A 144,179-nucleotide genomic window follows, 5' to 3' on the forward strand; every position below is an offset into this window, starting at 1 on the left:
CCTACAAACTCGGTGACAGGGTGTAGTTGAACACCAAACATTTAAAATTCAAGGGTAACACATGGCTGCAGCCTAAATTCGTGGGTCCTTATCCCATTGTTGCTATAATCAACCCGATGGCCATGAAATTAAAACTCCCTTCCTCTTGGCACATACACCCTGTGTTCCATGTATCTCTGTTGAAACCATGTCTACCTGGAACTAGAGCATTAAGAAGACCTCATCCAGTGGAAGTGGAGGGGGAGGTGGAGTATGAGGTCCAGTCAATCCTAGATTCCAAAAGAGTACGGGGTTGTGTGCATTATCTGATAGACTGGAAAGGGTATGGACCTGAGGAACGCTCCTGGGATCCGAGCACCAACTTACATTGCCCAGGGCTTCTGAGGCGGTTCCACACACTGTTCCCTCTTAAACCTGGTGGATCGCCGAGACGTCGGTCGTTAAGAGGGGGTTCTGTCACGTTCTCAGCCAGGTAGGGGGGGAAAAAATATCCTTTTTATTTTCCTGCATGTCCCAGAATGCCTGGATAGTGGTCTGTCTTCTATGTTCTTCACCCTCTTCCACTTCCTTCATTTCCCGTATATGCTCCTCCCTGTAGTTAGTTCGGTGCTTGTCACCAGTGTTCTTAACTGAAGCCGAGTTACAGGGAGAAGATTGTATGCAGCGTTTCATTCCGCCCGCTGTGGGTTCCGAGGACTGCCTGAGAGACCCGCTGGCCTATGAAGAGAAACGAGGGTATTGTGGAACACGCTATTTGAAAACATTCACGAGCGCGCTCGAGCGCTGCCGTGAACTCTGACCTTGAACGCGGCATAGGAAGCCCGGCACGGTTCGCGCTGGAGCGCTGCGTACTGCGGCAAGAGCAAGTCCGTGAAACCTTTATTTTTTCTTTTGGTTCATATGTCAGGATTACCTACAGGCTCCTGCAACGACCCTCAGTAGTAACGCTAGTGAAGCAACTAGTGTATTTGTGGAAAAGCACTTATCTTTCACCTGCCATTGTTTCTGTGGTTAAAGAAAGAATCACAAATTATTTTGAATTACTTCACGGAGCCGCTGAGAGGCTCGGATTCATTTCATATTCTCTGGGCATTAGTGTGGATTACTCTGTTGTTGAAATCACTGAACCTGTCTATGCACAAAGTAAAGAAAGAGTTACAGGAAGACGCCTGCAGATAAGTAGATATCTACTTAACATTATTTTTTCATCATGTCTCTGGCTGAGGCAATAGAGATTCTGAACTATTGAAACCAGAACTCCATTTCTTTTCTTAACTTTATTTTTTCCTTTTTTGTGCCTTTATTTCTCAGGATGTTAGCGGCAGCCGACATAAGTGAGTTGGTCATCATAACATTCAAATAGTATATCCTTGCATGTAGGGCAAAGGGGGGAGGACTCATATCTGTTTATTGTGTCTCTTAAGCAGGGAACAGGATCAGACATAGAGTGTGGTCTACACCCCTATTGACTCTTGCAGTAGATGGTTTCCGGCTGCCGCAGTGTTATGTTTTGTTTCTCCCTTTTTACATCTTCCCCTTTTGAGGTCATATCTGTGGAGTGAGTACTTACCGCTCACAGGTAGTGCCGGATATAGGGAAGGGGTGAACTAGCATCACATCGCTCCTGCTGTACCCGGCTTTTCAAGGTTAGTCAACTAGACTCTGAATGTGACACTTGTTTCCGGTCCAGGGAAGGCATGGCTTGGCAGTTCGGGCTGGAGTGTTCCCATGAGGAACAGGGTCAGACTGATTTGCATCGGGACATGTCTGAACTGGGGTGGCAGAGTGGGCTAACGTACGGTGATGGATTAAACCCAGATCTTTTGCCTGGGTGTGAGTGTTTGATTGATTTGGATGCTCTGTCCATCACCACCCCCTTTTGTACCACTTTGTTCACCATAAGTTAGCAGGGTATGCTCAGACGTGAGTCCCTTGCTCACTTTGCCACTGGATTCTAGCAAGCCTGGCTGAAGACGGCTGAAATGCCAGAAACCGGTCCTAGGAAGCTTGTTTCCGGTCCAGGGAAGGCATGGCTTGGCAGTTCGGGCTGGACTGTTCCCATGAGGCACAGGGTCAGACTGATTTGCATTGGGCCATGTCTGAACTGGGGTGGCAGAGTGGGCTAAAGTAAGGTGATGGATTAAACCCAGATCTTTTGACTGGGTGTGAGTGTTTGATTGATTCGGATGCTCTATCCATCACCACCCCCTTTTGTACCGCTTTGTTCGCCATAAGTTGGCAGGGTTTGCTCAGACCCGAGTCCCTTGCTCACTTTGCCACTGGATTCGAGCAAGCCTGGCTGAAGACGGCTGAAATGCCAGAAACCGGTCCTAGGAAGCCTGTTTACGGTCCAGAGAAGGCATGGCTTGGCAGTTCGGGCTGGACTGTTCCCATGAGGCACAGGGTCAAACTGATTTGCATCGGACCATGTCTGAAGTGGGGTGGCAGAGTGGGCTAAAGTACGGTGATGGATTAAACCCAGATCTTTTGACTGGGTGTGAGTGATTGATTGGTTCGGATGCTCTGTCCATCACCACCCACTTTTGTACCGCTTTGTTCGCCATAGGTGGGAAGGTTATGCTCAGACGTGAGTCCCTTGCTCACTTTGCCACTGGATTCAAGCAAGCCTGGCTGAAGACGGCTGAAATGCCAGAAACCGGTCCTAGGAAGCTTGTTTCCGGTCCAGGGAAGGCATGGCTTGGCAGTTCGGGCAGGACTGTTCCCATGAGGCACAGGGTCAGACTGATTTGCATCGGGCCAGTCTGAACTGGGATGGCAGAGTGGGCTAAAGTACGGTGATGGATTAAACCCAGATCTTTGGACTGGGTGTTTGATTGGTTCGGATGCTCTGTCCATCACCACCCCCTTTTGTACCACCATTTTAAACATGGCGGCCCTGCCCATAATGGTTAAGGGAAGCCTCCGCCATCTCCTAACACCCTCTTGGAAATTTGAGAAGACCCGCCGAATATTGCGAGCAAGACTAGTGTGCACATCCAAAGTAATGTAAAGATCAAGGTAGGTAAAGCCCTCCATGGACCAGTGGAAGCAGCTAGGTAAAGCCTGAGTCTCCACCCCCCCCCCCCCCACTGGATATAAGGTGGACTTGGTCCAGTTAATCTTATATCCTGTGTGGTACCCATAATCATCAACTATTCGCAGGATTTGAGGGAGCGTCTCCGTTGGATTCGTCACATACAGCAAAATATCATCTGCATATAACGATATGCGTTCCTCCGCTATCTGTCGTGCATCATGCACGAATCCACCCAGTCTCGGGAAGGCCCTAACGACACAGGCTAGATTTCCAAAATGAGTGCAAACAATAGGGGGGAAAGCGGGCAGCCCTGACTAGTCCCCAGCCGAATCGGCCAGATCTCTGAAAGAGCACCATTGACGCTAACCCTGGCCTCAGGAGCAGTGTATAGTAATGCCACCCATTCCTGGAATCCCGGGCCGAAGCCAAATTTCTCTAAAGTGTGTCGCATGAAGGGACAATGGATGGTGTCAAACGCCTTTTCCGCGTCTAGGGAGAGCAACAAATGAGCCTCCTCTCGGTCCTTGACCGCATCCATCCAATTGGCGACTCTTCGTACGTTGTAACGTGTGGCACGTTTTGGCATGAAGCCCGTTTGGTCTCCATGTATCAGGGAAGTGATAACGGACACAAGGCGTGTCGCCAGAACAGTAGCCAGGATCTTGGTTCCAATATTCAAAAGCAAAATGGGTCGATAGGACCCACAATCATCTGGGGGTGTCCCCTCTTTAGGAATCACCACCACTGTCGCCAGTCTAAGATCTGCCGGGAGAACCCCCTCCTCTTTTGCGGCCAGAAACATCTTAAGTAGGTGTGGCGCCAGTAGGGAACTATAAGCTTTAAAAAACTCCCCCGCATTAAGGCCCGGGCTTGTCCCCGCTTTTAGTCGACCAATGGCCTCTGTGACCTCTGCCAGAGTAATTTCCTCATAGAGCCTATCCCTCTTATCGGTGGCCAAGCAGGGGAGCTCAACCTTCCCAAGGTAATGCGCTATTTGTGTCTCGGTGGCTTGGGTCTGGGTCGCATAAGGTTCAGAATAATATCGGGCAAATGCCTCCACAATGTCCGGAGGCGCGGTATAAATACTGTCCCTTTCTTTGATAGACGAGAACCATCTCGACTCTTGTTCCTTCATGCCCAACCACGCTAACAATTTGCCCGCCCTCCAGTCTCATACAGTCTATGTTGGACTGCAAGTTGATGCATCCGAATCGCTTTAGTAACGTGGGCCTGATATTCACGCTTAGTAATATCTATTTGACGGAGGGCATGTTCACTCAAGGGAGAGGTACTCCCTGTTTCAAATTCCAACAGCCTACTTTCCAGCACCAGTGTCTCCTGAATGTCCCATCTTTTTCTATGGGCTATAATATTCTGGGCCCTGTCTCGTATCACAGTCTTGAAGGTCTCCCAGAGAGTGACCGCTGACTGCACGGAGCCCTCATTTTCCTTAAAAGAGAGGTCAGTGTCCACCCCAATCTCTGCAGCAACCGTTCTGTCCCTTAGTGCCCAAGGGTTCAGCCTCCATGTTGTGCCCTGACTACTCCTTCTTCCCCCCATAAGCAGGTACAGCGGTGAATGATCTGAGATTCCCCAGGCTAAATAATCTGTTTCCTCAATCTGGTCAATCTCACCAGCTGGGGCAAAAAGATAGGCCAGCCTAGAAAACACCCTGTGAGCCCCAGAAAAGTAGGAGTATGTACATGTGGATGGGTGTTGGTGCCTCCAGAGGTCAGTGAGTCCGAGGTCTGCCTGGAACTCCAAGGCGGTAGCCTCCTGCTGCCGCGGTCGCGCCAGTGTACGATCTAAGGCAGGATCGCTTACGTAATTAAAGTCGCCCCTATAAGATGTGTCGCAGGACCAGCCTGCAGCAGGTCAGACAGTTTGTCCAGCATACGTTGCTGGAGACGTGGGGGTGCATAAACACTGACAATTAACCAACATCTATGATTCCAAATCCCCCTGGACCGCCACGTATGTGCCCTCTGGATCCTCCCACCGTCGAGTGACCCGGAAGGCGGGTGACCGCTTGATTAGAATCGCTACTCCCCTTGATCCTCTGGTGAATCCCGCGTGTCAGGGTAGTATATTGTCCCCTGCACAGGAAAGCGCAGTGTAGCCCGATGAGGTGAGTTTCCTGTAACAATTTGTTGTCCGGTTTAAGCCTCTTAATATATTTCGAAACTAACCCCCTTTTGATCTTATTCCCTAGTCCATTGACGTTCCCCGTCAGTACTGAGTACCCATCGATAGCCATTGTGCAAGATGGGTTAGAGATTCCCGCTCCCATCTAAGCCCTGCAACACTGCCCGCGTAATGCCAGTTCACTTCAATGTTAGTATTCATGCAAATGTCCAAAACAAAACTAAACCCCCCTCCACCGCAAACACGCAGTCCAGAACATTTAACAGTGTCCATCGTGGCTCCCTCCCCTCACTCTGCAGGTACCTCCACCACCCTCAACCTCGTCAACATGACAACACTGGTGCAGGTAAACCACTCAGAGGTCTGTAACCCCTCCTCCCTCCCCCCACACTCAACTATATAGCACTGAAAAAGAGAACAACCCACTGTATACTTTAAATCCTCGCAGCAAAGGGTCCAAATGTCCTCTACCCCACGGGGATAATATAGCTTTTCCAGGAGGGCGTCCGGCCCCACGGCATCATTCCTCCTCGCCTTTATTTAGAGACTGCAACGAGCAGGAGTTCCCACCCGGGGGCCCCGGGCCCGAAGAAGCCTCCAACTGCTAAATATTCTCCAGAAGAGGGTGTGTATCGTCTGAAATCTGGGAGTCGTGCTTGTCAGACCGATCAGAGTCTCCATGGCCACTAGACCTCTGAGAAGACCTCGACGTGCATTCCAGCGCTGTGTCATCGTCGAATCTGATATAGTAGCTTTCTGATCTCTGAGCCGCAGGGATCTCCCTGGCGTAGCCCTGCCAGAAGTTTGGCGATGGAGCCTTCGTCTCTGTCGCTTTACTTGAGGCCTTTCCCATCCGGGGCCTGGCTGCTTCATAGCGGCCAGGAGAGTAGGAGAAGACGACCCACGTCGCAGCTGAGGAAGCTCCTCAATCTAGGCCCATACCTCCTCTGGTGTCTGGAAGAACAGCGTGGTATCCTGAAAAATAACTTTAAGTTTGGCTGGGAACAGCAGCATATACTGAATCCCAAGGGCACGGAGTTTCACCTTTATGGGATCAAAGGTGCGCAGCTGTTATTGGACATCTCGCGAATAGTCAGGGAACACCAGCACTCTCGTGTTCTCATATTTGCTCTCCCCCTTCTTCCGTAACTCCCTGAGGATTAGAACCCTGTCCTGCAAGTTCAAGAAGCGAGCTACCAGCGGCCGGGAAAGGGGGGGGGGGCTGCGGTCTATCCCCTAGGCATTCTATGCGCCCGTTCTATGACAAAGCATGGGGAAAATTGCGCCTCAGGAAGGGCATCTCTGAGAAAGGTCAAGAGAAAATGTCCTTTTATCACTTGTCTCACTTGGATTAAGCTCCCAGGAGAGGGGTGTGGGGGAGGGGGGAGAGACCCAGTCCAGCACCCGTCCGAGGTCAGGACCATGAAGCCACAGCAAGGCCCAGCCAAGTCCACCTCACGGCCAGCACAGGAAGCGACCCAGTGTATGAGGGGGACGACAGCACTTCCCAGAGTGTAGATCCCCTGCCAAGTAGAGCCGAAGTCTCTGCTGCTTCGCTGTCCCACACAGTAGATCCACAAGATCAGGGCTCAGCAACCCATTTGTGGCACATTTCAAAGAGCTCCGACATCACCATGTATGAGGTTGAAAAAGCGGTGTTGGATGTATCCCCAAGAATCACTCCATCATATGGCTGGCTCTCCACCACACCTCACTCCCCAGGCCAGAAGGCAGCGTAGCCTCACCTCGCCCCACGTCCGCCAAGATCCCTGGGGGGGGGGGGGACACATCGAGCATCAAATGTCCAAGTTCGCAGGGTACAGGGCCCCCGGGTGTGTCTCCAATGTGCTAGGCAGAGAATCAAGCCCTTAGTTTTTGGCAGACACAGCTCCCAGAAAAAGGGGGGGGGGTGGCCACAAGGCAGCCCCCAGTCCCTGAGTGCACCGCTGCGTGTCAGAAGCCGGGCGGAACACGGTGCCACTGCTGCTCTGCTAGGCCGCGCGGCATGGGCTCTATCCCAATGCGTCACTCACCGCTGACTTGCGATGTAGCCTGAACGGACGCCTCAGGGCCCGGACCTCTCACCACACGTGCTCCCGGCAGCACCCGCAAGCCTTAATAATAGTCCCCTAGCCTCAATAGCCTCAGAGCTCTGTCCCAAGTCCAACAGTGGGAGCTCCTCTATCTTCCGGCCCACCGCACTGCAGCGGGACCCCTCGGGGTCAGGCAGAGACCGCAAGTCGCATCACCACAGCAGGGGGCTAAGGGGGAGGGCAGATCTTGACGTTCGCCCCACCATCCACAAGCCGCAGTCCTTCCAGTCCGTCACAGGCACACCGGACAAAGGGCTCCACAGCACGGCCCAGAGCCTCCGTCACTCCGCCCCGGCCGCCATTGTAGGAGCTGCGCGCCGATAGTCACGCCGAAAAAGCCCTGATTTTGACCAGGAAATGAGCACGAAACTCCCTCTTGGGCACACCAGTGCCTGCCTTGTTCACCGACCACAGGCACGATCCAGAAAAGGCGAGGAGAAACAGGATTATAGCAAGATTAGGTTTGGGGCCAGCGGAGCTCGCAGAATGCGCAGCTACCCGGCCATGCTGTTGGCCACGCCCCCCCGATGAATGATATTTAAACGTGTTGCAACTGAGGAATGGAAATTTGGTCGTTATCAAGAAACACATCTCCAATACAGACAATGGCCTTGTCTCTCCATGATCCCAAAAAGAGGTTCATTATGAAGTTTAGTAAGATTGGTTTCCCTGTGGACACTTGGAGCAAATTGGTGCGGTTTAGCGTTGTGTAGATAAAGGAGACAGTAATATTTGACAAAGATGATTGAAAACTGGTGAAAAAAGATGTGCAGGAGTAGAATAGTGAGAAAGTTATTCTTGAAAAGAGAAAGGGGAAATAAGGTTGTTTTCTACTGTCAACCAGAGAGGTGAAGAGGAGGGGTGAATTCTTGACAACTAAAAGGCGGCCTGCCGTACACAAAATGCTATATTATACTGCTTAAAATCAAAGAAATTAATTCTCTCATTCCTTCTGAGACGTTTAAGATGGAGCAAAGAGATGTGAGGTTTCTTCTTATTACATAGAAATTATAAGGAAAGGGAATCGATTTTCTTGAAGTGTAGGTGAGGGATACATACAGGTAGTTTTTTTTAGATATGATATAAAGAGTTATAGAACATATAATTTTGATTGAATCCCCACAACCCCACCAAGAAACGAATAGGGGGGTCCAGGAAAAAAGTAGGGCTTTATTTCGAAGTAGAAAGTTTTTCAAAGTAAGGGAGACAGAACAGTAAATGGAATTCGAGAACCATATGCCAAGATACTTGATTTTAGTGGGGATCCAAATAAAACCGGAAGATGGAAATATTTGTTTAGTATAATACTAGTTTAAAGGGAGGATTTCAGTTTTATCAATATTGATTTTATAGCTAGAAACTTGTGAAGAAGTATGAGTATCCTGGAAAAGAGCTGGTAATGAGATCTCAGGGTTGGAAATAAAAGGAAGAATGCCATCTGCATAAGCTGCAAGCTTTAAATGATGCATGTCATACTGAAAGCCAGGCATCAATGAGTTTTGCCGAATCATAGAAAGAAATGGTTCCAATTCTAGAATAAATAATAATGAAGATAAGGGTTATTCCTGTTGCACACCTCTGTGAAAAGTAAACTAATACGAATATATACCATTAACTACAACAGATGCCTTCAGGGAATCATAAAGAACAGATATCTAAGAGAATATTTGGGTAAAACCATGCCAATGTAAGGTTTTAAGCATAAAGGGCCATTCAAGCTAATCAAATGCTTTTTTGGCACCAATAGTAATATCTGTAAAACGATAATCCAGGGTGTCACCAATGACCACTTCTTGCTCTTGTTTTGGTCCCTCAATGCCAATCAGAGGCTGTTATGGGTGAAGTGTTCGAAAAGGGGAAAATGGTGCATGATATAGTTTCCGCTACACCTGGCATTTGGTTGAATTTAGGCTCATGCCATTGTTAACCTTTCAGATTCGGCTCCTAGAATTGAGTTGCCATGTCTATAAATGACAATCTTGAGATTTATGCTGTGCCAAGTCAAAGGTACTGATTGCCCGCTTCCAAATCAATTTATTTATTCATTCTAACTGGATCCTAGAGGCTTTTCCTGATAGTCTTGTTAGTTTCTATGCAAAGGTCAGATACCCTCCCACCATTGTTGCCATATTTTAGTCAATGATAATTTACTGAAATGTAATTTCTTTTGCTAAATTTCTAATATCTTAATGTTTCAGTTAAAGAAAGAATTTCCTTTTCCTCAGTGACTTATGACATGGAAACCCCAGCATAAAAGATCGGTTACTTTGCACATGGTTAAGGTGGCAGGATCATTGCCACTCCTTTCACTAGTTCTATTTATTCAGATGTTGGATAGTGAGGCGGATAACACACCTGGTCATAACGAACTGCCTTCTTTGTTGAGGAATATGAAAGTATTAGAGGTCTGGCTGCTGCTGTTTGGAGATTCTTCCTGGCAAGAACAGAGAGTCTTTAAGTGGAATATTGTGGTCTCTCTTCAATTTTCACTTTTGGCTCCTTAAGTATTTAGTCCAACATAAGATGCTTGGCCTGTGGCATGCAACTGTGGCATTCTTGCAGGCTTCTATCTTTTAATATGGTCTTGTTTAGTCCAGCCGAGAATCTGGGAGGCTTTTCTTATCTTAATTTTTCTAAACATCCCCCATAATGTCTTAGTAAACTGTGGCTATCCTGATGGTATAACCAGCAGGGCTGCTCCATATCCAGGGCCTGGATTGAACAGTATACAAGAACTAATTAGAAAGTAATTTTCGGAGAGCTTTGCATTGACCTTTCAAATAACTTGTCACCCTGTTAGAAGTTGGTGTTGCTGTATCCTCCTATATAGCGTCTTTCGGCCTTCATAGTTACTTCTGTTTTATCTGCTGCTGAAAGGATAAGAGGTTGCATTGTCTGTTATTTGTATTCTCAATTAAAAGCCTCAGCAAGCAGGCCTACCAAAATATTTCATTTTGTGTGGAGAAGTTGGCCCTATGCTAAGAAACACTTAAGAAGCCCTACTGTTCCCTCCAATCTCTGCCACCTTCCAAAAATAAACGAAAGCTCACTGAAGCTGTCGCTGTTATCATACATCTTAATGAACACTGGCTGTTCAGAGCCTCCAAATCCCGCGGTCAGAAACATACTTTTTCCCTCTACTCAACTTGAGGAATGACTTACAAGTGGTTGTGCTATTTAAAGCAGGTACTTAGACATCATACCTGCCAACTGTTTTTGTGCACGAGATGTCTGTGTACGCCATAGCAGCTTCAGAAAGCAAAGACGTGAAAATGTCCACCCACAAACGAGAAAATATGACCAGTGTACAAATTGCTAGTATGTAGTTTTGTATTTCAAACATAATAATTGTAGACTGTCAGCCAAATTGCCATGGTATGACCAGTCACCCATCAAACTTTTTTTGTAGAACGTGCTCCTGCCAAGTGGGTGGAAGGGCTTTTGGGGAAAAAATGCCAAGCAGGAGGTAAAACTAAATAGGGTGGGAAATTGGATATCCACCAACAGAGGTGGTGCTTTTACTGACTGAGGCTCCTGACAACCAGTGACACTGTCCCCACTCCTGAAAAATCTCCTTGAACTGCAAATACCTTGTGTGCATGTGGTGGTCTCCACAAATACAATACTGAACACTGGCGTCCCACACAAAAGCCCTCATTTTCTTAGTACAATTGTTTTAGTACAAAGTAGAACACATTTATAGATTACAGAAGTGGTTTTCTCTCTTAAATTACATTTTCTGATGATACCGATATAAGATTTATTTAGACAGAGATGTCATAAAAGCTATGATTACAATAAAAGCACATTGATATTCTTTGAAAGAGCAGAATACAGATTTACAGCGTCATTGTTTTGCGAAGATGTTACTAGAACAAAATGATCAATTAAGCTCGTAATACAATGATGCGAATGTCATGTTCAAAGAGTTAAGAGATTAAAACTTTAAAACAGGGAAACAGTTCATATATATACACGGTTTAGTTCGAATTATTTAGTATTATTAGCCAAAGAAAAGGGTTCTTAGTGCGAGGGAGTGGTTGCGCTCTGCAAGTTAACTGGCAAGTGAATTGACCCAAATTCAAATGTTATGGTGCTGACAGGTAAGGAAGGGGTGACCGTCACAACCCCTTAATTGATGTTTGACAAAACAAACATCTACATTAGAAACCGAGAACCTGTGCACACATAAAAATCAAGCATATGATATGACAGTTTACAGAACTGGAAGAAAAAGCAGTTGACACGTCTTATTCTTGTTGTTTTAATGTTGAAATGGAAAACGCCAGCCGACACGTGTTTCATCAGAGTACATTCAACTCTGACTCTTCGGGGCTGGAATTAAAACAAACTACAAGCTACTGACCAGTATAGCCAGAATGTCAGTGAAATGCAACATCCCTGGGGATGCACAACTTAAATGCAACAGATCTTCTCTTTGAAGTTTTTGAAAGCTTACGAGATAACGGGTGAACATGCGAAAGAAAGGTTGTGTTCCCAAAAAGATGCAACGAGATTTGGCAAAGATCCATCCATGACACAATGTTCTCAATGATACGGTGTGTAACTCCATATTATAATTCCAATTGTACTTCTTACAGAGTTGTCATTTGCATGATTCAAATTGTCTGCACAAGTGGACATATGTTATATTAAAATGAGGGATTCATTGTACTCCCCATAATCATTGAGACAAAAAGAACTGACTTCTCATTAATGTGCAAGAGTTATGTGCAACCGATGTGTACGTGAAAAAGATAAAGAGAACATATTCGCACCTCTCACACAGCAGTGCTGCCCTAGGTGAGTGCAGAATAGATTAATTGCTCTAAGTTTTGTGTGACACTCGGCATGCAAATACATACCCAAATTCTAATAGATGAGAAACGATCAATCTATAAAGTATAAGGAAGAGAAAGAAGGAGAGAACTGTACTTTACTACAAGGAAAAGAAATGTGAGGCTGAAATATTGTCCTCAAGATCTGATAGATTGGGCAGAATAAGAAGCCACTTACCCCAGAACCGGTGATAATTCCAACCCGGTTGGGGTTTGGGTAGACTGCTGGGTAGGTAGAGATTCAGTAAAAATCAATTGCTCCGCTATTGAGAGGTGACAGTTCAAAAAAAGGGGGGGAAGGGGAGGAAAAAACTATTAGCACAAAAATATTAGTAAAATGATAATCCAACCAATATCTGTAGTACAACCAAAGTCTATGCGTCTGTACCATGCAAATCAAAAGACACCACGGCCTACTACAAAACTCTCATCGAGGGGATGCATGTCCTGCATATGGCATCAGAGAAAAAATATCACGAAATGAATTAGGGGTAAAGATGATGGTCCAAACAAGGCTGCCACAGTCTATCTATTCACATACATTGGACCGAAATCCTAGTGACCTGGCTTAAGGTATTGAGGCAAACCACAGAGAAATGTATCGGGAGGGTGAGAGAATGGAAATTGACACGAAACAGTACAATATACCTAATACGGGGATCACATGGAGCCCCACCGAACCGCGCTTAGAAGTGAGACCCACCTGTACGGTAAACTAGTTAGGAGTTGAGTGTAGCCGATCACAGAGTCTGCATGAAGACGGGTGCGTCTTGAGGTGCTGGCTGTGAGATAAGTTTAAGAGTACAATAGTGTTTTAACACTGAGTACGTGGTGTAAACACATCAGCAAATATTAATAGCATCCAAAGTTTGTCATTTACATAAGAGGTTCAAGTGTTAACCTTCCAAATCTTGGTGGCCCCCAGGGGATAACCTAAGTGGGAAATAAAGCCTCAGTCAGGATAAGGTCACCCAGCCGACCTCTTAACGTGGCGGTTATCAACAATTCTAGAAAACATACCTGGTGGCCTGTCCGACCCCGTGTAACGGCGTCCTTCTTGATATCCGTGGATGGTGTGCATCAGCAATTTGGAGAAAGCGCATGCGCTATATTGAGGAAATCCTCACATGCGGAATACAACACTAGACCGGTAACAGTGTTTCCGGGGTTCGCGTATGGACGCACCGGAAGTGTGAAGCGCTGAGGGATCACTATCGGCAGCGATAATAGACGCATGCGTGGTATGCTGGAGGAAATAGCAGGAATGAAATAACTGCTAGACTGGGGCCCGTGCTTTCTGGTCAACGCGTGTGCGCTCACAGTAAGTGTGTCACGGTGACTAACCGATCACTGAAATCCCATAAATGCTGCATTGATTAGAGAGAAGGTGCCCCTGTCTCCCAAAATTGATGCCAATCCTAAATAAGGAGCCCCACATTGTGCGATGAAAAGGTGTGAATAAAATCATCACTAACTTCCAAGTCGCTGTATTCAATGTAGGAACACGAGAAGAATTTGAGTAGAAACTGGAAAACTATTACGTGGGCCAATGTACCGACGACCCAGAGGGAGAGAAGACGGAAATCACGTATAAGATACCTATAGAGATTTAAAATTAGCAGAAACGCTAACGATAGCAAGACAGAAGACTGTTACGGTTGTACCCACTGTTGGGACCAAGTAAAAGACCACCACCATCGATGAACTATAAGACATGATGTCAGTAAAACTACACACCTTAGCCCCCACCGTCCTATGTGGCCAGTCTCATGTGACAGTGATAAGTAAGGATATTATCGATGGCTGACCCAAAACATAAAGTATCATAAATTGTATTGTAAAACACATTGATAACAAATCATATTCAGATACCCTGGTACACGGTACTGGACACACAATCCATTAATAAGACACTTCATAAAATGATAACAAGAGTATCCAAGTACTGTGATAAGTGGTAGAGCATGCCTAAGTCACCCACCGGTGACCTACTATACAGTATGGTGGTATCCTTGTCATCACATCAGCACCACAACTTTCTAATTGGATTAGTTTGATGTTGCTTCATAAAGCGTATCATCAATCCGTTCATAAGAACAGACTATGTGTGAGAAGAAAATAGTTTAGGACATGATACCATCACTTCTATGCATTTGAACATACATTTGCATCAATGGTGACAATATTATGTAAAATGCTGCTCCATTTAGCCTAGAAAGTATTGCATTTCTGAATCACAATTCAATCCACATTTGACCGATTGCAAGCGCATGATCCATGTTGCTTCCGTTCTGCGCAGGCGGAGTTCCCTATTGCCCCCCCTGGGGTGTTGCTCTATCACCTCAATACCAAAAAAGGAAAATTCCTTATGTTCTCCTTGTGCAGGACACAATGCTGCGTGCGTGGCGACCGGATATCTGGCATCCCCTTGTTTCAGTGCTCTCATGTGTTCTGCAATTCTTTCTTTCAAAGGTCTTATCATGATGCCTATATACAATTTTTCACATTTGCACACAATCACATAAACAACAAATCTCGAGGTGCAGTTAATGTTGTGCCTGATTGTATATACCTGATTTACAGGGCCAGTAAAACTCTTAACTTTATGTTGTGCCCATTTGCATACGCCACAGAAACCATATTCGTGAAATACCATTGTGTGCGGTGTGAGCCATGAGTTGGTCTGTGCTGTTCTGGGCAGCGAAGGACTTAATATAGTGCGTAGAATCCTACCTCGCCTAAATGTAATCATAGGTCGTGCCGGCATGTTGCGTGCTAAGATATTATCTGCCTTTAGTATGCCCCAGTGTTTGGTCATACTTTTTCTTAACACATGAATGAGCCCATTAAATTCTGTGATCATGCGTATGGCTGTCTCGCCCTCAGATTTGGGGGGTTTCGTTTGTAGGGTGTCTTCTCTTGTTACCTTGCTGATTTTTTTTGGCAGCCTGATTTAACACGTCCCTGCCATAGCCTCTTCTGTGGAACCTTTGTTCCATGTTTTTAACACATTTTGCAAATTCTTGATCATCACTACAATTACGTCTCGCCCTCAGATATTCTCCAAAGGGTATTGACTTAATTTGGTGCATGGGGTGGGTACTGTCAGCGTGAAGAATCGAATTGCAGGAGGTGTCTTTTCTGTACCAACGACTATGCAATTTATCATTTTCAATGTACAATTCAATGTCCAGAAAACTGATCTTAGTGGAACTATACTCCATAGTGAAGAGCATACCATAATCATTACTGTTTAGATAGTCTTTGAAGTTTTGGAGTTCACTAGTGGTACCCGACCAGATCAAAAGACAGTTGTCTATATAAGGACCCCAATAGATTATTTGGTTGATCCAAGATGCACCCTCCTTTTCCCAGATATAGTCCATCTCTAGGCAACCCGTAAACAGGTTGGCAAAGGAGGGTGAAAACTTGGATCCCATCGCCACACCTTTTGTTTGCTTGTACCATTTGTTGTTGAAAATGAAAAAATTGTTTTCTAAGATGATTTTCATCATACCTATCAACATTTGATTGTGAAGCCATTGTGTGGCAGGTCTGTTGCTAAGTAGGCGTGTGATGGCTTTTAGTCCCTTGTCTGGCTAGATACTGGTGTACAAGGCCACCACATCCAAGGTTACCAGTAGCAAATCAGGTTGCCATTGTAGGTCTGTAAGAATCCCCAAAATATGCTTAGAGTCTTGAATGTAGCTGGCCATGGCCAATGAAAAGATCTACATATTCGGATAATCTTTCCGTTAGTCCATCTATGCCCGACACAATCGGCCTGCCCGGTGGGAAAGGCTGATGTTTATGTATCTTAGGTAGTGTATACAGTATGGGATAAGAAGGGCGGGAAATCTTCAAATAAACTAGCTCGTCCTCGTCCAACAGGCCATGTGTGTGCCAGCTGAGTAACTGTTTGTTAATCTGAATACACAAAGGACCTACTTCCTCATAGTATGTGATGTCATTTAATTGAGACAAGATTTCCTGATTGTAATCCGCCAGGTCCATCACCACCACATTACCCCCTTTGTCTGCCTCTCTTATTATTATGGTGTGATCATTGCAAAGTTCATTCAATGCCCGTTTTTCTCCCGAGTCTAGATTGTGTTGCAAAAATCTATTGTTTTTAGTCCTACTGTGATTGTTGTCATCAAGATCTTCCAAGACTCTTTTGTAGAAATTATCTATGGCATTGCCACCCGGTAATGTTGGTGTCCACTTTGATTTATTCCTTAGGTCGCTAGATAGAGACAGATCAGTGTCGATGTCTAGTTCCTCTAATAATTGTGACATGGTATAGGGGGATTCTTCACTTTCAGTGATGGATAAAAGTAACCTAGTAGCTTGCACATCCTGTATAGAAGGAACACGTGACCCAAAGTGTTGTTGTAACTTCTTTTATTAGGTGTGGGGTTACACAAGAAATGTTTTTTAAGTTTCAAAGTCTGTATAAACTTATAAAGATCTACTTTCAGTTTACACAAATCGCGTGTCTCTGAAGGGTTGAAACTAAGACCTCTACTCAAAAGGCAAATCATATCTGCAGTTAAAGTTTTTGAGGAAAGATTGACCACTTGTACCTCATCTATTTGATTCCCTATTTCGTTACCCCCTTGCCAGACCTGAGTTTCTGTTTGTGGTTTTCGCCTTCCGCCCCTTTTGCCTCTAGGGGTTTTGCCAGATCCCCTACTCTGGTACCCATGCGCCGGTTGCCTCTCCGTACTGTCCGAACCTCTTGTAAAAAACTCAAGATGGTGGGTCTGCCCCCTATATTACCATCTGTTTCACTATCACTTGAGGGTGGTGCACTTATTGAGGTTGAACTGGAGGAAATGGACACGGTATCTGTTCTGGACGTGTCTTTAGATTTAGGATTGGTCATGATTACTGAGTCATACTTTCTGGCATACATGAAAATTCTGCCCATCTTGTAGTCAATTTCGTCTCTTTTTAGCTGTCTTAGTTTTCTCTCCTTTATCTCTTTTTGATGTAGAGTTAATATCTCATTAAGGATCACACAATTTTTCTCGGTAGCTTCAGTTAGATTGAGATCTTTTATTTCTCCTTCTAATGAACTGATCTCTGATTGTAACTAAGTTACCTTTCTCACCGCACTTTCCATAAAAATATCCATGTGTGTGAAAGAATTCACCATCAGGGAATCTTCCCATTTGGTGAGCAAATCGTCATCAAGCTCATCATACGAGGGCAGAATGTGTGCCCGTAATCCTCTCGGGATCCTTTTCAGTCTAAGGTACTGTTTGAGAGTGGTGCCGTCCCACCACCATGCATTTTCGGTTTTCTTTAACCTCTCTAATTTGAGAAATGTATCTCTTAGGCCTTCCTTGTGTGCCTGGAATCCACTGGTTGAGGCATTGCCACTGCCGGCACCACTTGTGAGGTTGCCGAACAGTTCATCCGCCTCCTTGTCTCCATCCATTATTCTACTGTACTACACAATTCAATTTAAATTATTGTTCAACATACAAAGTACCAATTGAAAAATTATTAAATAGCCAGCGCGGCTGCAGTCCCTCCATCCAAATACTATTAGCCAAAGAAAAGGGTTCTTAGTGTGAGGGAGTGGTTGCGCTCTGCAAGTTAACTGGCAAGTGAGTTGACCCAAATTCAAATGTTATGGTGCCGACAGGTAAGGGGTGACCCTCACATCCCCTTAATTGATGTTTGACAAAACAAACATCTACATTAGAAACCGAGAACCTGTGCACACATAAAAATCAAGCATATGATATGACAGTTTACAAAACTGGAAGAAAAAGCAGTTGACGCGTCTTATTCTTGTTGTTTTAATGTTCAAATGGAAAACGCCAGCCGACACGTGTTTCATCAGAGTACATTCAACTCTGACTCTTCGGGGCTGGAATTAAAACAAAATACAAGCTACTGACCAGTATAGCCAGAATGTCAGTGAAATACAACATCCCTGGGGATGCACAACTTAAATTCAACAGATCTTCTCTTTGAAGTTTTTGAAAGCTTAAGAGATAAAGAGTGAACATGCGAAAGAAAGGTTGTGTTCCCAAAAAGATGCAACGAGATTTGGCAAAGATCCATCCATGACACAATGTTCTCAATGATCCGTTGTGTAACTCCACATAATAATTCCAATTGTACTTCTTACAGAGTTGTCATTTGCATGATTCAAATTGTTGGGGAGCTTACCGGGAGCACACCACGAGCTTGGGGCATTTCCAACTGTTGCCAGCCATTTCACCATTCCTGGGGACCTCACGCTGTGGTTCTCCACTGGCGCTGTAGTCCACAACATCGATCGGACGCTGCTGGGGGGACTACAGCTCCCAGGCTGCTTGGCGCTCACTTCCGCCTGACATCGAGCCCGGAGGCGCTTGAAAAGGAAGCGTCTCCCTCCGCGTCGCGGGACGCACGCGGGCACAGCAGGGCTAAGCCCGGGCAAAGGGCGGGCCGTCTGTGGCCGTCCGGGGCTGGACAAGGCTGGGCTGGGCCACCCCCCTAAATCCCATTAGAAGGTGAGTGCTACAACTACACTATGGGGAAACGCCCGGTCATACCTGGTCCCAAACTGTCAACCGTGCCCACCATTGAAAGTATGCTCGAGGAAGCAGTGAATATGGTTAACAACGAGATCGAGCTAACTGAAAGAAGGCTTTCCACAAGCTTACCTGGAGCCATCTGCCATCGAGCAGGCGAAGCTGATCAGGCCAATAGTCCCCCACCTTTCCCTTTGTCTCCTAAAGTTTTGATCACCATTCCCAGTCAACGAGACATGTCATCCACGGGTTCGGTACCCGTAACTGAAAACATCATTAATGATGCTGATTTAATTGTTATAGCATCACAATCAGGATCCAACATGGATACCAATGTCAGCAGCGGGGACCTGTCTCATGTCACATCGTCAGAAGGGGGTAAGAGGAAGAGGGGAGCGACTAAACCTACTGCCTGCAAAAGAAAACAGCCGACCCGCTCGAAAACCCAACCTACCCTGCAAAGTATGTGGAAACAGGGCCCAATTGTTAAAACACCAGGGGCTACAGAGCTAAGTACTAATAACACGGTGGACTTGACTGCTGTAAATGGTAGCTATTCAGTACACACACAAACTGACCATATGATAACGTGTATGCATGGCAGATCAGGGGACTTTCCTATTGATTCTATAATAGATTCTGTCTACGACCGACTGAAAGGGTTGATTGATAAACAATTTAATGCTTTATTCAAGCGGTTGGACAGACTGGAAAGTATTGTGAAAACCCCCACAAAAAATAGTAGCAGCGCGATCACTGTTAATAAAACAGCGGGGGGGATAAGTCAGTTGGGAGCATCTGACTATGTAGCTTCACAGTCAGGGGGCACATGTCAAACTCCCATTGTTAATGTTGTTTGTGAAAAAGGTTGAATTTCAAGAGAAGGTTGCCCCCCCGAAATCTACTTTAGCCTCGGTGCCAACCGTAAATTTAGCAACAAATGGTGGACGGCCAAGTTGTAGTTCCAGCAGTAATATTCAGCCACAGAAGCGGCCATCTGTACCCCCTGTTCTGCCTGCCACTGTGCCTACAGGAGGAAAAACAGGACCTAAAGAGGATTTTATCGCAGCCAAAGATGTGCTCAACTTACCACCAGAAGCCTGTCCTTACGCTATAATCTTAGCTGGTGTCCCCCCATTGAGGAGAGGTCATTCAGAATCTTGGGACCAACTCAAAAACAAGAGCCTAGACTGGTTAATAAAATATAAAGGCCTAAGGGTGGAATACACCAACGACATTTTAATGGTTAGACGGGTAGGCTGGGTTGGGTATTCTGAAAAAAACATCCCAGGTGATTGTGTAATCATTCATTTTAGACGCCCCCTTATGGCGAAATGGTTGTTGCAGACGCAAGTTAGCTAGAACACCGCCCCCACACATATACAACCCTTACCTTTGAGTTTCTTTTACAATCCACCATCAGGCCCACGTTCACAGGCGATGCCAATATGGACCACGCAGAACAGGTTTACACGCTCTTCTAGCTTAGAGGGTCCTAGTAACATCAATCCTGAATCTACACAATAGGTTTTCCGCGCTGTCTAGTTTGGAGAGTCAAGATTGACTCACAAACCATCAATTCCTTACTATACCTAAGCCAGCAGACCCTGTAAGAACAAGTATTGTTCCTAGTAATTTTATAACTTCAGAATCTAATTTGAAAGTATTGAGTTGGAACACAGCAGGTCTAGGATCCAAGTTGAATTGTACAGAGTGGGTTGACCTGGTTAGCGCCTACGATATCCTGATGTTTCAGGAGACATGGTGTACAAAAGAAATGTTGCTGGAGGGGTTTGTGTGTTTAAATAAGATTGTTGACAGACCACAAATAGGCCGACCGTGTGGGGGGCTCTCCACGTGGTTGAATATATCGGCCAAGGTAAGCAAAAAAAGTGTAACAACAAACAACGCTAATTTTCAAGCTACCATCCACACATGGGGGGGCTTCGGTTTGTTTTATACATTTTTACAATAATGATTTTATGTCACGCCCAAACAGTAATTTTATTAATTTGTTCGAATTTATAGATGGGCTGAGCGACGTGCAGAGGTATGGCAAAATAGATGGCATACTCTTAGCAGGGGACTTTAATGCACGAATGTACAGGGATATGGAAAATATCTCCATTACCCCAGTTGGAGTGACCCCATGCAGAAGAGGAGAGGAACTTTGTAATTTTGTACTACAGAGAAACATGATTAACACTATGGAAAAAGCTGGTGTCCACCCGAGTGCGGGCCATTGCCTACCTACAGAGGACGCGGTTGCTCGTCTATTATAGATTATGTTTTTATTTCATCCTCACTTGAAAATGTTTTGGAAAAGGCTTAGGTTTTATCTACCAGTCAAGGTGACCATAATCCTATTTTAACCACTATTAGACTTTGCCCTAAACCTCCTACCCAATGAGAAATTGGGGCTAAAAACCTAACAGTGTCTATGGATAAACTTAGGCTGGTATGAAGGGGAATAGATAATAAAGCCCTCCTTGAACGCACAATAAGGACATATCCCAAATTAGTAAACATATGCTTGTCAAGCAGCTCTGTAGGTAAGGAGATCATCGAGGCATTTAGTGGCCTCTGTATTGGTATTAAGCAGATAATCTCAAAACCAATTACCAACACAAGTAAGCCCCCCAGGTGGTTTGATAGTCCGTGCACATAGAGACCTGCGTGAAGCATTAGTGGCTACACCCAGGGACGTATCTTTGTAAGATCTCTTAGAGCACGTTACAAGACTGCCACCAAAAAACGATCAGACAAGCTACTTATAACACGTTGGGATACTCTAGTTAAAGCTGCCACTCTAAAAGATACCAATGGATTTTGGAGGGAAGTCAAAAATATGAGGTCTATGGATACAAAAATCACTCCCATCAGCTGTAATATATCTAGCGAGCTATGGGAGAAACATTTTGCCGGAATCTGTACTGCCCCCTTAATATCAACTAGTAATATCTTTGGCAGTCATGCTATTAATGTCACCATAACTATAGCCGAGGTACAGGAGGCGTTATTTCAAAGTTTGGGCAAAAAAGCGCCAGGTCCGGATGGATTATCCATCGACCTTATTAAACAGGAGCCGGATTTCTGGGCCCCGCCTTTTATGCAATGTCTTTAACAACTTAACTAAGGCAACCATCCCGAGCACATGGTCAACTAGTATAATTGTCCCCATTTTTAAAAAAGGGGACCGAGCTAATCCCAGCTGCTACCGTCCCATCTCTCTGATTGATAATACCTTGAAGATCCTGGGTAGGGTAGTTTTTAACAGAATCAGACTATGGGCGGAAGATAATTCGATTTTAAATTGTTGGCAGCTGGGCTTCAGAAGTAACATCGGAACTGTTGAACAGTGCTTAAATTTGAATTTAATTTTAGGGAAATATGTGGTCGCAAAAAAAGCTCCTTTTTATTTAGGTTTTTGGATTTATCCTCAGCATTTGACTTTGTTAACAGATCACGGTTATGGGAAATTCTTTTAAATTATGGTTTGGATGAGGCACTGGTTTGTTTTTTGGCATATCTCCATAGGGATCTGAAGGCACGGGTGAGGATAAATAACGACGGGGAAGTTTCTGGGGACATCACCATTGGCCGTGGGGTCAGACAAGGTTGTGTTCTGGCCCCCCTGCTTTTTATCCTTTATATTAATGAATTACATAACTCCCTGTCCAAAACGTCTAAGGATGTCCCAAAGATCAATTGTAAATTACTGCCCGTGCTTTTATATGCAGATGATGCAGTCCTTATGGGACTAACACCAAATGCACTGCGCACTTTAGTCAAGGGATTCGAGTCATTTATGGCGGATCTTGGGTTATGTACAAATTTAAAAAAATCTTTTATCATGAGCTGTGGCCCTAAAAAACACTGCATTAAATCCATCTCAGTGGGTACTGAATCGTTGATACGCACTAGCACTTTTCCCTATCTGGGTTTAGCTTTATCAGACTCCGGATCTTGGAAAGCCCATACTGCCCACAGTAGATGTAAATTAACTAAGGCAATAAATTCTATAATTAGTCTTCAACAACCGAGATATTCTGAGGTGGTGGTCCCGTTGTCCCAGATATATAAATCTCAATGTGTACCGACCGCAACCTACGGGGCCGAGGTTTGGGGGCACGCCAACTGTAGCGGGATTCAAAGTGAAGAGAATAGGTTCTGCAGAAAAATTCTTGTTGCATTTATATCTGCCTCCAGCTATATTATCCTCAATGAATTGAATATACGACATGTGGAGGACTTTATCAAGTCTCGTCCAGCAATTTTTTGGGTGAAAATATGGCAAAACCCAGCGGCATCCCTGACCAGAGACATAATTAATGATTGCCTTAGGTGTTAAAGAGGTGGCGCTATACCCTGGCTAGCCGCAGTAAAAGAGAGTTTAGCCAGTGTAGATATGGTGAATATTTTTACCAACCCATTCGAAGCAGAAGGAATAAATATAAAATCAGTCAGGGGGGCACTTTATGATTTGTACCATAAAGAAAGACAAGTTACCGAGCATGAAAAACCAACTGTTGCCAGATATTTGCCCCTCTTGGATTCACCTAGTTTTCAACATACCATGCCACAATCTTACCTTAGAAAGCATATGGGCAGATGGCAAAGGAGCCTACTCTACCGCCTTAGGGATGGAAGCATTAAATATTCTCTTTGCTTCCCACTAGATTTTAATAAAAACCTAGAGCAACTGACCTGCCCATGTGGAGTTGGATGTAAACAAACCTTGTTACACTTTCTATTTTTTTGTAACTTCTATGTAACCTACACTAAATGGTATTTGGCTCCATATTTTAAAGATCGGGGTATAACGGATTTTAGATTTGCATACTTTGAATTATTAAAGCTAGGGAATGATGATTTGATTTTTAGAGTATTTATAACAAGGGCTGGACAGAGTCTCTGAATTAAGCAGAATACTCTCACCCAGTCAAGAGATCAGGGCTAGATCCAACACAGTTTTTTAGCTCATTGCACCATCCCAGTTTCAGAACCTGGCTGTATGCAAATTAGTCTGTCCCTGGCCCAGTGCATCATGGGAACAGGGCAGACCAGACTACAAAAGCCAATTCTTACACTGGGAAGGAAACAAGCTTCCGGGGACCGGTTTCTGGCATTTCAGCCGTCTTCGGCCCGGCTTGCTTGAATCCTGATGGTGCAATGAGCAAGGGACTCACATCTGAGTATACCCTTCCACGCTTAGGGTGGACAAAAATATTTATAACAAGGGGTGGTGATGGACAGAGTCTCTGAATTAAGCAGAATACTCTCACCCAGTCAAGAGATCAGGGCTAGATCCAACACCGTTTTTTAGCTCATTGCACCATCCCAGTTTCAGAACCTGGCTGTATGCAAATTAGTCTGTCCCTGGCCCAGTGCATCATGGGAACAGGGCAGACCAGACTACAAAAGCCAATTCTTGCACTGGGAAGGAAACAAGCTTCCGGGGACCGGTTTCTGGCATTTCAGCCGTCTTCGGCCCGGCTTGCTTGAATCCTGATGGTGCAATGAGCAAGGGACTCACATCTGAGTATACCCTTCCACGCTTAGGGTGGACAAAAATATTTATAACAAGGGGTCTGTTTAACTCAGATGCTCTGTCCATCACCACCCCCTTTTGTGAATCGTTTTGGCCACTATAGGAGTGGCAGGGCATGCTCAGACATGAGTCCCTTGCTCACTGCACCATCAGGATTCAAGCAAGCCGGGCCGAAGACGGCTGCAATGCCAGAAACCGGTCCCCGGAAGCTTGTTTCCTTTCCAGTAAAGAATTGGCTTGGTAGTTTGGTCTGCCCTGTTCCCATGATGCACTGGGCCAGGGTCAGACTAATTTGCATATAGCCAGGTTCTGAGCTGGGATGGTGCAGTGAGCTAAAAAACGGTGATGGATCAAGCCCTGATCTTTTGACTGGGTATGAGTGTTCTGTTTAACTCAGATGCTCTGTCCATCACCACCCCCTTTTGTGAATCGTTTTGGCCACTATAGGAGTGGCAGGGTATGCTCAGACATGAGTCCCTTGCTCACTGCACCATCAGGATTCAAGCAAGCCGGGCCGAAGACGGCTGCAATGCCAGAAACCGGTCCCCGGAAGCTTGTTTCCTTTCCAGTAAAGAATTGGCTTGGTAGTTTGGTCTGCCCTGTTCCCATGATGCACTGGGCCAGGGTCAGACTAATTTGCATATAGCCAGGTTCTGAGCTGGGATGGTGCAGTGAGCTAAAAAACGGTGATGGATCAAGCCCTGATCTTTTGACTGGGTATGAGTGTTCTGTTTAACTCAGATGCTCTGTCCATCACCACCCCCTTTTGTGAATCGTTTTGGCCACTATAGGAGTGGCAGGGTATGCTCAGACATGAGTCCCTTGCTCACTGCACCATCAGGATTCAAGCAAGCCGGGCCGAAGACGGCTGCAATGCCAGAAACCGGTCCCCGGAAGCTTGTTTCCTTTCCAGTAAAGAATTGGCTTGGTAGTTTGGTCTGCCCTGTTCCCATGATGCACTGGGCCAGGGTCAGACTAATTTGCATATAGCCAGGTTCTGAGCTGGGATGGTGCAGTGAGCTAAAAAACGGTGATGGATCAAGCCCTGATCTTTTGACTGGGCATGAGTGTTCTGTTTAACTCAGATGCTCTGTCCATCACCACCCCCTTTTGTGAATCATTGATTTTTAGAGTAGGCTAATTTCTTCAAACTGCTGTACGCTCTCGAGCTTCATTGAACGAATCTTAATATGGCCTCCTCTATTACATGCTTCCACATATCCCTACCCTGCGAATGGTGGTTATTTTGTATACTGACGCCCGACCTACAGAGAACACATTGTGGTTTCTGTAGATTTTCGCTTTTTATAAGTAGTTATTGTAGATATGGCGTGGATTTACTTTAATCTATCATGAAGTTTGTATGCAATCTAATGCGTTTTATCCTTTATGTGTGATTACATAATTGTTTTTATGGGCCATCTAAGTGTTCTTATCGTATTTTAATGTAAATTATTGCTGTTGTTGCACAAATTCATTTGTACTATGAAGCCTTATCATCAACTATTGCACTTTATTGTTATCCGCTGTTTTGCACAAACTGTCCAGGTTTCACATCTGTGAATTGCGTAAATGTTATTAATGCTGCTAAATGTTATCGCTGCTGTTGCACAAATCCATTTGTACTATGAAGCCTCATCGTCAACTTTGCACTTTATTGTTATCCGCTGATTTGCACATCTGCAATTTGCAGAAATGTCATTAATGCTGCTAAATGTTATTGTTGTAATGTATATTTGATTTAATTTTCTTACCTGTTTGGGGTGACGAATTGAACTTTTATGGATATTCTTTTTCTGAATAAAGATTATTCAATTCAATTCAATAATTCCAATTGTACTTCTTACAGAGTTGTCATTTGCATGATTCAAATTGTCTGCACAAGTGGACATATGTTATATTAAAATAAGGGATTCATTGTACTCCCTATAATCATTAAGACAAAAAGAACTGACTACTCATTAATGTGTAAGAGTTATGTGCAACCGATGTGTACGTGAAAAAGATAAAATATAACATATAACATATTCGCACCTCTCACACAGCAGTGCTGTCCTAGGTGAGTGCAGAATAGATTCATTGCTCTAAGTTGTGTGACACTCAGCATGCAAATACATACCCAAATTCTAATAGATGAGAAACGATCAATCTATAAAATATAGGGAAGAGAAAGAAGGAGAGAACTCTACTTTACTACAAGGAAAAGAAATGTGAGGTTGAAATATGTCCCAGTGCTTGGTCACTGCGGAAACTGCACGGGTGGGCGATAACGGATGGGAGTCTCGGAAGCGAGAGGGACTATGGGAATAGCTGTTTAGTGAATGAATAGCAGTTTTGCGGGACAACGTGGTTTCGCTGGTTGAAGAGAGAGGTGCAGTGAGAGTCAGTGAGTCACGTGTTGACACAGCTGAAACGAACAGGGTTATAAAGGTGAATGTTTACTAGCGCTCAGTAAAGCTTTGTTGGGAAGTGAGAAGCGGGAGCAGCATGCAGTTATTTCGTGGGAAAATTGCATGGCATTTTTGAATATGAAAGGTCGATTTGCCTAGTGTCACGGTAAGCGCGCTTCAGAATATTTCCTGTAAGAGTATGGTAAATGTTTCTTTTAAGAATAGGCAGCAGTTCTTAATCCAGTGAGATTGTAGTAATGTGGATGTGAGATACATTCAGGAGCCATTACAGGTTAACGTGGGGAGCGTATTGTGGCTAGGGAAGTTAAGCAACAATGATAGTAAAAGCATGAGCACAAAACAATGACACGTGGTATAAGTCAGTTGCTTTTTCTTAAAATTATGTTTTATAAAACCAGTTTGCCATTTAATTGATTAGGCTTCATTTTGTTTGTACTCTAGAAACCCCTGAAGAAGGGATAATTCCCTAAATGCATTGGGTGACTGACAATAAAAACGTGGCAAAAGGAAACAAGGATTCTCCTGTGTTTTTTTGAAGAATGAAGACAATGAATATAATGGATTGAAGCAAAACAGTTTGAAGAAAGGGCAAAAGATTTATGGATAAAATTGAAGAATAATTAAAAAGTGGATTACGAATTTAATTAATTAGATTCATAGGTTGTGCAGCTATACGGAGACCTAAATGTGTCTCCTTCGCGTTTTTTTCTTCTCATTATATCAAGTTCACCACAAATACTTTTAAGGGGGGCTTTGATAAACACCACTACTTAATTACGGACACGCAACTCCTACCGTAGTCACAATTGGGTGGTGAGAGCAATATAAAAATTGCGGTGAATGTTATGGCAGTAATATGAGAATATATTCGACTGCCTTAAGAGACGTACTATTTGGTTACGAATCAGTTCGCCATTTGCCTTGAAAAGGTCTAAGGGAAGACGAAACACGTGTTGGCTGTTGTTGTTTTTGGATGTATCATCAAAGAAAAATAAAAGAATAACGTCTTTGAAGAACTTCAGTGATGTGGACTCTGTCTTCGGAGTAGAATATGGGAATCTGGACAGTCTACTTTTGTTAATATACGAACATTGGCTTGATAGAGATAAGGCTACTATATTGACAGAAGCATAGTCTTTAATTGTCTTAACAAATATAAGGGTGTGCTGAACATTTCTTTCTAATTTTCAAAACCTTATGAGCCATGCTTGTCCTAGAAATTTTGCTACACAGCATGCGTAAAACAGCCTGGGATCGGACCTAAGAATGCGTAATGCTGTATAGTACAAATAAAAAAACAACAATTGATGGACGGAATTTGCACAATGGCAGACCACCCCAGTTCAGACATGGCCATAGGCAAATCAGTCTGACCCTGTGCCTCATGGGAACAGTCCAGCCCGAATTGCCAAGCCATGTCTTCCCTGGACCGGAACCAAGCATCCTAGGACCGGTTTCTGGCTATCAGCCGTCATCAGCCAGGATAGCTTGATTCCAGTGGCCTGGAGAGAATGGGACTCACGTCTCAGCATACCCATCCCACTCGGGGTGACAAATGCAAAAACAACAATTGATGGACGGAATGTTGCACAATGGCAGAACATTCACCCCCAGTCACAGATCTGGGTTTAATCCATCGTTATTTTGCTCACCAGACCACCCCAGTTCAGACATGGCCATATGCAAATCAGTCTGACCCTGTGCCTTATGGGAACAGTCCAGCCCGAACTGCCAAGCCATGTCTTCCCTGGACCGGAACCAAGCATCCTAGGACCGGTTTCTGGCTATCAGCTGTCATCAGCCAGGATAAGTTGATTCCAGTGGCCTGGAGAGCATGGGACTCACGTCTGAGCATACCCATCCCACTCGGGGTGGGTATGGTAGTCTTGTGTGCCCAGTTGTCGACAGAGCGGTTTCAGGCATTTTGCCCGCAATGATTTATACACCGGGCAAGCAAACATTAAATGGGCAGTACTTTCAATCGGAGCCCTGCAACATGGGCAGTTTTTCTCCTTGCTTGGGCCCCACTTTATTGTCGCCTCGTGGACGGGGGAGTTCCGAACCTAAAATGGATGTAGAGTGTTCTATGTCTTGGTACTTTAATTGTGTCGAGGAATGGCTCAAAATATCTAATTTGCTTGTGGGAATAAAATTCTAGTGTTAGTTTGCCCACATTGGGATTACGGTTCTCTTGTACGTCCACCCATTCCCAGTATAGGCGTTTGAGTTCCTCTCTCCACCTCCTTGCATTTTCATAAAATGCTTTAGCTTTGAAAGGAATGGGTTGCCTTACAATAACACGTGATAACTTTGTTTAGCAAAGAAGCTGAGAAAAACAGGTTTGGAATGAAAATGAATTGATGTGAATATTGTTTTTTCATGTTAAAGTCAGCTTAGGAAAGAACGCCAATGTATATGGGTAAGAAATTGAAGAAAAACAACATTATAACAAATCTCTTTTATTGCGTTGTGTTGTTGGACATCTAGAAATCGGATAACATTTGACAAGACAATATTGCAGCAGAAACATAATGAAATTTACACTAATAACAGTTTCCAGTGAATCTCTAGAACATACACACTCTGACACGTGGCTTGCATTTTAAGACGGAAAGAAATTCTTTTGTACCTGAGATTAGAAACTTAATTTAAAAGGAGAAATGCTAGTCTGTTTGTACACGTTGGATGGATATGTGATAAAGAAATCAAGTTTACTGTACAATACAGAGAACATAGCACACATTTTCAAAAAGTCAAGAACTAGGGCAATCATCATTAACCACACCTGTAATGTATGTATATCAGTCAAAACTGTTGTATCACCAAGACAGTTTTGCAAAAGATGTAATGATTATGGAGCAATGAAAAACAATTTTTATATAAAAAAATAAATAACAAGAAAAGTAACACCAAAACAGCTATTAAAATGTGTGACCTAAATGTTTTCCTGTTCATTAAAATTCATGTGTTAAAGAAACAGGACAGAATGCTGTGCATAAAAAGTAGGCAAGCTTTGGCGATAGCTCATCATTGTTTAGTTCGATCTGCTAAGTATCGGATAAGTTTAGAGCCACCCTCAGTTCTGGCAGACAGAATCTGACGCACAAGGAAATAAACTGATTTGTCCACGGTGTAAATAGTGTGACTGTCCTGATTCACCTCTGGTCTCCTGGCTTCACAGGTGTCAGCTTACCTACCAGAGCACATCTTCTCACAGGTCAGTAGTTTTATAAAAGCTATTGGCTGGTCTAACATGAAGTGTTCTGCTTAAAGACTGGTACACAAGCTCTTTGTTCATGCTGTAATCAATCTTAGTTTTGAAGAACTCAGGAGTCATTGTTTTTGAGGTAGTAGCTCTGTTCGCACACAATAGGCAGCCCATCCATTGGGCAGCTTCTGTTAGATCACCAGAAAGACTGATATACTGCCTTAGCAACCACCCTCAGGTTCGGGCACATAGTTGGTGTTAGTTGTGTGGCCACATGGTTTCGGAATGGGTGGTTGGATACCAGATGCAGCTAATGACCTTGCACCATTCCTAAATGCTACTGTGGAGGGACATAACCTATTTAGTACTTCATATGCAACACAACCAGCAGATGAAAAAAATTCCCACCACGATCTAGAGACCAATAAACCATGTGGTTGGTGTTCAATTTATTTATCACAATTGAAGGACAGCAGTTCTGGCTATGATATCTTTACCTGGTGAGGTGGCACCTTATAAAGGGTATTCGTAAGGAAAGGATTTCTGCTATTCACAAACGAGGGGGAATGGCAGTCCATCTGCATGACAGAACTCTCTGTGGGCAACTGAGAGTGAATAGCAAGTACCAATATTTCAACAGGGAGTGAGAATTCCATTTTAGCTCCATCTTGTGGATTTGAGTATATCAATTTGCGCCCTTCTCCCTCTGTCACAGCAAAACAAACATTTTCAGCATTCATTCCGAAAATATCACCCACAAGACCGTTTACCTTTTAAGGAGGTCATCAATTGAATGGTCTCATAAAGATCATCATCTTACAGAACGCTCTGAAATCCCCTTTGTTGGTGACTGTTGCAGATGCAACAATGGTGAACGGGGACTTTGTTTCCTCGACGCTGGAAGGCCGCTTTAAATGCCTGATTCCTTACGTCCCCTGACCAAAGGATGCCCCGTAAAAATGTTTTTCTGGCAATGATACTGATTTGCATAGTGGTCCCCAGAAGAATACCTAGTTTGACTATACAAACAAAAAATGCTCTATGGAAAAGCAGATATTCTCTCTGATATGTAAATCATTTCTGTGTTTGAGAGTCTGAGAAAAGGAGTGAAGAGAACAATTAAATAAAAAGTCAAGTGAATGCAGTGATTGTATACCAAGTTGCAAATAATAACAGAAGCAGACACAAAGATACAAAAGTATCAAACTTGGTCTTCACATTTTCCAGTTTGGGGTGAAAAATGTGGATTACCGCTACTGGATAATATCGGTATGATTTAAAAAATGTATCAATTTCTGGAACAAATGTCAACCCAGCAAACACAATGTAAAGTGGCAATCAAATGTGCCATTTTAAATTACTATAAATAGGAAACACTATTTTCCTATAATAATACTCACACCATTTGAAAATAAAATTATTTACAAGTTCAACCTTGTCTTTCACGTGCATCTGTGTATTTGCATATGTACACATTAATACATATATATTAATATATGTATTTACATTTAGCTATACAAACATTCGTATTGTACAACTTGAAACAATGCTGCATGTAGAATAGATGCACTATGGACACAGAGAAGCCCCCAACTCACAGAACCGTGGAATACGATGGAAATTATTGTTTGCTGGTGCTTATGTTCCTTGTATGAATGTATAACTATGTGCAACGTATATTAACAACAGAAATAGACAGCTAAGAAGAAAAATGATTCCCCCCTTACTGCAGTTCAAAAATATACTAAAAGAAGGAATTTGTCCTATTTGGAGATAATAATACAAAGTGTGCCAGTTAGACAAGCTCCTGCAGGGTAATTGCAGTGGTAACACAGAAACAACCTGTTTCAATAGGAGGTGTTGGTGGAACACATACAGATTCATTGCAGTAGTACACTCACAGTGGGGGAGTCATGGAGTATTCAAAAAACCCAATCGTCTGCAAAGGATCTCAAAAATCTCAGCAACACACAATATCACTGTAATCACAGTAAAAGTGTACATAGCAATGAGGAAAATGGTCTTCTCAAAGTGTTCCGGCACCATGCACCTGGTGACATTGTACTTCTTGTCCAGGGCGCTGGCGTCACACCGGTAGATCGGATTCACTTGGAAACCAAAGAGGTGGCTCTGAAGCCAAAAAGCAACAATCTCCAGGATGATCCGCAATAGCACAGAGATGATATAAAACACAGTGTAGACAGGTCGCTGAAGGATGTCTTCCTGATCAATGCTTTTACAAGCGGCATAGAGGTGGAAAGCTGCTCCGGGAACCAACACAGTTACTAGCTGCAAAGCCCAGAACACCTGTAGAAAATAAAAAGGGTGATTTCAATTGGATGCCTCCTATGTACAGAACCAAACCTCTGGGTTTCTAAAGAGTGGAAATCAGATGCCTAAGTCACGCTCCTTTCATTAAGGGATGGGCTCATCAAGCCACAGAACCGCAGAATCCAATCAGGTTTTCAGGATGACTAACACAAATACATTAAAATATATGTTAAAATTAAATATACATTAACAGTAAATTTAAGTAAAACTTCACCGGAGTTTACGTGGCGCCCTAATTTCTGTTAACTTTATTTTACATTATCATGCTCATGAAGATCTGGTTTATACTGCTGTGATCGCTAAATTGTGCATGCATGTGCAATTTCAGAATCGGCACGTTTATGATATGCCCGTTTCCAATTTTTTAGATTTACAGGGGATGAGAGAACAAACTGGTATCTAAACATTTTGGACTTAAAAGGGAGCAAGAACCATGGTGCATCTATTTTCTTTGAGGCATAGTCTCCCCCCCTCCAATTCGCTGGACTACCAGGGGGTTAGAGGACATAGGCATCTAATGAGTGCCAGATTAAGATAAACAATGTAGTTGCTGATTCCAATCCAGGACTCTACGCATACAGCCCATTAAGCAATGCTTTCGGCTATAGCCAGCAGTCTGTGGCTATGCGACTGATCTTCAGTAATACCAGGGTGGAAGAGAAGTGTTTTAAGTATAGAAGCAGCTTTGCATGGCCGCAGCCACAGAAGGATGGGGGAGGGACGTCCTCAGGGGCCTGCCTACTTTTACATTTTCAGAAAGGAGAATCTCAGGCATTGAAGCTGGTTTGAACCCTACCTCACGCTGCCCACAGGTATATGCTACAAGCAATTTCAATGTTGCAGCTGGGCTCTGTATTTATAACAACCAGCCACTGCACCATTTTAAATGTATGTTATTTTAGTAGTTATGTAGCTGATTTAACTGCTTGCATGCAGCATGCATACTATAAGCAGCTAAGTGATCGACCGACCACCTGCCTGCCGATTGAGAAAGTGGGCCTCGACGAAATGAGGAGGGAAGTTGGAGAACTATGGCACCTGAACTTAAAGACGAATTTCAAGGTGATGCTGTGTGCTGCTGTTTGCTTTGTGCTTGAAGTGTACGCCTTACGTACAGAGATTTCTGTTGGGCAGCACAGAGATGTTGAGTTAATTTGCTTTTTGGTCAACCTGAGAGGTACAGCAGGCCTGCAGGGGTGAGAGGTCCACAAACATGGTCTGATATTTATATTTTGTGCACTCATGGGAACTTTCAGTTGTACAGTGGAATTAATCAATCCTACATCTAATTTAAGCATAAAAAATCAGCAGCTCCATATGGTGATCAAAGCCATGCGCTGGGAATCAACACTCAGCTTATTTTGCACATTGTGACTATCTTTATGGGCAAGCATAATGTCAGACATAAATAATCTTTATGTTGCTGTTGTTTGTATACATTGATGGAATTAAATATAGTGTGCTGCAAGGACAGAAGAATAAAAATATTCTTCCTAGGAAAAGCTGAATAGGAACACCTTTTTCACAGCAGTACATAGTAAAAAGTGGTTTTGTCTAGCTCTATTTTACCAGTATATTCAACATTTGTGTAAATCCCTGCACCGTTTGGCAAGCATCCCACAGTGCCAGCCACATGATGCAGGGATTTACAGAGGGGCACCATAGGTGCGACCCCTGGCCCACAAAAAGAGGACGCAGAGGAAAGGGGGGCCCCAAAAGTCGCTTTTCGACAGACTTCCCATGTTGGAAAAACTGACATGGTAAGCCTGTAGGAAAACATCATAATCCCTACGTTTATAAGGGATTGTGTGGCGTTTTCCGACAGGCTGACGAGCTCCTTGAGCCTGTCGGAAGCCGTCAGATTGTCCAGCCAGTTTAAACTCCGACCGTTTTCTTTGTAATAAGGCAGCCTGACTTTAAACCCTGGATGTCGGTCGGAACGCTTTCAATTTGCGGTTGGAGGCTTTCCGACCAACATCCTAATCAGCCCTTTAGTTTTTTATTATTGGATGCTTTCAAAACATTGCCTTTCTCATGCTTCTCAACAGAAAGGATGTTGAAGTTTGTTTTAAAAAAACATGATTTGTTTTCCATTGGCATGCTTTAATCTGAAGAAACTTCACATACCACACATGCTGTTGTTGAGTAGCAATGGCAATACACCGGGAGAAAAATGCAAGAGTAGGAATGATTTACTTACCTGTAACTGCAGTTATCCAGTATTGGTATCTTTCATAGCTTCACATGCCTGAATCATTCCCCGTCGCCGGAATGGGAGTCCCCGGTACATAAATAAAGTAATGTCTCATAGACATATATACATAGTAATGGGCCGGAGGCCTCTCATTAGTAACATATCTATGTCCTTTTGTGAAAAGGACGAAAATTTGGCGAAGAGCCAATCAGCTATCCCCACCCTCTGGAACCTTCCTGGAAGGAGCTCTAGTCCCTCAAATTTTCGTAAGCACAGTGCTAAGTAGATGTATTACTGAGAGAACTAAAGTGAGCCCTTCCAGGGGAGGTGGGTGGGTTGCATGTGAATCCATGAAAGATACCAATACTGGATAACTGCAGTTACAGGTAAGTAACGCATTCCTTATCCAGTATTAGGGTATCTTTCATAGATTCACATGCCTGAATAAGAATAGAAAGCAATGATAAGCACATTTCGAATGGTACAATATGGAAGATCACCAGATAATAACATATCAATGTGAAATGCAAAAGGTACCAAAATGCAATATCAGAGGAGAAATGTGCAAGAGGAAGGTGGGATGAAGAGAGTAGGCTCACCTCTAGTGAAATAGATGACGGAGCACAGCTTGTCCCACTGCTGCAGCTTTCATGAGTTCTGTATCCAAGCAGTAATGCCTGGTGAACGTATGTAGCGTTTTCCATGTTGCCAAATGTCTGTAATGGGCACTCCAGCAAAGAGCGCCATGGAAGTCGTGATAGCTCTAGTGGAATGAGCCCGAACCTTGGAATGCAGGGGTTGCCCTGTTTGCTGGTGACAGAAGGTAATAGCTGCAGGGATCCACCGAGAAATACTCTGCTTAGTTAATGGAAGACCTTTCTTAGATCGACTGAAAGCGACGAAGTGTTGGTTAGATTTGCGAAATGTCTTCGTTTTGTCAATGCAGAATTTAAGGCAGCGTTTGAGATCGAGGGAGTGGAGAGTCCTCTTTGCTGCCGTTTGAGTATTTGGAAAGAAAGAGCCCAAGACTATGGGCTCATTAAGGTGGAAGTCCGATGGGACCTTGGGTATAAATTTAGGATTGGTCCTCAGGATCACTCTGTCGTGTTTGAACTGAAGGAAAGGGTCCTGAATTGAGAATGCCTGAAGCTCACTTACTCGCCTCGTCGAAGTAAGAGCCAGTAAAAGTGCCGTTTTCCAGGAAAGATATTTAAGATCAGCTCTGTGTATCGGCTCAAAGGGATGTTTCATAAGTTGAGCAAGAACTGTGTTAAGTTGCCAGGTAGGAGGTAAAGTCTTCACTGGAGGGAACGTTCTGAATAAGCCTTTAAGAAACGGTCTAATTAGTCTACTAGATCAAAGAGAAGGGCCTGCAGAGGATCTTCTGAAACGAGATATTGCTGCCAAGTGAACTTTAATGGAAGCATGTGCAAGACCTGAGTTTGCCAGATGAAGAAGCTAAGGCAATATTTATTCCGGAGAAGAGAGAGGGTGTATCTTTTTAGATTTGCACCAGATGCAGAACCTCTTCCATTTCAGGGAATATGTTTTGTTGGTACTGTCAGCCCGAGCCCGGGCTAGGACAGCCCTACAATCCGGTGGGATGTCTAGGTCATGGAATTCTCTGAACTCAGGAGCCAAGCCGAAAATTTGAGTGATGCTGGATCCGGATGTTGGACTTGCTGCTGGTTCATTCTGAGGAGCGAGGGAAACGGCCTCAACGGGATCGGTGGTTCAGTGACAGGAGATGAAGCTCGGCGAAACAGTGTTGGCGCGGCCATGCTGGAGCTATCAAGATAAGAGTGCAATGTTCCGGCTTCATTTTCCTGAGGACCCTGGGAATCAGGGAACATGGAGGAAATGTGTACGCAAAGACGTTGAACCATGCGATCGAAAAGGCATTCTCTAGAGACCCCTTCTGGGGATGCCAGCTTGCGTAGTGTTGGCATTTGGCATTCTGTTTGGTTTCAAAAAGGTCCAGGTGGGGAGTGCCCCATTGGGAGAAAATGTGATTGAGAATCTGCTGATCCAACTCCCACTGGTGGCAAACTGTTCGCTGTCTGCTCAGCGAGTTTGCGAGGACATTGTCCATTCCTGGGACGTACTCTGCACGAAGGGAAATGTTGTGAAGAAGCAACCAGTGCATCGTCGTGTCCGCAAGAGCACTAGAGAATTTTTGATCCGTGGGAGGAAAGCCAGAAGGGCTAGGTAGACAGCTCGTCGCTCTAGGAGATTTATGTGTAGCTTCCGCTTGGAAGGGGACCACCGTCCGCTTATCCGGAGCCTCTGGAGGAACGCTCCCCAACCTTCCAGAGACGCATCTGTTGTAATTATATGCGGACAAGCTGGAAGCAAGAAAGGCAAGACTAGCAAAAGGTTTTGAGGGTGAATCCACCACTGTAGAGCTTTGACCATGTGATAGGTAATGCGGACGACATCGTCGAAAGATCCTGTACACTGGAGCCATTGAGCCAACAGCGCTTCATGGAGAGGGCGCATGTGAAGGCGACAGTGCGGAACTAACAGGATGCAGGAAGACATCATCCCAAGCAGAGATTTGAAAAGGCGTACTGTGAGGGACTTTTTGGATTGAATGCGAGTTGCTAAATAAATTAGTTTGTTTTGCCGCTCCTTTGATGGAAAAGCTTTTCTCTGGGTTGTGTCGAGAATGGCGCCTAGGAAAGTTATACGCGGGGAAGGTTGAAGGACAGACTTGTCCCGATTGAGAGTGAGATCTAAGCGGTTGAAAAGCTGAAGACAGGCGTTGGAGGACCTGGTCACGCCTGCTAGAGAAGGTGCCTTGACAAGCCAGTTGTCCAAGTACGGGAAGACTTGGTGATGACGTTGCCGGAGATATGCGGCCACTGGAGACAGGCATTTTGTAATGATGTCCGGCGCTGATTTTAGGCCGAAAGGCAGGACCCGACATTGGTAGTGTCTGCCCACCACAGCGAACCTGAGGAACTTTTTGTGATTCCAGTGGATTGGGACGTGAAAACAGGCGTCCTGAAGGTCTAAAGACACCATGTAGTCGTTTGCGTTGAGAAGTTGTAACACCTCTTGAATAGAAACCATGTGAAACTACTGTTTCTTTAGATATTTGTTGAGACTCCTCAAGTCCAGTATAGGTCTCCATTTCTTCTCATTTTTTCGGACCAGGAAAAAACGGGAGTAGTACCCCTTGCCCCGTTGACCAGGAGGAACTCTTTCTATAGCTCCCTTCCGGAGCATTAGTGAGAGCTCCAAGAGCAGAAGATGTAAATTCTTGTGGAGCATTGGACGAGGAGCGGTCTTGGGGGGAAATTCTATGAGCTCCAGTGAGTGTCCAAACTGAACTAGTTGCAGGACCGATCGATCTGTAGTTATCTTTTTCCAATTGTGTAGGAAATGAGAAATTCTTCCTCCAATCCCAGATGGTGGAAAGGAAGTGGAGACCTGTGGCTGAGAGAAGTCATTGTCGTCGAGCTGCGTCCTTTTGCCTACCTCCTTTCCCTCGAAAGGAGGACTCAGTGTAAGACGACTGTTGTTGTTGTTGACGCTGCTGCTATTGCGGTCGATATTGTTGATTGTAAGAGTAAGAGGAACGGTAGTGTTGATAATCTCCTCTCGTAGAAGATTGTCCTCTCCCTCTTGAGCCACGATAGGAAGGGTTTTTGAACTGAGGGGTCCTCAAAGCCCTAGCCGAATCAGCATCCTTTTTAATGCCCTGAAGAGCATCATCAATGTGTGTGCCGAAGAGAAGCTGGCCGTCATAAGGCATGTCAAGGACTTTAGTTTGTATCTCCGGACGGAATGCTGTCGCTTTCAGCCAACCCTGGCGTCTTTTAACACCGCAGCCCTCGCCAGGTGGCGAAAACCAGCAGATGCGATTTCCATCGCGCAATCGGTGATCTCAGAAGCCAAACGTTCGCCTTCTAGCAGGATCTTTTTTACCTCTTCCTTTGCCTCCTCCGGCAAGAATCCTAGATATGGGGCAATGTCTGCCCACATTTGTCGGTTATAACGTCCTAACAGTGCCAAAGAGTTGGAAGCGCGCACTGTTAACGTGGACATAGATGAGAAACGTGTCCCAATATTATCTAGCCATCTCCCGTCTTTATCTGGAGGGGCAGTTAGCGTTGCAGAAGGATTTTTAGATTTCCGCTGCGCAGCCTGTGATAACATAGTCAGGTTTGGGGTGGCCGGTCAAGCAAGCTGGAGTGGTGTCCGGAGCCCTATATTTCTTGCCCAGCCTAGGCAGCACAAGGGGTAAAGAAGAAGGGTTTTGCATAAACTTAACACCCTGGTCCCAAATGTAGTCGATGATAGGTATAGAACTGACGGACTTCTTGAATGGTTCCTTAAAATCATAAAGGAAACAGTCTTGTTGGTGAGAAGGCATAGGTATTTGGAAACGCTGAGCCGCTCTCTCAAGGATATTGTGGAAGCCCCGATATCCTCAGGGGGTGAATCAGCCTGAGTGGGCACAGCGGATGCCGGACAGGGAATTACATAATCGTCCCATTCATTGTGTGTTGATTAAGAATCTTGAAGCTCCCCTTCTTCATGTTGTTCCTACTCATCATCATCCGAGGAAGGTGGAGGTTGTGAAGTAGAAGGGCCAGGCTGTATTACCAGAGGTGAAGGCCGAGGTCTAGGTGGTGGAGAGACCACTGGAGGAGGTGGAGGCGTAACCGAAGATGGAAACCTTTGTTTGTAATCAGAAATTAGGAATTGGAGGTCAGAAACCAGAGTTGCTGGCAGGCAGACCATAGGAGGTTGAGGGGGATGGTACTCCTCATGGTAATCCGCCTTGTCCTCCTGCTCATGTTCATCATAGTCCGAGCTTTCGTGGTATTTGACATGAAGTTCAGATGGGCTAGTAGCAGTTCTGAACATACTGCCATCATCAGAGTCTTCCTCCTTTAGGAGGTGGGCAGGTGGTAAAGGCTGGACTCTGCTTGGAGAAGTCAAGGCCGGTGTCATTTTAAGGTGTACATACGCACTTTGCAAGGTTGGTTCAGCTGCCGTCGACGAGCCAATCGACGACCATGCCGTCGTCGACGGAGTCGGAGGTTGTGGCGTCGACGGTGGTATCGTTGGCGGTGTCTTCGTTGTCGTCGACGGAGCCTTTGTCAATGACGAAGTAGATGTCGACAAGGTAATCTTCGTCGACGTGGGCGTGCTCGTCGACGGCTTTGACGTCGACGGCGATTTCTTTATTTTAATCGTCGACGAGATAGACCTACGGGCCACCGACGATGAAGTGGTCGACGTCGACGTGGATAATGTAGAAGATGCCACAGAAGTAGATATGTTTGTCGTCGACGAGGTAACAGGCAAAGTCGGCGAGGTGGAAACCGGTTTCTTGAAGGTTGGAACAGTCTCCTGAGGAGAAACCTTCGCCGGCAAAACCTTGGAATGCGCCTCTGAAGACTTTTTATGCGTCTTCTTTTGAGGTGGCTGCGATGAAGGACCTGGAGAGGCCATACTAGGTCTCTTATGAGAGGAATGTGAAGTCCTGAAGGAACATTCACTCTCTTCAGAAGATACTGCTTGGTCTTTATCCTTTAGCCTCTGCAGCCAAATTAAGAGGCGTCCCTCCCTGTCCTTGAGGATCTTTGTAGAAAAGGTACGACATACCTTACAATGATCCGGGTAGAGGCAATAGAGACAGTCCTTGTGCTGGTCATCCACATGAAGTCTCTTTTTACCACATGAAGCACAGGACCTAAAAAGTCCTTTCTTAGGAGTATCAGCCATGGGTAACCTGAAAACTCCCCACAGATGAAGAGATTTTGAAGAAAAAAAAGTACTGGAAATACAGAAACTAAGGAAAGCTGAGCAGAGCTCAGTGGAGACTCCCTTAGCATGACCTGCGGTGGAAAATCTGAGGGACTAAAGCTCCTTGCAGGAAGGTTCCAGAGGGTGGTGATAGCTGATTGGCTCTTCGCCAAAGTTTGGTCCTTTTCACAAAAGGACATGGATTTCTTACTAATGAGAGGCCTCCGGCATATTACTATGTATATATAACTATGAGACATTACTTTATTTATGTACCGGGGACTCCCATCCCGACGACGGGGAATGATTCAGGCATGTGAATATATGAAAGATACCCTAATACTGGATAATGCACCATTTAGAACCATTTATTAACTCGCTTAATGAGGGTACTCTGAATAGCTGCCCCCACTTCCCCAGAGGGCCTGGGCTCACTCATGTCCCCAAAGCACTGCATGCTTCTGAGTGTGTGCTTCATTGTTTTTAATGCCATTAGTTATTACCAGAGGGATTTCCTCTGCATTTGTTTTAGCCTCTCCAGTCTTGAGAGCTCCTTTCATCTTTGGATCTGGAAGCTTTACAGGCTCTAAAAGCCACCTGCTGCCTGTGATTGGTTAGGGGTTCAATTTGTTCTTTCACAACTGATTAGTGAGAGGTGCAGTGAAACAGGGTAAGTGAAACAAGAGAGAAAAGGTAGCATATGGGAAAGGAAGAGAGAAAAAGGAGAAACAAATGAAGGGGAGACTGATGTAGAGAGTCAGGCCTACAGGGACATGAATTCAACATTGTGTGCAGCAACAGCTGGTGACATTTATTTTATAGTATATTTGTGCAGACACCCCTTAGGCAGACAATCTTGTCTCTGTTGAGGCTGATGGGGCAAGGGCCAAAAACATTTTTGTATACCCCTTGTAAAATTGCCTTCCCATAACTTCAATATGTTTTAATCGTGTGGTTTTAAAATTAACCAACATAGAATAGAAAGCACACACACAAATACACATGGGATACTAATATGCTTGTGTTGCAAACCGTAATCCATTAATTATGTGAAGCTGTCTTATTAATATAGTGCAGAAATGCTATAATCTAATGAAAAGCTATGCATGAACGCTTCCCAAATGTATTATTGTGGCAGAAATGATGAAGAATGATAAGAAAACAATGCATAATTGTGGATTAAAAAGCTAGGTAACCACTAACCGGGTGAACATAGAATGGGGGGAGGTATACAGAAGGGTTTTACTTCAAAATCTAACGTTTAATTGTGTTTGTTTCTATAATAGTTCTCGTTATGGCCCATGCGGCCTAGTAAAACATGGAGGGCTTACGAGACTCCAATTGAGTGTTCTTCCACACTTGTGCGACTGTGATCAAGAGATGTGCAAGCAGCATGTGCCTGTGCGGCTGATGTCAAGGTCAGCGTGGCCTGAAAAGCAGAATGGTGCCAAGTTAAAGATGTCTGTGTCATGAGCCTGGGAAAATTTATGAAAGTGACAAGTTAAATGACAAGGGTGAATGAGTGTAATAATGACCAATTGGAACCTTATTATGCATGAAGCCATGACTAGGCGGAAATATGGACAATGAGGAGATGAGGTTATCCTCATCCACTCCTTGAACGGACCAATGAGAATTGAATGTGGACCCTAAAAGTTTCAAATTTTAGACACATAGGAAAAAAGGGTATAGAAGAGGTCGTTTGGAGGAAAGAAAGAAGCGTGCTTTTGAATAATTTTTCGCACCACGACATGCTGTCGGACTGATTGATTTTTCCCTGGTGCTTTAACTTTTGATGGGTACGGAGTCCTGATGGGAGGTGAACATCGAGAAAGAATAGAGAGGCTGTTTTTGGGAACCCTTCTACTTTAACCATGATTCTCATTTCCAATACGATTGGTAATATGTCTTTGACTTATTTTTTCTGAACTATTCTGCTAATAAATGTAAACTGTTTGAATGTAATCTTTTTCTTTAGGTGAATTTAAAAATGCTTAATGGTGTTCGAATTAAAAGGTTAAATAAAATAAGGTCATGCTAGGAGATTAAATCTTTAAATAAAATTAAATAAATGGAGAATTAGGCTGGTCTTGTTGTCCATTAGTTAACTTTTACTAGCTGATCCATTGACCAAACAGTGGGGTGTCTTAATGTTTTCTTAAGAGTTAAACCATGGTAAGATCCAATAAACTGCAGATGTATATATTGTATAAAATTTAGATTAAATAAATGAAGTAGGACACTCCGCTATTCCAGCGGCTCATCCTTTGGTTTTCACTCATCCTGGGAGCAGGGTGATTTGTGTGAGTGAGTGACTCGCGGTGTTATGGGCCCCACCGACGAGTAAAGTGTGATAGCTCCTAGGATATATAGTGATGATTTGGAGATTTGGTTAGAAGCAGCGCTGGATCAAGGCCCATCCTTTCTGTAAATAGGTATGTCTTGAACCACTAATATGCTAGGACTTTTCATGAGTGTGAATCTCCAGTTGGGCCAAATAAGCATTTTATCTTCACAGGTTAATAAATTGACTATGATTGAATAGGGTATTAATGCTGAGATAATAGTAGCGATATGAAACATACATTAATGTAATAAGTTAACAGTAGTGGCTGGTGAACAACAACAGCGGTGAGGCAAATAAGAAGAGGAAAAAAGTTTGAACTGTCAAATGAGATCCTTGGATAGACTTGGGAAATTTCCGCTCTGTGACTTTTCCAGCGTACACTGCAGATGCACCTTCATCCTTCACAATGCATTATTCTATTAATCCAAAATCAAGGAGTTGTGGAATAACTGTGCAGGTTCGTACAATTTGAGTGACAAGGAAATAAGTTTACTTCTGATAAGGTATTGGTCCAAGCAGCGTTTGTGTTGTTTGTATTGCTGATGCACTAGCACTCTATAAGAGACAGGGGTCCAAAACACGTCATGCAGCTCTCTCCTGTGCTGTATGACATCACTTTTGTCACACTTACATCTGACAGTTAAGGGCCTGTATCAGCCACTCACTTTCCTACTAAAGCCACATAATTATAGAATATTTTAGGCACTGAGCTTTCAGCCACAGTGCAATTGTGACAATGGGGCCTGCAAAGTAGTAGGAAGCGAGTGGAAGAGCATGATCTGAATCACAGCATGAGTGGGACTTGGTGGTAGAGTGAGTATATAAAAAAGCCTTGAATGCTGTTGGTGTGAGTACTTGCAGGTGCATATTTGAACATGTGTACATGCTTGAGGGAGATCTTGTGATGTGCACACTCCTCTAAAGCCTGCTGAGGCCCACCCTTGTTATAATTTTGAAACCCATCAAATACTGGTGGTCTTGGCATATTTTGGGCATTTATGGCATGATATTGCCTACCCATGTAATGTTGCTGGTTCCTTGCATACTTAAAGTATTGCATACTTAACGGGCAGAACGTAGGTAACGTTTGTCAAATTATGGGAACTCATGGCATGATAATGCCTACGTCTGGTATAATACTGACCTTACACATGTGAATCTTCTGGATAAGACAGTGATAAATGGGAATGTAGGGTACAATATATTCATGTGTCCTACATGATTGATTAAAGTCATAAACTGATGTCTCACACATGCATACAAAGCTCTCCACAACATAAGATCAGCATACCTGAAGCACCGCCTCGCATTCCACATACCCGCCAGACAACTTCGTTCCACCCAATGCGCCCTAGCCTCTGTCCCAGGACTGATAAGACCAGAACCGGAGGAAGTTCATTCTCCTACCTCAACGCCAAGACCTGGAACACCCTGCCCCTCCACCTCAGGCAATCTGCGTCACTGAACCAATTCAAGACAGACTTCAAGGCCTGGCTCTTCGAATGATACTCAACACCCAGAGGGACCCTCAGCCCCCTGCTTGAGACCCTCACTGATGAGAAGTTGCACTTTATACACCCCCGACTGATTGAGTGATGGATGTTTGACTACCAAGCACTCATTTATTGAAAATGAAAGGTCTGGTTTTTAAGGATGTATTTTCTTTTGTTATTGTTTACAGATAAGATTTTGTTTTGGGGAAGTAGGTTTATTTTTTTTTAAATGAAAAGCTTGCATTTGATTGCAGAATGTTTGAACTTTTATAATTGAAAAGCCGATGTTTGGTCATGAAATTCTTGCATTTCCAAATATATATTAAAAAAAACATTTGTATTCTTTAATAGTGACACATTTCTTCAGAATAATACCAGTAGTTGCTGAAGGATACTGTTGCAAATCTGTGGAGCTGTTTGAGGATTGGGAATGATTGGTCATTATGGGGGTTTTCCAGACCTATTTATTGGTTGCCCCAGACCGGGTGTTTCACTTGATCTGGAGCCTATAAAACCATTTTTGTCTGTCAAGCTCCGATCCTCCATAGAACTGATATTAAACTATAGCCAACACACACCAATTATTTTGTCAAAATAGCTTTAAAACAGCATACAACACTTTTTACTCTTTGATTCTTTACAAGCATGAACGCCTAGCCTATAAAGCCATTCTTTACTTCTATCCAGTTTATAAAAATAAACATTGCAAGTTATAGTTAGCTCAATAAACTATAACTGATGAATTTCAGTGTTTTTTTTTTGGTCTTTAAATGTTAGTTTTTGTGTTATTTTAAGACCTAAGTAGAGCATCACGTTGGCCTTAGTTTTTTACAGGGAATTTCTATTTTTTTTTTAAGTAAGCTAAGATTGTATTACCATACCTGACTATAATGTCACTTTAACCTTTGTGTTTTTAATTGAATTTCAGATTTTTTTTTAACCTAAGGTAAGATCTTATTGCTGTAACCAAGTATAACTTCTGTTTAACCTTTGCTTTTTCAGTGAATATATAGCGTGGGTTATACATGCCCACACACAAACACACACACACATGTATACGTAACACACCAACAACTCAAATCCACTTACATACATACCACACCATAAAATTTAATTTTGCACATAACGTCACTCCAGTAGAAAAAAACAGATACATTGAAACAAACACACACGGGAAAAAGATATATAAACCGACACATGCAAAACACTCAGAAAAGCACACATACACACAAGAGGGAATCACAAACACCGCACAAATCCCATCACTCACACATACTATAGCAGCGGAATATATGGAAGGTACATTTGTGCATAGCAACTTTGCACCATTCTTTTTTTGTTTTTATTTACTTTATGGAAAATACACACACAAATACATATGCACACACAGACACACATACACATAATAGAAGTAACACACTCCGCTCAATCAAAAGAAATTCCCACATGCAGATTAGACAGAGCTATATATGGAGTTTAAATTGGCACACATCAACGTTGCGCTATTGTTTGTGTCCAAAACAAAAAACAGAAGTCACACACACAAATAAAGCAACACACAGCCCATCATCAATACAATTCCCCTCATACCCTCAACTGGAGAATATTTGATTTATATACGCACCCATTAATCTTTGCAAGAAAAGACATACATACACACACAGAATACACACCACACATCTTAACTTCAATAAAATTCCACTCATGCACACTATTCTACTAAGGAACATATGGAATTGTAAGTTGCACATACTAATCTTGCACCACTTTTGGTGTTCAAGAACACTTAAAGGAAAACACCACACACAATCTAGAACATATGCAGTTTTTATTTCCAACAATGCACAACCCCTACCATCATTACAAAGTCTCTCATACACTGAACAACACTTCAGAAAGGTAAACTTACTCAGGAGTACATGTACACATGTATGTTTACTCTCACACTTTTGGCAAAATGTAATACTTTTGGCTATTCACAAGTTACAATTGTAAAGTTACTCAAAAGTGTAGACTTACATGTCCTCGCCTCCTGAATTGAAGGGGTGAAGCATAATTTACTAGTGAAAGTTGTAACTTTTCAAACACAGGAAGGGGTCTCCACCACCAGGGTTGATATCTTCCATTGGTAAGGTATACAGAAAAGTTTATTAAACTTAAAAATAAATTAGTACAAATATTTTGATGTTAAATGTTAATGTAATTTTATAGTAAATTAATGTAAAATATTTTTTTGCAGAACAAAATTATAAAAATGCTATAGCATTATTAATATAAACATGGTTTCTTGGGCTGTATAAGAGGACTAAACAAAACAAACCACAAGCCCGGTTCTGGGACCTAGGCCTTATCACGGCCAAGCGCCTCCTCACCAGGCACTGGAAAAGTAGAGAACCGCCAGCTCCCGCACACTGGTATACATCCTTCGTTAACTGGGCCAAAGCAGAGGGCACGGCACTGCGCGGGGAGGAGATAGCGGGTCTGAGACAGTTCCCGATTGCACACATCTGGGATGAAATCCTGGGGTCCCTGCAGGCAGAGGGCATGGCCAGGGGAATCGCGCAGCGACAGCCGAGACGGGCAGGCCCCTCACGAGCGACAACATCATAGACAGGGCTGCACACCGCGCTCACCCCCCACCTCCCCGAGGGTGCCACCGACCCCCCGGCATGTAAGCCGCGAACACAGTCAGCCACGCTAATGAGGGCTCTCCACCACGTAATGGCCCGAACGCTGCTCTCAACACCACAGCCTTGACACAGCCCGCACGGGTACACTTCCCCCCCCCCCCCACTTCTGACTCCCTCTGCACATTCCCATATTGAAGGTTACGCATTCCTGTTCTTCCCGGCTGCGGGTATACCCACTATCACACAGCGACAGACAGACACCCCTGGCTGAACACTAGGTAGAGAACACGGGAGCGGGCGGCAACCACCGAAAGTGTCATAGACGCGGCACATATGTTTGCCACACATGTCGTGCAACGAGCGGACAGTTGGTGGAACGCTACCGCTTATCGACCCTGTTCACCACCCGCTATACCACCAGCCACCTAGGACAGCCACAGCTCTCTCACTTCACCGATGCGCTCCTAGCACATGCATAAACAAGTTGGAGAGACATTAATGCCACACGCACCGTAGGTGCATGGAGTTGCACCGACACCGTAGGCACACTGGGACGTGCCGTTGTGAACGGTCCTGTTTCTTGTTGAAAAGTTACTGGTTAAATTATAAATAAAATGTAAAATGAGACGTCATTTACAGTGATGGCCGAGTGCTAAAAGCACATGTTATGTATGGTTTTCGCGTGACGCGATACGCCAGATAATGACCAGAAATTTGCATAATACCTTCCCCTGAAACTATCTGCCTCAACACTGCACAGATTTTTTGCAGCCGGCCCGCAGGGTTGTAGGCTCTGCTATATGTACTGCACTTTTTGAACAATAATAAACGTCTTAAAAAAAATAAATAAAAAAAAATAATTAATATAAACATGGCGAGTAGAATCAGCTGGTTGGGGAAAGACGCAAACGCTTCTAAGGGGGATTTGGAGGTGGTGAAATTCAAATGACCCTTGGTTGCTGTGGAAGTTTTGGCAGCGTTCAACCCACAAAGACACAGCACCTCGACTATTATTCAAACGCTTCCATTGGTTTTTTTTTTATAGGCCGGAGGTTGTATCCATGGCTCCATGGCCACAAGTGGGTCACCTGTGCATCGACCGCCTTTGAACTCTTCTGTAATGCCGCCTCTGGTGTCTGTGAATCGATTTTCCCCTTTGTGTTCCCTGGATTCTTGTGATTGACTGGCTCCTCAAGCTCTCTATGCGACCTCTGACAGTCCCCATGGTATCAGCTCTTCCGTACTTTCTGTGGCGGGTCCTGCTTTGGGTCAACGCAATAACTTGAATTTAGTAAGTTGAAATATTGCTTTACTTGCTTCCAAATTCAGTGATCTGAACTGGTATATATTCATTAGGGAATTTAATGTTATTTGTTTGCAGAAAACCTGGGAGACTTCAAACTGCTTTTTCTGGAGAGGTATAAAGTTTACTTTGTCCCAGCTCTTGCTTCAGTCTCCGGCAGGGCTAAAGGGAGTCTAGCAGTTTACATTGCCCTGTCAGTAAATGCCTGTTTTAATGTTTTACAATCGGCATTTCTTTCTGTATTACAGGCACTAAGGACGACATTGTTGGGTTCTACTGTATTTTATTTACTGCACTTTTAACGTTACATCGGGGTACTCAAACTCATCCAACATATCCCATTTGGTTTCTTTTCATTGAATCTATAGCTGATAGTGGGGGAGGCTGATCTAAATTCATTATTGCAGGAGATTTTAATATTCACATGTGCAAGTGTCCTCTCGATAGTCAAAGGAAAAAGCCTCCATGTAGAATCCAGGGGGGTTACATATGGTACATACAACGGAAGGCAATGAGTTAAACAAAAGTTTTAATTGAATTCATCTAGTTTTTAACCTGGATAAAAAACTGGCCCATGCCCAAATTCCACAAAGTATCCCAAAATGTACTGGTAGGGGTTACTCTTCTATTATATATATTTTTTCTCTGCCACTCTTTTTTTATTGATGTTCTGTTTTAACATTGTAAAAAGTGCTTTTAGTAACCATAACCCAGTTTCCATCCCTCGGGGCAACCTATTTTATCTCACGCCCAGGGGTCTCTTGGAGCTCATTCTCTATCTGACCGGGGAAGGCACAAAAGGTGGGTGATGGTTGAAGCCGAACGACTTAAGCGTTCTCAGTTTCATCGTTGTGCTCAGAACTTTGCTACTTGCTTAGATCCAACAGCTGCATTAGTTTGAGTTAAAGAGGTGTAAAGATGATCTGAGAGCTCAAGCTTAGGACCATTTCGCTCAAGCAAGCACTTGGAAAAACAGTTCAACTTTTTGATGCATAGCAAATCAACCGTGCTTTACTTTGCTCAGGTAAATGATTCTGTGCTTTGCGGTCATATTACCGCTAGTTAATGGGTGACTCACTTTAAAGGTATATAAAATCAACATTCTTCCCTAGCTCAGGCAGTCGTACCTTTGCTGCCTCCCCTAAGCAGGTCGAATTTCTTTTTTAATGTATAGGAAGATACCCAGGGAATTCAAGGTTTAACAAGGGATAAGGCCCTGGGCCCAGATGGCCTCCTCATATGTTTCTTAGTGGCGTGGTGGTTTGGGGTTCAGTCTTAACTCCGATCTTAAATGCTTCACTTAGAGAGAGACCCCGCTTTGCTGGTCTTCCACAGATTTTTAAAAGGGGATAATGATAACCCACAATGCTATCGACCAATATCCCATCGTAAAGGTTATGGGATGAGTCCTGCTGTCTTGATTAACAAGCTGGGTGGAGGAGAATAATATAATCTCTGACTTGCAGTATGGTTTCAGGCAAGGGAAGTCCGCCATCGACCAGTGCCTGAACATATATGTAGTAGTTACCAAATACACTACTGCCCACCCTGAATCCCTTCACCTGGCTTTTATGGACCTCACCTCAGCTTTTGATAGGGTTAACTGGTATAAACTGTGGGGTATTCTTCTGGGGATTTACCCTAATATTGTATATTATTTGTGGTACCTTCATGCCCATACCATCACGTTAGTCAGGTACTCTAGTCTGGCAGCCCATGCTGATTGTTTCAAAACAGAATTGCCCCATGGAGGTGGCAGTCCCCAGGGCTGCGCGGATGACCAGCAGTCTCCTTGCATTAATTTGATGTTTAGTCCCAAGGAGGTGACGGTCCCAGCGCCAGGCCCACCCACATACATATTTTTAAGTGCCCTGTGTAGGTGGAAGTCCCTAGGGCTGTGGGGGCCCCCTTGGCCCCCCACATTACTTGAAAAACATCTGCTCAGAGAGGTGGTGGTCCCCGGGGCTTTCATAAGCCCCGGGGACCACCCACTGGGTATGGTATGGCCCACCCAGGGATTATTTAAAAGCAAGCACAGGACCACACACTTTTTTTCCCCCACAAATTCATTTTTTAATTTTTGTAATGCTTTTAAGCTGTAAAAATATACTGCAAATATGACATGTACTGGGAAAATCTCCATGAACGCACAGTAACAAGAGAAAACACGAATGGCAGCTGTTTGCTGTGCTCTTTTTTGCACATTTTTTGCGCAAAATGCATTCTCATGTTAAACATTATATGAACTACAGCACTACATGATGCATTTACATTTCATGGAATTACACAAAATTAAAACTAAATAATAACCCCTAGTTACCAACATTCAGATGTGGGAATACCAGGGCTTGATCATCAGTTTTGAAGTCGCTTTTTCCTAAGAAACAGTTTCACCCGCTTGTTAGAGAAAGGGTCTACAGTTTTCTTTAAATGCCATTAAAAACTATTCAATAATAGATGATGTTCTATTGGCACACATACTCCTAACAGAGCAAATATCATGTGTAGAAACCCACGTCCATCATTAACATACCTCAGCAAGGGCTTTTATCTTTGTACAAAAAGCAGATAAAGTTGCTTTATCTTGTTAACTAATAGATCTACCATCAAAATACCTGTTATTCAAGAACATTAAAAACGCCTATACATTAATTCTCTAAAAGTGCACATGCAGACCCAATTTTGAAAGTCATTTTATTTAGCTAAACTGATCATTGGGTGTTCAATTCATGTATTAGAAACTGTGCTTTCAAGGGACAATGAGCTGTTTGGACCCATCTCAAGGCAGCAGTTACACTACCCGAGCTACCCAATCTATATCCAGTTATGCAGTCGAGGGTGATCTGCATGCTCCCTAAAGGAAAACACTGAAACAAATGCTCCTAAAAAACAAAATATACTATTATGGGAAGGAATATGCATCCAATCAACAGATAGCAGAAGGCACAACGATTAGCAGACTCGTAGATGCCTTTTGTGATGCTCACTGTTCAAAAGGTCAAGTGCAAACAACACCACTGTACTTTATTACTATTAATGACCCCAAGTTCCTAAAGGCAGTGTTGGGTTGTCTGTATTTTTAAATACTATTTACAATACACAAATGAACATGTTACAAAAATGGTTGTTTTTCTGCACAAAGGTAAAACAGAAAGATAAACTTGGCAAAAAACTATACACAGCAAGTTTGATAGCCCACAAATCAAAGTGGGTAATTACCTAAAATTGAAACCTAACGAATCACCAACATGCACTGGAGGGCCTTGACAGGCAATAATTATAAAAGGAAAGTCCCTATCACTACGTGTGTGGTAAACTAGAACTATGAATGGTGGCATGTGCCAAGTACAAAACATGCATTGCCAGGATACGGGGCAGTGGCCAGAAGTCTTGTTCCTTTTCGACTTGATGGCAAGACTAAGGGACTTACTCTCGAAGCAACTGTAAGATGAAGACATTCCCTGATGAGGCTGAAGGGGCTGAAAAGTTAAAAAGTAAATTCTTGGACTTTGAAGTGCGTCATTGGAGGCCTGAGGGGTGCTCGGTCCCCTCATAGAACAAATAAGGTGGGATAGGTATCTGTGACTGGGCTAGTTTTAGTAACCCTTCTGAGGGCAGAGAAAGATCTTACTGTTGTCCCTCTGGATTGCTTTTCCTTGTGTGATCTTATATCAGAAAACAAAAACTGTGTGGCCCAACAGAAAGTGTGTGATTTTCTTTGGACTCCAATACTTCCTAAATATCACAATGCAATACGCTAATCTGTGCAAGAGAGGCACAAAATATAGATAAGGCACTTTTAAATATTTTGAGAGGGCAAAATTATTGGTTTTGACTTGGAGCATTATGCGTATTGAGCCTTCTGCCCAAGGAATTTGCTACCATTATGGAGGAATTAGAGGAGAGAACTCTATTCGCCAAGGCTATTTATGTCTCAGTCAGGGACAATTATGCAGCTGAAGCCCTCGTATCTGTGGTTACCCTAAAATCAGGATAGATTTTGTTGCATTGTCTAGACGGAAGTAAATTTCCTTGTAAGTCTCCAAGAAGATTCACTGACTCTAGAACAGCTGAAGGCTTTATTAGGAAATAAAGATCAAGAACTGCAATGTTAATTGATGTCCCTGGCTTGGCTAAAGTGATAAACCATGATAAGCTGTGGGAACTTTTTGGGGAGTCCCATGGTAGTCCAGGGTTACTGGACAAAATCTATGTTAAATAGAACCCTTTGCTACTGGTTTCCTGGCACTGAACATTACTATTGGGCCCAGAACTGAGCAACCAGTACTCCCCTTTAGTACTTGACCCACGGTCAAGCAAAATTGAGCAGTCCAAGGCTTAATTAGAGAGGTTGGATGTGGTTAGAGACTCAAACATCTTTAAACCAACTAATACTAGTCAATGACAGAATGTTCACCAGTGCTTTATCTAGTTTAAAAAACACTTTACTTAAGGTTCAGAAGTAATAAATCAAAAGATGATCAGTGATGTTACTCTTCAGCGATTACTGTGGGATGTAGCCTAGCCTTGTATGATACCTTTGTGCCATAACCTCTGCCTTAGTCTCTGGGGCTCCCCACAGTAGTTTTCTTGTGGTTCAGAAGTCCTGGAAGGCTAAGCGATTATATTGGGGGTCTTTTTTGGCTATTTTCTTTTTTGTAGTGATGAGGTTCCCTTGTGGTCCACAGAACCTTTTTTTATTGTCAAGTTGATCATGATGCACTGTGCCTGTGTTAATTGGTTGCCTCAGAGGGATCGAGCTCCTTGCTGGGTCTGCGCAGCAAGGCCTGATTAGCTGGTGTGGGGTTAGCATTCACGGTGCCTGCGCAGGTCGTAAACAAGCGAGGCAATGCTAGCATCAGTGAGGGTAGTAGATTAATGCTGCTCGCATTTTGATGACTCTTGAGGCTGGGGGCTGGGGAATCTCCCCCCCCCCCCCCCCTCACACACACACACACAGCTAGGAGACCATCCCTGGTGAGTTTTTGATGCCTTTGCATTGGCCTCCGTGTTAATGCAGCTCTTCTCCAGCACTTTGACTTGTCTCATTTTAGGATCTTAGTCTCCAGTACGATTTCTTCCAGCCCCACAAGTCTCTGCTGTACTTAAATGTAGCAAAGAAACTTAGATTGGGCTCGCATAATTGTTGTGTGATGAGGTTGGAATTATAAAACAGTATGTTTGCTGCAATTAACTCAAGGCAGGGTTACAAACTCTTCAGAGCCCTGCAGGAGACCCGTCTCTGTCCCACTGACATAATCACATTTTTTGTCGATGTATCTCTTACTGCATTCAATATATATTTCATATATTCATTTATTTCAATTGCGCATTTCTCATCTTTAAACCTATATTGTATTTAGTGTTGTTTACACATTTATATTGTATAACATTTATTTTATTATAGTGTGCCAATTATTCACAGATATGCATTCACATAGTTTATAAAGTTTTATAGAATTAATTGGCAATGCAATCAGATTAATATGTTGATGCTCACATTTACCATCATTCAATGTGAGGTCTGCTCCTAATAAAATGGCTAGAAAAGTGTTTTTGAACTAGGTAGATACAAGTCAAGGCAGAGAGGAATCTTTGACTAAGCAAAATCGAGCAAGCTGAAGCTATAAACACTTCATGAAAGCCACAAGCAAGCACTTCACTTAGAAGACAGCCTAGCCTTATAAGCTTACTGGGTCGCAAATGCTACTGTGCGCTGAGATCAACCTTGTGTTGTTCCACTAAAGTATGTGGGTGAAAGGTCACCATAGAAACTCTTAAGGCCCTTACGAGGCTAAGACAGTTTGGCCAGAGGTCACATGGGAGAGGTTGGAAAACAGAGACTGGTCCCATCTTTTCTATGCTAGAAAATACTCGAATATATCAATTATGTTGCAATTCTTTTTAATATTTTGTTTCATAATTGTTTTTATGTCACAGTTTTGTTAATTTTATAGTTACAACATTACACATTTTATGCAATTGGGTAGGATGTTGATTTTAGAAGAAATCATAAAACATATTGCAAGTGCATATTTTTGAGAATGTCTATTCACTTTAAAAAGAGGTTTAGAACTCATTAAGAACAAATAATTCTGTGAGTCTCAAAGGACTGATCATTACTCTGAATTCATAATTGTCATATAATGCTCAAGTTGTTCATGGGCTACAGTCCATCAAGTTTTCTGACGCTAATTGGAAAGTTGGCATTGAGTATACACTTTTGCCAGAGGATTCAGAAAATCTAATCTCAAGACATATTTTGTTTAGAATAGCAAAACACATATCACCACCCCTTGCTGTTTGGCCTAATTGCATTTGTCACTCTGAATGCTCCCACCTGGTCTTTTCCTCAGTCGTTGAAATGTATGACTGAAAGTGGCATTACATTGGAACCAACTATGTTAAACTACTCACTGGTTTTCATTAACTTTACCAAAAAAGACTGCAGAGTTTCTGATAATTCATGAAAGAAAAGCATCTCATAAGAGATATATATATTTCCATTGACGCAACAGTGTGAGGGTTAGGGGGCAATATACATTATTGTTTACTATTTCTTGGACCTTTTGTGCTGAGACTGACTTGGATACCAGCCTCAGATAATGTGTGCCTTTTGTTTTAGTGGAGCATTTGTAGTTTAATACACAGCAAATTTCCCATAGAACTGCAGTCAAATGTAAATAATCTGATCATACAAGGCGGCAATCATGATAATTGCATAAGGGAAATCAGACTTGAAGATGAGGATGGTAATTGTGCAAGTAATGTATAGACAATGAAGTCACAAACACTGATCCAAGCAGAGTGTGGTTGAAATAGCTACTAATGCCGCAGGGATACAAAAGTGACAAGACAATATATAGACTTATAGGGTTAGATACATTGAAGTGCTTTAATAAAGACAAAAAGGCTCATGGAGTGCTCTGAGGAGCATTGTGGCAGCAGCAGGGTTCCAACACATTGGGCAACTGTGGGGGCATATATTCTAAACAAATTACCCCCTGAACTGGTTTCTGGACCTGCATTAGAGACAGGGTCCCCCGGTCAACACAGATGTGAGAGAGCCCCTCATGCTGAGTAGAACGGGAGTGAGGGGAATAATTATTGCCGTGTCTCGGCTCCTCAAAATGGCGGCGCCGTATTGAAAGTGTGAGGGGTAGAGCATCTGCTCTGCGGCATGGAAAGTGGTGAGAGAGGTGCCTGATTGGGGCGGCCCTGCGGACTGCAGCCTTCTTGCCTAAACACTAGGGGACACTCTGTGGTTTTGTGGCGATCCTGTTTCCTGGGCTGCAATGGCGGACTGAGGCAGCGGTGTGCGTAGCGGCACTGCTCCTCCCTCCTTCTGCTGGAGCGATCGAGTTGTCCGTAGCACTGCTCCTGAGGCAGGCGCACCGGGATCTGCTTGTGGTGAAGCCCCCGCCCAGCCACCTCACAAAGTGCTTGCCCTGAACATTTAGGAGACATAGACTGCAGCATATTAGAGTCTGTGAGGCAGAAGAACGACTACGCTCAGCGCGCAGACATTGTGCGGGAGCCAGTGAAATGGCCATGAGTGCCTGGGGGCAGAGAGAGTCTTGCCGCCTCTAAGCTTGCTATCAGAAACATTGTAGTCTTCCTCGGCAGCAGGGGTGTCAACAGGATTAAGTACGTTCTAACGTAAACTGTGGCGTTTAGGGATTATTTTGTGCTTTTACTGATATCACCCTGTCCCTATTGTATCGTAGGGTACCTCCCTGTTTGTTATTATGGTGTTCACAGCTTGTTACCTGGGGAGTTTTTTTGCTTATCCCCATTTTGGTTGTCCAAATGGAGGGTTTAAAAACAGATGGTTTTTCCGAGGACCAATTCAACAAGATCATTAATGGAACCTCGAAGAATATCTCCACTGTTACCTTAGGCAACAGCAATGAGGAACAATGGAGGACTTTCTCATAGAATATTGCAAAAAAGGCATAATTCCAAAAGGGTTACAAGTTACAAACAAACCCGGTGTTTTTGTGAAAAACCAAAAATTTCTTGAAAATTGGACCTTTATAGCCAATACATGTAGTCATGACTGGATGTTATTGATCATCGAAAATGGTCACGAAGTCCTCATTATAGAAAGAGGAGAAATAGAAACCCTGGAGCTTAAATTAAAAGAGAGTGATGCTCTAGAGGAGGTTAAAAAAAAGTTGAAGGAAATCCAGTCTGATATTTCTGGCTATAGGGAATATATGGTGAACAAGAAATCCAATAAGTTAAGAAAAGATATTTCCCAATATAATTTAGAATAAGTATACCCCTATCTCCAAAAAGATTTTTATGACAGACCACGAGAGGACAACCACAATAAGAGACCATGGATACAACCATCAAGGAACTTCCCTAAGAAGAATGTGAGGTTCTTTGATACCTCGTATACGAGCTCTGACTTCGAAAATGAGACACACCAAGATATGCATAATAATAAAGAGAGGGAACCAACCACTAGTACTACTTGAGAGACTCTTTATTTTTTAGAACAGCGACAAAAGACTTATGGACCGACCAGAGGGAGGGGGAGAGGAAACTTAAACCCCAGAACCAGTTCCAACAACGTCCCTATATGAATACAAGGAGTCAGAAAAAGTGGGATTAGGAGAGAAAGCACCCATTATTAGCCTTTCTAGAATAAAATTGATACAGGATGATAGCATGGTTTTAGAGAAGGCCCTAGGATACGCCATTGCTGTTCCTGTAGACAGAAATAACCTTGAAAGGGATCTTCAAAGCTTTTTCCGGAAAATCAGGCTTAATGCTTTTTTTGAAGGCAAAGAAAAAGGGCCTAATGACAATAAATCAGGACTCAAACCTAAATCTAAATGGACCCCACAAATCAATCTTGTCAATAAGGACATCGAAGTATTTGAACGTAGAGTAGAGAAAAGTATAGAGGACTTGTTAGATAAAAAGATTTGGATTGACAACAATTTTAGTCCACAAGAACGTTTAGCCCTTAAATCCTTAGAACAAGATGATAGTCTTACGATCAAACCAGCAAAAGGGGCAGTATAGTGGTGATGGATACTGAAAATTATAACAGATGTATCCATTTGCTTCTTAGCAATACTCAACATTACCTTACATCAAGTAGAGAGGAATGGATCACCTTAACCAATAACATTATTAACATGTTATCGTTTGCAAAGGAAGATGGAATCATCTGTAATGATGAATTTAATTTTATGAAAAACGAGAATCCCACGATTCCAGCCCTATACGGACTACCCAAAGTTCACAAAAACATTCATGATCCTCCAAAGAGACCCATTGTCTCCAGTATCAACTCGCTCACTGAACCCCTTAGGGAATAAGTTGATGTTTTTCTGCAACCTCTGGTAACAACAGAGAGCATACATCAAGGATACTACAGCTATGATACAAAAAAATCGAAAAGTTAGACTTTGACTCAGAAAAACAAATATTAGTGACCTTAGACATCGAGGCACTATAAACTAACATCCCTCAAGATAGTACAATAGAAATGATTAAAGAGCTTCTGAGTGTCAATGACGATGACCTCTCGCCCCATGCGACATTTATAGTCGACTGTGATACCATTGTTCTTAAGAATAACATCTTCTTATTTGAAAAAATGTTTTACAGACAAGTGAAGGGGAGCAGCATGGGAGCCACGTGTGCTCCTAGTCTGGCCTTTTTGTATGTGGCAAAGTTTGAGGAGAAGCATATTTTTAATACATTGCCCCCTTTTTTTTGAGAATATTTCGCATTGGTCTCATTACATAGACAATGTGTTTTTTATATGGACAGGAGGTGAGGAAACCCTGAAGGATTTTATAAAATGGCTAAATCTTGGAGATGATAACCTTAATTTCACATCTACCATCAATAAAGAGCAATGTGAGTTTCTAGACATCATAATAAAAAACGTAGGCGGCACTCTGAATGTAGAGCTTTTCACCAAACCTACAGATAGGAACACTATGCTTCACTTCAATAGTTATCATCCCGCCTGCCAGAGGGATAACATCCCTTTTGGACAATTTTTGAGAGTAAGAAGAAATTGTACCATCAACAAGGACTATGCTAGCCATGCAGAAATTATAATGTAAAAATTCCTTAATAGAGGTTATCCCAAAAGATTGGTAAGACGTGCCTATAAGAGAGACAAATACTTCAATAGGGACTCTTTTTTTGAAAATAAAACTAAGAAGAACAACTCTGACAATTTGCCTTTAACATTTGTGATCAATCATAGCAACATCAGCTATAAGATTAAAAACATTGTCAATAGGAATTAGCACCTTAGTACCAATCAAAGCAAGATGGTTCTACCTAAACCTTTGTTCTCATTCAGATGAAATCGGACCATTAGTAATTGCTTAGTGCACACATACAGAGATAACACTAAGGATACACAATCCTGCATTCCTAATGCCATGCTCCCCAAGTGTACGTTTGCATGCTGCGGCAGAAGCAATTGCAGGTACATTATCAAAGGACCCACGATAACCCTCAATGGAATCACTCACAAGTTGAATCGTTTTTTCAACTGCCACACCAAAAATCTCATTTATCTCATCATGTGCACCTGCAAACTGGGATATATAGGTGAGAACCAGAATAAATGAACACAGATCATCAATCAGAACTAGTAAGAAAACGGCCCCTTGGGTGGAACATTGGCTGAAGGAAAAACACACAGTTGAGGACTTGACTTGGTTTGTAATAGAGACCATACACATGGACTTTAGAGGAGGAGACCAGACACAAACAAGAAAGAAACAAGAGCAGTTCTTCATGTCAAAGTGTAATACCTTTAGAAAAGGCCTTAACAGCTAGGAGGATTGGGAAAAATTGATTTGATTAATTTCTTCTAAATCCCCCGTGGCCTACATATATCCTGCTTCAAAGAATATTTTATTGTAGCTATATTACTAGGTAGCTGTAAGTCCTTACGTACATAATGCATTCAGTGTCACCACACACAGGACACTGTGTAGTTACCCATGAATATCAGCCAGAAAAAGGAAATACAATATAGGAGATGGCACGACCTGAGAATTTGTTAGCCTTTTCAGGTCTTTCTTATTTCCATTTTTTATTGTTATTTTAATTTTTTATTTCCCTTTTGTTCCTATCTGTGATTATTGAGCCCGATCATGATAACACGGCTGTTACCAGCGTTACAAATATGTATAAATTCAAGATGGCCTCCGTCTCTTTGATTTCGGATTTATTAAGCACACCGATCCTAAAAATGTGCCGTGTAATAGAGGCCAATAAACAACTCGGGCAGATTTGATGGTGTTGCCCCCTTTTATGTAAGTAATAAATATTCTAATGTATGGTTGCGCTCTATATTTCATTATTACTATCACATATCCCGGTAGCCCTTTCCAAGATGGCCGACAGATATGAGCTATCCGGGTCACAATGCTGATCAACAAAGCATGTGATGTAAATTTAAAAACCATTTCATTTATTTAATAACATAACGGCATACAAGATACTATAACTATCTAGCCTACTTATTAACTGTATTTAGATGTTCAGATATCTATCGGGTCGCAAGTTGACCTTTAACCCTGTCGGGAAAACAGCTAAATACAGCTCCGGGTTCAAGGACCTTTCGTATCCTGACCCGGAAGCTGCACGTTTGGAAGCAGGGAGGCCGTGACAGGTGAGGAGCGCGGCGGGACGCTCGTACTCGATAAAACTCTACGGATGTCATTACTAGTTAAGAAAATAGAATAGAGACTCAAGCAGGACAGCGCTTTTGTAAAAAATGGGGGGGAGGCCATAACAAGAAAAAAAAGTCTAGGTCACCAGTCTGCCCCATGTCGTTATTTACTATATTATGATGTACATAGCGATAAAACTACAATTCGCCGTTATAAGTGAATACCACGTTATATGTGCTTAATGACTTTCAAGGATACTTGACTTCAACAACTCGCATAGTCAAATAAAAGGAAGACTGTAGGCGGGTGTATTCTTTGTATTTAAGTCTTACTGCTTGTTCCATGATTTGAGGTTTTTATTCTTATAAACAACTTCACCCCAACATGACAGACTTTTATGTTGAACTCAGAGAGGTTAGTTGCAAGGGTGTAGAGTTTCCTTTCATACACCCCATAGATAATGTATTGAATACAACAATTAGGGAGGGTGTAGAGTAGTCCTGGAGGATAGAGGTCATATTGAGTAACACAGTTTTCTGTGTTTTACCTCCACAGGCCCTCGTATATACACGTTGGCCAACTCGCATCAATCGAATGTATCAGGTAATCTATTAATGAGTCTCATAGTCATTATGGTGGCAAAACCCCCCAAAAAATAAGGATAAACGACTTGTCTAATGTCTCTTTCTTTCACTTCTATTGATCGAGACAGTGTGTGTATATTCCACCAATGGCCAGAATAGGTGTTTCGAAACTCCAGTCACGACACATCAAGTGGCGGGTCCTAGGTTTTCCTATTTTTTAAGCATAAGTAAGACCCTTATGTATTTTATATATTCATAGTCTTGCTAATAAACCGGGAATATGACTTTCTTTTCCATTTTTCCTTGATAGCTGTTGTTCGATATGTTTTAACAAATTCCTAAACGGTGGCCTCCAACGTGCACTATAATCCGTTTAGCTGCTTTCATTATAAGGTATGTTATGACATTCTGTTAATAGTAATATTCCGACCAGATTAACAGAAAGTATATAATGACTGATCTATGTCTTCAAATGTTTTTCTGTATATATATATATGCTCGCTCCAGTGTTGCACCAAAATCCTAGCACTCTCGAGCGGGTGCCTTCAAGCAGGTGATGCCCCCGCATCCATGACTGCTCCCAAATTCGTAGTTTACACCACAAAAAGACCAGCACTCACGGTGGCGATCTTTACGATTTTATCACAAGCTCACGGTGTCCAGACGCGTTTCGGCATTCGCCTTTGTCGATGGTAACATGGCGTCGCCGAAACGGCCGTTTTTTATGTTTGCAGTTTACAATTCAAGGACATAGTTGATGGACAAAACGTCATAGCCATGGCTGCCATCTTTGAACGGTACACGCATTATATACCATATAACATTCATTTTGAAGCGTATCACAGCGATATTCAATGCAAGCATCTTTTTCAACAATATTAACAATGTCCTTGAATTGTAAACTGCAAACATAAAAAACGGCCGTGAGTGCTGGTCTTTTTGTGGTGTAAACTACGAATTTGGGAGCAGTTATATATATATATATATATATATATATATATATATATATATATATATATATATATATATATATATATATATATATATATCTCGATAGGTTTTTAAATACAAGATAACACCAAGATTCATCAAAAGATCCTATTTGTTTGATGCCCCTTTTTAAATCAAAAGATAGAATGCTAGACCTTGCTCTGATGTTATAGGTATGTAGCATGTATTATTGAAGTATTGTATTTTTATAAAAACTTCTTCTTTTCTTTTTTAATATGTAATTCTCACATGTCAATATGTGGAGGGGTAACGTGTTTCAGTTGAACCAATGTAAACCAGTACTGCAGTCGAACCAATGTATTTCAGTGCTACAATTTATACATATTGTGAAAAGATTGTGGTTGATAATTTTATCTTTGTGTACGTCAGTAATTAATGAGTCTGTGGATAATTCATTTTTCTGTTATATAGAAAACTGTCCTGAAGAATGTGATAGATTAACTACTCACCGAAACAACGTGTCAACTTTCTGGTTTCTAAATATGTATTGTATATTGTTTTTAACCTCTGGATGTTAAATCCTCTTTTTCTCATTGTCAAAAATAAAAAACTATATTTTTTAAATAATTTCTTTGATTTTTTTTACTGTGCTCTACTGACGTACTGTTACTGTCTCATATTGTGTTGTTGGCTGCTTTGTTAAACAATAGGTGTGTATGTGCTCAACCAAGATTTAGTACGTCCTAACGTAAATTGTGGCGTGTTTAGGGATTTTTTTGCGTTTTTAGTGACAACAGGCACACCATGAAGTGTTGTGCTTAAAACCGGGGGCTGAGCCTGAATGATTGAGACCTTCTTGAACCTGCATTGCCTATGGAGCTTTGTCAATCTTATAGGCCCCGGAGACACATCTTTGTGATACTTAGCAGAGCCACTCTCTGTCCTTAAATGGAGACAACTGGCAAGAGTAAACATCCTTTACGACAGGGCTTTACACCGCAAACCATTACGCATTCCTGTAAGCAACACCCCGGTGGAGTTAGAATACTAAATTGCGTTGTAATGGCGAATGCGTTGCAATGGTTTGAGTTGTAATGCCATACATGATAAAACAGTTTGCGGAGTAAAACATGCGGGTAATGGCACGCGCGTGCTGAGTAAAGTGTCCAATTCCTTGGGCACTGGAGACTGGTTGGCTCTGGCTGGGATGTAGAGCTTGCCTGGAGAGTTCCTCAACCTCACTCCTATTAGTCTGCTGCACGGATTTGCCTATTACAGGTGGAAGTACTCACCCCATGGCTTATTGGTGAGGCGGAACATAGTTAGACCTCACGATGGGCCTCTGAGACTGACTCAAAACGTTTGATACTGCAATTTAGTTGCTAGTTGTAGTACACGTCTCTATCAGAGACACAGAACTCCCACAAACAGGGACACAGCCTGATAATGGTCCAGGGGTAATTGATAGGATGCTTGTGCCTGGGGGAGGGTGGCCTGCACAGTCCGGTGTAGCCTATGGATCTGCCACAGCCCCGATGGTGTAGGCCCACAAACTATAGTACTTGTACAAATGCAACGAGGAGCAGAAGACTTCTCGATCAATATATAGGCAATACGCCACTCACAAACCCCTAGTCTGTAAGGGAAAGTACTTGAGATGGTGCACACAAATCAGAGAGCTAATTATCTGCCGGTCAATCACCATCTCTGATCACTAAATATCCAATAGGCACTGTACTTCCCAGCGAGACTCTGTGTTACTTGGTCCCGGCGGTGTTCTGGGAGTGGCTGGAACAGCGGAGGTATCCAACCCCATGGGATGGACGGGTGGTGTGTGTAGAAGATGACTGTCCGGAAGCCAAATGGAAAAGTAAGCCACGTAAGCAGCATAAGCAGGTAATGCAGAGACCTACTGTGATCAAGAGGAAAATGAAAGAACAGCAGTTTTGAAAGCTTAACATCACGAAAAAGAATTATCAGTGGTACACAATGGGATGTGCTCTGGGAGGCCTTTGCAGACTCAGTAGCAGATGGCTCATCATTGATGTCCACCGAGACAGAGCCGCTGCCAAACGGTGGTGACGTCAATATCTTCAGGTGAAATAATCTAGGTACTCGTTGAGAACCATAGTGCATTCCTTACAGCCTTCACCGTGCTGCCCAAGATTTCATGTTACCCCCTTGATATAACTGGTTACTGTTTAACTATTTTTCAGTCTTTTGCTTTGTTTGTTCTTGACGAGCAAATGGCTTACTGTAAATTGGGGGAGCGGCTAGTTAGATGTCTGCGGTGCAGTAAGATAGGGTGTGTGGAAGAAGGATCTATAGTTTGTTTTAGAGTTCGGGAAATGAGTGGGGGGAAATCTAAAGTTTTGGGACATGGTGGTTACACTAGGAGGACTAGAAAGGTGGCCATTCTGACCCGGAAATCTTTTCCCTTTGACATCACTAACATGTGGAGAGATACCATGGGCTGCTACATAGTAATAGTGGGTAGATGTGCGGGAGAGGCAATAGCACTACTACTGTATATGTTCCGTAAAGTCTCTAATCTGATACACTGCAGGTATTAAGCAGAATAGTCACAAGGTCTGACAATCATGGGGGGAGATTTTAATATGCTAATCGACCCCTCTGTAGATAGGACATGTTTGAAACAAGTATGAATACCTCATGAAGGGAAACTGAGTGGCTTCATTCAGGCACCAGGAATTGTGGATGTGTGGAGACCTTTGGTCCTCGTGATAAGGCATATTCCTATTACTCACAACACACACTCCTGTTTAGACTATATGTTTACTCCTGCAGTATCATTACATAGATGTATAGTTGCACAATTTAAAGCTCGGGCATCTCAGATCATTCCCCTCTTGAGATCAAGCTACAGACTCATACCGCGAGACAGCTGGGCAACTGGCGCATGGCAGCTTGGCGCCTCTCTTTCCTGAAGTAGGAGGAGATACTGTCCCAAGTCACAGGTATTAACTTTAAAGAGAATGGGGAGATGGAATATGGATAAGACTGTCTTGTGGGAGGCATACAAATTGCACTTCAAATGAATAGGGAAATGATGAGAGAAAAAGGTTACGTACATGTCTTGTATGGGGGAAACTGAGACAAGACGCTCCTCCAGCTATAAAACTGATAGTGCAATTATGGCATGACTTACACAAAGCAATGGATTGGAAGGGTAGGTAGCCTCAGGGCTAGAGTGGTCGCGTCGAAGCTGGGGAACTAGGCAAATGAAAGTGTTCATCTGTAACGGAACTGGTGCTCATGTAAAGCGCTCTGATACCCGATTTCTTGGGTCTAGTTTGCGCTATATAAAACTCTAAAAAAATAAATTTAAAAAAGGGTAGATTGACTCCAGAATCAGTACATTGGAAGATGTGTGGGGCGCCAATGGAAGAGCATCATTCTTGCATTTTCCAACAGAATATCGCATGCAACCGTCTCAAAGAAATGCGTTACTTACCTGTAACAGCAGTTATCCAGTATTGGTATCTTTCATAGATTCACATGCCTGAATCATTCCCCGTCGTCGGGGTGGGAGTCCCCGGTAAATAATTATAGTAATGTCACATGGACATATACTTAGTATTAGGCCAGAGGCCTCACATTAGTAGCCTATCTAGGTCCTTATGTAAAAAGGACCAAACTTTGGCCAGTAGCCAATCAGTGACCATCACCCTCCTCACCTTCCTGGAAGGAGCCCTAGTCCCTCAGATTTTCGTAAGCACAGTGCCAAGTAGTACCTACTGAGAAGACAAAGGTGAGCCCTTCCAGGGGAGGCGGGTGGGTTGCATGTGAATCTATGAAAGAAACCAATACTGGATAACTGCTGTTACAGGTAAGTAACGCATTTCTTATCCAGTATTATGGGTATCTTTCATAGAATCACATGCCTGAATCAGAATAGCAAGCAATAATGAGCACATTTCGCATAATACATCTGTAAAGACATAAAAAATCTTATCATAAGTTGCTACACAGTTACATGATACTTACAACCTGATAAGAAATGTGCAATAAATTACCTGGAAGGTGGGATGATAGGAAGAAGGCTCACCTCTAATGAAATAGATGACGTAGGACCGCCTGTCCTACTGCTGCATCCTTCATAAGTTCAGAATCCAAGCAGTAGTGCTTGGTGAACGTATGTGGCGTCTTCCATGTCGCTGCTCTGCAGATGTCGACAATGGTAACCCCAGCAAAGAGCGCCATGGAGGTGGCTACCGCTCTAGTGGAGTGTGCTCGAACCTTTGAAGGGAGAGGATGGCCCGCCTGTTGGTGACAGAATGCGATGGCAGATGAAATCCATCTGGAAATGCTCTGTTTAGTCAATGCTAGGCCTTTCCTGGGCCTGCTAAATGCAACAAACAATTGGTTGGACTTCCACAATTGCTCCGTCCTGTGTATGTAGAATTTGAGACATCGCTTGAGGTCCAATGAGTGTAGAGATCTTTCAGCCGCAGATGATGGATTCGGGAAAAAAGATCTCAGGACAATAGGTTCGTTGAGATGGAAAGAGGACGGAACCTTCGGTATAAACTTAGGATTAGTCCGTAGAATGACCCTGTCGTTCTTGAACTGGATGAAGGGGTCTTGCACAGAAAAAGCCTGCAGTTCACTCACTCGTCTTGCTGACGTGAGCGCCAGTAATAGAGCCGTTTTCCATGACAAATATTTAAGATCTGTTTTGTGGATTGGCTCAAACGAGTGTTTCATTAGTTGAGCTAGTACCACATTTAGTTGCCATGTAGGTGGTGACGCTCGTACTGGAGGGAAAGTTCGGAATAACCCCTTCAGAAACTGCTTGATCAGTCTGTTGGTCCATAGTGAAGCTCCACACGAAGAACGTCTGAACCTGGATATGGCCGCCAGGTGGACCTTTATTGAAGTGTGCGCCAGCCCCGAATTGGCTAGGTGGAGCAAGTAGGGCAGAATTTGTGCTGGAGTAGAAGTGAACGGATGTAATTTCTGAGTCCTACACCACAAACAGAACCTTTTCCACTTAAGGGAATATGTCTTATTAGTACTTTCAGCCCGGGCCCGGGCTAGGACGACCCTGCATTCCTGCGGAATATCTAAATGCCGGAGCTCTCTGAACTCAGGAGCCAAGCCGATAATTTGAGAGATGTTGGATCCGGATGCTGGACTTGTCCCTGGTTCATTGTGAGGAGATGTGGGCAAGTCCTGAATAGAATTGGAGGTTCCAGCGATAGAAGGTGTAGTTCTGTATGCCAGTGCTGGCGCGGCCACGCTGGGGCTATCAGGATCAGGGTACAACTCTCTGCTTTCAATTTCCGGAGAACCCTGGGGATCAGGGGAAACGGTGGAAAAGCGTAAGCAAAGAGTTTGCACCATGTCATCGAAAAGGCATTCCCTAGGGACCTTTTCTGGGGAAGCCAGCTTGCGTAATGTTGGCATTTCGCATTCGTTTCCGTCGCAAAGAGATCCAGGTGAGGCTTGCCTCAACGGGAAAACACCGAGTCGAGCGTCATCTGGTCGAGCTCCCACTCGTGGCAAATTGAGCACTGCCTGCTTAGCGAGTCTGCCAGGGTGTTGTCTACTCCTGGGACATACTCTGCCCGCAGAGAAATGTTGTGTTGGAGCAGCCAGATCCAAATTTGCTGAGATTCTCGAGACAACGTCCTGGATCGAGTACCTCCCTGTTTGTTCAGGTAGTGCATTGTGGTGGTGTTGTCCGTCCTCACAAGCACTGGGAAGTTCCTGATGCGGGGTAGAAATGCTCGAAGTGCCAAGCGCACTGCTCGTAACTCTAGCAAATTGATGTGGAGTTGTCTTTCTGCCACTGACCACTGACCCTGTACTTGCAGTTCTTGAAGGAATACCCGCCGTCCTTCCAGTGACGCGTCTGTGGTTATCACATAAGGAGAGATTGGGAGTAGAAAAGACAGGCCTTTGTTCAGGTTGTCGCCCAGAAGCCACCATCTCAGAGCCTTCTTCATGACCTGAGTGATCTTGATCCAGTCGTCGAAGGATCCTGTACTTTGGAGCCACTGATTTGTTAAAGCTTCCTGAAGAGGTCGCATGTGGAGGCGACAGTGAGGAATGAGAAAAATGTTGGAAGACATCATTCCTAGTAACGACTTGAAGAGTCGAACCTTGACTCTCTTTTTGGTCTGAAGTTGGACGGCCAGGGTCTTCAGCTTGACCTGACGTTCCCTGGAAGGGAAGGCTTTCTCCTGTTTTGTATCCAACGTTGCCCCCAGGAAATTGAGACATTGTGACGGTCGTAGATTGACTTTTCCCGGTTGAGCGTGAGGCCTAGGTTCTCGAAGAGATGAAGGCAGGCTGTAGAGGACCTGGCCACGCCTGTCCGAGTAGGAGCTTTGACGAGCCAGTCGTCCAGGTAGGGAAAGACTTGGTGATGATGCTGGCGAAGGTATGCCGCAACAGGAGACAGACACTTTGTAAAGATGCGTGGAGCTGACTTCAGGCCGAATGGTAATACTCTGAACTGGTAGTGTCTGCCTGCTACTGCAAACCTCAAGAATTGTCGATGACTCTTGTGAATGAGGATATGAAAATAAGCATCCTGGAGGTCTAAGGATACCATATAATCTTTTGAATTGAGTAGATGTAATACCTCCTGGAGGGTAACCATACGGAAAGACTGCTTCTTGAGGTATTTGTTTAGGTTTCTCAGATCCAGAATTGGTCTCCATTGCTTCTTCTCCTTTTTTCTGATCAGGAAGAATCGGGAATAGAATCCCTTCCCCTTCTGACTTCGAGGAACTCTTTCCACTGCTCTTTTCTGGAGCATTAGTGAGAGTTCCTGTTGAAATATGGTTAGATTCTTGTGCTGCACAGGACATGGTGGGTTCGGAGGAGGATGTTCCACAAACTCCAGAGTGTGTCCGAAGCGAACTAACTGCAAAACCCAACGATCTGTTGTAATTTGCTTCCAATTGTGGAGGAAGTTGGTAATTTTTCCTCCAACTACGAATTGTGGAGAAGAGGTGGAGGCCTGCTGGAGAAAGCAGTCATTGGCGTCTGTTATTGTCTTTCTTTCCTCCTCTTCCTCGAAAGGACGACTTGTTGTATGAGGATTGTCCTTGTTGTTGCCTCTGCTGAAATTGAGGCTTGTTCTGCTGGGAAGAGTTATAAGTGGACTTGTAACCTTGATAGTTGCCACGATTCTGTTGTACTCGACCTCTGGATCCTCGAAAGGAATTATGCTTGTATTGTAGGGTGCCTAGGGCTTTCGCCGTTTCGGAATCCTTCTTAATACCTTGCAGCATGTCATCGATATGCCCACCGAAGAGTAGCTCCCCATCAAATGGCATGTTGGGGTGCCGCTCGCAGAGGAGACCTTGACCCGTTTTGCCTGCTGCTGCACGGAGTCCCGTAGGACTTTGAAACCTGTGTCTGGAGCCCCGTCGGGCATTGCCATCTGCGTGGGAGAGCTGCCGTGCAGGAGGACGGGACTGCGAGGCCCAGCAGGCTGTGCGTGCTCCATCGAGCACACCTGCCGCCTCTTCCCGTGCCTCCGACCCCTGCTGACCTGCTGACCGTTGATAACTCCTCGCGGCCCCCGCTTCGCGGGTGCCGCTCGCAGAGGAGACCTTGACCCGTTTTGCCTGCTGCTGCACGGAGTCCCGTAGGACTTTGAAACCTGTGTCTGGAGCCCCGTCGGGCATTGCCATCTGCGTGGGAGAGCTGCCGTGCAGGAGGACGGGACTGCGAGGCCCAGCAGGCTGTGCGTGCTCCATCGAGCACACCTGCCGCCTCTTCCCGTGCCTCCGCCCCCTCTATTTCCAGTCAGCATAAGAACCGGTCTAACTACGCGTTAGCGGGACGCGTAGGCGGGACATCACCCGGGACAAAGCCCGGACTAAGGGCGGACCCTCTGAGACCCTCCGAGAACCGAGGAGACCAGACCGGACATAAACTCTGGTATTTACTTCGTGACTCTTTAGTTCTAAACCCTTGTGCTTTTGTGCCCTTACAAATCATTGTTGTGTTTTTATATATTCACCTACTATGGCTGAAAAACAGGGAGCACTGCTAAACAAAACCCTTGATGACTATTTTGCTAAGGCTTCCCCAGACATGCCTTTGGAGATTGTTTTGGCAGAGCGTCGTGTTGAGCGTCGTCGCTCTGTGGAAAGCCTAAAAAATCGGCGCTTGTCACCATTATCCATACCTCCTGCGAACACTAGTGTAAGTTCCCAGCTAGCTGACGTTATTGTCCACATAACTGACAGTCAACTTGTGGTATCAGCTGCTAGCACTCCCTGTATAACTAACTCCCCTCAACTGGACACCATTGGTCCCGATGTTACTTCACACACGAGTACCCCTAATGCTTTAAGATCTCCTATTTCCAAACCATCAAAAATAGTGTGTACTAAAGTAAACAAACCTACATTAGCCAATAGGATACACAGGCCACCTCCATGTAAAAAACGACGTAAAGAGGGGGTTCAAGCGCTACCAAAATTAAGTCATTCAGACTTTGGAAAAAAGGCTAAGGTTCCCGTAGCTAGTATTGTTACTACTCCAGCTGCTAACGAAGGGTGTATTACTATCGCATCTCCGCCACCCCCTGCTATGTTTACAGACACGGAGGAAATTATGGAAGTTTCTGTGTTGCCTAAGGTGCCTATTATAGTTCGCGATTCTGCCACTCTAGACTCCATAGAAAATTTAATTAACACCTACTCCGCATCGATTCTGGAGAGGCTGATTGAAGTGGAAACAAGGCTAAGCTCACTCGAGCGTGCACTGGGAAACAAGGGCGAATTAATTTCTAAGACATCGAACTTAGTAACGCAAAAAACATCTAGCGCGACCAAGCCCAGCCCGGCTGCGCCGGCTTCATCCGTTAATTCCACTCTGTTGGCGAACTCTTCCACTTTGGCGCCTAAAGGGAAAACTATAACATCTGTCCAACTAATTCCACCCCCAAAAAATTTACAAAATAAATCGGCCTCCAAGCCACCTACTGTTACAGCTAAACCTTCTAATGCCATAGCTAGTAGCTCAAATGAATGCCAATTGACGGAGGTGAGGGGACAAAAGCCAAGTTGGGGAAGGCCCAAACCGGTCCCAAATCCTGAATTACCACCAGAGGCAGTGCCCTTTGTGGTAGTCTTTACAGGGGTTCCGGTGCTACAAACTAGCAAGAGGGAGGGTTTCGCAACATTAAAAAACAAGATTATGCATTGGTTAAGTCTATACAGGCCAATGGCAGCGCATTTAAATGGTGAAATTGTCCATGTTCGACGCCTCCAATGGTTGGGAAGCAGACCAAAAAACATTGAGGGTGACGTAGTGGTTGTAAATTTTAGGGATCCAAATGCAGTGCAATTTGTACTAAATTGGCCCTTGGGCACTTCAAGTAACTGCATAATACCCAGACCGTTGACATACTTTTACCCTAGGTCTGTGGTTTTTCCCCTTCAGCAACAACCAGCACCCCATATAACATCTCAAACTACGTTCTGTCCCTATCCACCAGTGATGCAGAGGGCTGGCAATATACATCAGATAATGCAACCACCTTTTAGACCTAATCCCATGGAGCCCTTCTATCCCTTAAACCCAGTACCTGCACCTGATGATTTTGGTTGGAATTGTGTTCCATATAGGCAAAACAAATTTAATAATAGAAGAATGGACCACTTAAAGCCCTTCACCCCCTTAGAAACCACTAACAGATTTGACATTTTCAGCGGTCTAGACGACTGTGACTGATGCCAAATGTCTAAAGGGCTTGATGGAAATGAATTGTTGAATGTCAATTTGTCGGAGGGGTGGGGAGGAGGGAGTGAACCTTGTTTGCAAAGAACTGGTGCTAACATTAATGAAACCAAACTTTTGGAAAATGTAATTGCATTACCTGTGTCGGTATCAAAAACTGGGGATAGCTCAATATTAAGGGAAAGTGTTGTACCCCTAAATGAGTTGATGCTTTTAGAATCTGATGCAACTAGCCAAGAATGCTATATTACAGTGCCTGTGGAGGAGGGTAATATACTGACGCAAAGAATCTTGGAATCACGGCAGCCCATAAAATTGGTTTCCTGGAATATAGCTGGGGTATCAAAAAACCTAAGGGATCCAGAATGGGCAAGTTTTATTGACACTTTTGATTTCTGCATGTTGCAAGAGACTTGGTCAGTGGAAATTATACACAGGCTAGGTTATAAATCATATGGTATCAGTGCGATTCCCTCTAGGAGTGGAAGACCCTCAGGAGGGCTGTTGATCTGGGCAAAAGTTAATCTAAAAGTGAATATAGAAGTGATGGATACTAACTCCCCTGATATACTGATTTTGAAAATTAATGCTTACAAAGGGAAAAAACTCTATCTGGTTAACGTTTATAACAGACCAACAACTACTAAAAGAGAATCATCCTTACTAACCCATCTTGACCTCCTACTGGGTAACTTAGACACAAGAGAGAACTATGTCATCATGGCAGGCGATTTTAATTGCAATTTTGAGCCCATGATAGGGTTTAGCGACATCTTCTTAGAAGAAGATGAGGCAAATGGGATCCCTGTTTTAGATGACATTAAACCAGTTAAATGTTCTCCTTTAGCCTTCCAAATGATGAGACTATGTGCAGAACACTGCACTCGAGCGTGCAATGGACGGCTACCATCTGATACTAAGAAGAAGCCCACCTTTTATAGAGGGAACTATAAAAGTAATATAGATTTTATCATTACCTCAGTGTCATCATGGGAATTTCTCCTTGACATGGAGGTAATAGAAAGATTAGAAAGTGATCACTTTCCTCTAGCCCTTCAAATTAAGGATTCCCTATTTGGAGACGCAGTTTCCCCTCTGGCTGGAGAAGTAACCAATGGTGATCATAATGAGATACATATTAGCAACAACAGACGTTCCCTTAAATGGCCATTAATATTGGGCAATGGTGAAATTATAGCAGAAATTTACAAGCTCTTCGCTAGCATCTGTGGAGCATATTTAAGTGATACCTTAAAGGAGGGAAATGGTAGTCACTTTATGAAAGTACACCAACACTTTTTTGATGCTTTAAAGCCCTTAGTTACTAAGATGCCGAAGAAAGGGCAGCAGAAGACACACAACCTGTCCCATAGCAAACCGTGGTATAACAAGGATTGCAGGGAATCCAAGAGGGCACTTTTAACCACGATTAAATCGAAGGCACAACCGGACATTATGTCAGCCAGGAACAATTACAAATTGGTCCAAAAGGCATGCAAAATGGCATGGGAGGAAGCAAAATGGGCAGATTTGCTGCACGCGGCAAAAACACGAGACAATATAGCCTTCTGGAGGCTGATAGCGAATGGGAATCATCAAGGCAGAGTGGTAAAGGACGTCTATTTAGACGAACAGACTTGGGTAAATCATTTTTCCAACCTTTACAAGGAATATGAGGAACCCATTTCAGATAGGACCCCAAGTTATGTTATTCCAGGGGATACCTTGGATTTTACTCTAGGTGAGACAGAATTGGCAATAACCCAGATAAAGTCTGGTAAAGCCCCTGGGCTAGACAAGATCCCAGGAGACTTGTATAAACACGAATTAAAAATTTGGGCTCCTTATATTAATCATTTGTGTAACGAGTTATCCAGGAATCTTGACTTCCCAGAGAGTTGGAAGGGGGCTGAAATTGTTTTAATTTATAAGAAAGGAGACAGGATGGACCCCTCAAATTATCGTCCAATAAGCCTTATGGATATACTACAAAAAATCTACGCAAGGCATATCCTATTTCGTGTTAATGACTGGTTGGACGAAAAGGCAATCCTGTCTAGATATCAAGCGGGATTTAGATCTAAAGTTAGTACAATTGATCAAATCTTCCGCTTTTGTTGCCTTTATTGGAAATACATCAAGATTAAAAATGGTCAACTATATGTCGCGTTCGTCGACTTAAGGGCGGCGTTCGATTTAGTACCGCGTAATTTATTGTGGGAAACATTAAGTTTGGTAGGGATGCCACCCACCCTGATAGTGCAAATAAAAGAGCTCCATAGAGGCAATTTTGCCAGAGTACGATGGGGCCCAAAAGGCGAATTAACACCCAAAATTTCGATCGAACGTGGCGTGCGCCAGGGGTGTGTACTGGCCCCCACATTGTTTTCACTATTTGTGAATGACATCCCCTCATATCTGGAGGGATGTAAAAATGATTCTCCTAAGTTGAACGGCGAAAAAGTCACTTCCTTATTATTCGCGGACGACACTATCTTAATTTCCCAGACAAAAAAAGGTCTCCAAGCTCTCCTAAATTCCTTTAATGAATACTGTATCAAGAAAGGACTGGAGATTAATGGGAAAAAGACAAAGTGTATGGTCCTAAACCCAACAAAAACTGATAAGGGCTGTCTAACTCTAAATGGATTAAAATTAGAATCAGTTCCGTATTTCGGATATTTGGGGGTAACATTGGACTCCAATTTTACATGGAAAGCCCAATTGGAAAAATGTAAGATGATGTTTAACCAGAATACGAAACCCATTCTCAGAGAGCAAGGCCAAAGTACAAGCAAGGCCGTGTCTCCTGCAGTTGAACTTTTTAAATTTAAGGTCCAACCTGCAGTGCTATACGGTTCGGAAATTTGGGGCCCAGGGTCCAAAGATACCTTCAGGGTCCTGGATAATAACTTTTTGAGAAGTCTGGTCAGGGTCCCAAGAAGTACTCCTCTGGTCCCACTCCAGCTTGATCTAAATTTTCGTAGAACGGACCATCATATCACTCTACGTCCCTTATTGTTGTGGATCAGGCTGTGGCGTGTACCCGAGCTGCAAGTATACAAGGATGGGCTAATTGAAATCATGGAGCTTGACAGCTTCAAGGTGATACCCTGGTTTAAACATGTTAAATTTTGGCTTGTCCTATTAGGCCTGTCGCATTACTGGGAACATCCTGATTTACTTCCACCACACTCAAAAACTATGGTTAAAAAGCGTTTCTGGTCGTACATTACGGATATGATCAAAAATGCTTCTACTGGTGGGACACTTGTAACAAGGTTTCTTACCTTTAAAGAAGATCCATTCTTCGAGCCCTTTTTGGATGAAATAGAACCACCTTTAGCAAAGACCTTATTTCTAAAATTTAGATATGGAAATCTCCAAATTGGTTCTACATTGGTTCGTTGGCATGGTGGTGTAAACTTGGAGAACCATGTAGAAGATGAATTATGTACCATATGTGGATGTAATCAAAAAGAAAATGAATCACATATCCTCTTTTTCTGCCCAGTATACGAACAGGCAAGGAGAAGATGGATTAAACCAATATGTTCTCAATTAGGTGTAAGATCATGCTCTCAGGCCTTAAGGATTCTTTTGTCTAATACTAGCCAACCCATTGTATTTAGTGTAAGTAGATTCTTACATAGTATATTTTTCCTAAGAAGAAAGTTGGGTTTTAAGCTGTAAACTGTTGATATGTCAAATTTGTTGTCATTTTTAATTGAGGGACATTTAATGTAATTCTACTCCTGTCGCCCACAACTGTTCTCACCGAGATTGAATAGACATTATGAATGTTTTAAACATTTTGACTTTTAAATTTTAGAATCGACATGAAAATTGAATGAATTCATATAGTACGTTGTGCATTTTTAAAGAAATGTTTTATTGTGTTAATGTATGTGTTCTTTTATGGTGTTCATGCCGAAATAAAGATTGAAATGAGAATGAGAAATGGCATGTCGAGAACTTTGGCTTGTACTTCAGGCCGGAATGCGGTGGCTTTAAGCCATGCCATGCGCCTTAAAACTGCTGCTCCCGCCAATTGACGAAAGCCTGTGGAAGCGATATCCAAGGCAACCTCGATCATCTCTGAGGCAGATCGTTCGCCCTCCAGCAAAATCTTCTTTAAAAGCGTGGATAGAGCAGAAGAAGAAACAATGGAGCCCCCTACCTTAGAGTATAGGTTATTAGATGGCCCCCTGGAAAAGAAAATTATATCGCTTACATACCAGACTTTCATGAGAAGTACTAAGAATGATTTAGGTACACTGAGACGTAAATGGCAGATTGATTTTGGAGAAATGGACGAGGATGATTGGATAGGGGCTTTACAATTCCCCAAGAAGGTAGCGATTAAAGCCCGAAACAAACTAATAGAACAAACATTTCTGTATAGAATAATTTATTCAAGAGCGCACTTACACACAATTGGGAACATTCGTAATCCCTCCTGTTTGCAGCAATGTGGGCAATTGGGGATCTTTATTTACACCCTTTGAGATTGTCACGTATTGAAAGTTGTTTGGGAAAAGGTATATTACTGGCTAGATGAGGCCACTGGAATTGAGATGGAGAGATTGGAGCCACTGGCCTTATTGGCAATATGGATACTATTAATATGGGGTTCATATTAGCCAAGAGAGAGATAGCACACAAACTGGGTGCGGCTGGAGTTCCAAAGATAGCAGACTGGGAACGGAAAATGAATATGAGTTGAAAACAGGAAAAATTAATATATAATGGTAGAGTATATCCGAAAACGTTTGGTAAAGTATGGAAAGGATGGACTTTCCATATATGGATCATTGGCATATTCAAGACTTGGGGAGAAGTGGGGGGGGGGGGGGGGGATTGGGGGTTGAAATGTTATTTCTGAATGTTTTGAGTTAAACAATAAAATTCTTTACAAAAAAGGCACATAGGAGAAATGGCCAAGAAAATGTTGATGTTGGTCGAGAAGAATGTATTTGCCAAACTATTCAGATGTAAACACTGAGGTGTTAGTAAGAACATCCATGGGGAATGTGAGACTCAATGTCAAGTATTGAAAGGGACCCTGGTAAGAGGATGTACTTACCAAATGTAAGAGACGGGGCAGATTACAGGATAGGGATTGGGACTAACTGCGTGCCATTGTCTTTTAGGGAGACGTAGTAATTATCATAAGGATAGAGTAGTTCAGTAGCGGTCGGTGGTGGTAGTAGCTGCGGGGCAGTGACATGGGGAGGGGAGGCGCAGGGTGGAGGGTAGTAATCTATGGAATACGGAATATTACAGGAAAGTAAACATATAATTAAATAAAAAGAATTTCGTTGCTCGCACTGCATCCCCAAATGCGATGTAGTGCACGCAACGAAAAAGCAACCAAGAGGTGAAGTTAGGTTCGCTGGCCCAATTTCATGGTTAAAGTCACTCTGCATACCATGTCTCACTAGTCTTGAGTAAATTGTACAGATTTTTCTGTAAGGTGCTGAATGGTTGGGTGATGGTCAGTAAGGTGAGTAGTTAAGAGTAGCTGTACAATCTATATGCATCAGAGTACATACTCAGTAATTGCTTTCCAGAGTTGTGACAACTGATGCACTCCAGACTCAATGACTCTGGGGAGCTTGCAAAAGGAGGCGGACCCCTGGCTCAGCACCAGGGTCCAAAAGAAGATTATCTGGGAATGACCCCAAAGAGAGCCGGCTCCTAGCAGAGTGAGGGGAAGTACAAGGTGAGAAAGACACAAACCCAGAAAACTATGTGGGGAAAGGTTTCAGATGCCTGTTGTTAGAAGCAGGGCTCTGGGGAACGGTAGCACAGGGGACCCCCATTTCCAAACCAGGTGCTTTTAGTTTTTTCAGAGCGGATACAAGCAGGGAGGCCCTGTCTGTACTAAGAAGCCATCCACTGGTGGAAATTCCACAGGGGTGGCCAGTGTGGCTTCAGGGAGAGAAAGTCACCAAGTGCAGAAGGTAGAACATGCCTAGTATCCGTAGATGGGAGATAGACTCACAGGGTACGCTTGTGACCCCTGAGGATGGGAGTCTCCACTTCGACTAGATCATAGTGAATGGGGTAACTGTCAATTCTCTGAGATATATCGGTACCAGCCAGACCATGCTGGTAGAACGGCTTGTTTCTCCAACCTACCTGCACGTGTGTACGGTAGCCGAGGCGCAGGGGCCAGACTATATGTTATTTTATATTGATTTGTATAGCACATTCTACAACGAGAGGGTATTCAGGCGCTTGGGCAGGTATGTAGTTGTGTGGTCACCAAAGTGCTTCTACAAAGAGCCAGGGCTTTAGCTTCTTGCGGAACTCAAGAAGTGAGGAGGAAGCTCTGATATATTGAAGGAGGTCATTCCATGTCTTGGGTGCGATGTAGGAGAATGAGCGACCTCCAGTTTTGCTTTTGTGGATGTGGGGAATGTGTGCACGTGAGAGTGAGGCACAGCATAGGTGTCTGATGAGTTGGTGAAAGTGTATGTGGCTGTAAAGGTGTTCTGGTCCTGTGTTGTGTAGGGCTTTATATTTGTGCGTGAGAAGTTTGATTTGGCTGAATTTGGACATTGGGAGCCAATGAAGCTTCTTCATGTGGTATGATGTGCGTGCAGCTATGAGTCTTGCAGCAGTGTTCTGTATTGTCTGGAGTCTGTGTAAGAGTTGTTTGGAGATTCCAGCATAGAGAATATTGCCATAGTCTAGCCTGATGGTGATAAGTGCTTGTGTGATGGTTCATCTGGTGTTATGAGCCAACCATTGGAAGATCATCATAGCATGTGTGGGCCGTGGAAGCAGGAGGTGCACACTGCATTGGCTTGAGAAGTCATTTTGAGCTTGTCATCTAGGATGATCCCTAGATTTCTTGTGTGGCCTGCTGGTGTTGGTCCTAGCTCCGAAGGCTACCAGGTAGAGTCCCATGGGCAGGTCTTGTTGCCAAAGACCAATACTTCTGTCTTGTTGGAGTTGAGCTGCAGCCAGTTGGTTTGCATCCGGTCTAAATAGAGTCGGGCTGAGGGCCGAGTCCTGTGGCACGCCACAACTGACCTCTCTCTAACCGGAGATGTAAGGAGGTAAGTATAGAGCTTGCTTTCTGTCAGAAAGGAAAGATTTTATGCAGCTCCAAACGGTGCCAACTATGCCAGCTTTTTCCAGCCATGCTGTTTGATGTCATGGGACATCATGTCAAAAGCGACCGACAAGTCAAGTAGTACTACTATAGATTTTTTACCAAGGTCAGGAAGGGTTTTGATTTGGTCATCGTTTAAACTAGGAAGTTCAATCTTTCCCAGCCAGGCCTCTATATTTGCCCTCCCTGGCGAAATATCATCCTTATATAACCTACTCATGTAACTACGCGCCTCTATACCTATATCTGAATTGGTCTCTAGTACAGCTCCTGTCTCAGCTGCCCTTAGGTTTCAGATTAGGTTTCTAGATTTATCAGTTTCCTACTTTCCAAGCAAGAAGTGACCCACTCTTCTCTCCATATGACAAATGCTGCAACTTACTGACCTTCCACCTGTCTAATAACTTTTTATCGAGTTGCCCTAGATATTCCGCCTGGGGATGTTCTAACTCTTTGCCAAGAAGAGAAACTCTACTAGAACCTTCCAATGATGCCTTTTGGAGGTCACGTTCCTTACACTTGATCTTTTTAATTTGTTCCTCCTCTTGCCGTTTCATAGCCTGCTTCCTTCCCATCATTATAGAACTACCTATTGCCCTTAAGAAAGCTTTGAAGGCATCCCAGATAACTTGAGTTCTAGCCGAACTCAAATTAGCTTGGAAAAAGAAAGAGGCCTCCTCTCTTATACTTAAAATCACCCCTTCGTCAAACAGTACAGTCCTATCTAGGGTCCATCCTCCTTTTATTACCAGGTTTATAGTGGTGCCTAAGGGACAAGAGAACTGCTGAATGGTCAGAATGAATAGCAGGCACATTTTTAACCTCCTCAACCAATGCTAATAACTCCTGATCTACCATGAAATAGTGGGTGCGGGAGTGATGGCCATATTTTTTGCTGTAAAAAGTAAAATCCTTGGTCTCCCCCCTCTCACTCCGCGAAATATCAGATTAAGCTTCTGGATCATAGTCTTCAGCACTGCCAATGTTTATGGGGAACTAACATATTTACCTTTGGAAGTTCTATCCAGGTCCTTATTTTGCACTAAATTAAAGTCTCCTCCAATTATTACTGGGGCGATAGCCTGTAAGAGACATAATTCAAGCATAATTAAACCATCAGGAGCATCCTCATTCGGATAATAATTGGCACAGACTACAGGCATCCCCATTATCATCAAGTTGGCAACCAACCATCTGCCAGAGGTATCCGATTCATATCTTTCTAACTTAATGCCTGAATTATTTCGAATAATGACCGTCACACCTTCTTAGTTGCCTCCCTGGTCCAAACAGACTGCTTCCTGAACCCAAGCCTAATTTTATAAAGGAAGACCTACACTCCTGCCGTTCCAAGTGAATTTCCTGGAGCAAGATAACGCTAGCCTCGCTATTCTTAAGGAATTCCGAAACCCTGGCCAACTTCTTCCTAGACCTTCGACCATTCACATTCCATTATATACAATAGACCAGATTTAATCTACTCATCTTTAAGTCTATTCCCCCAACTCCCGTAGACCTTCCTCAACCTTTCCTCAAAGTCGGCTACCCCCCTAAAAAGAGTCAAAAGGCCCGCCAAAACTGAGATCATACGGGAACATGCCAGAACAAGGACCATTTTTATTTTATTTTTCCCCCATGCTCCCACATCCAGTGCATCCCACCACCCACCTTGGAGAACCCTTATTCCTATCCTTAGGCGAGATGATCGCTTTTCGCGTCCCCCGAGCATGGGGAGGGAATCCAGAGTACAAAGAAAATAATTAATACTAAAGGGAGGAAGGCGTGACTAGGAGTAAAAAAATTAAAGCAATAGGTAAATATATCCTCTACTCCACTATTCTGAACCTTCCATCTGCGCCAACACAGAGTCCACTTCTTCTGGGTCTCTGATATTGTGCATTTTGTTCCGCCACATTATCCTCAGCATTGCAGGGAACTTCATCTGTACTTGGGCCCCCTTACTGCGTACATCATTCATTTTTGCGCCCAGCTCCCAGTGCCTCTGCGCTGTTCTCTTACCGACATCCGATCGTATTTGACAGCTAATGTCTCCAAACTTCAAAGACCATTCCTTCAGGGCACGTACCAGCACTAACTTCTTAACTGAGTAAGATAGGAAGCTTATCAATATTTTCCTTGGTATCTTCCTTGCGGGATTTAGCCTGAACAGGTCTCTATGCACCCTTTGAATTTCTCTATCCCAATCAATATCAGGCCTTCTCTCAAAAGCTTACAAATAAAATCTTTGATGTCTTTATTTTCAGAATTTTCAGGAATATTGAAAAGTCTCACATTATTACACCTAGCATGTTGTTCCAGCCTCTCCAGATCCTCTTGCAACAATTTATTATGGGTTTTAAGACCTACGATATCACTGGTATTCTCGGCCAAAGCAGCTGACAGGGACTTGACTTCTCCTTCCAAAACTGAGGTAAGTTTACAGACTGACTGATATCTTATAAAGCGCACTATTGCTGAGGTGTCTTAGCGCTGAGGAAGGTGAGTACCGAAGCCTAAGCTAAGGAAAGAGCCACGTTAGATTGCAGTCTGATCTGGATGGGGAGGGAGTTCCACAGTTTGGCTGCTTGGTAGGAAAACAGTTTTCTTTGTATCCTAGGGACCAGGATCAGTCCTGTGTTGGCTGACCTAAGGCAACTTTGTGGCAAGTACCGGGAAAAAAGATGTTGAATATCCACAACGCCTCCTACATACAGGGCTTTATGTACAAGACAGAGGGCCTTAAAATCCACTCTCTGCTGCACCGGAAGCCAATGAAGCTGTTTGATGCTGGCAGACATGGGGTAATGTTTGGGGAGGTCAAATAATACACGAGCAGGCGCATTCTGCAGTGATTGGAGTCTGGTGATCTGACCTTTATTTGCTCCCAGATATAAGGCGGTATAGTAGTCGACTCTGGAAAGAACCAGGGATCCAACTACCGTTTTCCTTAGGGTAAGTGGGATGAATGGCAGGATCTTGCGCAAAACTTTCAGCATGAAAAAGCAAGCGGAAGATACTTGATTAATTTGTTGAGCTAGTTTTAAATCCCTATCAAACATAAATCCAAGGTTCCTAACCTTGGTCACTGGGATAGGACAGTTCCTGGCCTCTGGAGGCCACCAAATTTGGTTCCATACAGAAGGCTTCTGACTAAATTCAATGACCCCCGTTGGGCGATCCCGTCTATTTTCTCAACGAGTATCCCGCATTTCTCTTGGATGCCCTTTTCGTTATGTTCGGAAATCTCAAATTTAACCAGGATATCTCTTCTCAAGGTAAGGAGTAGATTCTCTACCTGATTTCCTAGGAAAGACCCCTCTAGGGGGTGATGATCTGACCCAGGACTCCCACCATTATCCTGTAAGGCTGAGATAACCAAGGATGAGGTTCAACTAGAGATCAGTAAAATGGCAGGCGAGAAGCCGGCTGGCCCTGGTGGTCTCCCGGTTGAGATTTACTCAAAGCTTCTCAATATCATTGTACCAGTACTGAAAGATCTATTTAATGCTACATTTCTGGATCGGGAAAAAGCCCGCTGTCTTGGGCTGAGGCCACGGTAACGTTAATCTTGAAACCAAATAAAGATTCTCAGGTAGTGGACTCATTTAGGCCAATATCACTTTTGATTCCTGATTATAAGGTTTTCTCTGGGATATTGGCCTCTAGGGTCGCCCAGGTCATCAAATGGGTTATCCATCAGGATCAAAGAGGTTTTATTCCCGGGAGGCAGATCAATGAGCTTACTTTTTGGATGCTCGGGGTTGTGATCTTGGCAGAAGCTCAGAATTTACCTGTAACAGCAGTAGCCATAGACGCTGCAAAGGCGTTCGACCAAGTCCATTGGCCCTATCTCTGGGATGCTTTAAAGATCTTTGGGTTCCCGCAGAATATGGTAAGGGCTGTCCATAATGTGTACCATCTGCCTAGAGCCAGGGTTTTAGTCAATGGGGAGCTATCAGACTGGTTTAATATTACACGTGGAACCAGGCAGAAGTGCCCCTTGTCTCCGCTTTTATTTAATCTTTATATAGAGCCAATTCTACTATTATGCCATTTAAATATGCAGGGCTGATGGCTAAGCTGGCGTTGTACGCGGATGATCTTATACTCTATACTATTAATACCGAGGTAGCCATTCCAAACTTAACAGCTACGGAAGAATATTTTGGGAAGATATCGGGCAATAAGATAAATAGAGGGAAGACCGAAATTATGGATTGGAACCAGAATAGGCAAAGTCCGGGGGTTAAGACCCAAATGTGATATGTGGGCATTATAATAACAATGCAGTAGTTGGATGATGTCCCTACAGTTAACTGGAAGAAAGTCAGTCAAGAGATAGGGAAGCTCTTGGTAGGGTGGGCAAATTTACATTTAAACAATACAGTAGGGTTAACCTGATCAAAATGATCGTCCTCCCTAAGTTCACTTTCCTTTTTAATTCCATACCCTTACCCTTTGATAAAGGAGAGGTAGCTAAAATACAGGAGAAGATTGGTAGCTTTATTTGGTCTTCTAAGGGATCAAGGATATCCTGGAAAAAGCTGAGTAGGGGACTGGAGAAGGGGAGCTGGCCCTCTCCGACCTTATGGCATATTGTTAAGCATTTCATTTTAAGAACTTCCGTGTGCTGTTAAATAAAGTGGACCGGTCCCCTGTAGGATTACTCTTTGTGGCTATGTTAAGGGTTTTGAGGGATGGGCAGAGTTATTTCATTTTTAAATACGGAGATCCGAAGTACTTTAAAAAAGTGAGGCTGAAGATCTTGCAGGGGGCCCTAAGAATTTGGGTGTTTCTTCGAAAAAACTAGGAGTCTCCTATTACTCTTCCAGGGCTCCGATTTGGGATTCTCTGGGAACTCTTAAGTGTATGAGAGACCAGCTCAGTCTGCCTTTAAAATCTGCAGGGTTGTCTTGGTGGTGGGTGGGGGGGGGGGGGGAAATCTTAAATCCGCCTCTACTTTGGTTAGCTGGGAAGTCCTGAGTCTTTGCACCAGGGGTCAATTAACCAGATTTAAATATTACCAAATCTCCTACTGGTGGGCAAGGCAGGTTTTGGTAGAGGAGGAAGAGGACTCCTGGCTAGACCAGGCGTTGAGAACTGTCCCTATTAAAAAGGAGGTTTCTCTGTGGTATCAGGCCCTGTTAGAGGCAGATGATGACATGGACACGGATATCTCAAAGTTTTGGTCAGAAGAACTAGTGGGTGAAAATGTTAAAGAGGTTTGGATAGGCTATTTTTCGATTTTACGAGCGATTGTGAAACCAGCTTTTATTAAGCGTAACCATCTCTTTACCACACATAGAGTCTATTGGTCTCCAGCCAAGCTATCAAGATTTACAGGAACCCAGTACTCATGCCCAGGATGTGGGCACCCTTCGGCGGATGATATGCATATGTTTATGACATGCTCCAAGATTACAGGTTATTGGACAGAGCTGTGTAAGTTCATGACTGAAGTAACGGGTCAGCAAATGAAGGTAAGCCCCAATCCTAGATTTTTTGGGCTTCATTAGGGCAGTTCCACCAGAACAAACACTGTCATCTCTAGATTTATTTTCTATGCGATCCTTCTGGGGAGATGGGAGATCTGCAGGTCTTGGAAATCTGTAAGTCCCCCTTGTTCTTCTGATTGTGTTAAAAGCATAATTTCTACAAGTCAGGTGAGCATGGCCTGCGACCCCAGAAGTCAGGATAAAGTATGGGCAAGGTTGGTTGATTGGTGCAAACGCTCCAGGAGGTCCGATGAATAAGCCAAAACTCCTGTTAGTACTGGTTTCCCTTTCAGCTATGGGCACACCGGTGAAGGGGTGGAAGTGGAAACAGCATTCTTCTTGGATGGAAGGCTCGTCCCCATGGCAATTGGGAAAAGAGCGTTACCCGCAAGAGAATTGTCAGAATGAGGACAAAAAAAAAAGATGGGTTTTTATAACATCTGTCACCTCTAAGCGGGCTGATTCCATGCTGAAACTGGCACAGAAGCCAGACTGTGAGGGGTGTCGAAAATTATTCTCATCAATTAACCTGGTGATTTGGTGATTCACCACAGAGACTAATATCTTCCATGGTGCAGAAAGTAAGAAGAAAGGTCTGTAATTGCCCTGGTTAAGCGGATTTAGATTAGTTTTTATTTATAAGTGGAAGCATCAGTGCCTTTTTCCAAATTGTGGGCTCAGAGCAAGCTTCTAGGAAAAGTTTAAATTGGGAATGATCGGCAGGTTTAAAGAGCTGGCCACCCACTTATATGGGGTGGGCATACATCCAACGGGTAGCCAGATCTGGCTTTTTGAATTATCATTTCAGAGTCTCTCAGAGATATTAACCTTTAAGCAAAATAAGCACGTGCTTAGGGCATCAAAGTAAGGGGGAACCCACTAAAATATTCCATTGCCAGATTTAACAAGGACCATATGGAGCAACACTGCAAATGGTGCAGCTAAACCTATGAAAATAGTGTAAGTATCAAAAAATGAAAAAGAAATTCCATCTTACAGTAACTTTTGGTTCATTTTGAAAAATAACATTGTATTTTACGGCTTTTTATTGTTTATAGTTTGAATTAGATATATATGGGGGCACCAACATCTTTTAAGTTCTTAGGGCCACTAAAGGTCTTAATCCAGCCTGGGATTCTGGTGGTGGCATGGGGAAGGTATGATCCTCATGTTCTATGAATTTATGTTGAAAACTTTATCGTGGAAGAAAGTTGACAGATTGTTGGTGAACTCCTGAGATGACTGGGTGGGTTGTTTTCTTGCTTTGGGGTTCAGAAAGGCGTTTACAAATTTAAATACTGTTCTAAGAGCCTTTTCTGCTTCAGCAATTGGTTTTGCAAACAAGCATGCCTTTTTCTCCTTTAATGTTTTTCATAAAGTGTTTGAGAGCAGCTCGGCAAATAGACTTGTCCTCAGCTGCGAAATTACACTGGTTTTTCTTCTCTAGCTTTTTAAATGTAAGTTTCAACATAGCAGAAAACCACGAAGCTGTAGTAATAGTCCTTTTGCTGTTCTTTGTCAGAGGCACTATTTCATCAAAGTTCGCCTTAAGATCTAAGTCAAATGATGTGACTGAAGTGCCAATATCTACAGCCTGATCAACCTTAATTTGGGAGCAGACCTTATTCAAGGCTGGGTCAGAGATGGAATGCCAGTAGCGATACAGGGCAGCCTTTGTTTCTTTGAGAGCCTGCAGGAGGGAAAGTTTTAATTTAAAAGGTACTAAATGATGGTTAGACTAGGCTAGAGGTAACAGATTCCATACTTATAAAGAGGGAACGTTGGAGAAAATGACATCTAAAGTGCAGCCGACAACCTCACGAAGTGGATCAGCAACTGCGCGGACGAACTCGCCCCACTGAGGACCCCGCCTAGCAGACCCGGCAGCAAGAAGGCCCCATGGTTCACCGACGAACTCAAGAGCTCCAAGAAGAACTGCCGAGCCCTCGAGAAAGTCTGGAGAAGGGAACCGACACCAGACAACAGGACCTCCTTCAAACTTGCCACCCGGAAACACCACCAGCTGATCCGCGCCGCCAAGAAAACAGCATTCAAGGACCGGTTGGACAACAACGCACACAACTGCAAGGAACTCTTCAACATCGTGAAAGAGCTTTCCAACCCCAGCGCAGGAAACAACGACATCACCCCATCGCAAGACCTCTGCAACTCCCTCGCTTCATACTTCCACAACAAGATCGCGGACATACACAACAGCTTCAACAACCAACCAACGCACACCAGGACCGAACAACCACCCCCCACCACCACCCTCCACGCCTGGACCCCGATCAGCACCGAAGACACCATCCGCACGATGAACTCCATCCACTCCGGATCACCGACCGACCCCTGCCCTCACCACGTCTTCAACAAGGCCGACGCTGTCATCGCACCCCACCTGCGAGACATCATCAACACATCCTTCGACACCACCATCTTCCCGGAGAGCTGGAAGCACGCCGAACTCAGCGCTCTACTCAAGAAACCAACAGCGGACCCCACCGACCTCAAGAATTACCGCCCCATCTCGCTCCTCCCGTTTCCAGCCAAAGTCATCGAGAAGACCGTCAACAAGCAGATGGCCGCCTTCCTCGAGACGAACGGATCCCTCGACCCCTCACAGTCCGGCTTCCGAGCCAATCACAGCACCGAGACCGCCCTCATCGCCGCCACCGATGACATCCGAACCCTGATGGACAATGGAGAAACAGCGGCCCTCATCCTCCTAGACCTCTCCGCGGCTTTCGACACGGTCTGCCACCGCAACCTAGTGCAGCGTCTCAACAACGCCGGAATCCAGGGGAAGGCACTGGAATGGATCATCTCCTTCCTCGACGGAAGAACACAGAGAGTCCGCCTACCACCGTACAAGTCAGAGGCCTCCGAAGTCATCTGCGGCGTCCCCCAAGGATCATCTCTGAGCCCCACCCTCTTCAACGTCTACATGAGCCCCCTCGCGGCCATCGTACGCAAACACAACCTCAGCATAATCTCCTACGCCGACGATACCCAGCTGATCCTCTCCCTGACGAACGACCCCGCCGCCGCCAGAGCCAACCTGCACGAAGGGATGAAAGAGGTAGCCGAGTGGATGACGACCAGCCGCCTGAAACTGAACTCAGACAAGACGGAGGTCCTCATCCTGGGCTCCTCACCCTCCGCCTGGGACGACTCCTGGTGGCCCCCCGCCCTGGGCACCGCACCCAAACCGACAGACCATGCACGCAACCTGGGCTTCATCCTGGACTCCTCCCTCTCCATGACCAGGCAAGTCAACAACGTCTCCTCGGCGTGCTTCAACATCCTACGCATGCTACGGAAGATCTTCTGGTGGATCCCCACCGAGACCAGGAAGACCGTCACCCAGGCCCTCGTCACCAGCCGACTGGACTACGGCAACGCCCTCTACGCCGGGACCACCGCCAAGCTCCAGAAGAGACTCCAGCGGATCCAGAACGCCTCAGCCAGACTCATCCTCGACATCCCACGAACCAGCCACATCTCCGGACATCTGAGAGACCTTCACTGGCTCCCCGTCAACAAAAGAATCACCTTCCGCCTCCTCACCCACGCACACAAAGCCCTACACGACCAAGGCCCGAGCTACCTCAACAGCCGAGTCAACTTCTACGCTCCCAAACGCCACCTCCGATCAGCCAACCACGCCCTCGCCGCCGTCCCCCACATCCGAAGAGCGACTACAGGAGGAAGGTCCTTCTCCTACCTGGCCGCCAAGACCTGGAACTCCCTCCCGACCGACCTGCGCCTGACCCAAGACCACCTCTCCTTCAGGAAGAAGCTGAAGACCTGGCTGTTCGAGCAGTAGCGGCACCCCCCCCCCCCCCAGCGCCTTGAGACCCTACGGGTAGGTAGCGCGCTCTATAAGTGTCAATGATTGATTGATTGATTGTGTGGCAACTATAATTTGGACTAATTTAAAATAAGACATAACTTCAATCAGCTGTTCAACAGCTTTGCAGAGCGGGTCATCAACATGTAAATTGCAGTCACCTAGAACCATAAAGTTGGAGTAGTGTAGATAAAGGGGCATGATAGCATTAGTTAAAGCCTCGCTAAATTGGGAGTTAGACTTACGATATATGATTGTGCCAGTGAGGGAGAAATTATCAGAGATCATAATAGTAAAGGCAAGAGCCTTTGCCTTGTCCAGTATATTTAAGTGCTGGATGGAGCACAGACACCTGGATTGGTGTTTAATTGCCATACCTCATCCAACTCTATCTAGATGTGAAATTGAGTAGCCGTTAGAAATAGCAGATTTAAGAGCAGGACCTGAACTATTTTTCAACCAAATTTCAGAATGGAAAATGAGATCCCAGGTGTTATTGTATAAAATGGTCCATGTTTCTATTTGGTGCTTGGGAAGTGATCTGACATTAGATAGACATGCTTTTAAAACCCAATCTTTAGGTGTGTGTATTGTAAGAGTCAGGGAGTAGTTCCAATGCAGTCTTTCGGCTCCCATGTGAAGAGGTCTCGTGTGTGGGAGTATTTTGAAACCACAATTGGGGCACATAAACAGCCTGTTGCTCTCTAAATTGCAAGAGAGAACATAATGGAGTTTAGGCAGCTCGAAGTTTAGGAGGGTTTCTTTACTAAAAAATGCTCTCCTTATTGGGTCTGGGGAGAAATGGGCAGCATGGCTGGCGCTGCTGTCATTCTGGGCACGGACGGATGCAGACGGGCTGGGATTTGGTGTACTGAAAGCACCCACTGCGCATGTCAGCTGAGAATTTGCGCTTGTGTTCTCAATATATAAATTGTGGAAGTTAGCTTAAAGCCCTTCCCAGGCGCCAACAGCTAGAGCGAGCGGCTACACAGTGGCGCCCTTTTGAGCGGCGCTATTAGTCTGCCATCAAAGACAATGAATTTAGATTCAGATTCAATACAATTTTTACTTTTATGGTAAAAGCATTAAAATCTTTAAGAGCATTTTTTTTAAAGCATCATAATAACCTGACCACAGTTGAAATGACAAAAATAAACAAACGACTAAAAAAGGAAAATGATCAGGAATCATGGGGTCGTCTTGCTTACACACTACCAGATCTGGACAAAATCTGTATGCAAATTTTTAAACCAATTTCCCTGGAAGAATCGTGCCAGTTGTTTCTGTCTATGAAATCTGGCTCCTCTTTTGATACTTGTGCCCCATTATTATTACATACTCCTATTGATATTGTGAACTCTAATATGATAAATTCCTCTCTTTCCACAGCCAAGGTTCTGGCATATTAGAAACTTGCAGCTGTAAAGCCTCTTCAAAAGAAACAAATTCCGGATCCTGTAAATAAGCAACTCACAACTAGGAGTGGGCGGAATGTGCGTAGTCGCACTACGCAAAGCTCCGCGAAACGGTAAAATATCTCTGCGAGCACGCAAAAATTCGGCAAACACGCGGAATTGCTTGTTCCGCGTGGTTGCGGTGTTTTTTTCCTGTTCGCGAATGCTGTTTGCATATTCGGGGAGAAATATCTCGCATTTTGAAAGCGCGAATAAGCAAAAATTCCGCGAAGCAGCGGATCGGGGAATTTAAGAAATTCAGCGTTCTCCGCGGAACGCGAAATTACCCAAATTCCGAGAGCGGAACGGAATTTCCCACCCAGACCTACTCACAATATATCTGGAGAAAGCAAATTTGCTTCACTACAATCAATCTGGTTTTAGAGCCCAACACTCCACAGAATCTGCACTATTGTATACGGCTGAAACCCTCAAAGCTGCCATGGATCAGGGAAAAAGAGCAGTACTGGTATTGTTAGACCTGTCGGCGGCCTTCGACACGGTCTCACATGCCATCCTTTTAGACCACCTCGCCTCCTTTGGCATCTCTCATATTGTCCTGGCATGGATAAAAAACTTCCTGCAGGATCGCAAGCAAGTGATTACACTTGGCCAATACAAGTCACAAGAGAAGGCACTTCTCTCAGGGGTACCGCAGGGATCGAGTCTCAGTCCGACTCTCTTTAATGCCTATATGGCTCTACTGATTAAGCTGATATCGTCCTTTATTATTGATACCATCTCATATGTGGATGATACACAGCTAATCTTGGTGCTGGAGAATAACACCACACAGGCAGAAGAAAATCTACGCAAATGCCTTACTGCAACTTTCAGCTGGATGAATGCAAACCACCTAAGGGGTAAATCTGAAAAAACAGAAATTCTACCCCTAGGCCAAGAACACTTTTTTTCACCCAAACGTTGGTGGCCAGCAAATACCACCCCTCCTCCAAACACAGTAAATGTGGTCAATAATTTTGGAATTACATTTGATATCACTCTGCCATTCAAACAGCAATTGTTGGCAGTTGCTGGAACGTGCTTCCATATTATAAAAACTCTAAAAAAATGTTTTGACCTGATTCCTTTTTCAGCAAGGCAAACAGTGGCCGTAGCCATTACTACATCGAGGCTAGATTACTGCAATAGCCTCTATGTAGGGACAAGTCAGTCAGTCCTACATAGGCTACAAATGGTCCAGCACGACTAGTACTGAGGTGGCCCAGGAAGTCATCTGCATTGGCGGCTCTAAACACACTTCACTGGCTGCCAATTCATAAACGCGTCCTTTTTAACGTCCTCCTCATTACTTTTAGGGCTTTCCACTCCGTGGGCCCTCAATATCTTCACACACGCTTTAAGCGTTACATTCCTTCCAGAAGTTTAAGATCTTCAAAGGCCAATCTGCTAATAATACCAGCTTTCAGATTAGCAACGAAGGGAGGAACATCACTCACAGTGTTAGGCTCAAAGGCATGGAACAAACTTCCTCCACAGGTTCGCCAGATTACATCTGAGCTCCATTTCCGGAAGGTCCTAAAAACCTGGATTTTCAACGCATCTGACACTCTTTGCAAAACTCTGATCTGACGTCCCTCTCAGACTATTGGCAGTCAACCAGGGTTTTGGGTTTCCCATCCCTGGATTCTGTTTAGCACCAGGATGCTCCTCGGAGTGACGGTCTACGCTCTACAAATTGATTATTACATTTACATAGTTAGGTTTAAGCCTCGCCATGGTTCCAATAGCTAGAGTGAGCAGCTACGCATTTGGGCCTTGTGAGCGGTGCTATTGGTCTGCCATCGTGGGCATTTAATTTAGTTTTGGATTTAATAAATTTGTATGTTTAAGTTAAAAGCATAAAAATCTTTAAGAGCATTTTTTTTAAAACCCTTCATAATAAACGGCCCACAGTTGAAATGCCAGCAACAAACGTTATTAAAAGAATAAAAATCAAGAATCAAGAGATCATCTTGCTTCCACAAAACGGTGCATCCATGCTCACGTCCTCATTATATAGATTAGACAAGTTAGGTTATTGACCCAGTGTGGCTCCAACAGCTAGAGCAAGTGGCTACCCAGTGGCGTCCTTTTGATCGGTGCAATTAGTACGCCATCAAAGGCAACAAATTCAGATTCAATACACTATGTTTAAAGTAGAAGCGTTAAAAACATTAAGAGCATTTAAAAAACTCCATCATAGCAACCTGACCACAGTTGAAATGCCAGAAATAAACGTTATCAAAAGAACAAAATCAGGAATCACAGGGTCATCTTGCTAACACACAACCGCGCGTTCACGCTCGTGTCCTCATTTTATAGATTGGTCAAGTTAGATTAACGCCGCGCCCAGGCTCCAACAGCTAGAACGAGCGGCTACGCAGTAGCGTCTGTGTGAGGAGCGCTATTACTCCGCCATCAAAGGCAACAAATTTAAAATCAGATTCAATTAACTTTTTTAGGTTTAAGATAAAGCATTAAACACATTAAGAGCATTTAAAAAAAACATAATAATAACCTGACCACAGTTGAAATGCCAGAAACAAACAAACATTATTAAAAGAAAAAAAAATAAGGAATCAAGAGGTGCCTTTTTTGCACACAAGGAGAAAGGTTCCGCACTGGGTCAGAGCAGTGACTCAGGAGAGTGTTGACAGAGGGATCAACTAGATTCAGAGGGGCATAGAAGTAACAAGTGTCACTTCAGAAGAGTCCCATTGGCCAAGTCCATCCCCTCAACAGGCTTTCAAAGTATTGATTAATCTTCCCTAGGTTTTGGCTGGAGTGGTGTCATGTTGAACCTAGTCCTCTATGTGGGGTAATCCCAGATGTTCACCTCTTTTAGCCTTCCTTTGCTGAACCTTGGCTTTCAAGACTCTGCACCTATCCTTGATAAACAGCAGTAAATTCATTGTGTTCTCTACCTAAAATGTACTAAAAATGTCCCACAACTGATAGGTACATGTAATTTACTTACAAGTCTCTGGTAAATGGTACTACATGTACCAAGGTTCTGTAAATTAAATTCTACTTGTGGGCTTAAACACTCATGGTGTCACCCACTAAAATAGCCTTTTAAAACAAGTCTCAGACCTTTCACCATAGCGTTTGGTGCAATTTTATATTTCCATTTCGACCTAGCACAATAAGCTTTTTGCCAGGTCTAAACCTGACTTTTTAATTCTCATAAGTCACCCCTAAGGTGGGCTCTAAAGGCTCACAAGGCAGGTTGCATGTTATTTAAAAGATAGGACATATGGGTTTTATTTTTACATTTCATGACTATGAAAAACTCTTGTTGTAAGACTATCTCTCCTACTGACTAACACTGGGCTACCTCATTACATTTATTATGCGCTAAGTTCAGTTTAGGACCAGACAGAGAAATGCTGTTTACACTCAAATTAATTATCAGTTAAAATCCTCTTTAATGGTAAAGTCAGAATTTAGGTTGATATTCTGAAAATGGCATCTTTAGAATGGCAGAATTTTTCTGCCCTAAATCAAATGTGCTTTTCTGCCTGTGTCCAGAATCACGTGATTGTGAGTGGTCTCCTGTTGCGGGTTGTGTATAGCAACCATACATTGAGACAAACGAAGTCTGGGTGCGATGGGAGCGGGTTTCCTGACAGGTGCAGAACACGCAAAACACACTGACACCAGGCCTGTCCTTGCCTTTGTCCCCCTAGACAGTTTGAAGATAAACACAGGGTAATAACTGACCAGAATCAGTTTTGGGGGTAGGTTGGAGAATTACCCCACACAAAGGCTTGCACCTGGTATAAATGCGGTACCATAAGGACCTCTCATCAGAACACTCCTGCGCTATATTCAGAAGAAGGATTACCCGGCTTTCTAAAAAAGGAAAATCTGACCTTCTTGACTTCAAACAAGGCTCCACAGTAGTGACTCCAAGGGTGAGTCATCCGCCTCCTGTTTGAGCTACAGGGAAACAACAAGCTTCCAGAGGCCTCCCTGCAATTGCCCAGATGACAGGCACCAACTGGACCTGCCTATTCCTGAATGAGCCCTGCTGCTGGGCTCTGTTATAATAATAATAATAATAATCCACATTTGTAAAGCGCACAATCACCCGTAAGGGTCTCTAGGCGCTGGGGGCCGTCGGGAAGATTAAGCAAGCTATTGCCCAGAGTCACATGGTGCTGAGCTAACCTGCCGCCGGAGCCGGGGATCGAACACTGATCCCCAGATTTCTGCGTCAGTCGCCCTGGCCGCGGCGCCACACCTCTCCCACCTGTTGCAGTTACTTCTGATCCCCATGAGTCCCCGTCCCCGTCCCCCAGTCCTGGACCCTTGACTAGCATCAGAGTATACTCTCCTGAAGAAAAGTTAAAGATACAGACGTTTTGGGTTCCTTACAAGCACAAAATGATCTTTTCACACCGAGATTAAGACAATTGCGTCAACCACAAGCGCAAAGCTTCAGCCGCACCTGCTGTCCGTGCCAACATCAACCATCCACGCAACTGCCTAGACGAGACATGTACTTCACATGCTCCAGCGACACCTGACTCTTTGGACTAGAACACTGACCATCCACAATGCCAGACCTGCTCCTCGCACCGAACCAGTAACGCAAACAGCTGTCTTCAAGCAGACTTGATATGGTAACTATATAGTGGTTAAACCGGATCCCTATAACTACCCCATGCTCAATCGCGGTCTGCCTGAACTTGTGATTTTCACCCGGTCCAACACAACCAGATAACCGAAAGTGGCACTTTTTGCTTTTGGTGCTATTTTCCCCTAAAACTTTAAAAACTCATATCTCCGGTTCTACTGATTGGATTTTTGTGGTTTTAGACTTGACCAGTTGTTGGAAACTCATGATAAAAGTTTTTAGGATAAGTGTAGAAATCTTGTTTTTCTAAAAATGTCTCAGGGTGAACCTTAAGATATCTCTTTGTATTCTACCAGTACTCTTGCCATGATTAAAAAGTAGTGAAAACAAGATGTGCTATGAAATCAATGTTTCATATATCCATTGAAGAGTTCGTGCCTACATGTTGCAACCATTTTATAAAGGCAAATGGGTCTCCAGCTTTCTTCAGGGCATGCAATATCTCTGCCTAACTGCAAACCCATGGCATGCAATTTATAGTAAAAGCATAAGTATTTTGTACCTATTTGTTATTTGAGTTCTTTGATTACCCTAATTGGGTTATGGTCAAAGTACATCAGCATGCGGATAGAAAGCACTTCCCTGTAGTCAAACATTTGTCAAGGGTAAAGTGCTGCTGCCGTACCCACAACTGCCATCGAGAGAGAGACGAGACTCCATTTATCTCAAATTTCAAAGAAGTAGGCACATCTAAGGAACCTAACGAAAACATCATCGAATTCCATTAACTAGATGCCAAGGGATGCTTATTGAAATCGGTGGAACCTAGTTATTACAAACAGGTTTGGTTCAAGACATAGGGGGCTGTCTTCAAGATTTGGGCTGTTTGGTGGAAAAAGATGGGCTTGGGAAGCTTTAACCAGGAGGAAATTGCTTCTCACAAGCCTTTTTCATCATGCCTCTCATCTAAAAGGAGCACGGGCTACCAAAGGAATGGGATTCTTATCAAGGACTCCATATGGTAACATTTGAGGAGCTTCGTGCCAAATTTGACTTAAATCAAAGAGAATTTTTTTATATTTGCAGATACGTGATTTCCTGCACAGGAAAGGTGGCGGACAGAATGGAGTCTCCAAAGCCCCTTTGATGGAATTGCCAGGGGGGACGGAGGAATGCACAATTAGTCAAATTTATGAGTGCTTGGGCTCCACCATGCCTGACGTTTTAGAGGAACATAATAATAAATGACGGAAGAGACTTGGATCCACAGATCTCAGTTTTTATGAGTCTTTAGAGTTTATTTTCACCTTACTCTGCTCTGCAGGGCTGCAGGCGCAGCACTACAAAGCGAACTTTGACCTGTACCATACTCCGGCTAAGATCGCTAAATGGGGGGCACTACTGGTATACACTGTCCACGATGTCAAAGCTCTAAAGCAGATTTAGTTCACATGTTTTTTACATTCCCAGGCTTAGATGTAATTAGACGTCTTGGAGATGTCCTCAAAGTCGACATTAAATTGAAACCTCATACTATACTCCTATGGGTGCAGGAGACAGGGGGAATCAGAATTGGGGAATTTTTTGAGTTTATCGCTATGGTGTGTCAATTATGTATTGGTTTGGGTGGCTTGAGCTGCAACCTCCTTCCTTTCACCAATGGCAAGGATGCATGCTGTCAATGTTTAATCTAGAAACAGCACTGTAAAAGTGCAAAGGTAGGAAGGCCAAACAAAAGTGTAAAAGAATTCGGGGCCCCTTCAAAATTGTGTCAGCTCTTGTTAACTGGTTTTATTATGCATGCTTTAAAGCACTTTTGGAATTTGATTAACTGGATATAAATTCCTTTGTGCATCGATTTTGGGGTTTTTCCGCTCTAAGTTTTATCATGTAAGACTAATAGAGATCTTGAGTATATCAAATGTAACCTCATTTTACTGTAATCATCTCATGTTCAGGGAATCTTTTTTATATAATAATATGTATATAGGACCTTGTAATTGAAATATCTGCTGTGAACCATGTGTAGGAAGGTGGATATCTGACTATGGGCCAGATGTATCAAAGGGTTTTGCCCATTCTATGTCTATGGGGAAATGTGTTGATACATATGGCCCTATATGGTTACCCCAACTTTTTGCCTAGTGTTTTGCTGGTTTTCGACTTAGTTGGCCTGGGATCCTGCTATTCAGGGCCCCAGGCTATCTGCTCTCCCTATAAAATGGACTTTATGTACTTTAGGTACATACCTGATTGGGGATTGGGTCGCCTTTGTGAGCCCCTGTATAGTGTACAATAGGTACCCAGGGCATAGGTGCATCCAAAGCCTACCAGGGGCTGCAGCATGTATTATGCCACCCCTGGCTGGCCATCCAAACTGACACCTTAGGCTGATCACACAGCCTGGGTAAGGTGGTGTAATAACACCTTACTTAGATATAGTATACCTATATCTACCTTTACATATAGACACATATACACCTATAAGCCACTCCTATGGTAGGCCTCGACAATCCTGGAGGCAGGATGCTTGGTTTTATGTGAGAGGGTGCCCTAGCATGAGCTGAGCCCCTCTGCAGCTTACGGAACCATATCCTTATAGCTATTCTATGATGTAGCCATACCATATACTCTTGAGTGCATTATAATCCTCACGGTTAATGCTAACTTTGGTTTGGCTTTATCAAAACATGTTGTGTAAGGTGTCAAACACTTTGGAATACTACCCCCCCCCCCCGCAAATTCTGGCGGCGGGGGTAGCATTCCACCCTTCTAGAGGGAAAGACATGTAAGTTACTGCTTTACCCGGTTAAAGTTAAACAGAGCCTCAGCATCACAAAATGGATGCTGCTGCCTCAGACACAAGTCTGACCTCCTGTTGCTGGGGGAAACTCCAGCAAGGGCGGCCTGGACAACAGGTTTCCTGTCCAGGGAGTTGCCAGCACCTCCCCAGGCAGGGGTTATGTGTATTGGGAGCATGGAGGGCTGCATTCAGTGAATGCATCTAGACATTGCCTGTGGCACACAAGGTGCTCCATGCATGGCCCGGTTCAAACCAGTTGCTGGGGCACTCCAGCCCCAGCTCTGGCGCGTAACTGGACAAAGGGAAAGGGATGTAACCACCCCCTTCTCAGGTCCACCCATAGGAGGGACCTAGGCAGGTAATCCAGGCCCCATCCTTAGTATAAGTATAGGAGCTGTGTCCCCAGGACTTTAGATTATCCTGGAAAGAAACTATGATACAGAACTCTTGGACCTTCGACATTCTATAGCGACTAGAAGACAGAAGACATCTCCCTTGTGGTCAAGGAGTGACCACCCGTTCAAACAGGCACCATCAGCAACTTTGCCAGTCTGCAGCTTCTAGGCTCCCGACGGCACCCGACGACCCTGTGACTAAAGAACTGGACTTCCAGACTTCTCTGACCCCGACCCACATCCACAGAAAAGATGAGCCCCGATGCGGACACGATAGACGTGGGACCAGACATCTTTGATATCCTGCATTTTGCCACCTGCACTCCTTTCCTGAAGCCTCAGTAAGTTGTGCATTGGGGTACGAGAAGCTCCAGCCCCGAGCATCCTTTGCACCGAAGCCCAGGCCCCCACACTCCGCGAGTGTCCCGTGGGCCCCGCCTTCACATTTGTGCTCGACGCGTCTTCCCGGCTGCTTGCCCGTTGGCTAGTGAGCCCCCCGTAGACGCCATGTTGAAACTACTTTGCTTTCCTGGTTGCCCCAGGCATGCTCCAGCTTCCCTGCAAAGGAGAAGCTCCCCAGACCTTGCTGGTCTGACTCGAAGCCCATCTTCACTCCCTGCGTGGATTGCGTTTGCCAAGGCTTTTTGGGTCCAATCCGGATACTGACACCGCATCAACTAGATCCTTCATCAACTAGATCCTTCGTGGGACAGCTTGAATCCAGCTCCTGGTCGTCGTCGACGCCTCCTGGTCCCCGTGGCTGCAGAGACAAGCTTCACTTCTTCACCTGAGATCATTACGACATCGCCTGGTTCCTTCCTGGTTCCTTCCTGGTCACTGGCTAGTGACCCAGACTCTGTCCCCTCTGCTTTCCGGTTCTTCACATCTCTGATCCACTCTTGGATCCACCCGGACACTTTTCCTCTGGTCGCCTGCAGCACTTCTTTGCAGCTCTCCATAGAAAACGACGACGAAACCCGACACGAAAAGACACCTATGCACCCGGCTTCGCTGGGTGTGGTAACTCGAGTACTCCGGTGCTCCTGTGGGTATTGACTCTTCTAGTGTCCTAGTTTAAAAGGGTGGACAAAGAAAAACCAAAGGTGATGATGGACGGAGCGTTGACAATACAAACATTCACCCCAGTCAACTGATCTGGGTTTAATCCATCACCGTTCTTTAGCTCACTCCGCCACCCCAGTTCAGACATGGCCATATGCAAATCAGTCTGACCCTGTGCCTCATGGGAACAGTCCAGCCCGAACTGCCAAGCCATGTCTTCCCTGGACCGGATTCAAGCTTCCCAGGACCGGTTTCTGGCATTACAGCCGTCTTCAGCCGGGCTTGCTTGACTCCAGTGGCAAAGTGAGCAAGGGACTCACGTCTGAGCATACCCTGCCAACTTAGGGCGAACAAAGAAAAACCTAAGGTGATGATGGACGGAGCGTTGACAATACAAACACTCACCCCCAGTCAACTGATCTGGGTTTAATCCATCACCGTTCTTTAGCTCACTCCGCCACCCCAGTTCAGACATGGCCATATGCAAATCAGTCTGACCCTGTGCCTCATGGGAACAGTCCAGCCCGAACTGCCTACTTTAAAAGGGTTCCATCCAAGTCCATCCGGAAGTGTCCTTTATCTTTAACTTTGTAACTTCTACGAACACCATAGAAAGTGAATGGGACCTCGCGCCTGTGTTTAGACACTGCACGCGGCTCCCGTGGGTCTCCTACTTCCTAGCAACTGGTTGATTAGTGTAGCCCCAGCGATTCTACAGGCCCTAGGCCTGCTTTCTAACTCTCACGTGGTACTTATACCACTTTCTTAGTATATGGTTTGTGAGGCCCCTAGGGCAAATCGTATACTGTGCAACTTATCGTATATTAACTGTGTGACTTGTATTGTATTTTTACCTCTGACCTCATAAAGAGTGCAGAGGAGTTGTGTTTAGATTAAATACATATATATTTGATATATACCTTGTGTGGTGTCCTTTCATTTGGTATTCAAGGGATTATTTATGGTAAAACAACTTGCTTAACTCGCCTACAGAAGTCTTAGCCTAAGACTGCTGGTCCATGCTACCACTAGGATAGCTTTCTATAAGGTTGACTTTACAACCATCACCAATAAGGGTCGATTAGACTGGTGCAAGGTGCCCACTAGAACTAGTGGACATCATATGCCAGGCTAACTTCTCACATTAAACACTCATAAATTTGACTAATTGTGCATTCCTCCGTCCCCACTGGCAATTCCATCAAAGGGGCTTTGGAGACTCCATTCTGACCGCCACCTTTCCTGTGCAGGAAATCACATATCTGCAAATATTTAAAAATTCTTTGATTTAAGTCAAATTTGGCACGAAGCTCCTCAAATCTTACCATATTGAGTCCTTGATAAGAATCCCATTCCTTTGGTAGCCCGTGCTCCTTTTAGTTGAGAGGCATCATGAAAAAGGCTTGTCGTATCATTGTGTGAATAAAACCTCAGGCACGCAAACAAATACATTGATGGATAATAACCAAGGACTCTAATCTTTCATTATTTCGTCCCAGCGGGCAAAATCAGAATAGATAAGATATAGCAGATCATGGTTCACAGCAGATATTTCAAATTACAAGGTCCTATATACATATTAATATATAAAAAAGAATCCCTGAACATGAGATGATTACAGTAAAATGAGGTTACATTTGATATACTCAAGATCTCTATCAGATGTCTTACATGATAAAACAGAGCGGAAAAACCTCAAAATCGATGCACAAAGAAACTTATATCCAGTTAATCAAATTCCAAACGTGCTTTAAAGCATGCATAATAAAACCAGTTAACAAGAGCTGAGCCAATCTTGAAGGGGCCCCCGGATTCTTTTACACTTTTGTTTGGCCTTCCTACCTTTGCACTTTTACAGCGCTGTTTCTAGATTAAACATTGACAGCAAGCATCCTTGCCATTGGTGAAAGGAAGGAGGTTGCAGCTCAAGCCACCCAAACCAATACATAATTGACACACCATGGCGATAAACTCAAAAAATTCCCCAATTCTGATTCCCCCTGACTCCTGCACCCCTAGGAGTATAGTAAGAGGTGTCAATTTAATGTCGACTTTGAGGACATCTCTAAGACATTTAGAAATCTCTAGTCTACATCTAAGCCTGGAAATGTGAAAAAAACATGTGAACTAAATCTGCTTTAGAGCTTTGACATCGTGGACAGTTTATACCAGTAGTGCCCCCCCATTTAGCGATCTTAGCCGGAGTATGGTACAGGTCAAAGTTCACTTTGTAGTGCTGCGCCTGCGAATTTTAATTTGAGGTTTTCTAAATTCAATAGAGGCTAATCATGAGCCATAATATATTCTGTGAATACTACCTTCATTGTTAACCTCTTATTTAAAACTCCTACACATTTGCTGAAAGTTTTTAAGTTTTAAATACAATACAGGTGTAGGGCTTTAACTCCGGGGGCTTTGCATTTCTTACCGGCTGTTCGTGGCACGCTCCCGACGTCTCCTGAACCCGCCACAGCTGCCCTCCCACGGCCGCGGCTGCCGAGTGGAGGACCACAACCCCCAGGCTGCCTTGCGGCTTTGCCGTCATCGTCACCAGCGCGCCTGGAGGTGCTTTAAATAGCGCTCATCCCCAGTGGAGCGGGGTGTAGCGCTTTAACTCCTGGGGCTTCACATTTCTTACCGGCTGTTCCTGGCACGCTCCGGACGTCTCCTGAACCCGCCACAGCTGCCCTCCCGCCGCCGCAGCCGCCGAGTGGAGGACCACAACCCCCAGGCTGCATTGCGGCTTTGCCGTCATTGTCACCAGCGCGCCTGGAGGCGCTTTAAATAGCGCTCATCCCCTGCGTCGCGGGTCCGCGCGCGGGCAGAGCCAGGCTAAGCCCGGGCAAAGGGCAGGCCGTCAGTGGCCGTCCGAGGCCAGGCTGGGCCATCCCCCTTGGCCGACTTTTCAGGTACTGTCTAATCCTCTACTAAGTGTAATATGGGCAGTAAGAAACTAACTGAATAGTGGTAATTCAGTGAGAGTAGGTTCTCAATGTTCTGCTGCTGGCTAGCCATATACTCGAGGGCTTTTTGACTCCTGGCCCCCAGGGAACAAGGAAATGTTTAAGTGGCACTCTGGATGTTTTTTTTCAACGGGCAGAATCGCTCATTAGTAACGAAATTGCACGTGTAGAGAAAAGGATGTCTATGGATCCTTCCACACTGTCGTCGCATTTGACACATATTTCTCCCGGTCTATTGAATGCATCTCAACCAGCTTGCAAATCACTGCCAGTAATAGTACCAACCTTTGTGACGCCAGAGGCTACGGATATTCATATTGCCCAAATATCTCGGTCGGACTCTGATGTTTCCTTGACACCAACAATGATGACTAGGCAAAGAGGGGCTCACAAAGGGGGTCAGGAAAAAAACCAAACCAAACATCATACAACAAAGGAAAAGAACATATAAAAGTAAAGGTGTGGTGGGGACAAATGCGAAACAAGTAGCTTCTCAGATGGTTCAAACGGGTAACTGCAGTCCTAAAAGTAGATCGTTTGGCACACAAACAGAAATAGTTTCTTCCTTGCCAAGTGTTGGATCTGACAGTATGATAGACTCACTTGAACTGATAGTAGCTGATATTTTCAAATCCACACTACATTCCATGCAGGAGCAAGTGAACGATCTTTTGGTCTCTAGATCTAAGGACTTGGATGACAGAATTAAAGGACTAAACTTGGGACTTCTAGAACTGGAAGTAATTATAAAAAAGGGGAACGACCTCTTTGAAGAATGTTCTAAAGCTTTTGTGGGGACGATTGGGTGTGGTCTAGTGAAGGTTCCTCTGTACGAAATGCTACAACATCATCAGTGATAGCTGCTCCTCTCATTAAAAAAACAGCTCCAAGTGTAACCTGTCACCAACCAGCCGAGAGGGTTATAGATTGTAACAAAATGGGTCTAAGCAGTGACAAGCAGGTCAAAACAACAGGGAGCTTGTTAGACCCTAGTAATTGCAAACCAATAACGCCCAACCAAAGTCTGCATTCATTCAACAGTACCCCAAATAATGATAATCTGAGATTACCACCAGCAGCGTGTCCATACGTTTTAATATTATCAGGGGTGCCTGCACTTAGGAGCGACCAATATGAAACATGGTACACACTAAGAAATAAGGTTGCAGATTGGCTGCAAAAGTTTAAAGGTTTTAGTCACTCAAAAATAAATTAAATCATTATGGTTCGGAGAGTGGGTTTGGTGGGTGAACTGAGGAAAGATATTGAGGGGGATTGCATTGTTGTTAATTTCAAACGCCCCAACACTGTACGCCACCTCTTGAGTGTACGTGATGAAACTCAGAAGGCCCATACTAACATACACGCCCTCTCCTTGGGCTACTTTTATCGCCCGTCAACTCAAGGGTCGGGCTCTAGGGCGGATTCCTCAGTGCCCATCATTACCTCGAATAGATTTCAGGATTTGTCATCCCTAGAGATGGTTGATTGACTACCTAAACTTTTGCCCCTGGTTTTAGATTCTAAGGATAAGGTTAATTCATACAAGGGGAACCCTGCTAGCGGCTATAAATCTAATGTTAACTTACAACAGTTGTTGATGGAGACTCCAGGACTAGGTTTAAAATCAAATTTGGAATCTGCTTTACCATTGGGGTTTTGGGAGAATCACCAGCACTCATACCTGTTTTGAAGCCATTTACCCAAGAACAGACTTTAGTTGGGTCCAACCAAGAGAGAGCAGACACCCATGCAAGAAGTGTTCTGACCTCAAGCTTGGAGGATGCTGTTTACCACTCTTCAGTAATATCTCCTATCGTAAGGACATGTAGCCGTGAAGTTTTAAATGATGGGATGTCAATAGCAGAAAAACTACCAAATATACATCCTAATTTAACATTGATATCCTGGAATATCGCGGGTCTGACTAAAAATCTTTGTGATCCCGATTGGTCCAACTATATAGATTCCAGTGATATCTGCCTTCTTGTAACCCCCTGAGTACCCCGGGGTTGAGAACTCAGTAACAACGCGAGCTGATGTTGATACACGGTTGGTTTAATAGCACCAAAGAATACACGAGTACAACAAAGCAGATGGGCAAATGATGCTTGGCGGAGCCGATGATAAGGGCGTCCAACCGTCCTCTGCACGACTGTCGGTCCCGACAGCCACCCAACAGAGGACACCGTGCTAAGCAGTGGCCGACAATGCCACTCGAACTGTGGAATGGAGGTTAGGGAAGGCGCACTCTATTTCGTCCTCTGCATAGATGCCGGTCCCGACACCTCCCAACAGAGGGCAAAAAGAACGGAGTGAAAGCAAAAGGCAGAGCCCCAGTGTTCGATAACCCTCGAACGGGGAATGTCTCTCTGCGTATTCGAGTTCAAGTTACTCGACTACCCTCGAGCGGGGACTGAGTGCGTAGGCGCTTTAATGCGCTATTCACTGCTCGAACCCTCGAGCGGGGACTGGACTTGTTGGCGCTTCAATTGCGAGAAAGTAAAGCTCGAACCCTCGAGCGGGGACTGGGCGTGTTGGCGCTTCAAGTGCGCGAAAGTAAAGCTCGAACCCTCGAGCGGGGACTGGGCGTGTTGGCGCTTCAAGTGCGCGAAAGTAAAGCTCGAACCCTCAAGCGGGGACTGGGCGTGTTGGCGCTTCAAGTGCGCGAAAGTAAAGCTCGAACCCTCGAGCGGGGACTGGGCGTGTTGGCGCTTCAAGCGCTGAGTTAATGAAGGCTCGAACCCTCGAGCGGGGACTGGGTGTGATAGCGCTTCAAATGCGCGAAGTTGAGTACTGCTCGAACCCTCGAGCGGGGACTGGGCGTGCTGGCGCTTCAAGCGCTAAGTCAGGAACTGCTCGAACCCTCGAGCGGGGACAGGGCGTGCTGGCGCTAGCAGCGCGTGGACTACGAGGTGAGAGTAAACTCTCCAGAGGAACCGCTCACCTGAAGTAACTCACGGACTCCACGGCGGACTCGCAATATCCGACAGCCGCCCCTGTCTCCCGGTCCGTTTTAAGCTGTTTCTTCCGTGTGCCTGCCTCGCGCATGCGCCGCGCGCAGCATGACGGGAGTTGTAGTTCCTGCCAGAGGTAGTATGGGGAGTGTAGTCCTGATACGGCGGGAACAGCGCTGTCAGTTACTACGCCAAGTTCCGTGTCCTAACAGTACATCCTCCTCCATCCAGCCTCCCTTACACAGGGCCCGGCTTGTCCGGATGCTTCAGGTGGAAGGCGGGCACCAAACGTGGAGCGTTTAAACCAGACACCGGTTCCCACGTTTGATCCTCAGGCCCGAACCCTTTCCACGCCACCAGATACCATAGCTTGCCTCTGCTCCATTTGGAATCTCTGATGCCCTCGACCTCGTACTCCGTGTCGGCTTCCACCATGTTCGTAGAAGGGACAGGACGTCTAACCGTGAGGGCCGGTTTGAGCAGCGACACATGAAACACCGGATGGATCCGCATGGTGTACGGAAGCTCCAACCGCATCGTCACAGGGCTGAGACAGGTCTTGATTCTGTATGGCCCAATGAATCGCGGGTGGAACACGCTATGTTTGCGAAATCTTAGGTTTTTCGAGGACACCCATACGTAATCACCCTGTCTGTATATCGGCCCCGGCCGCCTTCTCCTGTCTGCGTATTCCTTGTAAGCCTCCTTGGCTGTCACCAAACAGCGTCTGGCCCTCCTGATCGTTTCCTTGATGTGGGCCACCCTCCTGTTGGTTTCAGGCACCCCAGAGGTGGCCCCAGGATGGGACAACGGAAGGAACCTCGGGTGGTGCCCATAGGTGCAGTAGAAAGGCGACACCTTCGTGGAGCTGTGCGTGGCGTTGTTGTATGCGATTTCCGCAAGCCACAGCAGATCCACCCACTCCTCCTTGCCCTGGTCGATAAAACAGAGGAGATACTGCTTTAGGGTCTGGTTGAGGCGTTCTGTTTGGCCATCCGTCTGTGGGTGATAGCTGGTGGATAGGGCCGTTGTTACGTGAAGAGCCGAACACCATGTTTTCCAGAACCGGGCCGTGAACTGGGATCCGCGGTCCGATACTATCACACTGGGCAGGCCGTGTACCCGCACCACCTCCTTCAGTAGGATGCTTGCCAGTTGTCCCGCTGTGGGTACCCCTTTGCAGGCGATAAACCGTCCCATCTTTGTGAGGTAATCCAGCACAACGAGGATGGCGGTACACCCTTTATCCTTGGGCAAACCCACAATGAAATCCAAAGAAATGCATTCCCAGGGTCGGACCGGAGTTGGTAGCGGGCGCAAGAGTCCCTGGGGTCGCCTGTGGTCCGATTTCATGGTTGCGCATATCGGGCATCCAGCAACCCACCCACGAACATCCGCTCGTACTGAGGGCCACCAAAACCGACGCAACACGTAGTCCAGCGTCTTCTCCAGCCCGAAGTGTCCCGCGCTAGGTGACTCGTGACACCACTCAAAGACCTGCTTCCTCAGGGTTGACGTGGGGACTAGTATGCAATCGCCCTTCACCGGTATCCCGTCCTTAACCCTCCATTCCTCATGTCTTTGAAGCCAAGCCCTCCACTCGAAAGTACGGATCCCTCTTTGGATACCGCTGAGGAAGGCCCCCGGCTGAATGGCTCCTACCACTACACTTAGGGAGATGATGGGCCTGATGATCGGCGAGGGGCGCTCCCCATCACTGGACTGCTTAGATAAAGCGTCAGCTTTCTTGTTTTCTGAGCCCGGCCGGTACGTGATGGTGAAGTGAAAGCCAGAGAAGAACTGCATCCACCTTAGCTGACGCGGCGACAGCTGTCTGGCCGCGGTCATGAACTGGAGGTTCCGGTGGTCTGTGAACACCATGACCACGTGTCGGGCCCCCATCAGCAAGTGCCTCCATTCCATGAATGCTTCTCTGATGGCCAATAATTCCTTCTCTGCCACGTGGTAATTCCTCTCGGCGTTGTTAAGTTTCCTGGACATGAAAGCCACCGGATGAAGCACTCCTATTCCATTCCTCTGCGAGAGGATGGCCCCCACTGCCAGATCGGAGGCGTCAGCTTCCACAACGTACGGTCGTTCAGGGTCGGGGTGAGCCAACACAGGAGCGGTGATGAAGGCTTGTTTCAACGCCTCGAACGCTCTCTGAGCCCCTGCGTCCCACAGAAAAGGTGATGATTTCCTCAGCAGATGGGTGATGGGAGCCACCATTCCAGAAAACCCCTCGATGAACCTCCTGTAAAAGTTGGCAACGCAAAGGAAGCTCTGCACTTCCTTAACGTTCGTGGGAGACGGCCATGCAACAACAGCCTTTACTTTCCTTTCTGCCATCGTCTGGCCGTTGGGGCTTAACATCACCCCCAAGAACTCCACGGTGGTGATGTGGAAGTCGCATTTGCTGAGTTTGCAGAATAAGGAGTTTTCTCTGAGTATCTGTAGGACTGATGACACATGTTTCACGTGGTCTTCCGAGTTGTCTGAATACACTAATATGTCGTCTATGTAGACCACTACGTAGACGTCCAAAATGTCTCGGAGCACGTCATTCAGGAAGAAATGGAATGCAGCGGGGGCGTTGCACAGCCCAAAGGGCATTACTCGGTATTCAAAGAGGCCGTACCTCGTTTTGAAAGCTGTCTTCCATTCGTCGCCTCCCCGCATCCGTACAAGGTGATATGCCCCTTTCAGATCTAACTTGGTGTACACCTTTGCGCTCTTGACCTGCTCCAGGAGCACGTTGATGAGTGGCAGGGGGTAGCTGTTTTTTACTGTTATGGCGTTTAACGCCCTAAAGTCCACACACGCACGCAATTCTCCGTTGGCTTTCGGGATAAAAAAAAGAGGAGAGGCCGCTGGGGACTTGGAAGGCCTAATGAATCCCATCTTTAACATATCATCCAAATAGGAGCGGAGATGTACGTTCTCGGGTTCCGAGAGCGCATACAGTCTCCCGCTAGGAACAGTAGCACCCGGAACCAGATCGATTTGACAGTCATATGTGCGGTGAGGGGGAAGAGTTTCCGCCTGCCTATCGTCGAATACATCCTGGTATTGTAGATACTCCGGGGGGAGCGCAACTTCTTTTTCGGCTGCCGTGGCCACAGTGTACCCTGGTGCACTCTCCGTGACTGAGCACCCTGTGTACCGGCAGGAACGGGAACAGAACTGTGAATCCATGTTTACGGTGAGGGACTCCCAATCGATGGAAGGGTTATGTTTCTTCAGCCATGGCAACCCCAAGATGACTCCATACTGCGGGGCACAGAAGATATTGAAATCCAGGACTTCCTGATGTTGCGGTCCATAGCATGCCTCCATATTCCCCGTGTGTTGACTGATGGGCCCAGAAACCAACCGGCGCCCATCCACCGCGTACACATCCTCGGGAACCGAACAGGGCATAAGTGGTACCCCTATTCGTTCAGTCTCCTTCTCGTCCATGAACAGCCCCGTGGCCCCAGAATCCACCATGGCAGAAACAGTGACCCATTCCTCCTGGACTTTAACTCGCAGAGGGATGAACAGGTGTCTGGAACCATTCACGCCGCGCCTTTGTATGGAAGGGATGTATCCATGAATCCAGGAATCCCCTTCTTTGTTCCGGGAGCCCTTTAGTTTTCCGCCTTCTTTTCCACCGACGCGGTGGACAACCGGCTGGAGCGTGAGGGTCCTGTTCTAGGTTTCACCGGACACTCACGGACGTAGTGTCCCTTTTTTCCGCAGTATAAACAAAGGCCCTGTTTCCTGCGGGATTCTTTCTCTATCGCCGTTAGACTGGCTCTGACAGCCCCGATATCCATGGGTTCATTTCTTGGAGGTGTTGGCGATTCGTTGGCGCCGGTGTGGCCTACAGCGGAGGGGGTTTTGTCTTTTCGTGGCCCCACACCACGGCGTTCGCTTAGTCTATGCTCAAGGCGTAGCGCTAGACTGATCAGGTCTTCACAAAGTGCGGGTTGGGGGTCTATCTGTGCGATTACGTCCTTCAACTCCTCACTCAGACCCTGATGAAATAACGCTGTCTGTTTGGCCGGTGGCCATTTGCTTTCCGCTATGAGACGCCTGAACGCGTTCAGATATTGAACTAGGCCCGTGGAGCCCTGTTTCAGCTGGAGCAATTCGCGGTCCGCTGTATAGGAATCAGCTCTTCTGTCAAAGACCTTGACAAACTCCTCCTGAAAAGCCTCCCAGTCATACAACAACGGGTCGTCTCTGCTCACCAAAGGAACAGCCCATTGAGCCGCGTTTCCTGCCAAATACGAGATCATGAATGCCACCCTCGCCTGATTTGTAGGAAACGACTTGGGCTTACAGGAGAAGTGCAGGGCCACCTGTGTTATGAACACCTGCACTGTGGCCGGGTCACCGCTGTATCGCTCTGGCGTGGCCAACGGTATAGCGACCGGCATTTCCACCACAACTGCTGCTTGTGGGCCTGCGCCATGAGCCCCTGCATTGAAGGGGTTCCGCTGTGCATGGTCCATTCTGGCCTTTAGGTCAGCGGTTTCCTGCCGGGATGCAGCTAGCTCTGTTTGTACGTTGAGTAATGCGGCCAATACGTCGTCCATGACTGCCATTCTCCTTTCTCAACCAGGAGGTGGATTAAGGTGAATAATAGGTCGGATATTATGTAACCCCCTGAGTACCCCGGGGTTGAGAACTCAGTAACAACGCGAGGTGATGTTGATACACGGTTGGTTTAATAGCACCAAAGAATACACGAGTACAACAAAGCAGATGGGCAAATGATGCTTGGCGGAGCCGATGATAAGGGCGTCCAACCGTCCTCTGCACGACTGTCGGTCCCGACAGCCACCCAACAGAGGACACCGTGCTAAGCAGTGGCCGACAATGCCACTCGAACTGTGGAATGGAGGTTAGGGAAGGCGCACTCTATTTCGTCCTCTGCATAGATGCCGGTCCCGACACCTCCCAACAGAGGGCAAAAAGAACGGAGTGAAAGCAAAAGGCAGAGCCCCAGTGTTCGATAACCCTCGAACGGGGAATGTCTCTCTGCGTATTCGAGTTCAAGTTACTCGACTACCCTCGAGTGGGGACTGAGTGCGTAGGCGCTTTAATGCGCTATTCACTGCTCGAACCCTCGAGCGGGGACTGGACTTGTTGGCGCTTCAATTGCGCGAAAGTAAAGCTCGAACCCTCGAGCGGGGACTGGGCGTGTTGGCGCTTCAAGTGCGCGAAAGTAAAGCTCGAACCCTCGAGCGGGGACTGGGCGTGTTGGCTCTTCAAGTGCGCGAAAGTAAAGCTCGAACCCTCGAGCGGGGACTGGGCGTGTTGGCGCTTCAAGTGCGCGAAAGTAAAGCTCGAACCCTCGAGCGGGGACTGGGCGTGTTGGCGCTTCAAGCGCTGAGTTAATGAAGGCTCGAACCCTCGAGCGGGGACTGGGTGTGATAGCGCTTCAAATGCGCGAAGTTGAGTACTGCTCAAACCCTCGAGCGGGGACTGGGCGTGCTGGCGCTTCAAGCGCTAAGTCAGGAACTGCTCGAACCCTCGAGCGGGGACAGGGCGTGCTGGCGCTAGCAGCGCGTAGACTACGAGGTGAGAGTAAACTCTCCAGAGGAACCGCTCACCTGAAGTAACTCACGGACTCCACGGCGGACTCGCAATATCCGACAGCCGCCCCCGTCTCCCGGTCCGTTTTAAGCTGTTTCTTCCGTGTGCCTGCCTCGCGCATGCGCCGCGCGCAGCATGACGGGAGTTGTAGTTCCTGCCAGAGGTAGTATGGGGAGTGTAGTCCTGATACGGCGGGAACAGCGCTGTCATTTACTACGCCAAGTTCCGTGTCCTAACACTTCTACATGAAACATAGGCCCTTGATATACCATACAGAGTAGGATTCAGGACTTTTAATATAGAGGCAATACCATCAGCCAGGGGTAGGCCATCAGGGGGGCTTACAGTATGGGTTAAAGTGTCTTTGGATGTAAGCATTACGCTATTAAACATTGATTCAGCTGACATATTGGGGCTAGTAGTTAAACTAAAGGATGGTAGGTGTATTTCTGTATTTAATGTATACAACCGACCTTGTGGGTTGTCGAAAGAGTCTGCAATTTTGGAAAAATTAGACAACTTCCTAACCAATTGTGTAGACACACCAAGTATTATAATTGGCAGAGATTTTAATTGTAACTTCGAGCCTATTATAGGGTTTGGTAATGTTTTTGGAGATGAGGATAGGGCTAATAATATCCCATCCCTATCTTAAATGGAGGGAGTGCGTTGCATGACTCTAGCAGTCCAAATAATGAGATTAATAACAGTACATGGACTGAGGGCTGTAATGGCCGTTTCCCATCTGATTCTCCAAAGGCTCCAACTTTTGTCAAAAATAACTCCCAAAGCCGTATTGATTATATCCTGGTATCCTTTGACATTTTGTCCTACCTGACAGATTTTGAAATCATGCCCAGGTATGAAAGTGACCACCGGCCGCTACATTTGTCAATAGACTATCGACTGGTTCCAAGCATTAGTTCAGTAAAGGAGCATTATACCTTGGATAACAATATTCACGATGCCCCATTAATGAGTAACAATAGGCGCTCACTTAAATGGGCTAGCCTATTGGGTAATGGGGGTGCATTATCTAGCATTTACTTACTCTTTGCTGATACATTTGCAAGTCATCTATCCCAACCGGTAGAGGGCAATTACTTTATTGATTTGCATACAGGGTTTTTTACATCTCTTGTACCCTATGTGTCAAAAATGCCCAAAAAAAAGCGGTTAAAAAAAATTACTTCTGTTGGGATCAAACCCTGGTATAACAAAGATTGTCGATTATGTACGGTCTCACTTTTAGAGGCAATTAAAAATAAAACACCGGATGTGATTAGGACCTTAAGGCGTGAATATAGGAGGATTCAGGAAATCGCTAGAGTTAACTGGGACGAGGATTGTTGGGAGAACATGTTACTAGCTGCAAAGTCCAAGGATAATGTGGGTTTTGGGAAACTAGTTGCAAATGAGAAATTTGGAGGTAAAACACCAGATGATGTGTTCATTGACGAACAAACCTGGGTTAACCACTTTACCCACCTATATGAAGCCCCAGAAAATATAGAGTTAGCTACTGAAGATTGCCCATGGCTTGTATCCGGTACAAATACCATAGTTTTCAGTCTAGAAGAAACTGAGCAAGCTATTAGCTCAGAAAAAAATGGTAAAGCACCGGGGCTAGACAAAATACCCGGGGTCTTGTACAAGCATGAGATTAGAGTCTGGGCACCATATATTAATCAGCTTTTTAATATACTAGTTACTGGTGTAAACTTACCTGATAGCTGGAGGGGTGCAGAAATCATTTTAATTTTTAAAAAGGGAGATAGAAATGATCCATCTAACTATCGTCCCATTTGTCTTTTAGATATCTTACAAAAAATATTTTCGAGGCACCTTTTAACTCGTATGAATTTGTGGATTGATGAGAATAAGATCTTTACTAAATTCCAAGCAGGTTTTAGAAGCAATACTAGTACAATTGACCAAGTTTTTAGATTCTGTTGTCTTTGTTGGAAGTATGTTTTTTTATTAAAGAGACACATTTACGTAGCTTTTGTTGGCCTTAGGGCAGCTTTTGATTTAGTTTTGCGTGATCGTTTATGGGATTGATTTGTTTGCGCTGGGATTACCAGCTTGTTTACTCCAGCAGATTAGAAGATTGCATGATAACAACTTTGCTAGAGTGCGCTGGGGTCCGAATGGAGAATTAACTAAACCCGTCCCAATAAAGCGGGGAGTCCGCCAAGGGTGCGTGTTGGCTCCCACGCTTTTTTCATTATTTGTTAATGACATTCCAGCTTATTTAGAAGAGAGCAATAATGATTCACCTAAACTGAATGGAGAGAAGGTACCCGCACTTTTATTTGCGGACGATACAATCCTGATCTCGCAAACGCCCATTGGTCTGCAAACCCTTTTAAATTCTTTCCAACTGTATTGCGATAAGAAAGGCCTAGAAATAAATACAAAAATGACCAAATGTATGGCCCTTAATCCCCATAAATCCTTCAAGGGGAATTTTTTCTTAAACAGTCAAAAATTGGAACTTGTGTCAAACTTTTCTTACTTGGGTGTCTCTCTAGATTCCAAAAACTCATGGAGAACACAAATTGAAAAAAGTAAAACTATTTTTACTCAGAGCACCCTACCTATTATAAACCGACATGGGGCGAGCCTAAATAAATCTATTTCACCAGCACTTGAAGTGTTTAAATTTAAGGCTCAGTCTGGTGCTTTATATGGTGCAGAAATTTGGGGTATGAATGCTGGGAATCTTTTTGTGAAAAACGAAAACAACTTTTATAGAAGTATTTTGAGATTGCCCAAACGCACCCCACTTTTACCGCTATTTTTAGACTTAAGCATGAAACGCACAGACCACCTTGCAATACTACGTCCACTCTTATATTGGGTGAGACTTTGGGGTACTCCCGAACTTGCAGATTATAAAGATGGTCTTTTAGAAGTGAAGAACCTTGACGTTTATAATTCTAATCCTTGGTTGAAACATGTTCAAGCTTGGCTCTATAGAATAGGGCTCACTCATTTTTGGGAAGACCCGTCTTGTCTGACACAAAGCTGTAAGAAACATGTAAAGGCAAGATTTTGGGTTTACATAATTCCATAAATGACCATTCATGTGGATCCATCACAAGTAGTTTTCTTGCTTTTAAAGTCTCTCCACAATTTGAGGAATTCCTAGATGAGATACGACCTCCACTTGCAAAAAGTCTATACCTAAAATTTAGATATGGAATACTTAAAACGAATGTAGCATTAGCAAGATGGGAAAGGTCTTCAGGGCAACCGAAAAGTGTAAAATGTATGTGTTGCCAGTTAAATTCTAGAGAGGATGACAACCATATACTGTTTTTCTGCACCACATATGATTTAGCAAGGAAACGATGGATCAAGCCCTTTTGTAATGCTTCAGGTATACGATCGTATGTGGAAGCATATAGGATCGTCAAAACGGACACTAGTCGACTTACTGTGTTTTGTGTCAGCAGATTCTTACTGCTAGTAAGCTTTTCTCACAAGAACTTGGGCTTGGACCTATAAATGTTCAGTTTGGGTGTATTATCTTGTAGATGTTAGGCTTGTTCTGATTACCTGTGGTACACTGATGAGTTGCTTCATTGGATCATTCTCCTTTGGAACCACACAAAAGCTTCTTTTTAAATTTTAACCATAATTTAATTTAATATTTTATGTGCCTTTTTTAACTGGATGAATTGTATTGTATTTCTGCTATCCCAATTGGTTATCATGTATACATTTTTGTATTCACTGTGTAATACGTATTGTTGTTTTGCATGTATCTTTTATGGCCAAAATGATTAAATGAATGAATGAATGAATGAATACAATACAGAGATTTCAATCTGTGGAATTTGGGGAAAGTATCACCACACTAGCAACTTTCTTCACAAACTCATCAACTACCTTGAGGGATGTGGGATAATCGTGGAATCCAACCTGTCACTTGCACCACAAATAATTCAAGTGGCCAAATTTGCTTTGCACACCATGCAAATCCCACTGCATAATCCCTCATCAGGGCTTCCATCCCTGGAGGCAGATTACCATTGTCTTGGTGGCCTTGTCGTGGCAGGTCACCTTTTCCTGTCATGCTTAGATAATGCTTACAGACTGTGCCTTGGGACCCCCCTTTGCATACTTCAAATTCTTCAGAAAATCAGTAATATGGCAGCCAGGAAACATTGACGGGCACCTGAACACATCGCGCTTACCCTGCAAGCTCTCTTCTGGGTACCTTTTGCCAGACTCAGTTCAATCAATGCACTCTGGGCCATCCACAACATCAAACGTACATTAGGCCAAACAAATAATGCCAATATACCCAAATAAAGATGCTCTATTCCAGACCGGCTACATCCTTAACTATTCCTCCTCTCAGAAAAACATGCTTTCAGATGTAATTTGTTTTCTGTAAAGACAGTAGTGCTATAGATCTCAGCAAGTATTAGGACCATCTTTAGCCACCTAAAATTCAGCACAACAATAAATACCTGGCTGTTTTCAAATACATTTCTCATTAATGAAGAATCAGAAGAAACCTTACAGGCGTAAGGTGGATGACCTGAGCACTTCTGTGTGCTGAGATAAGCAATAGTGTTCAAAAATTGTATATCAAACAAGTCATTCAGATATTAGAAATCCAAAGTTTTATTCACTTTGTGACGTAGTGCAGATTCATCATTGAAGTAAATTTCAAAGGTTCAAAACTAAATTGTAGGTAACTTGATATATATCAAAGTATTGTACTAATAGACATTAATTCATGTCCCCATTAATCCAAGTCCCCAATGCATTTCGAGCCGAAGCTCTTCGTCAGGGGGTTCAAAGTAGCTCTGGACAGAATAGAAAATAGGAATACATGTTTTCATCAACCCAGTTTGAAAAAACACTTACCATATTCACAGTTACTACGAGCTAAAAGAATTGCTTCTACTAAAGAATCTTTTGAACAAGACAGTATTACCATCATGGAAAAATTCATCAAAAGAGGCTACCCCAACCAAATTGTTTCAACAGCTCACACAAAAGTTCAGAATATTGATCGCTCAACATTGTTGAAACCCAAAGTTAAAACAGTCCGCAATGAACAACGGAACGTGTTTGTTTCCAAATTTTCAACCAAGAGCTACCTGATTAAAAAAAGTATCAAAACTCATTGGCAAATTCTTCAACTAGAACCGGATTTCAATAACTTGTTTAATGAGTTGCCCATCTTTGCTTACCAGCGTTCAAAGAACTTACATGCAATCATCAAATCTCGGATCACCCAGCCCATCATCTCCAAAGGAACTATTCCATGCTATAATTGCCAAAACTGTCACAATATAATACCAGGCAATAAATTGAACCACCCTAGTTCAGGTAAACAGATCATGTTACAAGTCAATGCCACATGTGACACCACCAACGTGGTATATCTGTTGAAATGCCCCTGCGGATTGCCCTATGTAGGGAAAATGGAACGAAAAATCAAAACTAGACTCAACGAACATTGGAGCAACATAAGAAATAAAAATTTGAAATCGACTGTATCTGCTCACTTCACCCATCAGAACCACAACAACAGTCAAATACGCTTCCTCATTCTTGAGGTAGCCCAAAAACCGGAGGGCATTGACCCCAAGAAATATCTTCTACAAAGAGAACTTTTTTGGATCTTCAAACTTGGCACCACCCATCCTAAAGGACTCAATGAACGTTTGGAATTTAGCAGTTTCCTTTGAATTCCTGCATTGAATGTTTTAAACTGTACTTGTTGGTTGCCTGACCCTTTTGCCCGCATTTACGTTATAAACTTTGATGTATCTTGTTAATTGTTTTGTATGTATTCTGGCATCGGCTGTGTTTTTTCTTCTGTTCTTCACTTCTGTTATTTCCCTTATGCTTCCCTTTTTTTCTTGTATCGTTTTATTTATACAATTCTCCCTGGTGTATCTTGGTTCTTTCCTTTGTACCATTATTATTCTATGTATGGTTTTCCTTTTACCCTGTTGGTTACTTTCACATTACACATTCCAGGATTTCACTTTATTCTATTCTACTTCATTCATCCTTTTTCCAAGCACATTTTTTTGGAGTACTTTACCGCTGGGAACACACATCATCTTATCTTTCATATTGCCCTGTCCGCTTTCTACTTTGATTATCTTGAACTTAATGCGCACGCGCATGCTGACGCTTTACACACTTCCGTGTTCGTCGGATGGCGGTTCACGGCGTTCTTCACTCTGGATGTTCCTCTTCTTTGCACCCTTTCGGTAAGATTTCACTATCTCTGTTGCTTCTAAATATCTTACACCCGCTATGCGCATGGATACTCTGTTTGGAACACTCGGTTTTTCTTAGGTTTTTTGCATCATATTCACAGTCACTTTCTAAAATCACCAATCGCTGTACTACCTGGTAAAGTTTCACGAATGGGTTTACTAATTTTAGCGTCATCGCTTGGTTTCGCTTTTCTACCGCATTTGATTCACATCCGGCTCCGTGCACCGATAATTCACAGTTTCTGCCTTTCGGTCTTCACAATTAAGGTATTTTTACAACATGGCACCTTTCATATTTTTCCAACTCTATCACTTGGGCTCGGTAATTTCCTATTTTCACGCAACCACGCTGTCTCGTTTTTTCGCTTTTTCGTTTTTTTACCTCACATTCTGACCTGGTTCCTGACTCATGTATTCCTATTTTCTATTCTGTCCACAGAACTACTTTGAACCCCCTGACGAAGAGCTTCGGCTCGAAATGCATTGGGGACTTGGATTAATGGGGACATGGATTAATGTCTATTAGTACAATACTTTGATATATATCAAGTTACCTACAATTTCGTTTTGAACCTTTGAAATTTACTTCAATGATGAATCTGCACTATGTCACAAAGTGAATAAAACTTTGGATTTCTAATATCTGAATGACTTGTTTGATATACAATTTTTGAACACTATTGCTTATCTCAGCACACAGGAGTGCTCAGGTCATCCACCTTACGCCTGTAAGGTTTCTTCTGATTTAACTCTCACCCCTCCTGGACAGCAGGGGTTCCGTCCTGATCACCCTAAACGAATGATCTTTCTTTAACTACCCCCCTTAATAAACTTGTTTACTTGGAGTGCGGCGGACTAACTTTATCAGAGTCATTAATGAAGAAGACATCTTAAAGGAGGATGTTATGGGCATGTACAACTCTGTCAAGCTTTCCCTACGCTGTCCTACTCCATGCATGGGTTTATCTGTAAGATAGGTGCATCACAGCTGCAGTGCCACTTTATACTCCACACACGTCATCCAGCACCTCCCACATAGGCAAATCTACAAACCTACACCATTTTAACAGATTGCAGGAACTGGCAGAGCTTCTTAATACCCATAAAAAAGCACATGCAAACCCGACTCTTTCCTTCTTAGATATCTCCACTTCACGTTATGCTTAATTAATGCCAGACATCTAATGCTTCGCACACAGGCCATTTTATAAACATATGCTCTACCAACCATGACCAATAAATGGACGAAGCTCTCTTAACTGATTACACAAGAGCATTTTGGAGTCTTGTTAGTGCTATGAAGAGTGACCTAAATACTATTACAGAACAATAAAATAAATAAATGTATGTTCTGTAAAATATTTTATCTTCAGGTGCCTCAAACTGTAAATATGTCTTATGCAAGAGCTGTGTTTTTCCAATTAGATCTTCTACCCCTTCACAAATATTCTGGTTTCAACTGGATGCCTCTGCAAAACATTGTGTCATGCAAAGGGCCTCAGACTTTGAATGCTGCTGCTTCATTAAAACAAATATTTGTAAAGTGACTTGTTGCTCCTCAGAGCTAAACTCGTACTGTTTTAAATAAATAGAAATAAAAATAGGGCTTGAAATCTGATTTACCTATTCTTCTAATTGTATACCCTAAAAACCTCTAACGTTATGCTTCTGAGTGGGACTTGTGATATAAGAGGCAATAGAAAGCATGGGTGGAATCTTTGCTGTAACAAGATGATGTTACTTTAAGAGTTGCTATCACTCTATACCGTACTGTGTGTCCAGGAATAGTAACTATGCTTAAATTATTGTTTGTGTAACTGTTTAAACTGCTTTCTAAAATGCATAAACACATGTTAAAAATCAGAAAAGGACTTAATCGGCCTCAGAGAATTTTTGAGCAGAGAATTTTACACATCTCCGGAAGATTCAAAAAAGAATTTATGAGAAATAGTACTACAGGAGTACTCCTGAATGTACTCATAATCCTGGGTGAATATGCTCCAAAACGATGAACTCCAATTTAGTAAAAATGCAGAAAGGCACAAAGCTTTCTATTTGTACTAATTAAATATGAATATTTCCTGACTAATTCTATTTTATTCCAATTTTAGATGTTTTGGGGAAACTTCACAACAGAGTGTAAGCATAAGTAAAAGGGTACTAAAGGAGTACTACGTTATGTACTGCAAAATGCATTTTTGACTAGGCCCTCTATATTGTAGTTCCTACATTTTTACAATTTCTTAAATAAATACGGATCATATAACTTTGCACCTTCATTGATTACTCTTAAGTGGGCCAATAAAAATTGATCTAACGGCAGATAAATATCATATGAAAGCGATTTTGCACTTGAATAATATTTAATATTTTGAATTCAGGTAAGGAAGAACTAAATATATTTCCTTCTCATCACCAACATATTACATAATGTCTAGGTCGAAAAGAAAACCACACTCATATAACCTAATGAGTGGAATAGCTTACCTGAGGAGTGATGGGCCTGAACAGGTTGTAGCAGAATAGGTTAACTTCCCTTTTGTCTGGATCACAGCTGAAGTGAAGAGCTTCGTTTCCATAAACAGCGAAGCCCAAAACTCCGAGGAAGAACATGCGAACCGAGCCAAAGAAGAGGGTGTGGAATTGACCAATCACCGTTGGAGGCCTGAGCTATGACGTAGGAAGAAAGCGCAATGTACAAGATCAGCATTTTTGTCCCTGCAGTAGTAATGAAGAAGCAGCTTTTTATCATTTTTAAGTAACACCTAAAATAAGAAACTCATTTCCACCACAATAAGACACCTTATTTCAAAAAGGACCTGAAACAACTATTGCTCCAATATTCATAATCACCAATCACTTAAATCCATTCCTAAACCTGGACACTAATACTTGGTTAAAATTGTCTCCCTTTTCTACTATTCCAATTTACGACTTGCTATTCCCTTACACTGGAACTATGGCATGTAAACATAATTGTTAATTCTGAACCACCTACTATTTGTAATTGTTCAGCCTAGGGCCTGGTACACACTTTTTACATCTATACTATTCAATAAAATGTCATACCTTTCTCCAAAAAGTAATTAGAGGCAGTTTCTAAGTTGTACTGGTGGTTGCAGGTGGAGGGCACCAGCTCTCATTATTTTTACTGACTGGAACTCATTTTACAATATTAGACTTTGACTCAGAAGAAAGGAAAAAGACAGGAAGTGTACGGTCGGGAAGAAAAAGCATGAGGCGTAAAACAGAGTAGAACCAGTGTTGGTGATATTCGGCAACCTTGGCATTCATAGCGGTAGAGGGCCCATAACAAAAACTTTGGGAACTTGCATTTTTTTTAACCAAATTAAGCACTGTTCAGAGGAGCCTTGATTTTTTTTCAACCTGGCCTGAATGTTATAGCTATGTCCACTATGTCTGTCAGGTGTGTGGTTCGAAAAGTTGTGAGGTAAACTTACAGGGGCAAACACATAAGAAACCAAATCAAAAGTATGGTGAATGCTGAATATCAACTATTTCTGAGGGATAATTAGAGCAAACCGTTGCATACATTTACACAAATTATTATTTAAGTGCCAGATCCTGGCCTTTCCAGAAAATGTAAAAATTAACGGCACATGGCATGGCTGTCACATCTTTTCCTTTAGAGGAAATAGAGAAATATTGTGCGAGTACCTCTTTGACAAGTTATATTCAAAGCACACAACGTTTTCAACTGTCGTTCGAGGAAATGTATTTACTTGGACAGAAAACGCCTAATAGACAAGAGCCTGGTCTTAACGCTCTTGTGTAGTGCAACTGCAACCCCCAATTTACACAACGCATTGACAAAATAACGATACAGTATAGGGCCATTTGTAGGTTTTAAATGGAAACGTATCCCTAGGTGGTCCTTGATAAATAATTATGCTGAGCTTTAGAGCATTCACCAATTCTCCCAACTTCGACTGTTGTGGTGATTCAAATACCGTTTATGCAACAAAGCACAGCTTCACCGTCACACTAAAAACATCATACAAAAGTGGAGTTTCCAGCGCTCAAGCTATTGTTTGCCACCACACAATGATTTTCGGCCACAGCACATTGCATTGATGCAAAATGTTTCCTGAACATAGCAGATATAATTCGGTTCAGTTGAATTTGCATCCCTTGGTCGCGTGACAGGACGTTTGTCGGCAACACAACAGTCAAACAAACCCTAGAACCACCACACGTACACTGCAACCACGTCCCAGAAGATTTCCATATCCTTATTTACCCAATACTCACGCATCCTTCATAAAAGTTCTTGATATAATTTAAAGACATGTCTTGGAAGAGCTTATCCCAGCGCATTCGAGGAGCGGTTCCTGTCCCTCATGGCCAATTTGCTGGCACCAGACTCCGGTCGGGCGTGCTGCTCCCTCGTGACCCTTGCGGTAGAAAACTCTTGTCACTGCACATTTCTCTTTTTATCGTTGGGGCCCCCATCAACTTACACACCCAGGGCAAAAAAAAAACCTACACAAAAGCAGCGTCCATGCGGGTTAGGCTCCGTAATCCCCGACAAACTCAGTCAGCAGAATAGGCGACGCGATAACAGGGGCCGCCCCTGCACAATAGGGCGTAGAGAGCGGGCGCGCGCAGGAGGAGCCGCGGCAAGTCCTTCAAACGGAGCGCTTCCGCCCAGAAACAATGGAGTTAGAGCACAAGCTACCTACAAGCCTTTCCTCTCTTGCACACTGATTTTTCACACGATTCATACGCGTTGGAAACCAAAAATAGTGCATACGTACTACAGAGAGAGAGAGAGAGAAGGCACAGGCACGCAAGCAAGATGGCGTATACAAAAATGTATATGCTAATTTTAGTGGATGGCTTCATCCCCATTCAAACTAACGGACATTTTTAAAACTTTGGACCTACGCTGCTATAGAAAAGGCCGCACATTTGACAGTTTTCCCATGGAAGTATTAAATACACGTTCGGCCAGAATTACCTATCCTTCCACATATTCACCATCAACAATTTGTCATCTCCTTTTCAACTGGAAGATGAAAGCTTTTCTGACTTTCTAAGCATGCTATCTTAAGTATGTTGAGATAAAAGTTGAGTCAAATAATGATTTAGGGCCTATCACTTAAACATTATCTTTTACAGATGATAATTTTCCTATGATAATATTTTGCACAGTCTGTGAGCAGCACATGATACTCTAAATGTTCTGGAAAGCCAATTTATATTTTCGACCAGATTCTGTTTTTAGATGAATTCTTACATCGTTTTGATGGTTCCTTATGGTTCTGAATGAAGTTTAAGATGTCATTGCAATTGAATGGAAAGTTATAGCTATTACAATATCAATATGTCTGGCTCTTTTGGGTCTGCAGGAAAGGATGGGACAGCATATGTTTGCATTGTCATGATGAGCTACTAAATATGTGACTTGGCTTTCACTATTGGCCACGCCAGCTCTCTCTGGTGGCTGCCCCTGTGCTATCCCGCTCCAGTGGGGGAGCAGCAGTCACTGAGTCCACAGTGACAGTCATTGTTACATGATTCATGGTTCAATGACCTTCCATGCAAAGAAACACAAATCTTCATACTCTAACATTCACTTGGCTGGCGCCTAATTTCTTTGTTTAGATTGTTGGACAGATTTTTTTTTTGTATCATTGCAATCCACCATTTTGAATGCTCTTGGTTACCACTGACGGAAGTGCTCTTATCTAAGCATCCTATTTCTTGCTATGCATTGTATTGTTGCATTTGTACATTGAGGAAGCAGCAAACAAAAACGCCTCTATATTTCTAAATCACTACATTCTCTAAATCATAATGAAATCTGACACAGCAAAGTGAGGCCCATAAAAGGTGTTCCCTAATTTGTGGCAGGAGCAAGCCACTGCTAGGTTTGAAAACCCCATATCATTGATGACGTAGGCATTTATATAATCCCGCAGCGGCTCTCACCTTCTCTTTCAGTAGCTTGGTTTTCAGGCTTGTATGCATTGACCGTAGGCAAATTCTTGTCTTTCTAGGATTATTAGGTTGACAGAAAAATTAGGTAAAAAGTGTGCAACTACTGTTACTACGGTCCACAAGGAAAGAGCTCTTGGCCTTGAGTGGAGAAGAGAAACAAGGCACAGAATTTGAGCCAAGAAATGAGGAGCAGAACACTGGAAAGTTACTTTTGGGCAACACAATGTTATTGTTCAAAATGTGGGGAAGAGAAGCAAAATGCTGGTAATCAGTGCTTAATTTGTAAAAGAATAAGTGCTGTAGTCCAAAGTGTTGTTCAGAAGCCCATCCCTACTGCTATAAAACGTTGGGTTTGCAATACCAAGGCTGCACAGCCTTGGTTCCACCTTATGGCTCTTTCCTCCACCACCAGACACTCTCTGAAGTTTTTATCTCACTCTTTCCTTCCTTTTGAGTTTTTCTGAAGTATGCACTGGGTCAAAGACTTGTATTGTATTCTAATTGCATTTATATAGTGCGTCAAATCACTTTTTCAGCGAGTAGTACACTACCCCGGAACCCATAAAGGATTAGTGTTGAATTAGTATAGTGAAATATGAAAGTAATTTGAGTGATTGATAGGTTACTCAGTTATTTTGATTCAGAAGGATAGTGGAAGGATAGAAGCGGGAAAAAAGGTTTATATTTATATAGCGCATGTTACCTCTGATGTGGTGTTGAAGCGCTTTTTTGGCGAGTAGCACGCTACTCCAAAACCCATAAGGATAGTGATGAATTAGTATAGTGAAATATGAAAGTAATTTGAGTCGTGGATATTAAGCAGTTATTTGGAGTGGGAAGGATAGCAGAGGGGTTGGGAGGAAAAATGATTGCCAGTCACCAAAATTGGGCTTTGTCTGCAAGCACAGGCTCAAATTAATCATTCACATCAATAAAACAGGTTATTAATGGCTGAAAATATTTTAACCACGGTCACACTTTAAAAAAAATGTATTTGGAATGAAGTTTAGACGAGTCACCAGATGGAGAGCAATCACAGACATGCCTTTTGATCATTTACTAAAAAGAGATTGCCACCATTGCTCTTGGATTCACTGATCAGATTACAAGCAGGAACACCTTAACTTTGAACTGATTAGCAAATTGTCAGCTATAACCAGGACCCTAGAATTATGCAGCATGGGAGGACTATATTATGTGGCAGGGTTAACTAAATTCTACAGCAAAAGGGAAATTATGGAGCTAAATGTGAAACATTTTGTGGTAGTATTCCTTCATTATCTTGTCATTTTTTCACATGGTAATACTGTCTGGACAAAGGGTTCACCTCATTAGTAAAGGTTAAACACCCAATTACAGCCATCAGAAAATGAAAGGTGACCAGTCAACTTTTTCAAAGGAGCTTCCAGTGCTTAGTAGCACATGGTCACATGTTATTAGTAAGTTCTGAAGCATTTGAGGTAGAACCAAAACGTTTTTTGTAATAAACTGCAGATTATGCAGTAGATGACGGATATGCCAAATGCGGAAAAGCCATGCTTATGTGGAAAATGCAGTGGCCGTATAATTACTTTATTCCAGAGTCACTAGCTATACCAAGTCAGTATAAAAAACACATGCTCCCAAATTCATAAATGAAATTCAACCCACCAACCGTAATCCAGGCGTTGTATTGTTTGGGTGCCCCATTCACTCCGTGTTTAAGGTTCATCCCCTTCTGCAATGTGATATGGCAGACATGGAAGAACATCATCATTGAAGGGCATTTTCCTGCAATCTTTAAACAGCACTCCATAAACACCGATTGGACAAAACACACACCAAAAATATGCTTACTGCATGCAGTGCTTCAGCCATATAAGAAAATTACAAGAAACAATTTCAGAAAAATAAACAAAAAAACAATCACATAAGTAAGAAACTAAGGTCCTGCCTTGTTACTTCTTCATGAGAAACCTATGTATTATTTCCAAAATCCACAAAGTAAAGTGTAGATAGCTGTACAAAGCAACACAAAAAATACTTCTCACTGTTTTACAATGCTGTGCATTTAAAACACCAATTCATTAGCATGGCGGTTCTGTCAAATATTCGCCATGTCCTGGAACCAATCATCTAGCTGTTTATGAACCTATGGTCAATTAGTTGTGCAAACAAATGGTCTGTAAGTGCAAATTTTGTAGCTTGAGTCACCAAATCAGGATTTGTAAAATCTTGCAAATTGGTTTAACAAATAAAGAAAATCCATCAGTATGGTGGGACTTCCACATTTGCAAAATTAGTTCTAAGGGCAAGTTTGTGGGTCTTCTAGGGTGGCCCTACACCTGTAAAAGTAGGCGAATAGCACACAAACCCATCAGTTTATTGATATGTAAATACATACCCCTTGCACATTCATGGAAATAACTCACTACACATTTGGGCATTCATTCTTATTAGACGGATGCTTCTATGCCCTTAGTCTATACCAACCTGCCCTCCTTGTTGTATAGTTTCACAAATTGCTCAGAAGAATATGTTGAGGGCACATAATTCAAATTCTATCCCTCTGCTTTGTTTTAAGATCCGGCTGGCAAGTTTTTCACAATTGGATCACTTCTTCAGGGCCACGTATGTTCACAAAACATTCATCAAAAGCATAATGAAAATCAAGTGAATAATTGCACATCTATATAATTGGCACATATTGCAGATAAGGATAATCCTTTCATTCTGGACAATCATGGAAATGCCTACAAATTTACTGCTGTTAAGCACCATAGTAAGTGAGTTTCCAGAGTAGGAATCAATAAATCAATCAATCAGAAAATATGTTTATTTAGAGCATAGGTCTTTAAACAATACACAGACGTATATCCATATAACTATACACAATTTTAAAACATTTTAAACAATCATAAATAGCCATCATTAAGTTTCATCTAATAAAAACGCACATAAATCCACTATAAAATATACTTTCAAGTGTAATACCTAGTACAGTTCAATAAATTACACAAAACACAATTCTAACTCAAATTCAGTAATAGAAATTTTAACTGCCCTCATGAATCTCCCCATGACACATGCTGTATCCAGAAAACATATATCAGTTAAAAACTCAGTGGCTTGCTCACAAGTCTTGATTCTGTATTTTAAAAATATTGGGCGTAAAAACCATCTCCACTGTTGGATAACCTTTAAACAATCTAGCAGGATGTGTAGTATATCACATTTAGAGGTCTATTAGGATGGCGGGCGGTGCCACCCTAGCGGTGCAGGGATTGGCCGCCAGTGGTGCGGCAGTCCCGCACCTCCAATTAGGATGCGACCGCCACCATGGTGGTCGCATCCGGTATATTTAAACATTGCGGTGGACGGTGCTGTACTCAGCACCCGCCACAATGTTAAAGGGCATGTTGTTCATGTGCATGCACAACGTGACAGGCACCGCGTGGTGCCTGCCACCATGTGCATGCAAATGTCGGGGTGTACCATGGGTACCCCCCAAGTGCAGCCACCCCAACCCCATGGGGGCCCGCAACGGGCCCCCAAAGGCATTCTCCACATGCCTTTCCATGGCGGAGTCTCCACAATGGTAAGGCATGAGACCGCCAACATCGTAATATGGATGGCGGTTGCCTGGAAGACACCGCCACCATATTGCAGGTCTTTTCCTCCCAGTAGGCAATCGGGCGGATTGCCTACTGGCGGAAAACTGGCAGATGGTCTTTCCGTCCGCCTGCGTCCCCACCACCAACATAATATGACGGGGGAAATGTTAGGCGGGCGGACGGAAATTGCCTCCTGGTTGGATCATTTTACATTTTACGATTTTATTTATCTTACTGTGATTGGTTCCAACCCTTATTCTCAATACTGAATTTCTTAGCAACTGATTTGGTAATATGTCGACAAACGTAAAACTCTATTCCGCCAAGATTTTAACCTAAACTGTACAGATTTTATCTCACTTAATTACTGATAATCACATTCATGGGACATGTCAATACCTAACACCTTTAACTCACTCTTTGAGATTTCAATTTGGAGAACCTGTGGGCCAGCTTTGCTTTCATATCCGTACAGACAGCACCCACATTTTTTCTAACAATTTTTGCCCAATGTAATTCACTTTGCAGGATTTTATTCTAGCACCACTGAGAGACTTTCTATATCTCTCCCCCATTCAATAATTTCCAGAATCTTATTAGTGCCATTGCAGCTAACATATTCCATTATGTCATGCCAGTTTCTATTTTAATTGCTTGAATCATAGCAGAGCTGGGTAGTGACAACAGACTCTACAGACATTTCTCCTCCTCAGCATCCCACCTGCGTTTGCCACTGATACATAGCAGCTCAGCACTGTATTACAGCTGAGGGGGGATCACTGTTGCATAGGCTTTTAAAACAGGTCTGTAAGCCATTTTTCCGAAGTTCCTATAGAATTTTTTCAGGCCATTCACCAAGGCCTTAGCCCTGGTCTTCAGTGCCTCCAAGTGTGTTTTCCGTTTCAGGGATTTCTCAAACCAGACCCTAAAATACTTATGTTCATTAACTAATTCTAGCTTCTCTACACCTAGGTACCAATTAAACTTGCTTCTTGTCTTCCCAAAGAAAAGCACCCTAGTTGTATCCATATTTACCATAAATCTTTTACAGTTATTGTATTCTCTGAACACATCTTGTTTCCTTTGCAGACCTATTTCTGTTTGATCGAACATCACAAGATCGTCTTCATACAGGAGACATGCCATATGTTTACCATTTATTCTGGGGCTAAATCCTTTAGCAGATGCTGGGATGGCGGACAAATCAGCCACAAATAATTAGAAGAGTAAGGGGGCAAGTACGCACCCCTGCCTCAATCCATGATTAATTTGTATTTTTTGTGTTAAGGTCCCCTCTGTGTCCATAATGACCTGGACCCAATTGTTCCTATGTACCTCTTGAATTAGTCTTAGGAGATCTTTTGGGATGTCATGTTTTATTCAATGCATCTCATAGGTGATTCCTCTCTACTAGGTCAAAAGCTGCACGGAAGTCTACGAAGCAGCAGAATAAATTCCCTTCTACTCAACAGACTTGCGTGCAATCGACCAGAGCACAAAGCAGTGCTCTATTGTAGAGTGACCTTTCTTGAAACCACTTTGTTCTGGGGCACTATATAATTCCAGTGAGCCCATTTCTTCAACATTCCCAAGATTATTTTTGCAAATACCTTTTCTGCCACATCTAAAAGATTGATCAGCCTATCATTTCTGGGCATTTTTATATCTCCCTTTTTATGGATCGGTCGGATCATTGCTCCTCCCCAATTTTCTGGGATATTCCCTGCATCCAAAACCTAGTAAACAGCCTGTACAATAATTCAGCCCACCCAACCAGGCAGGTTTTTATAATTACTGCAGGCAAGTTTTCAGGTCTAGCCGCACAAGTCAGAGTTAATCTTGCGATAATACTTCTGATGTTACTTAATGAGAATTCCATCCTCACATCCTCATCCACTATCTCCCAAGGGGCTATTTTTCTCCTTTTTAACTTCTTTTTTTTGCCATTTATCTTCTCCAGATAATCCATCCATTCGTCTTCTTCTACCACACAGTTCATCGTACCCTGCGTTTTTATACTGACCCTTCTTGTACCAATTTCCAGAAAAGTTTTGTATTTTTCTTTTCTATTTCTTCTACCATATATCCCCAACACCTCTCTTTGTGATCTCTTTTCTGGTCTCTAATTAAGGTTTTATCCTTCTCCTTAGCTTCATCAGGACATTAAAATATTTTATTTCATATCTTACTTTGAGGTTTCTTTCCCCTTTCCTTATCTGCACCTTTGGATTCTTATATTCCTCAGTAATCAATTTATTTTTCTTATTTTGGTTATTCAGAACTTCCACATTCCTTGTTCCCTTTCCTTTTAGAACTACTCTAAGACACTGTACCACCTGTCTGATTATGTTGTCATACCACTCAGTATGTTCTGTTGAGGCATCCTTCGGTATTGTATTTTGCTGAAAATTGATACATTTTTCCATTTGTTCATCTGTTAATCTAGTGGTCAGCCGTTTTGGATAATCCAATTGAAGAGGGATCACCTTTTCTCTCGGCAACCTTTTACCTCCAGACAGTTTTAATTTCTGCAGATGGTGATCACTTCCTTCTTCAGACCCCACTTGAAAGTCCCTTATTTTATATAAATTCCAGGCATGCATGTATATATAATCAATTGGGCATGGTTGCTGTCCCACCTTAAAGGTCTGTTGTGCTGGGCAATCCTTTTCCATCCTACCATTCAGACAAAATAAGCCTCTTGAACCCAGATATTTTCCTAATTCTATATCCTGTTTAGACTATTTAGTTTTTGGTAAACATGACACCTTTATATTATACAAACTCAGTATTTCTTGAGACCGGATACCCACTTTATTTGAGTTTAGTTTATGGTTCAAATCTACCATCAGTATTAAAATATTCTGGAAATTCTCTCACAGATTATCAACATCTTCCTTAATCTTATCCATTTCTGACCTATATTCCTCAGAGTGCCCCTCCTGTATATATGCATTTACTATTATTAGTTTTTCGTTCTTGTGGTATGGGTCCCGAAGCTCCACTTTACAGACCACCAACCATTTAAATCTTACTAATAATGTGTCACAAATTTCTTCCATCCCTTTTTATCTCGTCCAGGGGTCCTTTCTTGCTCATGACAATTGTCTCCCTTTTCGTCAGATTCCTGCTACTAATGCCTTGTTCCATCATATTAACCTCCTTTCTTAGTCTACTTAAACCATCATTCTGGTTGTTAATACTCCCATGTTTACTCTATCTATTGCTCTGAGGCACTTTTGAGCTTACTCGTAAATTCTTTTCTTCATCTTCATTGCTCAAACTATTTTCAGGATCTTTTTGGATTATTAGGGAGTGTCTATTCAAAAGCATTTCTCCTAATTTCTTATTCCTATTGACCTTGGCAATACGCTTTTTTCCACTAATTTCTCTCTCCCTTTTATACTCTTCACAACCCTCCTTGTTCACCTAGAACATGTATTGCCGATATCTGGTTATCTCCCTGGTTTCCTTTATAAGCATGAGGCACCTCAAGATAAATACACTATACTCCACCAAATGGGAGGCCCTGAAGGCAGTGATACGCGGGGCCTGTATGGGTCTCTCATATGGGGTCCGGAAGCAGCTGCTTTCTGACTTACGTGATGCAGAGGAGGTGCTCCGGCACTGTCAGACCCGGCCAGACCCTGACACTTCAGATCAGGAGGCGGAAAGGGCGGCCCAGGTGTCTGTACATGACATTCTCACCCGCCTTGATAAATACACTTTGGGCCAGTACAGACAACGACTCCACCGCGAGGGTGACAAATCTGGACGGCTACTGGCCTGGATTCTTAGGCGGGAGTTCGCCCCTGAGAGGATAGTTGCTCTACGAGCTCCAACTGGTAGTGTGGTGCACTCGGAGTCTGCTATTCTTGAGGTCCTCCGATCACACCTGCAGACCGTGTATGCAGCTGACCCCTCGATCACGGAGGCCTCCTACCGGCCCTATCTTCAAGTCTTGGCTCTCCAGACCCTTTCGAGGGAGGCGGCGGAGGAACTAGATGCGGGGTTGACGCTTCGGGAGATCAGCGTCGCGTTAGCCTCCCTGCCGCGGGCTAAGACCCCAGGTGGGGACGGTTTCCCACCTGAATTTTATCATTGGTTCGGCGACGTCCTGGCCCCCCCTCTTGTTGCAGGTTTATAATAAAGCCCTGGAGTCTGGCGTTCTTCCGCCCACCATGAACCAGAGAGAGGTCTGTATGATCTTGAAACCGGGTGGGGACGGTTGTGACCCCGCAGCATTGCGGCCTATCACCCTGATTAATACGGACGCAAAAATCCTTACTAAACTGTTGGCCACTCGTCTAGCTCCGCATATTGCCCACTTGATCCACCCGGACCAGTGTGGATTTATCCCTGGCCGTAACACGACGATGAACTTGCGGCGCCTGAACCATATCCTCCATGAAGTACGTGGGAGGGAAGATCCCCATGTGCTGGTGTCAATCGACCTGGCTAAGGCTTTTGACACGGTGAACTGGGGGTATCTGCTGGAGGTGCTCCAGAGGACGGGGCTCGGGCCGGTGTTCTGTAACTGGATCCGGGTGCTCTATGGGGCACCCTGAGCTAGAGTTCGACTTGGATCGGCCCGCTCCGAGGAGTGGTCCTTGGGGAGAAGCACTCGTCAGGGGTGCCCCTCTCCCCGCTCCTATTTGCCCTAGCAATAGAACCCTTGGCAGTTTCTGTGCGCGCTGAGTTGGAGCAATGGGGCATTATGGTGGGCGATACTGTGAACAAAGTCTCTCTCTATGCCGACGATGCTCTATTCTATTTGACGTCCCCTAGCGCCTCGCTTCCCGCTTTGATGCGGATTCTGGACCGCTTTGGCGCAGCCTCCGAACTGCGCATCAACCCTGGAAAATCTTTGATTTTCCCGCTAGCGGGCTGCACGGTCGACTCGGGCGTGGACCCCCCGGGTCTAGGTCTGAGGTGGGAGCGTGAAGCGTTCCGCTATCTGGGCCTTCAGGTGGCCTCGACCGACGAACGCCTGCTGGTCCGCAACGCCGACCGAGTGCTCCGGACTCTACACCAGTCTGTGTCATTCTGGAACACGCTTCCCCTCTCCCTTATGGGGCGACTAGCGGTTGCCAAGATGGTGATGCTCCCTAGAATGTTATATATCCTGCAAAATACCCTGTGCCCGCTTCCTTCTCAAGTATTTTGCACGCTTGATTCGCTGCTCACGTCTTTGCTCTGGGCGGGCGGGCGAAGCAGAGTGGCGCTGCGCACGGTGGTCCGGAGCTGGGAGGAGGGAGGCCTGGAGGCCCCGAGGATTGACCTCTATTACCATGCGGCACAGCTCCTGACAGCTGCACGGTGGTTCGCTGAGGAGGATAATTGGGAGCTGCAACTGCTGATGGGCAGAGCTAACAAGAAGGTTTTGAGAGAGGCTTTGATGCAGGGAAGGGGAGCAGACAAGGCTTTGCCCTATGTGGTACGACACACAACGGGAGTCTGGCAGAGATTTGTCGAGAAGGTACTGAGACCGGCCTCCTTCCATAGAGAGCTGCTGGTGTGGATTTTGGCCCCGGTGCTCCGGATGGAGGAGAACGTGTCCTACCGGGAGTGGCGGGACGGGGGATGTGAGACTCTCGCGGACCTCTATCCAGATGACTCCTTTGTGTCTTTTGAACGTGCCACGGAGTCCTTTGAATTGAGCAGGGGGCAATACCTGCACTACAGAGGGCTCCAGGAAGTAGCTAGGACAACGTGGCCTCAGTTCCCGGAGGCGCCTCCGCTGACTCACACCCTCGACGTCCTCCTATCCTGTGGTAGAGGAAGGAGGCTGGTCTCCCTATTGTACTCAGCCATGCGACGGGATTCGACCCCACCGATCGCACCGTCCTGGGCGGCCTGGGAGGCAGACTTAGGGATGACGCTAGAACCGGGACAACGCAAGCGTATTGGGCTTCTGACTCGGAAAGTCTCGTGTAATGCACGGTTCAAGCTGATCCACTTTAACTTTGTCCACCGCACCTATATGACCCCGGTCTCTCTGAAACGCATCTCTGCGGATAGGCGGCACAACTGCCCTAGGTGGGGGCGGAGAGAGCTGGATTCTTCCATCTGGCCTGGGAATGCCCACAGGTCAGTAATTTTTGGAGGGAGGTGGTGGACCATATTGGTCGTGCTACAAAACTCCGGGTTACTATGGATCCGCTCCATTGTCTCTTGGCCCTGGTACCCAAGCCCAAAAAAAGGAACCTGCCCTACAGGTTTCTACAATTATTACTAGTGTTGGCAAGGCGGCGTGTGGCCATAACTTGGATGGGACAGAGAGCCCCGAGATCTCCCTCTGGCTGAGGGATGCTAGAGAGTGGTCCCTAGCTGAGGAGACACATATGCAGCGCACACACCGTGATGGGAAACTTCAGGAAGACCTGCTTGCCTGGAGGATGATGTGTGCAGAGGGGTTGACGGATGATGACTCGGATGCTACTAGTGCCGAATTGTTCACCCCTAGGGGGTCTGGTTCCAAGGGAGGCGAGGAGGGGGACGGATTAGTGAGCCCTGGTCCGGGGTAATGCCCTGCCTGTTAAACGCGCTCTAATGTTCCCTGTTGTATATATCTGTGATTTGCTTTGATTCCCGAATGTCTATTTCTGGATTTGATGTCTGCACCTTTCGGGCCTCACATGGATAGCCTGACTTTTCCACATACTTTATTACTGATGCCACGCACGGGGGGTTGTTTTTTGTTCTATGTTAAAACTGCATTTTATTGAAATGTATATCTATCCGGAGGGATAGGAGTGGGAATACATGGAGGACATAGGAGAGAGTGTATGTATATAAAAAAACGGCAGATAAGCCGATGTATGCATACTGTTTATATATGGCTAAGATTACTGGTGACATGCGCTGACTTTACGCCGCCCAGCCTCTGGGATGTGGGCCCATATGGCTGTGTTCTACCCTGAACGTTGCATGTAGCTAATCTTTGCCCTCGGTCGGTCTGAGAGGCTATGACGACCTGTGCCTTCTATGTTTCCGCAATAAAAATATAAAAAAAGAAAAAAGATAAATACACTTTGTCCCCCTGGTAGTTGAGCAACTGTCTCTTTTGGCACTGTCAGGCCTTCAGGCTCCACGTTTACTTGATTGCTTCCTACCAGTCTAACTATTGACAGCATATGCTCGCGGATTTGTTTAAGTTCACTCACAATGATCTGTAGCTGATCTTTTTGAGCTTTCAATATATTATGGTTCATCATGGATACTTCCATTCCCCCTTGATACTGTGTCACAGTGTTTGTATTTTCTATATTTCCAGCCTCCTCCTTCTGTTTAAGGAAGTCTCCACTGGCCAGAGTGGTAAATAATTGGGGTGGGGTAATGAAGACAATCTTGATTCAAAAGAGAATACACTTTTATTTACTATCATTTGACTGTTTAGGATGGGTAAGCTTAAGTCCAATGAATTTGGGCTGGGGGATAAAGCATCACTTGCACCACTTGCACATGGGGCTGACAGTATGTCATTCCTTTTAAAGTGTTTCCCCACAAAATCCTTGATAGATTTAGTGACTGACGCTCCTCCCTTCTTCTTGTTTTGCTGGAGACTTTCATGTTGTAGCTTGCTGGTAGTACGGCGTGCTGACTTTTTTGCCTTTTCCTTGGTACTATCTCGCCCTCCTCTACAAGGCCATTACTCGTTGTAAAATCCATTAATAGGCCTTGCCTTTTCTGAGTTTTACATCTGTAGGGTGCTATCCCCTGCTAATATTCTGCCCTTTTTCCTGTGCACCTTCACTGCCCAGTATTTACAACACCCTTTCCCTTACCTCTGCTGAACCTGTATATTGTGTCAAGATGTTTCTCCTTCGTGTCGTCGCACCACCCAGATTTCCTACTGTCTCCAAGCTATCCATGCCTTTCTTCGCTGTCTCGTCTTTGATGCAAGAGCTCAGCCAAGCCCTATTGGTCTTACTGGGCTTCCTGTAACTGAGGTCACTGACGCACTTTCGCCCCTTGTGACAACATCGCGAGGGAGCCAATAGAGTTGCTGTGCTGTCCAGCCCTATTCCTGGGATACGGTCTCTAATGATCTACAGGGAAATGCAGCGGTCAAATTAACCAATCTTCCTGCTCCAAAATTTGGGTTGTCAGTTTGCTGAGTTGCTAACGGCTCCTCTCAGGCTTCTGCGTGATGCAGTATGATGGTAGTGGGCGGGCACGAGCACGACCGAGCACACAAACTCGTTTATCGTCACACGTTAGACGTCCGGCATGTCAGGTACGCATTAGGCAACAGCAGAAGTAGGATGATGTTCCGAACTGTTTCATATGTGATGCAGGTGTGGGAAAAATTGTTTATTTTGAAAAATCAAAATAAAATATATTCAAAAGCACCAGAGCATATTTGTGTCGCCTTTCAATCAATCAATCAATCAAACATTTGTAAAGCGCGCTATATACCCATGAGGGTCTCAAGGCGCGGGGGGGTGGGGGGGGTGGGGGGGGGTTGGGGCTGTCACTGATCGAAGAGCCAGGTCTTGAGAAGTCTTCTGAAGGCCAGCAGGTCCTGGGTCTGGCGTAGGCTGGTAGGGAGAGCGTTCCAGGTCTTGGCGGCGAGGTAGGAGAAGGATCTGCCGCCGGCTGTCGTTTTCCGGATATGAGGAACTGTGGCGAGAGCGAGGGTGGCAGAGCGGAGGTTGGGGGTGTGGAAGCTGAGTCGGTTGTTGAGGTATGTTGGTCCGGTGTTCTGTAGCGCTTTGCGTGCGTGGATGAGGAGTTTGAAGGTGATCCTCTTGTTGACTGGGAGCCAGTGCAGCCCTCTCAGGTGGGGTGTGATGTGGCTGCGTCGGGGGACGTCGAGGATCAGTCGTGCCCAGGCGTTCTGGATTTGTTGTAGTCATCTCAGGAGCTTGGTTGTTGTTCCTGAGTCGAGTCTGTTGGTGATGAGGGCCTGGGTGACGGGTTTCCTCGTGTTGAGAGGGATCCATTTGAAGATCCTGCAAAGCATTCGGAGGGTGTTGAAGCAGGACGCGGGGACGGTGTTGACTTGCTTGGTCATGGAGAGGGTGGAGTCGAGGATGAACCCCAGGTTGTGTGGTTCCGGGGCTGTGCCTAGCGATGTGGGCCACCAGGAGTCGTCCCAGCCTGATGGGGTGGGTCCGAGGATGAGGACCTCCGTTTTTTCTGAATTCAGCTTCAGTCTGCTGTCCTTCATCCAGTCGGTGACGGCCTTCATTCCTCTGTGGAGGTTGGCTTTGGCGGTGTGGGGGTCTTCGGTGAGGGATATGATCAGCTGGGTGTCGTCGGCGTAGGAGATGATGTTGAGGTTGTGCTGTCGTGCAATGTGGGCGAGAGATGCCATGTAGATGTTGAACAGCGTCGGGCTGAGGGAGGATCCCTGTGGGACGCCGCAGATGATGTTGAGGTTGTGCTGTCGTCCGACGTGGGTGAGAGGTGCCATGTAGATGTTGAACAGCGTCGGGCTGAGGGAGGATCCCTGTGGGACGCCGCAGATGATCTCAGGGGGTTTTGAGCGGAAGGGTGGGAGGCGGACGCTCTGGGTTCTGCCGGAGAGGAAGGATGTGGTCCAGGCCAGGGCCTTCTTTTGAATTCCGGTGTCATGGAGGCGCACTGATAGGGTGCGGTGGCAAACCGTGTCAAAGGCAGCTGACAGGTCCAGGAGGATGAGGGTGGCTGTTTCTCCTTTGTCCATCAGGATCCTGATGTCGTCGGTGGCGGCGATGAGGGCAGTCTCGGTGCTGTGGTTGCTGTGAAAGCCGGATTGGGAAGAGTCCAGGATTTTGTTGTCTTCGAGGTATTGAGTTAGCTGTTTGTTGACAATCTTCTCTGTCACTTTTGCCGGGAACGGGAGCAGGGAGATGGGCAGGAAGTTCTGGAGGTCCTTGGCGTCCGCCTTGGGTTTCTTCAGAAGGGCGTTGATCTCGGCGTGCTTCCAGCTTTCCGGGAAGGATGCTGTCTCGAAGGAGATGTTGATTGTTTTCCAGAGGTGGGGTGCGATGGTTGTGCTGGCTAGGTTGAAAACGTGGTGAGGGCACGGGTCGGATGGGGATCCGGAGTGGGTGGAGTTCATGGGTTTAATGGTGTATTCGTCGCTGACGTTGGACCAGGCGGTCAGGCGGCTCGTGTGGGTGGAGGTCGCGGGGGTGGTGGTCTTGGTGGTGGGTGCGGGGGTGTCACTATTGAAGCTGTCGTGGATGTCGGTGATCTTGCGGTGAAAGAAGGTGGCCAGGGAGTCGCACAGGTCTTGTGATGGTGGAATGTCGTTGGTGTTGGAGCTGGGGTTGGAGAGTTCTTTCACGATGCTGAAGAGCTCTATGGTGTTGTGTGCGTTGTTGTCTAGGCGGTCCTTGAAGGCGTTCCTTTTGGCTCTCCTGATAAGTTGGTGGTGTCTGCGGGTGGCGTTCTTGTGGGCTGCGAGGCTGTCTGGTGATCGGTCGTGGAGCCATTTCTTCTCCAGCTTCCGACAGGTGTGCTTGGAGGTCCGGAGGTCTTCGGTGAACCAGGCGGCTTTCTCATTGGTGTGGTTGGTTGTGGAGCTCTTAAGAGAGGCGAGGGTGTTGGCGCAGTCGTTGATCCACTGTTTGAGATTGGTAGCGGCGGTGTCGGGGTCGATGGGGGTCGGCGGGTGGTCTCAAGGCAAGGGTGGTGGTCAGTTGGTCCTTGGTGACCTTGCCCCAGTTGCAGCGTGGCAACTGTTAGGTGCGGTGGGTTTCCTGAAGGTGAAGTGGACGCATCTGGGGTCGGTCCAGTGGGGTACGGTGGTGTGGTTGAAGGAGATGTGCGGGCTTGCAGAGAAGATGGGGTCCAGCGTGTGTCCAGCGGCGTGGGTGGGTGTTGTCACGAGCTGTTTGAGTCCGAGGTTGGCGAGGCTGTCGATCAGGGCGGTGGAGTTGGCGTTGTTGTTGTTCTCGAGGTGGAAGTTCAGGTCCCTGAGGAGGATGTAGTCCTTGGAGGCGAGGGCGTGGGTGCTGACGAGGTTGGCGATGGTGTCGCTGAACTGTGGTCGTGGTCCGGGTGGTCTGTAGACAAGTGTTCCTCTGAGGGTCGTGTTGGGGTCGGTGTGGGTCTGGAAGGGCATGTGCTCGGCAGTGGTGAGGGTTTCGTCGGTGTTGGTCGAGACTCTGAGGGTGTCTTTGTGGACGATAGTGATTCCCCCTCCAACTCCGTTGGTGCGGTCTCTGTGGGAGATCTTGTAGCCCTGCGGGATGGCTATGGCGATGTCAGGTGCCGAGGTGGCGTTCAGCCAGGTCTCCGTCAGGAGGGGGACGTCGGGGGCGGTAGAGTCTAGGAGGTCCCAGAGTTCGATGGCGTGCTTGCGAGCGGAGCGGGTGTTGAGGAGGATGCATCTGAGGTGGTTGGGTTCTCTGGCTGGTGGTTTGGCGGACTGGATGCTGGTGTATCTGCAGTCCCGGCAGGTGAAAGGCCCTTGGGTGTGCTACGGGATGGCCTGGCAGCAGGGGTGGTGTCGTCCGGGGTTCAGTACGTGGAGGGTGCTGGAGTCGTAGTGCAGTCTGGCGTAGCAGGGGGGCTAGGGGTGCAGGGGTTCTGGCGTGGACGGGCGCAGACGGGCTTGGCTTTGGCGCACCTTTGGCGCGCCAATGGCGCTTCCGCGCGGCGACCTCCATAAGAGGCGAAGTGGGAGGGAGGAGCAGCTGGGAGCGGGGCGGCCAATGGGCGAGGGGAAGGGACACAGAAGGCAAAAGGGGGCGGGGGCGGGGCCGCAGCGGAGCAGTGGCGGGAAGCGTGGAGGGGGGGCACAGAGGGCAAGGGGCGCAAGGAACGCCAAACAGAATAAAAAACAGAATATAAAATACAAAAAAACAAATGCCAAGGAGAAAAAACAACTTAGCAGGAGAACGCAAAGACAGCCACCAGGGGCACACCAGCGGCGAAACTCCCGGCAGTGGCAGCAGAGGGGAGAGTCACGGGCGCACAGGAGGAGCCGTGCGGTGTGGGGAGCGACCAGAGGTCTTTCCCTTTCCTTATTAGGTTGGGCATTTTCTTCTTGTGTGAGTACTACTGGAAAAGTATACCTGTCATCGTTTCCCAGACATATTCCTTGATTTCGTAAGCATAAAAAAATTGCCAAAATGTAGGAGTAAACACATTTCTGACTTCTTTTATTCACCTTTTGTTTGATTGATTTGATTTGATTAATTGATTTATAGAGCGCGCGAATGCCCAAGGGCGTCTTGGTGCTGAAGAACTGTGCTGCAGAAGTGGGAGAGCCGTGCGACACCCATACTGGACTAAGCTGAGAAAATCCAAGTCTTCAGATTCTTACGAAAAGACAACAGTGAGGGGCTGTTTTTTAATTCAACGGGTAACTTGTTCCAAGTTTTTGCTGTGTTCAATAGGAAACTCCCCCCCCCATCTTAGTTGTTTATATCTGGGGGCTATGAGAAGCTTAGCGCTGCTAGATCTTAGTGTCCTGGAAGGTTCGTAATGTTGTAAATTTCTTTTTAGAAAGTGAGAGCCTGATCCATGCAGTGTTTTGTAAGCCAGACAAGCTGACTTGAACTGAATTCTTTTTCCTACAGGGAGCCAGTGGAGACCTCTCATTTTTTGGGCCACTGGTTCGAACCTTGGAATATTCAGAACCAGCCTGGCTGCAGCGTTCTGAAGCCGCTGAAGTTTTAATAATAGCTGTTTTTGCAGCCCTACATATAGTGCATTGCCATAATCTAATTTTGAAAGGACCAACAAGGTAACCAGGGTTTTAGATGTGTCAGGTGGAATGTATGGCAGCAGTTTTCTGATTAATTTTAGCGTGTACCATACAGAGGAGGCGAGTTTGTTTATTTGCACCTTAAAAGTAAGTTTGGAGTCAAATATAACTCCCAGGTTCCTTACGTTGTCCACCGGCGATGGACACCTGCCGAGACTGTGAATGCCTTGTTAAATTCCTGTCTAATCAATGTATGATCAGCCTAGAACAGGAGGGACAATAGAGTACCCTTTCTGTATCTGGAGCAGTATCTAGCTCTAAATTTCAACAGCTTGAACAAACTGGAAATACCTTATGCAGAGCAGATAAAATGGGGTCAGGTCAGATGCAAAATACCAGAATATTGCTTCTTCCTTAAATTGTATCCTATTTGGATGCTTTAAGTGACTAGACATGTCTCAGCTACACAGTCCGTGTGTGAATCCTGTGTTTAGCTTCCACTTTCATTGTGAAATTTTCGATGATATATTGTACAAACCTGAGTGATAAAGCACACTTTGATGGGACAATCTTACACAGAACTCATGACTCAATTTTTGGTATTGCTTATATCTTACCCTGCAAAATGCTTTTTCCCTTGGAGTTTGAATATACCTTGTATTTCATTGTGATTTTGTGTTTTTGGGATTTTTGAAGTCTCTTTGTTATCATTTCAGTTATTAAGTGGTCAACTCTATTAATTCCTACATTATGTCCTTCTATTGCACCTTTCTAAACAACGTCAATGGAGAGTTAAGATTGTATACAGGTTTTTCGGGACTCTGTCACCTCGTGTCTCCCCCGGGGGTTTTCTGTCCTTCTTCCGGTGTGTGGCTGATTGTGGTTCGCTGCCTATTCTGGTATCGTGTTTCTGTTACATCGCATGCCGGTCTTATTGTCCTGTTTTTCCCCCTGGGGGTGCATGGTCTGGCGGGTGTTCCTTTTGTTGTCTTTTTCTCCCTCTTTCCCTTCCTCCTTTATGGAGGTTCCCTCTTTCCGTTGGGGTGCGTATTGCGTAGTCTTTGTGATGGGGCTTTTTGACCACGTCTTCTTTGTTCGGGTAGGGGCAGAGGTGAGTGAGCTCGATTGACTGTTGCCACTGTCGCTATTTGATGGCCTGATTCTGTTTCTGTCCTTTGCTAGATTTGATTATATGGTTTCATTTTCTTACGTTGTGTCTATAAAATGGCGCTTGCCACGGTCCCTCCCTTGTACTCTCATATACGGCCCGTTATTCCTTTGGTCCCCTCCCCGTGCTAGAAAATTAACCTTTATTATCCTGCTCTTGCTGAACGCTCGATGGTTTTTATTGCTTCACCAGTGCTCCTGATGTTATATCCTGTGCAGATCTTCTTTTTGTATGCTGGTTCTTTGACCATTCTGTTCTGGCCAGCCCGTGGGGTTGTAGGCCAGTATTTGTGAGCTTTCATTGTTCAATAAAGGTTTAAAAAAAAAAAAAAAAAAAAAAAAAAAAGATTGTATACAGGAAATAGAACTCACGTGACACATAAATGTAGATGTAAGGCTGATTAATACCTAAATTTAGCACAAAACCATAAACTGATATATTTAAATTATTCCAGGATGCTTGACTCTAAAAAGGGACCCACATATTACATACCATGCGGTTATATGCTTTAGCTAAACATTTTTAGATGGAGAAACCAAGCATTTGATCTACTGACCTACAAAGGTATGCGGCAAATAGTGCAAAATACATTTCTAAATTGGGAATTGTCTAGCCCCCATCTTTCAAAGACCTATGCAACACTTTGTGACTAAACCAGCTCACTTTCATACCCACATTAGTGTTGTAAATAGTTATTCAATCAGGTAGATGACATTTATTAAGAAAGCAAGTCCCTTCACAGAATAAAAGTGTTAACCCAACAAACAATATTTAATATGACCCGCCATCAATCATTAAATTGCCAAAAAGTAATTGTAAGCAAATGTTTACAATTGAGTGAACACAAGTTCTACACTCGATCACACACCTAAATACTATTTAGAGACACTTATACTCATTCTACACCATTTCTGCAGTATACCATTAACTTGGTACGTATTAGATTGCCTCCACCTTTGCTGTATTTATACGATAGCCAGAAAAATTAGAAAAATCATGTTTGTGAACAACCATGCTGACCCATCATTCTCATGATTTACAGCAAGATATAAAATAATGCCATCAGTGTAGACATTTTAGACACATTCTCTTCACCTATGCAGTCTGTAATATTCTATTGGCTTTTGATCAAAGAGAAGAAAAGCAGTAAGATGGGTCAGCCCTGTCCTTCTTTTAACGCAGCCATCCCAGCCGCAAGGCAAGCAATATCAAATTCTGCCCATGCTTCAGAGTACAACTATACAATACAATACAACTAACCTTGTGGACTAAGCAGGAACACTCATCTTTTCTAATATATCTCAAAAGAGCTCACAATTTACCCGCTCAAATGCTTTTCCCACATCAAAAATGATTTTGTTTTCTAAATCTGTTTGATGGTGTAAGATAAATCTGCTGATTAATTAACAAGGATATTGGCTGACAATTGTGCATTATAAGTCAATCTGATTTGCTTAACTCTTTTCAGTTCTGCCCTGACAAGTGAAAAATAAATAACCCTAAATTTCTTTAAAATATATAGATTGAATTTAATACTGCCATATGATGATAAAAGCAACATTTTTTTTAGAGTTTTATATAACACGAACCAGACCTGAAGATATTAGCTATCAGCGCTTTACATGAGCACCAGTTTTGTTACAGATGGACACATTCATTTTTATTAGGCACTGGGAGATTAAGTGATTTGCCCAGAATCACAGGATGTTGAGTGTCGTTGCTGAGACTCGAACCCGATTCCCCAGCTTCGAGGTAGACCACTCTAGCTGTAAGGCTACATCCTAAAGATTGCCTTTATTTTAAGGAAGAACGTTACATCTCTTTAGAATGACTCTTGTTTTACCATGCTTACCAACTTAAACAGATTACATAATTTTAGGCCAATTGCTCCTCAAATGTGTTGTACCATTTAGTCCTCACATCCTATGCTCAAGGGGCTTCACCAAAAGGAATATATCTAATCTCATCACACACTTTGCTCTTGAGAATCATTGTGCTCATTGACTGCTGCTCTCAGCTGTGAAGGAAATGTATTCCCCTGATACCTACTTAATTGTCAATCTTCAAATAATAGTTTCTTATACCCGTGTGACCTCAGTATTTTCCTCACTAACCTAACTAGTGGGCAGCTTTAGGAATCGCACACGGTATGCAACTTTCTTCTACTTGTGTTACCCATACAAACTTAATGTATTACCTTCATCTTAACACTTCTTTTAAAAGGTCTTGCATTTCAAAATCTCTTGGGCAATACATGAGCTTCAAATTAAGGTCTTAGCTGATTTAGAGTTGTAAGATCTGGCTGGTTGCTTTCAGTTGTGTGCTTGCACTAAGGGCGAGACAATGAAACCATGTCTGATTGACATCAAACAAGACAGATTTCTAAAAAAGGCAGAACACTGGAAGACCTGCAACTGTCTCAATGAAGGAGCATGTGAAAGTAGAATTATTTCGCTCTTCAATCCTTGGTCATGAAACTAGCCTTAGGAAGGGCAAGGAGACCCTTATAGAAGTGTCAGAGTGCAGCTTCCCACAAACAGTCATGTAAATGAAGGTCCAATTGATACACCCAGATAGAGCACAGGAAACAGGAATTACGTGTCAAATGCCTAACACGTATTGACACTCCGATCACATATGTTTTCTTAGATACCCCTTTAAAGACTTATCGTAGTGCTTTCTCTGTGTAGCACCCACTTACCTGGGATGTAGAGCTTAAGCTCCTATTAAAATAGGCACAGTGGGACGAGATGGTGTACTTCTGTTAGGACTACCGCATTCAGCATGCAGCACTGGCCACACTGGAGATCTATGCTGCTTCCAAGCCTGACCCAAATATGACGTTTACGTATCAGAGTTCTCATCATCATTTACAGAAGGAACAATTGAAACTTCCCATGTGCCTGCTGACAGAACTATGAAGTCAAAGCTCTGGGAAGATAGGTGACTGTCCACTTTTAAAACATGGTTCCAAAGGTGATTTCCATACCACCCTTCTGCAACCAGCATGTTACTGTTTACCAACCACAAAATGAGGTTCTCCTTACAACCTATCTTGAGGTTCCTGGAGACCTCACTTATGTCTGAAAAGGTTGTACCATTGCTGTGAAGAAGTGGCTGATGGATCGATCAGCCCTGATCTTGCTGTCCACTACCTGACCAGCTGCCACCAAAAAAGAAATATAACCTATGCACTGGGATGGTCTCTGCCTGAAACTTCTGATGCACAGACACTTAAAGACAATAATACTTCTGGAAGCCAACCACACATAACGTTCTGATCTTAATCTATATGCCAAACACTGCACTTGTTCAACACCTCTGTTACACCCAGTCTTGTGCCAACAGTTAAAGTTAATGTGTTTAGGCTCCAACCACCCCTACATTGCTGTTAGAGGAAGCTTCTACATGTTACTTTGTTGAATGAAACTTACTTTGAAACTTAATTGCGAATTAAAGTCTTATACATTTTTGATATAACCATGTCTCTAGAATATTTATTTATTGTGTTCTAGTCTAATGTTACTTGCATTTGAACATTCTGCCTCACAGACCATTCAAGAATATGCCATGGCTGCTTCCCATCTCTACCCCTTGCAAATCATAGCCTAGAAGTGAAGTTCAGGGATTTAGTGAGCTTGATGTTAAATCTGGGACACAAGGAATACTCATTTCAAGGACTACCCACTTGTCCCCAAGTTCTCTAATTCAATAGGAACTGCCATGACAGCGCTTGAGCTAGGCAGCAAGCTTATACAGCTACAATGGACATGTGGTAATTGAGGTCCCTTCTTGATTGATAAAGCTAGACCCCTGTACTCACGTGCACTGGCCAAAAAACTGTAATTGTGCCCATGGTTCTCTCTACTCTTTATTATGGCTCTCGAGCCACTAACTGCTTTTCTTCAAAACGGCATGATCTGGGGTATTGCTTACTCAGCCAGAGGGCAGAAGATTATCCATTATGCTGATAATACACCTTTCTCTTTATGAAAATCAAGGACCTTAACCCCAGAATCTATGAAAACCATAGTTGAATTCTCAGAATCTAGATTTACTTACCTTTCAATACTTAATTTTTGATGATCTTTGTTTTTACATTTTGTCCTCAACATTGTGTGCTGTGGATATTCTGGTGTTGATATTTAGTGTGCATGCCCAATGACGGATGTCACGACCAGTAAAAGAGGCTATCAATTTACTTGTGTACAGAAGAACCTCAAATACTTCAGTATCAAAGTCAAATGGAGAATAGAATATATGGCACCAGACATCATTAAGACAAGTTTTGAAACAAAATCTGAATTACCTTGTTCAAGGTTCCAATTTGAATCTCTCTGCAATTGGTAAGGAACAAATAATGAAAATTGTCTGAGCACCAATATTCAACTATGCTTTTCAGATAATTCCTTAACTGATACCGTAAAAAGTATGAGACAAGATATAAATACCTGCATCAAGATATACATATGGATGGGAGAAGGAAACCAAGGCTCAATGACTCACAACTTTATGTGGGGAGGAGGAAACCAAGGATCAAAGACCCACAACTGCAGCTATTATGGCTGGTGATCTATGACTGCATAGTATGGAAATGGACTACAGAGTCATTGCAATTAGGGTACCTGTTGTTGACGACAATGCTTAAACCAATCTGTCACACCATCGCAAACAACTGATGGTCCATATTTTAGATACAGGCATGCAGCATAATATAGAAAGGATAGTGGTAAACACCGCCAAAGCCCCAGAACTCCATTCCATATAAAGCATAAAGCACATGACACACCTGATCATTAACTGCATATCAACATATTGCTACATACTGAATGGAAATTGCTTACCTTAGAACACTTCTAATGCATTGAAACATTTGCATGCAACCATAACATAAAACGGAGGAAAAAGGAGGATCTTCAGGATGATCTGGGCTCCTAGAATATTCAGAATAAAGGAAATACTTTTGATCCTTGTCCCAGAGCAGGGAAAGAGAAGAGATGAGGAGATGAGGCCAAGTGGCTATGCTGATGACTTTGGAAAATGGGACCTATGTTCTAATCCAGGGTCCATTCCTTGGCTGTAAATTGTGTGTATCTTCTGTGAAAAAACGTATTATTTCTATATCTAAAATTCCAATTATGTGTCAAATTGAATCCAATGAAACATACATATAATGCATAGTTATGAAATGCAAATGTGTAAATTCCTAATAGATGTAACAGTAGTGCTCCGTTGCTACCCAGCTAGGTTCATACTTTATAAATACAGACATACATGGTGAACCTAGATCATCTCTTCTGCTCCCACCATCCTGTCCGGCGACAACTTGCTTAAAATTGGTTATCCGTTATATATGATCACCCTACCAGCCAGTGTAGTATGAGCATTTGAGGAAAGTTTGTCCCATTCACAAGGTTTTCTTTTACCCTCCTATCTCGTTTCCCTACACA

At 44.3% G+C, this 144,179-nt stretch overlaps 1 protein-coding gene across 4 annotated transcripts; it reads right to left on the reverse strand.

Moving 5' to 3' along the window:
* Positions 1–29,060: 29,060 nt before the first annotated feature.
* On the reverse strand, positions 29,061–120,102 carry GJE1 (gap junction protein epsilon 1). 4 transcript variants are annotated; one of them, XM_078648985.1, is made up of 3 exons: positions 119,863–120,102; positions 117,843–118,025; positions 29,061–32,126 (listed from the first exon to the last, which is right to left on the reverse strand). In XM_078648985.1, the coding sequence occupies exons 2-3, from the start codon at positions 117,966–117,968 to the stop codon at positions 31,731–31,733; spliced, it is 522 nt and encodes a 173-aa protein (XP_078505111.1). In that variant the 5' UTR covers positions 117,969–118,025; positions 119,863–120,102; the 3' UTR covers positions 29,061–31,730. The 4 variants fall into 4 exon arrangements, with proteins under 4 accessions (XP_078505111.1, XP_078505109.1, XP_078505110.1 ...); XM_078648983.1 differs by having other exon boundaries at positions 119,628–120,102; XM_078648984.1 differs by having other exon boundaries at positions 119,617–120,102.
* Positions 120,103–144,179: the final 24,077 nt, after the last annotated feature.

The sequence above is a fragment of the Lissotriton helveticus genome, chromosome 6, assembly GCF_964261635.1.
Source record: "Lissotriton helveticus chromosome 6, aLisHel1.1, whole genome shotgun sequence".
Classification (NCBI taxonomy): domain Eukaryota; kingdom Metazoa; phylum Chordata; class Amphibia; order Caudata; family Salamandridae; genus Lissotriton; species Lissotriton helveticus.

Coding starts and splice junctions, on each gene's coding strand:
- GJE1 (XM_078648983.1), bottom strand. CDS start 119,693: ATGCGCTGGGATAAGCTCTTCCAAGACATGTCTTTAAATTATATCAAG. Junction 118,026..119,627: donor AGAACTTTTATGAAGGATGC/GTGAGTATTGGG, acceptor CCTACGTCATAG/CTCAGGCCTCCAACGGTGAT. Junction 32,127..117,842: donor TCAGGCCCATCACTCCTCAG/GTAAGCTATTCC, acceptor TATTTTCTACAG/GTGTTCTGGGCTTTGCAGCT.